Genomic DNA, 144,179 nt, shown 5'->3' with positions numbered 1-144,179 from the left:
AAGTTATATTAGTTAGATAGTTAGTTTGTCTTCCCTCTATGTTGTATTTGTTGAATGTTGTAAATATTTTGTAAAGAGACTGATAATTAAATTTGAAGTTTGAAAGTCCAGAGACACGACAGGTAGTGATCCATTCAGTTGATTTTTATTGCATCAATTCCAATAAAATATAATTTCAACAATCTTTTTGAACTAAAAACCTTTAAGTGACAACATTAAATAAACTACAAGTATGGGCATTATCTAGACCCAGTAGGAACATGTAGCTAAATCGACAGAAAGTTTTTCGGGTATTGTCTACAGTTTATGCGTCGAAGTCCAGATGAGTAGAACTTTTTTAAGATAATCCCACCAATTTCGACTACTTGAGATTTTACTGTATTTTTTTCAGAAGGCAGAATAAAAATATGCCATTTTATTTATGTGGTATTTATGTCCACATTGATTTAATCGTAAGCCGTTCTATCTTTCAACTTTTTCAGCGCTGTTTGTTCGTCAATGTGTGCGAATTGTGATCAAAATATCGTGCGTGTCTGCCTTTCCATCCATCTGTCTGTGTCTCATTTATTCGTGTGTTTGTTTGTTTGTCTGAGTTAATAAAATCACGTGTGTCCTGTCTGTAAGGAATCACGTGTGTCTTGTCTGTAAGGAAACACGTGTGCCCTGTCTGTACGGAATCACATATGCCCTGTCTGTACGGGATCACGTGTGTCCTGTCTGTAAGGAATCACATGTCCTGTCTGTAAGGAATCACATATGTCCTGTCTGTGAAGAATCACGTATGTCCTTTCTGTAAGGAATCACGTGTGTCCTGTCTCTAAGGAATCACGTGTGTCCTTTTTGTAAGGAATCATGTGTGCCATGTCTGTAAGGAATCCCGTGTGTCCTGTCTGTAAGGAATCACATATGTCCTGTCTGTAAGGAATCACATGTGTCCTGTCTGTAAGGAATCACGTGTGTCCTGTCTGTAAGGACGTCTGCACAGACAGATAGATAGACGGTTGGAAGGAAGGACAGGTTGATACCTATGTAAAACAAGATACATTGTGTATATAATAATTCCATTCGTTCGTTCATTCTTTCCTTTTTTTCTTCGTTTGCTCTTTTCGTTTGGTATCTACTGTTTTCGTTCTTTCTGTCGTGCGTGTGTTTCAAACGTTTTCAGTAGGCTCTGAAACAGTTTCCTCGCTATGAAATCTTATGCCCAAAAAGGTGGTTCTTTTCCGATAGCCTCCGGCTTTCGGGGGTTGAGATAGCATTTCCGCTCCTGCGCACTAACCTTGCCTCGTTTTAAAGAGAAACTATTTATATGCAAATGAGCCAGTCTACCTGCATGCGGATCTCCTGAAAACCCCATCTTTTCGCTTTGAGCTGCACGACAGACAACACGTGTTCCCAGTTCGGGTTATTGGTAAGTGTTTGTGGTTTTTTATGCCTCGCGAGCCAGTTGTTATTCGTTCTTATTTGATACTGCGGTAGCATGCTATTATTTTTCGTGGTGTTTACGTTGTGTTTGTTTGTTTCAGGTGTGTTTGTAGTCCTTTTTGCTTGTGGTCTTTTAGTCATGAACTCCGACCACGACGACTCATTGTCAATTTCTGACAATAATATCCATGTCCTCGATGAGGATATTTCACCACAGGGCTCCGCGGGTGCCCATGTCTTTGCTAACGTCAATGTGGTGGACGATACCGAGCCGCCGGCTCAAAATACTCGAAATAAGACTGCAGGTGGCAAGACTCAAAAACGGAAGGGCTCTACCGGGAGACTTTCATCCGTTTACAAAATCCCGAAGCTCGCTGAGCGTAAAACGGGTTCAAAAAAGGCTGAAAATGTGGAGAACAGCGATATGTCAGCTGCATTAACTGCTATTAATAGTCTTACGGCTGCGATTGGTCAGCGGGACTTTGCGCAGGCGCAGTCGTCCGGAAACGCATGTAATGCAATTCCGCTTTCGTTTTGGAGAGTGATAATTCGGAGCATGAGATTGACGCTCCGGTACGTCAGAATGTTCGTTCAGCGAACTTTTCGTTTTTTGATTCTGAGTGTGGGTCAGTCGCTGAGGCAGCGGACTGTCCTGAGGAGAATTTTACCTTCCAATTGGCGGACATTTTTGATAAGAAAAAAACTCGGGCCTGCGGTGTGTCAGTCAAAGCCAAAAATTGCTGAGGACATTACTACGGCAGTTCGTACGAATGCTGATGTTTCAGAGCTGAAACAGCTGTACAAGATTCCTAAAAATCTCGAGGGCTTGCTTCCGCCTAGAACTAATAGTGAAGTTTGGGGTATGGTCTCACCCCAGTTCCACGAACGAGACAGATTAATGCAGGATCTGCAGGAATTACTGGCCCACTCTTTAACGCCAATTATGTTCATGATTGAGAAGTTAAGACTCAAGGATCTGGATATGAAGGAAATACAGGTTCTGCTGAACAATGCGGTGAGTCTCCTCTGCAATTTAAATTATGAAATGTCAGTCAAGAGACGGTTCATGTTGCGTAGTGGCATTAAACACTCTCATTTACAGAGCTTGTGTAACTCTGAAACGCAGATAGGGGCAGAACTATTTGGTAAAAATGTAGCCAAACGTATTAAAGACCTGGATGAGGTACACAAGGCCACGTACAGACACAATTCGGCATAAAAAACGGACAGTGGTCGGGGTCAACAGTGGTCCGGCCGGGGATATTACAACAGAAGGGGCCAGAGAGGGCGATACAGGAGAGGTCGCCGACAATCATTCCCCAACCAGAGTCAGGACAAGGCCAAGGCTTCCACCCAGTAGAGGTGAGTAAAAATCTTCCTTCCGGCAAAATATCTCGTTGTCTGCCAGTTTGGCAGAAGTTAACATCTGACCAGTGGGTCCTTGATACAGTTCAGGGTTATCATATTGAATTTACAGAGATTCCAATTCAGTCTACTGTTCCTAAACCCATAGAGTTATCTGATGAGGAGAAGCTTATCATTGACAATGAGGTGACTACCATGCTTAGTAAAGGTGCTATTGAGCTTTGTGAACACGAGTGGGGCGAATTCATTTCAAATATTTTCATTGTGCAAAAGAAAAACGGTAAATATCGCCCCGTCATTAACTTGCGTTATCTCAATGAGTCAGTCCTTTATCAACACTTTAAACAGGAAACACTGGAGACTATTTTAGAAGCTATCCAGCAGGGCGACTTTTTTACCTCAGTTGATCTAAAAGATGCTTATTTCAGTCTTGCTATTTCTCCTGGAGATAGAAAATTTTTGAAATTTCTTTGGAGGGGCCAACTTTATCGTTTTTGTTCCCTGCCATTTGGACTCGCCAGTGCCCCTCGAGTATTCACAAAGGTTCTGAAGCCTGTATACAGCTCTTTGCGAAGCAGGGGAGTTAACACCTTTTATTATATAGATGACTCTCTTACTAGAGCACAAGAAAAAGAAAAGTGCTCTCGTGATACTCTAAGCTTAACATCTACGTTAGAGTCTGTAGGTTTTCAGGTGAATACTGAAAAATCTGTTCTGAATCCAGTCCAGGTGATATGTCATTTGGGCTATATTTTAGACTCTGTACAATTTAAGGTCTTTCTGCCTGAAGATAAGGTGGTGAAAATTTTGAATAAATGCCAAAATATTGTATCTGCGGATAGCCCAATGGTTAGGCAATTGGCTTCACGTATTGGCAGTCTGACTTCAGTATTCAGGGCAGTTTTATTGGGCCCATTTTACTACAGATCTCTTGAATCTGATAAGGTTTCAGCCCTCAATGATTCGGGGGATGATTATGATTCTCGCGTCACACTCTCAGAGGAGAGTATTTTAGAAGTTAGGTGGTGGCAGGAGAATTTGAAAACTATGAATGGTAAGCCCATACGCCCGGTTAAGCCTACTGTGTTCTTGACTACGGATGCATCTCTTGATGGTTGGGGTGCGGTTTGTGAATGTACCAATCAGCATGGTACGAAAACGATTTCAGGTGGCTGGAAGGCTGCTGAGGCCCGTAGACATATTAATTTTTTGGAGCTTAAAGCCATTCAATTAGCTCTTCAAACCTTCTGTCGAGATTTAAGACAGGTACATGTCGCTATTAAGAGTGACAACACATCTGCTATATCCTACATCAATAACTTGGGGGGCAGACAGAGTGCATTGTTTTACCTGTCTCGAGAGATCTGGTTGTGGTGCTGGAACAGAGACATTTATTTATCTGCAGCACATATCCCTGGGGTGGCTAACGTTCAGGCTGATTACTTATCTCGAGAATCTCCAAGCCAAACAGAATGGAGTCTGAGTTCGGCCATTTTTGGTAGGGTCTGTCAACAATATTTTGTACCTGACATTGATCTTTTTGCATCACGGGTCAATTGTAAGCTTGGTCGTTATGTATCCTGGACTGTTGACCCAGGGTCAGAATATGTAGATGCTTTTTCAATATCAAGGACTTCATTTAGGCCCTATATTTTCCCTCCATTCTGTTTGATTGGGAGAATTCTTCAGAAATTATGGTCCGACAGGGTTGAACAGGCTATAATTATTGTCCCACATTGGACTGCTCAAACATGGTTCCCTAATCTGCTTGATATGTTAATTAGGTCGCCGGCCCGGCTACCAGTGCAGTCTGAGGTGGTTACATGTCCTCATGATGGTCGTCCTCATCCACTTTACAGAAAGCTTCATCTGACCGCCTGTCTCGTATCAGCCAATCCCTCAAGCATAAAGGCCTATCAAGGGCAGCTAGGGACCTGGTCGCAGGGTCATCAGCTTACACACAGAAGGGAAGTCTTATAGTGTTTTGAACACACATCGTTCAATGCTGTTTCAGACATTACAATTGATTTTTGGACGTGTTTTGATAGTACAGTGGAATCTCCCGAAACCGATCATGGTCGATGCATATAATTTCGGCCGGTTTAGAGAGGGTTCGGTTTAGAGAAGTGAACCGAATACCGATAATCACGATCCAGATTTAATCATTCAGAAGTCGTTTCTTACATTAGTGCATCGCATGTATGCCTAGTGTTCGTTAAAACCGACCGATATTGATTGTTAATGAGAATGTTATCACAAAAGAGAGAATCATACGTTTAAAAGGAATGGATTATAGCAAACTTGGCTTTGTTACCGCTTATAAACGTAGTTTAGTTAGTTAGTTGCATGAATGTTCTTGGGGATGTTCTCGTCTGCAACCTACATACGACCGATCGCTTCCGGTTACGTCAAGAATCAAATCATATGGACTAATTACACGATGATAAGTCGATGCCGGTCATTATATGACATAGTCATTTTCCAAAACAATACATGGCTTCGGCTTCTTCATACAGATAATTTACATTATCCGACAACTATATATATAAATGAAAAAAAAATGTGTGATTTGAATACGAAACTTTCTCTTTATTACTAGCTCTGCTTGTTTTCCTACAGTAAACAAACCGCGTGCACATGGTAGACCTTCGTTAGATATCTAAACAATAGGCATGATTAAATAATTACACCACCATCTCTGGTATAATTACCGTGTACCTATATAGCCTTCACATCTGTATACATGCCCCAGGACATGGCATGCAACAACTATGGTACAGGTACGTGTGTATTTCACGGTCGGTTGATCAGACCTCAATGCAATCTATCGGTGTCGCTCAGGTAAGGTCGGTTTTCAGAAGTGTATTTTAGTTACATTTGACTATTCCGATCTCAAAATCGGTCCGGTATTCGGAATTGGGAGGGATCGGTTTTGGGAAGTTTTATATACTATTAATAAAGAGGAATTCATTCCGTACATGACATCCATGTTCGGTTTCTAGAGGTGATCGGTTTTGAGAAGGTTCGGTTTTGGGAGGTTCCACTGTATTATTATTACCAGGATTATGAAGGGCTTATATAACGTCAATCCTCCGAAGCCTAAATATCGGGTTACCTGGGATGTAAGTGTTGTTTTAACATATATTAGAACTCTTTACCCTTTAGAAGCACTTTCTCTGAAGGACTTAACCTTTCGGTGGTTATGCTTCTGGCACTTACTACAGCCCAACGTGCTCAGACCTTGGTTTCATTAAGTCTGGATCATATGCAGGACATTACGGATGGTTGTATTTTTCATATTGTGACTCTGTTAAAAACATCGGGTCCAGGAAGGACTCAGCCCAGTGTTTGTGTTAAGAAATTTGTTGACGCAGAACTTTGTGTGTACCGTACGTTGGTGCATTATATATCTGTTACTAGTGGTCTCAGGAAGACGCGATAACTTTTGATGTCATATGTTACCTTTAGGGCGGTTAGTATCGCTACTCTAGCGCGGTGGATTCGTACAGTGTTATCCAGTGCAGGTGTTAGCTCCGCTTTCCGAGCTCACTCCACTAGGAGTGCATCTACTTCGGCCGCTTTCCATGCTGGCGTGCCACTTCATGACATTTTTCAGGCAGCTAATTGGACAAATTCATGTACTTTCGCCACCTTCTATCGAAGGGACGTGGTGGTTGCCGACAGTCAGTTTGCGGACGCAGTGCTCTCGCGCGGACAGGTTACTTGAGAAGGTCTTGCACTGATGATATAATGTTGACCTAGTTATTGACCATATCTTGGGAGTTTTCCCATTACCATTGTTTGTTGAAATATACATTATTATGGTTGACAGTATGGTGTTTGGTTTTTCTTTTAGACATATTCACACTCTTTCAACTTGCTATCTCAACCCCCGAAAGCCGGAGGCTATCGGAAAAGAATCCCCCCCTCATCCTAGCTTTAGTGACGGATGAGGAGGATTCTTTGAGATCAGCCGGAGGCTGAGGGGGTTGAGTTTGGTCCCTCCCTGTTACCCCACCCAGTAGCGTTCATAGTCTAGCTTTCAAGTATGGGGTTTTCAGGAGATCCGCATGGAGGTAGACTGGCTCATTTACATATAAATAGTTTCTCTCTAAAACGAGGCAAGGTTAGTGCGCAGGAGCGGAAATGCTATCTCAACCTCCTCAGCCTCCGGCTGATCTCAAAGAATCCTCCTCATCCGTCACTAAAGCTAGGATGAGGGGGGATTTTCCACAAATCTGTTTTTGGTTTGACCCTTTTATTGTCCACATGTGCATGTTCATTATATCTCAGTACCAGCTGAGTATAACAAAATAAGTACTTTATGATAGCTTGAAATATAAGATATTGGCTCATTTAATTGCGAGATCTTTGACGTGGTCACACACAGGGGGCCGCGGTGACCGAGTTGTGAAGATGTCTCGACATATCACAACAATCTCTCCACCTCTGGATTGTATTGACCGCTGGAAGGTGGTTTTTTCTGGGTACTCCGACTTTCCTCCACCATCAAACCTTGCACGTCCTCATATGACCCTGCTAATAGAACAAACAATTTCTAATCAACATGCTCACACAGATTTTATTTAAATTGTCAATGTACATAAATCATCATTTTTTATTCGTCCAACTCCTTCTTCATTTCGGCATTGGCTCCAATTTGACTTAAAAAAGCGTAGGGGGAACTAGATACATACAATTAGTTAAATTTTAGCAAAACAACATTTGGTAGATTTACAATACGTATCTTTGCTGGACAAACAACAGAACTCCGTGTTTTAAGGTGCAATGAAACAGACCACCCCGTCATATCGTTGCCCTTAAAGAGGAGAAACGGTCAAGAAATGTTAAGTGTAACTCCTCTGATGTTTTCGGAAAATATGCTCCACAAATCCTTGAAGGTCAAAATGAATCTTCCATACCGAGTCGTAGCCTCATTATTGGGGCCTCAAACTGTAAAACGCTTAGACAGCGGAAGCGAAGGTTGATAACGTGTCGATATCAGGCGCGACTTTTGAAGGCATTCACATCAACATTGACAAAGTTGTTGAATCTACCAAAGATTTCGAGGTAAATCAAGTGGTCGTATGCCTTGGAACCAATGACATATCGAAACATGTCCAAGAGCTGAATCAAGTGTACATAAGCATAACGGAAGCCATGTCAAAAGTGTCGAAAAGCGTTCCCGGAGGCAACCATTGGTATCTGCAGAGACATCCCGCGAAAAGGTAAAAATATTCGCACACAAGAATTCAATGAAAGTGTGGTATCAGTGAACAAATTTAACAACAAATTATGTCAAAGATAAGACAATCTCACAAAAATCGAAGCCCATAGTGCATTTGTTTTAAATGGCACTCCGATAAAAAAATAACTACAACCCCAACGACCCTAGCGGTATCCACATTAACAAGAAGGGTGCTGAGGCCCTCCTCAACACCATCATGAAACACCTAGCGTACAGTGAGGATGGAGATCGCCCAGATGACGGGGAGGAGAGGTCGCGAAACAAGAAGCGCTTTCTCAGCAGTCAGTCAACGCCACCTTCTGAGAGACCGTCATCCAAAGCGTTTCGCCTTGAAACTGATACATGTACACAATAAATAACATCCACTTTTGTTTAAGACAGCGATTGTATGTAAAGCTTGTTCACATAATGACAAGTCGTTTCTCCCCTCTTACATTGTCACTATTTTCTGGCTGTTGTTGACTACTTTTCTCCCGTTCAATGTCGGACAAGATCAAGAACCAAGATGTAAACTTAACATTACCTACATTACATATTGATCAAATTGAAATATGAATAATAAGCACAGCTTACATTTAGCAAGTTTAAATACTAATGGATTAAGAAATACAAAGAAAAGAGAAAGATTATATAACTGGATAATGAATCAAAAGTATGACATAATATGTCTACAAGAAACACACTGCACTAATGAAGACATCGACACATGGAGTAATTAATTGGAAAGGTCATGGAGGGTGTGGAAGTTTATGGAATAATGGGACTAATGACTCAAGGGGGTGGCAGTACTTTGGAAAATAAATACTGATATCACATCATTACAGGAATATTACCGGGACCAACAAGGTAGAATATTGGCCTGTACGTTAGAATGTGGAAGTAAAAGTTATGATATTATCAATATATATACTGTCCCAAACAAAGTCACAGAAAGGAAAGATTTCATAAGAATTATACCAAGAGCATTTAGAAATTCAAATGAAAAAAATAATTATTGGTGATTGTAATTGTGTCATCGACAAAAATGTAGATATATTACCTCCACCGCTCATTGCTGATATTGGTAGCAAAGAACTTAAATCATTTATGTCACAAACATAATCTGAAAGACATATGGCGTGAGAAAAACCCAAACACTATAAGATACACATTTCAAAGAGGTAAAATTGAAATCCAAAATTGATTTGATATTAATTGAAGATACATTAAACCCAAATATTTTTTAAGAGAAAATTAAACACTGTCCATACAGTAACCATGATCTTATATCCTTTAAACTGTTATCAAAACAAAAAGAGAAGGGTCCTGGCACATGGAAAATGAATCTTCAGGTTTATCTCCAACCAGATTTTTTTAAGAACACTTTTAACACCTGCCGGATAGTTTGGAAAGACGAGATAAACCTTTATGATGATATCTTAGAGTGGTGGGATATAACAAAGTTGAAAATTAAGAAAACTTGTATTGAAGTAAGTAAAACACTGAATGTTTCAAGAAAGGAAACAACATAATCTTGAAGAAAAGCTAGAAAAAATTGAAATTGAGAATTCTGAGAACAAGGATGAAATCAATAAAATTAAAAAAAAACAATTTTACACAAATCAAAGTGACGCTACCCGAATAAGATGTAGAGTAAAATCGTATGAAGAAAATGAAAAATGTAGTATATATTGTTTTAGTCTTGAAAAACAAATGGTGAAAACAAGCAATGGTACAGAATCAAAGGCGGGGATGGTAAGTACAAGACTGGAATAAAAATATACTAGACGAACAAAGAGCCTTTTATGAAAACCTTTTTAGGTCTGAAGGTTGGGATGAAGGGAGTGATTTAACAGAACATATAGAAAATAGGCTATCAGATGAGGAACGCAATTTTGTTGACAGACCTGTAGAACAAAAAGAAATTGAAAAAGCAATTAAAACACTTAAGAGAAATAAAACACCTGGAGAAGATGGGCTAATCAGTAAATCCTACCAGATATGTTGGGATATAATAAAAATGAATTCATCTTATTGATTAAAAAGATACTTGACAACAACAAACTCACAAAAACTCAAAACAAAGGATTCATTAAATTATTATCTAAAAAGGGTGATCGGGAATACATAAAGAACTGGCGACCTATTACATTACTTAATGTTGATTACAAAATTAATGCTAAAATATTAGCTAACAGACTAAAACCAGTTCTGAAAAAACTAATTCACCCCGATCAATTTGGTTTTGTTCCGGGAAGAAATATAATGGAAGCAAATAGAATGATTTAAGATATTATAGAATATGCAGATATGGAAAATCAAAATGGCTCAATTATTTTTTTAGATCAGCAAAAGGCATTTGATAGAATGGAATGGGAATGGGTCATGCATTGCTTAAAACAATAATTTTGGGAACACTTTTTGAAGATGGATATGTATGCTTCTAAAAAATTCGAAAATTTGCATTGAAACAAATGGATTTACTACAAAATATTTCGATATTTCAAGATCTGCGCGACAGGGCTGCCCAATCGCCCGCTCTTGTATAAAATTCAAGCTGAGCCTCTTGCCTGTGCAATTAGAGCCAATCAAAATATAAAAGGTGTTAAGCTACCAAGCCATGAAAATAGAGAAGCAAACATAACTATGTTTGCAGATGATACTCAACTTTAATAATGAAAATGACCATTCCATCACACATGCCTTTGAAATTTTGAAATTATATGAAAAGGAGTCTGGTGCAAAAATATAGTACGAAAACACTGAAGGTTTATACATTAGGGCTTCCAGAAATAAAAATCCAACTTTTGACTTGATTAAATGGACTACAACAAATGTCAAAACTCTGGAGTCCATCACGGGTATGATATTGATGATGATAAAATATGGAGAACAAAAATGACAAAATTAGAAAATTGTATACATATCTGCAAGACAAGAAATCTAACAATCAAAGGAAAAATACTTATTATCAAAACCTTTATAATATCTACGATTGGATATGAAATTGAAGCTCGAGGGATTCCTCAGAAATATTTACAAGAATTGAACAGCCTCATTTGGAACTTTGTGTGGGTTTGGAAAACACATCAATTAGATAGAAAGATATGTTGTAGTAATATAGAGAATAGAGGAATGGGAATGATAGACATTGAAACCTTCATACAGTGTAAACAGTTAAAAACAATTTTCAAAAAACTCCATTCAAATATGGATAAATGGAGTATAATTGGTAAACATATTTTAAGAAAATTGGACTAGTTTGGATATGAATACTTTCTATGCTCCTGCTCAGATCTAAAAGGCATAATCAATGAACAAACAATTTCTAAATTTTATTTAAATTGTCTAAAGGCATGGTCCAAATTTTTAAGTTAAGTTCAAATACAGGTATACAGTAAAACTGATGTACTTAACAAAAATCTCTTTGGTAATATTCATTATTCAAAAAAAAGTTCCGATATTTGGGATATTGAAAATATTGATTTCATAGTAAGTGAGACATTTCGAAAAACTTGTATAGTATGCTCAGATAAAAAAATCAATTCCAAGAAATTTTATTAGAATTCTAAAAGAAGATAACCAAGAGGTTGTAGATACTCAAGCATCAAATCCCAAACAAATTATATCCATTTAATAATGACACTTAGACAGAAATGTAACACTAAAACCATGAATTCAAAAGATTCTTAAATGCAAATGGTACAACATGTCATGTTACCAAACAATAGACCAAAAGCAGAATCTAAATGAGAAACTGAACTTCAAAGAACTTTTAATTGGAAAATAATTTGGACAAACAGTTTAGGTAAAATGACAGCAACAAACAAGATAAAAGAATTTAACTGGAAATGTATGCACAAAATTATATACACTGAATATAAATTAAGAATCATGAACAGATCCAATGGTAAATGTCACACGTGTAATGCCCAGATAGAAATTTGCTACGACCGTCGTCATTAGCATAGAGTAGAAGGATACAATTAATTTGTTTTGTCTTGGGTTCGACTGCCGCGTTAGCTTGCAGATTCCTATGTCTCGCTATAAGATTCAAAGGTACTAGTGAGTATGGACAATGGACGACATCAAATTCATTTTACAGTTTATTAACATTTAACATGTGTAAAGTCGACAACAAGAAAATACCCGCATTGCTCAGTGGGAAGTAGTGTGTAATGGACAGTTTTGCTGCTAAAATTCCCACGTTTTCGCTATCAGCTTTAACTCCTACCCATTGTTGTATTCCCATTTGGGATGGTTTCAGATTCGAATCTAATCAGTCGTGATTAAACACATGTCACAAAGCCATTGCTGGTGTCCACTTGCTTTTATTACTCTCCTTGCGCATGCTCAGGGAGCATACTATATTTCAAGTATACCGAGGGAGCATTTATGAATTGTTATCAAATGATACAAACACTACATCCCTCCTTTTCCAGAAAATAACTTTACCCTTCACAATTCTCATATTGGTTATGAACCATTAACTTTGAACACCTAAAACTGCAAAACTTTAAATCTTTAAACAGTCTTTGATAACAAACTGAAAATATAACACTGCTTATAGCAACACAATACTAATATACGTGTAAACGTATCGAGTAAGATTAATAACTTTTAACCAAGTTCATGTGATGGTCACTTCAAAGTCTTTGAACCTCGACGGAAGTCTTGTAGACCTCACTGGGCGCTCATAGGGTGCTGCACGATCTTCGCGAGGTGTTGCACAATCTTCGCGAGGTGTTGCACGATCTTCACGAGGTGTTGCACGATCTTCGCGAGGTGTTGCACGATCATCGCCAGGTATTACACAGTCTTGGCGCGATGTTGCCCGATTCTCAATCTCAACTGGAGCGCGCATCTCTGTCGTGTTGTGTTCCCTATGAATATTGGGCTGCTCTTGAGTCTCACCAACATCCTTCTCGCGCTCATGGTACCTTTTCACTTTTGTAATGTTTCTACGGTATTGTACATCATCGTTTCCGACAACTATCATGTTACCTGACCTGGTAACAACTTTATATGGTTCCTTCTCAAATGTTGGAGTTAGTTTATTTTGTCTCTCCTGCTTTAGAAGAACAGTGTCTCCAGCGTTAACATCACTTCTAACTTTAGCATTTCGCGTTCTGTCCGCATATATTTTACTTTTTCCTTTTTGTTCACTGTCGCGATCGCGTACATCGATATCCTCTCCTGGATACTCCTCAATTCCTGGTAAACGTGTCCTCAACTTGCGCTTGAATAACAGTTCAGCTGGACTCACAAAAGTAACAGAATGAGGTGTTGTTCTGTAACACATCAAATATTTGTCTATCTCCTCTCTCCAGTCTCTTTTCTCTATCCGGGCTGTCCTTACTCTTTTTAGGAGAGACCGATTTTGCCTCTCTACCTCCCCATTAGCTTGCGGCCAAAGGGGCGTAACTCCTCTGTGCTCAATCCCCTGTTCTGCCAGGTAATCAGCAAACAATCCACTGATAAATTGTGGTCCGTTGTCTGTAGTTATAGAGACTGGTAATCCATGAATCAAGAATATTTGTTTCAAGCTCCGGATGATCCTTTCCGTAGTTGTCGTCCTCATGGTGTGGATCTCATAATATCGACTGTAATAGTCTACAACCACAAATAAGTAATCTCCAGATGGGAGCGACATGAGATCTGCTGATACGTGTTGCCATGGGCCAGTAGGTAGTTCTGTTGGTTTCATTGTTTCAGGTGCTTGAGGCATACCAACTACTTGACATGCATGACATGTTTTACAAAATCTTTCCACATCTTTGTCTATTCCTGGCCACCATACCTTAGTAAGGAGAAGTCGTTTCATACAAACTACACCAGGGTGTCCCTCATGCGCGATCTCTAGTATCTTATTGGACAGACTGGTTGGAATTAAAATCCTGGTGCCGCGCAATACGAGTTTTCCTATAACACACAGCTCATCTTTGATAGGTAGATAGTGTTTGTTCTCCAACCTGTGCCACTGATTGTTCTGTAAACATTTCCTCACATCGATCAATTCCGGATCTACTGCGGACGCTTCCTCTATTTCACGAGTAGTCATAGCTCTAGGTGTTGCAGTCTTGGCCACAAATCTCACATATTCATCATCACCTGCTGTGACACTGTCCATAAGGTTACCAGAGTTGTCTCCCTTGGACTTGTCACTAATCAGCCTTGACAAACTATCTGCTATGTTTTTCGACCAAGGTACATGTATGTACTTCACAGTGTAATGGTAGGGTTGAAGTCTCAGAACCCAACGGTGTATACGAGCACTTGCCTTGACAGCAGATGTAGCAGAATAAATGCATTCCAGTGGTTTATGGTCTGTGTGTAATTCAAATTTTGTACCATACAAGTACATGTGTAGCCGCTCACATACCCAAACTATTCCGAGAGCTTCTCGTTCCGTCTGAGAATATCTACGCTCTGTGTTGGTCAAGCTCTTACAGATGTAGCATATAACGCGATGCTCACCATTTATTTCCTGCACAAGGACAGCGCCCAATCCGACAGGACTGGCATCAGTGACTAAGATAGTCTTGGCTTTACGGTCAAAGTACCCCAAGGTCTTGGTATAAGCTAATCTAGCTTTCAACTCTCTAAACGCAGTTTCCTGTGCGCTTTGCCATACAAATGGTTTACTTTTCTTGGTAAGCCTACTAAGTGGTTCAACCACTGTAGACAAATCAGGGATAAACCTTCCAAAATAGTTCACTAGTCCGAGAAAACTTCTTACCTCGGCTGGACTGTTTGGCTGTCTCGTCTCAATCACTGCTCTGACCTTTTCCTCGTCTGGACCAATTCCTCTGGCTGATAACAAATGTCCCATAAACATCAACTCTGTCATACGGAACTCACATTACTCTCTATTCAAGGTCAAACCTTTTCCCTGAATTGTCTGGAGTAGAGCCTCTAATCTTGCATCGTGTTCCTCAACTGTAGGAGCATGTACAATAATATCATCAAAGATATTGCGTACCCCAGCACATCCATGTAGAGCCTGCTAAATGACACGTTGGTACATTTCAGGTGCACAAGAAATCCCAAACATGAGTCTCTTATAGCGATAAAGCCCTTGGTGAGTAACAAATGTAGTTATCGACCTGGATGCTTCACTAAGTTCAAGTTGATGGAATGCCCACTTAATGTCCAACTTGCTGAACACTGTACTTTGGTTCAAATCATACAGTACCTCTTCTACTGTAGGTATAGGGTGTCGTTCTCTGATGATCGCCTCATTTGCTCTTCTCATATCAACACACAGACGAATATCAGACTGACCTTTTGGAACAACCACCACTGGCGAAACCCAGGGAGTGGGGCCTTCAGGTTTCTCAATCACATCAAGTTTCTCAAGTTCCTCAAGTTTGGCTTCCAGTTTATCTCTGAGTGCAAACGGTATCCTCCGCATATTCTGTGCTACTGGTTTAACTGTCTCATCAATAGGAATGTCTAGTTGATCCCAAGGCCACTGAAGCACGATTTGTATTTCTCTACTTGTTCATCAGGCACTAATTGTTGTACCGTGTTTACATTATTGACACCAATTTTTAACACACCCAGTTCAGTTGCCGTCTTGTAACCCAGGAGGGCTTGACCTTTCCCTTTCACCACAGTGAACTCTGCGCTTATAGACCTACCGTTGTTACCCACTGAGACTTGTGCCACGAAACATCCCATTACGTCCATGGATTTCTCACTTCCGTACACGTAGAGTTTCTTTTCAGATTTTCCCGACACACAGTCTACATGTTTGGTTTTCAAATTTTCCCATAGCTGTTTACTTATAACGTTACAGCTGGAACCAGAGTCAATGATCATAGGCACGTCATGTATCCCTCCAATACTGACTGGAACTGTGGGTTGTTTACAATCGTCACCAATTGAAAAAGCATAGTCATCATCACTTGTTTCAACTAAACGTACCTTTTGTTTGCTTGGTGTCTTTCTTTTGTGTTTTGGTGTTCCCTGGTACGCTTCGGGTTTAGTCTTGCACATTTTTGAGAAATGTCCTATCTTGTGACACTTGAAACATTCCTTATCCTTCGCAGAACACGAGTCAGACTTCTGCAAATGTGCATTACTTCCACAACGATAACATTGCTTCCGGTTTCCGGTTTGGCGATCAGAATCACTCCGACGCTTGCTAGTTTGGTGCACTCGATTGACCTGCTCACCACGTGGTGTAGTACCTTCAATACTAACGGCCTGATTTTCACTAGTTTCCATCGCTCTAGCTACCGTCTGTAATTGGTCTAAAGTCAGATTTCTCCCTTTTTGAAGTAATTTCCTCCTTAGATTGTGAGATAAACATTTTTCTATCACCTGATCCCGCATTTGCCCGTTGACATCAATAAAATCACAGAACTCCGCTTTTTGGCGCAATCGTGTTATTAATTGATCAATTGTCTCTGAGGGCTGCTGTGAAATATTTCTGAATAAATGTCTCTCAAATGGAACATTGACTTGGGGGTTGAAATACTGGTCTAGCTGATCTAACGCCACCGAATAAACAGTTTGTGTGGTCCCTAGAGTTACATTAGGGAACGTGTAAAATATGTCTTGCATCTGCATTCCTCCGCAATGCAATGATTACGCTTTCTTCTGTTCAGGATCTGTAACCACGTTACCTGTCACGAACAATTCAAATGCCCTACGCCATTTTTTTCATCTTGCCCCGATTGACGTTGGTTCACCATGACACTCAAACTGGGGAATCCCTCCGATATCCGCATTGACAGACGCCGCCATTTCAAAATGTGTCCCTTAAACAAATAGGGATCCCATCCTCGTCGCCATATGTTATATTCCCATTTGGGATGGTTTCAGATTCGAATCTAATCAGTCGTGATTAAACACATGTCACAAAGCCATTGCTGGTGTCCACTTGCTTTTATTACTCTCCTTGCGCATGCTCAGGAAGCATACTATATTTCAAGTATACCGAGGGAGCATTTATGAATTCAAACACTACACCCATGAATGAAAGACCGAGCACGTGGCGCTACACACGGGCCGATTATCGATAGTTTTACCTCCAATTTCACAAACACCGTTCTCCAGCAAAGATTATGAAAATATCTCCTGAACGGCTTCCCCGAAACTCACTAACGGAGGCTCCCACTCTTTTCCAGCCTACCAACGGCTCTCAACACAAGAGTGAAGACTTTTAATTACTATCGAAACCCGTCTAATGGCGAGACATGCCAAGTCCAACATTGCACAATTTCAAAAGTATTTCAAACACAAAAATATAACAAAAATATCGACTGACCGCGAAAAATACACACACAGTAATGTTAATGTATTTCAATACTATACGATAACAGCAAATTAGGGAAAGGATGGGCGACAAATATATAAAAATCACATAGGATTCAAAAACACAACCCTCACCTCTCAAGGCCCGGTAGAAAACTGAAAGTCTCGGCGCAGTCCCGAGATCTCGTGTCCAGCAAAGTCCCGGCAAAGTCTAGATCTCGGTTAATATAATTTCCGGAAAATAGCTTCGTTACAAAAACACAGTCACATGTTCTACCACTGCCCGTTCGCAACACAGTTATTACAGTTAATATGTGATTTATTAGCAAATTTGATTGACGCACGTTTAGAAGACAAGGACATTTTGATTGGTGTAGACGACGATGAAAATCCGTTTATCAGCACAATAACTTTCACTTTTAAATGGGTCAAATGGAAAGTTAGGATACAATTAAATACCAAAACAAACGACAGACACCCTTATCAGCCTTCGAAATATTTAAAGCTGTCTTATCAGAAAACCTTCACTTATTTGTACAAGTTAATAAGAGAGTGCATTTGACTGGAACCAAAATTTCAACCCTCCTAGAAAAATACTCCGAACTCAAAAACATCCTGACATAATCAGCTGATTATGACAGACAATTATGTTACACTGCCTATAGCTTCCAATTTTTCATAATCACTGACAATCAAAATACTTTGACTAATATGTAAGACAAGATAAAGCATGATACAAATGTGGATATACAAAAGTGTATTTACCATCTATGATCCAGGACCTCGTGTTTTTGAACCGGATGTTATGCGGTACTACCTAATACCGTTTTGCTATGGATCCGGAAATGTGTATTAAATCCGGATTATCTATCACTGTACTTTTTTTCTCTGACCGTCTTCTACTTACTTACCAAAAAATGTTTTAAGTAATTACAAAAAGCATGGTCAATTGTACAGATAGCCAGATCGATGTGACTAGAGTTGACATACTGTACGACCAACACGGAAATTTGGCTCTCTGTGCAATTGATCAGGCTCCGCGCGCCTCCGCCTGCATTCGTTATATATGCTTATATTACTAATTAGCATCCATGATGGAATGAATATTTGAAAAATATGTGAATAAAATAATAATCGTTCACCCACTATGATGAGAATATTAAGTGAGGAAATTAAACATATCAATTATATTTATACTATAGATGTTGTTTGATGAATGAGTGATTATGATCAGATGTTGAACATACATGTTAACAGAGTATTTGGATGTAGATAATAAGTGTGTACAATATGTAACGGTGCGTGTGTATATGTGTAAAAGTGTGTGTGTAATGGTGTGAATATGGATATGTACTTGTATGTGTATATTTATTTAAGTGTGTATTTACAGCATAAATGTATGTATTTATGTATGTATGTATGTACATGTATGTATGCATGGGTGTATTTGTCTACATGTATGCATGCTTATGTACTTATTCAGTGGCGTAGGAAGATGAAACGTAATGGGGGGGCAAAGGTCCTCAATACTTTGTAACCCCCCCCCCCCCCCCCCCCCGCCGCACCTACAGGAGGAGATTAATTCAACACACAACCATATATACTTTTTCATATATCATTAAATATAATCCTTGTACACATTTATAGACAGTGGGGTCGCTAAAAGGAAATTAACGAAAACTGGCCAAATTAGCGTGTGAGCGCCGAAGGCGCGAGATTTTGGGGTCTGGGGGTCGACCCCGGGAAAAATATTACGATTTAGAATGGCTGAGATGAATTTTACAGTGTATTTTGATGATTTTGCGAGCGCCCGAAAGCGCGAGATTTTGGTGTTATGGGGGTTCGGGGGTCTTTCCTGGGAAAAAATATTAAGGTTTAGAATGGCTGAGATGAATTTTACAGTGTATTTTGATGATTTTGCGAGCGCCCGAAAGCGCGAGATTTCGGTGTTATGGGGGTTCGGGGGTCTTTCCTGGGAAAAAATATTACGATTTAGAATGGCTAAGATGAGTTTTACAATGCATTTTGATGAATTTGCGAGCGTCCGAAGGCGCAAGATTTTGGAGTTTGGGGGGTCCGGGGGTCTCGCCCGGGAAAAAAATTACGATTTTAGAATGTTGAACGATGTATTTTAATGATATTAAAGCGTCTTACCATGGTAATTTTTCGATTTAAAGTAACCTGCATTTAAAAATGATAATTGTGATAATTGTGTCGTCATATCATTGTGCAGCCCTGCTCGATCTGAACATACCGGCTTCACACCATCGGCACATTGTTTTGTAACTCAAAATAATAATGAATTAATTGTCTTGCTAAGACATATAAACAAAGTAATCTTTTAAGAGACATTTTTGAAATACAAATGCAGTACGTAGAATCCCTTAATGGACATTTTTAGTGTAGTTCATGTGTATTGAATTACTACTATTAAAGGTTTGAACATTATGTGCTTGAACGTTTTAGGAAATGCGCCGCGCAGCGGAAATTTTTTTAGAATGAAGTACGAAAATTGTGCAGGAGGACTCTTTTTTCTTTCAAATATGCATTTTTAGAACATTTCAGTCGGCGAAAATGGGGGGGGGGGGGGGGGGGGGGGGGGGCAAAAAGACATGTTTGCCCCCCCCTGCCCCCCGCTTCCTACGCCCCTGTTATTTTTCTTTCATACCTGCGGGTGTAATACTGGCTGGTCTAGAGCAATACACTCATGCCGTCTGAGGCTATATTGCATGGCTACCCATACAATAAAGCCTCGTGAATCACGGCGTCAACAAAATTTTATTTCCTTGGTAAAATTTTAACATTTTTTTCACAAACCTCATAAGTGGATCTGAAGGATAGAGATATTCTTCCCTCGGAATCACAAAACGTTGCAAAACCCGAGACAAGCCTCGGGTTTTACTACATTTTGTGACCCTCGGGTAGAATATCCCTATCCTTCATATCCACATATGAAAGAGTCTTATAATATTGCATGAATCGGTATTTTTATGAAAATAAAAATAATAATAGAAAATGCTCACAAAATTTAATATTCTCAACTCTGAGTGGGAAAAAAGCGTAACGTCACTGTACCCCATTTGGTACAAATTTGACATATTTTTTGCGATATTTTCAATATGCATTCCTTGTGATTCAATGTTTGTCAGTTTCTGACAAGGACTGCCTTTGGGGTGTACGTCCACAATAAAAAAAATTATCGTCGTAACTGCAAGCTAAAAATAGACCGGTTTTTATTCCTCACTACGTCACTTCCGGTTTTGATACAGCGAGCGGACCCCTTTTGGTACACGGGACATTTTGCTTTGAGATTCTCGATTAGTGGGCTGAAATTTTAATTTATGCACTTTGATCGAAAGGTATGGTATTCATTCATCATTCTGTGTGACTGTCTTTGATATTTACCGACGATTATTCAAAAAGTACCGCAATTCAAAACACTAACTAATCTGGCGAGTCATTTCCCGTATTTTTCAGTGAAATTGAAAGACGGTTTGGTGTTACAATTAAAATATGAGGAATATCCTCTACACTTCTTCATATAAACTGATTTAAAATAGTATATACCTCTTTTAGAGTATTCTGCAATCTATATTCCCGTTAAATACCAATTTTCCGAACTTTTTGAAATATGTTATCAAAACGAAACAAGCACCTGCTCATTTGCATATAAAATTTGATATAATATGCCTAAACAGTCCATATTATAACTTGCTATCCAGTATCCATTCTCCAAATGAAGCATTAGAAATAACGCAAATAGAACATAATTATAAGATATGGTATCTTGTTTTATAAGATCATTTTATTAATTGTACCATGTAGTGTACATTACATATTGTGAAAAAGAACTTGTTTATAACCTTATAATGTGCATGTATTTCATTTGATAAGACTTCTTTTAGCCCTCAATACACAACTAATGCATAATAGTAGTACACTTGCTGAAAATCTTGTTATGCAACTGTATTTTAAGGTTGAGGTCTTATTTATAAATGTTATTTATATGAAAAATTAAACAAAATCATAGATAGATACATGTAGGTATATTGGGTAATTAAAAATGTTTTAATGTATTATGTATGTATGATATTTAAAGATAATTTTGTAATTAGATTACAAAATGAATTTATATACTTTTCTGTTTTAATTTTTTTTACAACTCTGTCAATTTTGTTATAATCTTCCATTATTGATTTTAAAAGGTTTGCATTACAAAACATTACATATTTAAATTTTCCCATATCAATTTATTAAGAGGATTCAAATACATGTGATTCATGTATAATTATTTTTTAGCATATATATTTGTATGTTTTTAAAGATATTTTTTATGGTAAAACAAATACCATTTAATTCAATTACTGGGTATATAAATCACCAATGACTAGATACCTTCTGTTAACTTATTACATGTAATTATTTAGCTACATATATGTAAATCATTTTTATCTGGGAGTTTATCTGCAAAATGGTAAAATTGGGAATGATATATCCTGTCCATTTTTACTGGAAGACCACAAATAAGAGGTTAAGAAAAGTCCTCATAATGGTCATGTCAATGCAATAATATTGTATTTTTACCTGTACATAGTGCATTTTGTTCCCTTATAATGGAACAAAGATACCCTATAATCCAGCCATGATTGGATATTGTTAAGATCATTAGCCTGGTATAATCTTTCATGTCTAATTTTCTATTTTGTTTATGTTGCAGGCATGGAAAACCCCAGAACATAGGAAGAAGTTTTTGAGGCTACACATACCTTTTTTATATGTAAAAACCAGACAGTATTAAATGCATGGAAACCATAATATCTCTTTTTTTTATTTCCTGAGTTCATCATCTGTTACAAAATTTCTTTTGTTCATTTGAAAATTGCAGCATTCAGCATTTAGCACAATAATTTTGGAACATATTGTCATATACAAACATATATGAAGTGAATGTCTCAGAAAATGGTTTTATTGTAAAATTAAGTATGATTTTTAAAGCCGCATGATCCGTATCTTTCAGGGTCCGTAAAACAAACAATGACAAGATATGGTGTAATAGCCCTAAAAAGTTATGAACTTTCCCCAAATTACAAGTCTAGAAAGTTAAGAGGTCCAAAGATATAAATATACAAAATTTTATTTTAGACTGATGCGCGGTCCGCCAGAAAGTCAAAAGTTAACGCCTCCAAAGCTTAGAAATGCTACTTTGCGGACCCTGAAAGATACGGATTATGCGGCTTTAAGAAAAAAGATCTAGTTTATAACTGGAATTGCCCTTATGCCTGTTAACTTTCAGTAAATACATTACAGCACTCATAAATATATCAATTTGTTCTTTCTTTAAAGTTATAATACTGGGAATCACAAGATAGAGTATGCATGGTAAAAGTATATGTACAGTCAATATATACCTGGTACATGTACATTTATACTTGTAGGTAATACATGCAGGTACACTGTATAATTGCATATTAAGTTGATTGGTGGATACAAAATGGATGCAATAGGGCCTAAGGAGGTAGTACAGGTTCATTTTAACACAACAATACTGAACACACAATCTTAAAGATTCTTATAATTTCTTTTTACAGATGAAAATAAATGTATCAACCTTTGTTCAATTCAGGATCACTTTGAATATGAATTATCTATACATGTATGTGTATACATGGCCTCACATTGATATTAGTTTTGATGCTATGCACTGACCATATTTTGGTTGGTATATCAATATTGATTCCTAAATGATGGGAAAGAGAGAATAAATGAAATATTTGTGAGCAATGTCTTCCATATAATGAAATATCAAGGATGCACATGTAAGTTCAATGTTATATTTTTCCATGACTGCATGTGACATTAAATCCCCATGGTGATTCTCAACACTGATCCAGTTTATTGCTGTTTTTGTGTAATGAACTCTATCATCTATGAAATAGTATTTGCCTGCAAATCTGGATTAAGTTACATGTATCTGTACTGAGTACATTTGTATGTCATTGTCTTGGGAAAATGTCACTGGTCTGCTGTTTGATTATCTCATTTGATTTAAGACAAAAGTACATTCATATGGTGTACATGTAGGTAATCTTACAATCTAAGTGATTAATAAACACAAAAGTAATAATTGACACCAACACATAATATCTATATATATATATATATCCTTGCTATAAATCCGGATCATTAAACCCCCAACCGACCACCTGGCCTGGTAGATCGTTTTAGTCAGCAACGTTGAGGCATGCGCATTGGTAGTAAAAACAAAAATGGCGAAGCGGGATGTTTGAATTGCGGTGTTATACTCAGAAAACTGGCGTATCTACGCTAATAAAAGAGGTATCGTTATGGAAATGATATCCGAAGAATTTTAGGGATATAGAGATTCATTTAATGCGTTTACTTTTGATGAAAACGGATAACAATGTAGCATAAAATAGCCGTCGAATGGCTCTACGGCACCCACTGCTAACATTTACGGCCCTTTCGCCCATTTCGATGTAGGCGTATACGAGTATAATCTAGACGATCGAAGTCAAATTTGAGCTTAAATTGTCATTTTATACTTGTATTTTCATATCAGAATAGTATAAATAACAAAAGATAGTAACTAGGATTTTAGACGGGAAAACCCGAATTTTGTACCAAAAGGGGTCGTGTACCAAATGGGGTATGGTCACGTTAGGGAAAAGGTATTAAAACAATCGATTGATCGATAACATTACCTATATCATTACCTAGTGGGTGAAATCCCGTGTTTTGATCGCGATCAAACCTAGTTTTTTTCTGTTTTTGTTGCACTCACATTTTGTTTCTGAATAAATGATGGAATATTTCCAATAAATTACATCATGAATGATTCTTCCGAACAGATCACCGATCTCGTCCATTTTTGTTTGTCGTCTCCGATTTGATACAAGCTCTGTGATTGGTCCACTCGCTCCTCGGAGTCTCTCGGGTTTTACCATCAAAATCGAGCGAATTAACTGCGGTTGTCCGAATTATTATCCCGCGCTACTTCAAAATCGCTTATTGACACAAATTGATTTAAAGATGCTCCACCGCTTACAATTGACTTTTTTTTCGCTATAAAAAAACAGGAACAGACAAATTTCTATTTTTCTTCAGTTACAAAAGTTACCTACATATGTGTATATTACTTGTAAGCTAAAAAATATCCAGATATGATTTTTGTGATGTTCAGAGCATTTTAAAGATACTTACCCCATTTTCTGGAAATGGGATATAGGGCTAAGTAAACAACTTTTCAATATTTTCAGTATTTTTATGCGTCGTAATGAAAGGCGTCTAATTTGTGAACTGGTTTTGCGATACACTTATACCCCGAATCATTAAAACTATCAAAACATGACATAAATGATATTTCTGTATCCAGTGATCCAATAATACGCACACATGGTTGCCGTTACGGTACTGAGACAACCGAGAAAATAAGTTGTGCAATTTAATCATCTTGGTGTAAGGTCGACATAAATTAGACTTACATGTGTAATGGAATATAAACTCAGTGATAATGAAGAGCATTCGAAAGGACAGTAAACTAGAATAAGTAGGTGGAATGAACTTAAACAATTACTCTAACCTCTTCTTCAATTATTATCGTTTTATCAAATAACAATTATTCGATAAAAGATGCGACTGATCCGTTCAATTTGAATATTTGGATATTTTGTATTTTCGTTTCTTAGAAAAACAAACTTACGTCACACTTCTTATATTTCAATTGTTTATTTATTGCCTTATCTTCATCAAATGCCATTCCACATAATCCTACCTAAATACAACATACATAATACATAAAATACACAGTCTATTAACCTAATCACTTTTGACAAAGACAACGTAAACGGTTTACGACGTTCGATGTCGTAAACCTGACTAACAATGTCGTAATCGTGTGACTACAGATTCAATCTGCAAGTAAAAATAAATTTTGAATATGCATCTACATACACGTTTGCTCTATAGAATATAATTATATATTTATGCATATTATATATATACATTGCAGTGTGAGAATGAGAGAAGCCAGCACTGTCCTGTCCCAGCCTGATAAGGGCTGGTCATGGGTGGTGTTGTTCGGGGCGTTTTGGATAATGTTTGTAGAGGGGGCCTTTATGGGTGCCTTGGGGATTCTACATGTGGCCCTGCTGGAGAGATATGACGAGTCCAACATGAGGACGGCCATGGCTGGATCTCTGTTTGGATGTATGACCACCTCAGGAGGTAACAATTATATTGACTTATATACACTCCCGAACAATACCGGGTGTGTATAATTAACTTGTCATGCTATCTAGACTAGAAGCTTCTACAGGTTCCTTTTCCTTGCTAGATCAGGTATGTCAGGTATCACGTTTGAGATATATTTCATCATTTCTGCCAAGTTGTTGTCTGATATATCGATATCTTGTAATCATCTGCCAAGGATAATTTTTTAATCAGTTTCACTCATGCTCGTAAATGTAACATAATGATTTCCAGGATTAGATACCTCTCGACAAACAGAATATGGCATTCTATCAGAAAATGTACCATTATATCAGTTACCGTTTTACCACATAATTTTACAAATGACAGGAACAGCTTCCCTGACAAATGATAGGTGTATAAGGTCGCTCATCTGCCATGTGTCCTTCACACTCAGTTGAGAGATCTCCCACAAGGGATGTGTGCCCAGCTTAGTATGTATGCTAGCAAATATGTGTAGACTTTCTTTAGCCGCCAAAGATTCTCTACATTTCTCCTCCTCGCGAGTTTGTAGTATACGTTTTATGAACTGTTTCCATCGTCCCTTTGAAGGAATGTCGTCGTCAGGGTTTTTTTTTTAATCGAAAGAAAATCTCGTTATTGTATTTTTCATAATATTATGCACGTCCGATATAAATCCAAAGGAATTGCTGTTGTTTGCATACTTTTTCACTGTGACCAAGTTTTTGTATATTGTGAGGTCTATTTTGTCACTGTGACCTAGTTTTTGTGTATCTTGAGACATACTTTTTCACTGTGACCTAGTTTTTGTGTATCTTGAGGCATGCTTTTTTCACTATGACCTAGTTTTTGTGTATATTGAGGCCTACTTTGTCACTGTGACCTAGTTTTTGTGTATCTTGAGGTATACCTTTTTAACTGTTACCTTGTTTTTGTGTATCTTGAGGCATACGTTTTTCACTATGACTTAGCTTTTGTGTATCTTGATGCATACTGATTTCACTATGATCATCTAGTTTTCGTGAATCTTAAGGCACACTATATCACTGTGACCTAGTTTTTGTGTATCTTGAGGTATACGTCTTTCACTATGACCTAGTTTTTGTGTATCTTGAGGCAAACTTTTTTCACTGTGACCTAGTTTTTGTATATTTTGAGGCCTTCTTTGTCACTATGACGTAGTTTTTGTGAATCTTGAGGCATACTTTTTCACTGTGACCTTGTTTTTGTGTATCTTCTTAAGGTATACTTTTTCACTCTGGCCTAGTGTATCTTGATGCATACTTCTATCACTGTGTCCTAGTTTTTGTGTATCTTCTTATGGTATACCTTTTTTACTGTGACCTACATGTAGTGTATCTTGAGGCATACTTCTATCACTGTGACCTAGTTTTTTTGTGTATCTTCTTATGGTATACCTTTTTTACTGTGACCTACATGTAGTGTATCTTGATGCATACTTCTATCACTGTGACCTAGTTTTTTTGTGTATCTTCTTATGGTATACCTTTTTTACTGTGACCTAGTGTATCTTGAGGCATACTTCTATCACTGTGACCTAGTTTTTGTGTATCTTCTTATGGTATACCTTTTTCACTGTGACCTAGTGTATCTTGAGGCATACTTCTATCACTGTGACCTAGTTTTTGTGTATCTTCTTATGGTATACCTTTTTCGCTGTGACCTAGTGTATCTTGAGGCATACTTCTATCACTGTGTCCTAGTTTTTGTGTATTTTCTTATGGTATACCTTTTTCACTGTGACCTACATGTAGTGTATCTTGAGGCATACTTCTATCACTGTGACCTAGTTTTTGTGTATCATCTTATGGTATACTTTTTTCACTGTGACCTAGTGTATCTTGAGGCATACTTTTATCACTGTGACCTATTTTTTGTGTATCTTCTTATGGTATACCTTTTTCACTGTGACCTAGTATATCTTGAGGCATACTTTTATCACTGTGACCTAGTTTTTGTGTATTTTCTTATGGTATACCTTTTTCACTGTGACCTAGTGTATCTTGAGGCATACTTCTATCACTGTGTCCTAGTTTTTGTGTATCTTCTTATGGTATACCTTTTTCGCTGTGACCTAGTGTATCTTGAGGCATACTTCTATCACTGTGACCTAGTTTTTGTGTATCTTCTTATGGTATACCTTTTTCACTGTGACCTACATGTAGTGTATCTTGAGGCATACTTTTATCACTGCGACCTAGTTTTTGTGTATCTTCTTATGGTATACCTTTTTCACTGTGACCTACATGTAGTGTATCTTGAGGCATACTTTTATCACTGCGACCTAGTTTTTGTGTATCTTCTTATGGTATACCTTTTTCACTGTGACCTACATGTAGTGTATCTTGAGGCATACTTTTATCACTGCGACCTAGTTTTTGTGTATCTTCTTATGGTATACCTTTTTCACTGTGACCTAGTGTATCTTGAGGCATACTTTTATCACTGTGACCTAGTTTTTGTGTATCATCTTATGGTATACCTTTTTCACTGTGACCTAGTGTATCTTGAGGCATACTTCTATCACTGTGACCTAGTTTTTGTGTATCTTCTTATGGTATACCTTTTTTACTGTGACCTAGTGTATCTTGAGGCATACTTTTATCACTGTGACCTAGTTTTTGTGTATCATCTTATGGTATACCTTTTTCACTGTGACCTAGTGTATCTTGAGGCATACTTTTATCACTGTGACCTAGTTTTTGTGTATCATCTTATGGTATACCTTTTTCACTGTGACCTAGTGTATCTTGAGGCATACTTCTATCACTGTGACCTAGTTTTTGTGTATCTTCTTATGGTATACCTTTTTCACTGTGACCTACATGTAGTGTATCTTGAGGCATACTTTTATCACTGCGACCTAGTTTTTGTGTATCATCTTATGGTATACCTTTTTCACTGTGACTTAGTATATCTTGAGGCATACTTCTATCACTGTGACCTAGTTTTTGTGTATCATCTTATGGTATACTTTTTTTACTGTGACCATATATTTTGCGTATTTTGAATCATACTGTTATCGCTGTGACAATGTTTTATTGTGTGTTTTAGGTATTCTCTGTAGCGCCCTTGTAGATAGGTGTAGTTGTCGTCGTGTTTCACTCACTGGTTCCCTTCTGTTTACTACGGGACTGGTGATTTGTGCCTTACCCGTATCACTGGATGTAGTGATGCTATCCTATGGACTATTAGCGGGTATGTCTCAATTTATAACTATGTAATAACGTTATTATAGAAAATCAAGAATCGGAATTGATACCATACAAAAATTGTGTGACGTTATGACGTCATCTGTTACCTTACATTCTCACTGAAGACAATGTAGTGATATGAAAACCAAAAATCAATCGATATTTTAATAAAGTATGAATGCGTCCTTGCAGATGTGTCAACCCCGATTTGAAAGTAACTTAAGTTTACCGTCATTTTCACAATTTCTACTATTTCATCATTCATTTCCTATTTCTCTTTCCATTACCTTATTTACAGGGATCGGATCCAGTTTGTCAAACACGACTGCTTTCATCGTCGTCGGGTACAACTTTAAGAAACGCATGAATATAGCGTTAGGTATATCAACGTCTGGAATAGCGTTAGGCTCTCTGGTAATGCCACCTCTAGTGGAACTGTTGAGAGAATATTACGGAAATAGGATGATATTTTTGATTCTTGGGTGCTTCTCTCTCCAACAGATTGCAATGGGAAGATTGTATTTCCCAGCTCTTCTCGAACACTCCCGCAGACATCAGTCCCGCTTAGAGAAACACAAGTCGTTCGCTCTGAAATCGATGTGGAGAAAGTGGTTAAACATTCTTAAGACCCCTTCCTTTGTATGCTTTACATCATACCTTTGTTTGTTACAACTTGGTGCATTCGTTATCTACTTACATTTGCCTAAATTTGTGATAACTATGGGCTTTACAGCCATGCAGGCTTCCTACTTACTGACAGTAAAGGGAGTGTGTGCATTCCTGGCTCGAATTTTACTGGCCGCATTGGTGAACTCTAACAGCTACACTACCGAACTGACAACCATGATGTTCGGAACCTCCTCCTTCCTAGCCATCGCCAGCATCCTGCTGCCTTTTTACGGACAGTACTTTGCTGGACTTATTATATTTTGTATATTTGGAGGATTATATAGTGATTCAATTTTTGGAATTCTAAATGCATTGAACTCTTACATCGTTGGACCTGACAATTTTGCCACAGCGACTGGAATTGAATTTGCTGTGATGGGGTTCGGTACGCTAGTCGGACCGACACTGGTCGGTAAGTAATGAATACTAATGTTACGTTAGTCGGAACGACATTATTCGGTAAGTAATGAATACTAATGCTACGTTCCTGGGACCGACACTGGTCGGTAAGTAATAGAACCTAATGTTAAGTTAGTCGGACCGACACTAGTCGGTAAGTAATGGAGCCTAATGGTACGTTAGTCGGACCGACATTGGTCGGTAAGTAATGAATACTAATGTTACGTTAGTAGGACCGACACTGGTCGGTAAGTAATGAATACTAATGTTACGTTAGTCCGACCGACACTGGTCGGTAAGTAATGAATCCTAATGTTACGTTATTCGGACCGACACTGGTCGGTAAGTAATGAATACTAATGTTACGTTATTCGGACCGACACTGGTCGGTAAGTAATGAATACTAATGTTACGTTAGTCGGACCGACACTGTTCGGTAAGTAATGGATCCTAATGTTAAGTTAGTCGGACCGACACTGGTCGGTAAGTAATGGATCCTAATGTTACGTTAGTCCGACCGACACTGGTCGGTAAGTAATGGATCCTAATGTTACATTAGTCGGACCGACACTGGTCGGTAAGTAATGGATCCTAATGCTACGTTAGTCGGACCGACACTGGTCGGTAAGTAATGGAACCTAATGGTACGTTAGTCGGACCGACACTAGTCGGTTAGTAATGGAGCCTAATGTTACATTAGTCGGACCGACATTGGTCGGTAAGTAATGAATACTAATGTTACGTTAGTAGGACCGACACTGGTCGGTAAGTAATGAATACTAATGTTACGTTAGTCCGACCGACACTGGTCGGTAAGTAATGAATCCTAATGTTACGTTAGTCGGACCGACACTGGTCGTTAAGTAATGAATACTAATGTTACGTTAGTCGGACCGACACTGGTCGGTAAGTAATGAATACTAATGTTACGTTAGTCGGACCGACACTGTTCGGTAAGTAATGGATCCTAATGTTAAGTTAGTCGGACCGACACTGGTCGGTAAGTAATGGATCCTAATGTTACGTTAGTCCGACCGACACTGGTCGGTAAGTAATGGATCCTAATGTTACGTTAGTCGGACCGACACTGGTCGGTAAGTAATGGATCCTAATGCTACGTTAGTCGGACCGACACTGGTCGGTAAGTAATGGAACCTAATGGTACGTTAGTCGGACCGACACTGGTCGGTAAGTAATGAATACTAATGTTACATTAGTCGGACCGACACTGGTCGGTAAGTAATGAATACTAATGTTACGTAAATCGGACCGACACTGGTCGGTAAGTAATGGATCCTAATGTTACATTAGTCGGACCGACACTGGTCGGTAAGTAATGAATACTAATGTTACGTAAATCGGACCGATACTGGTCGGTAAGTAATGGATCCTAATGTTACGTTAGTCGAACCGACACTGGTCGGAAAGTAATTGATCCCAATGTTACGTTAGTCGGACCGACACTGGTCGATAAGTAATGAATCCTAATGTTAAGTTAGTCCGACCGACACTGGTCGGTAAGTAATGGATCCTCATATTAAGTTAGTCGGACCGACACTGGTCGGTAAGTAATGAATACTAATGTTACGTAAATCAGACCGACACTGGTCGGTAATTAATGGATCCTAATGTTACGTTAGTGGGACCGACACTGGTCGGTAAGTAATGGATCCTCATATTAAGTTAGTCGGACCGACACTGGTCGGTAAGTGATGAATACTAATGTTACGTAAATCGGACCGACACTGGTCGGTAAGTAATGAACCCTAATGTTACGTTTGTCGGACCGACACTGGTCGATAAGTAATGGATCCTAATGTTACGTTAGTCGGACCGACACTGGTCGGTAAGTAATGGATCATAATGTTAAGATAGTCGGACCGACACTGGTCGGTAAGTAATGGAACCTTATGGTACGTTAGTCGGACCGACACTGGTCGGTAAGTAATGAATATTAATGTGACGTTAGTCGGACCGACACTGGTCGGTAAGTAATGGATCCTCATATTAAGTTAGTCGGACCGACACTGGTCGGTAAGTAATGAATACTAATGTTACGTAAATCGGACCGACACTGGTCGGTAAGTAATGGATCCTAATGTTACGTTAGTCGGACCGACACTGGTCGATAAGTAATGAATCCTAATGTTACGTTAGTCGGACCGACACTGGTCGATAAGTAATGAATCCTAATGTTACGTTAGTCGGATCGACACTGGTCGATAAGTAATGAATCCTAATGTTACGTTAGTCGGACCGACGTACACTGGTCGGTAAGTAATGACTATTAATGTTACGTTAGTTGAACCGACACTGGTCGGAAAGTAATGAATCCTAATGTTACGTTAGTTGAACCGACACTGGTCGGTAAGTAATGAATCCTAATGTTACGTTAGTCGGATCGACACTGGTCGATAAGTAATGAATCCTAATGTTACGTTAGTCGGACCGACACTGGTCGGTAAGTAATGGATCCTAATGTTCCGTTAGTGGGACCGACACTGGTCGGTAAGTAATGAATATTAATGTTACGTTAGTCGGACCGACAGTGGTCGGTAAGTAATGAATATTAATGTTACGTTAGTCGGACCGACATTATTTGGTAAGTAATGGATGCTAATATTACTTTAGTCGGACCGACACTGGTCAGTAAGTAATGGATCCTAATGTTACGTTAGTGGGACCGACACTGGTCGGTAAGTAATGAATCCTAATGTTACGTTAGTGGGACCGACACTGGTCGGTAAGTAATGGATCCTAATGTTACGTTAGTCGGACCGACACTGGTCGGTAAGTAATTGATCCTAATGTTATGTTAGTCGGACAGGCAATGGTCGGTAAGTAATGGATCCTAATGTTACGTTAGTGGGACCGACACTGGTCGGTAATTAATGGATCCTAATGTTACGTTAGTGGGACCGACACTGGTCAGTAAGTAATGGATCCTAATGTTATGTTAGTCGGACAGACACTGGTCGGTAAGTAATGGAACCTAATGTTACGTTAGTGGGACCGACACTGGTCGGTAAGTAATGAATCCTAATGTTACGTTAGTCGGACCGACACTGGTCGGTAAGTAATGAATCCTAATGTTACACTAGTCGGACCGGCACTGGTCGGTAAGTAATGGATCCTAATGTTAAGATAGTCGGATCGACACTGGTCGGTAAGTAATGAATCCTAATGTTACGTTAGTGAGACCGACACTGATCGGTAAGTATTGAATACTAATGTTACGTTAGTCCGACCGACATTGGTCGGAAAGTAATGGATCCTAATGTTACGTTAGTCGGACCGACACTGGTCAGTAAGTAATGGATCCTAATGGTCTGTTAGTCGGACCGACACTGGTCGGTAAGAAATGGAACCTAATGGTACGTTAGTCGGACCGACACTGGTCGGTAAGTAATGAATATTAATGTTACGTTAGTCGGACCGACACTGGTCGGTAAGTAATTGATCCTAATGTTACGTTAGTCGGACCGACACTGGTCGGTAAGTAATGAATACTAATGTTACATAAATCGGACTGAGACTGGTCGGTAAGTAATGGATCCTAATGTTACGTTAGTCGGACCGACACTGGTCGGTAAGCAATGGATCCTAATGTTACGTTAGTCGAACCGACACTGGTCGGAAAGTAATGGATCCTAATGTTACGTTAGTCGGACCGACACTGGTCGATAAGTAATGAATCATAATGTTACGGTAGTTGAACCGACACTGGTCGGAAAGTAATGAATCCTAATGTTACGTTAGTCGGATCGACACTGGTCGATAAGTAATGAATCCTAATGTTACGTTAGTCGGATCGACACTGGTCGATAAGTAATGAATCCTAATGTTACGTTAGTCGGATCGACACTGGTCGATAAGTAATGAATCCTAATGTTACGTTAGTCGGACCGACACTGGTCGGTAAGTAATGGATCCTAATGTTAAGATAGTCGGATCGACACTGGTCGGTAAGTAATGAATCCTAATGTTACGTTAGTCGGACCGACACTGATCGGTAAGTATTGAATACTAATGTTACGTTAGTCCGACCGACACTGGTCGGTACGTAATGGATCCTGATGTTACGTTAGTCGGACCGACACAGGTCAGTAAGTAATGGATCCTAATGGTCTGATAGTCGGACCGACACTGTGTCACGTGCCATTGTATAATTATATGTATCTTAGTTTGTAATTTGGATTTCGCGCCATTTAAGTTTGTCTAAAGAGTCACAAGGTAAGTCACGCATGCGCACAGGTGTGAGTTGAAAGCAGAGGACACAGGTAACGGTAGCGAACGATAGCAGGGTTGGAACTCAGAGCGCGAAATACAGCTTGCGGTAAGTAAATACATTCATATGTCCTTGTCATAGTGTTAATTATAATGAGGTTTCATAAGTATAGGTATTTGCTATAGTTTATAAGTTATGGTTAGGTGTAATTCACCCGGCGTGTGTGCTTGCGTACGGCAATGTGTGTGCACGGGCCATGTGTATATGCGTGGGTATGAGGTGTGTTTTGTAAAGCATTGTTATGTTGTTAAGTCAGCATACGTGATATTATTTACCGTAAAGGCTTAGAAATGAGATGATTATCTTAGTATTTGTAATATAGCTATATAGTATGCCTTTTGAGATAGTGAATATTTAGATAAATAGCACAGATTTGTATAGAGCAAACATATAAATTGTTTATTGGTGTTATATCGTACCATACGTATATTATAGCTTTCCACCCATGGAGAACTACAGAACTATCCAGAAACTGATGGATACACATGCCATTAAGCCATATCGTCGCTAGCCAGTGTGACCTCTACATTTACCAGAAGGTCTGTGTGGCCTTTACGATTGCTGGCGGGTCTGTGTGACCTCCACATTTACCAGAAGGTCTGTGTGGCCTCTACGACTACTAGCGGGTCTGTGTGACCTCTACATGCACCAGTGACGGGTCTGTGTGACCTTCACCTAGTCTACGTGACTTTTACCTCGGTCTGTGTGACCTCTTCCTTGACTAGCAAGTCTGATTGTGTGACCTTCATATTGGTCTGTGTGACCTTTACCTTTACTGGAAGGTCTGGTCTGTGTGACCGTCATCGTGGCCTTTGTGACCTCCACCTCAGCCGGTGGATCTGGGTGACCTTTGTGCGACATTGACAGCGGCAAATTGGCACTACTGTGGTACAGAACACTATTTCGGAACATGGAATTGGACCAATGGAAAGTAGCCATATAATGAACATTTTTATATCATTGTAAATAAACATCTGTACATAGTATATTATGATAAGGTTATGATAAGGTTAGATGGTGAGAGCCTGTTGTATGAGTGTGTGTTATGTGCTGGTATGACTGTAATTAGTATTATTTGTTGTAAATAAACTTGTAAATATTGTATTCTGGGAGTCTGACTGATGCTTAAAGGAAGGTTGAACAATTCCGGTCGGTTCTCGTTACACACTGGTCGGTAAGAAATGACTAGTAATGTTACGTTAGTCGGACCGACACTGGTCGGTAAGTAATGAATACTAATGTTACGTTAGTCGGACCGACACCGGTCGGTAATTATATAAGTAATGGATTCTAATGCTACGTTAATCCGACCGACACTGGTCGGTAAGTAATTGATCCTAATGTTACGTTAGTGGGACCGACACTGTTCGGTAAGTAATGGATCCTAATGTTACGTTAGTGGGACCGACACTGGTTGGTAAGTAATTGATCCTGATGTTACATTAGTCGGACCGACATTGGTCGGTATTTATATAAGTAATGGATTCTAATGCTACGTTAATCCGACCGACACTGGTTGGTAAGTTTGTTTGTTTGTTTGTTTGATTTATTAACGTCCTATTAACAGCTATGGTCATGTAAGGACGGCCTCCCATGTATGCGGTGTGTTGCGTGTATGTTGTGCGAGGTGAGTGTACTGGGAGACTGCGGTATGTTCATGTTGTGTCTTCTTGTATAGTGGAACTGTTGTCCTTTTTATAGTGCTATATCACTGAAGCATGCCGCCGAAGACACCAAGCAACACACACCACCCGGTCACATTATACTGACAACGGGCGAACCAGTCGTCCCACTCCCTGTATGCTGAACGCTAAGCAGGAGCAGAAACTACCACTTTTATAGACTTTGGTGTGTCTCGGCCAGGGGACAGAACCCAGAGCCTTCCTCACAGGGGCGAACGCTCAACTCAAGGCCAAAAGTGAGGCGGTGCCAAGGGAGGCATTAGGAAAGATAAAGTCAGTTAGGAAGAAGAGAAAAGATAAGATCCTAAATTTAGTCGCCTTTTACGATCATGCAATAGGGGCAGCAGGTACAATTCTAACGCCCTACCTGCAGGGCCAGGTTGGTAAGTAATTGATCCTAATGTTACATTAGTCGGACCGACATTGGTCGGTAAGTAATGAATGCTTATGTTATATGGCAATACGAGGTAAGTAATGACTAATAATGTTATATTAAAATACGAGATAAATGATGAAATCCATTGTTATATGGATATACGAATGCTATGCAATGGTCATATAGAACATTGCCCATGCTATATGTGTCTGAATCGATTTCGACCACTAAGTGTGGTGTGACACAATATCACACGTCCATGGTACATTGCATTTATATAAAAAGAGTTTAGTATGTACTTCGCGTTAACGTTGGTCGCACCCCTGTACACCTATTCCAGTGGGTTCGCAGCTTCACACGTGACCCTACCAGAACACCTTCCAATCCCAGTATATCTAACAACCTACCACCTACTGCTCACTCTTCCTTTGAGCATATATATTAAAAAGGCACCTGAGGCCTAAACTCTCTAATCCCCATCTACCCCAAACCCTACGCTTTTCTGTAGTATCACGACGGTCTCACCGCTGACCGTTTTGATAAACTACACGTCAGGGTCCGCTCTGTCTATGTTGGGTATCGTCTCCCAAGCCCAAAGCTGAAAGACGACGTGAGACCGCTCTACGTATACCCTACCTTCCTGCTACTGACGATCACAGGTCCAACAATCTAATTATAATTACATGTTACATACTAATAGACTTAAATGAACCCATTTTGTGACAATGGTTGCTTAGAAGTATCATTATAAACTTGATATAATTTATATTTTCATGTATTTATTTTGTGTTTTATTTGTGTTTGACAGGAAAGGTTATTGACGTCGGTGGGACTTACACGTTTTGCTTCAGTGTAACGGGTGAGCGTAAAGCATATTAAAGGTTATAGTACAGAAGAATTGTAGATTGAAAACACAATTACATTTTTATTTCTATTTTATCAAAATTGGCATGAATGGCCTTCCGTATATATTAGTCATGTTAAAACGACAAAAAAAAACAACAACATTAACAAAAAAACCATACAATCCGATTGTGTCACTTTTCCGCAGACATCATAGCGTATTGATTCTTTCACAAGATTTAAAAGTCGCAGAAATACACTTGCGTGGAAATAAATTAAGTATATTTGAAAGGTAAATAACAAAATTTTATACAGTCTACTCACTGATGCATCTTATTACATTTCAGGTGTGATTATTTTATTAGCTGGAATCCTATGCCTGATATCCGGGGCATTAAAATCCAAACACGGAGACGATCTCAATCAAGATCCTCCAAGGCAGGAGGACAGGGTGTTGGAATCATTTATCGACCAAAAATAGCACAAAGGGTGTACATACAGTAGGATATTTAGTAATTGGTCACCATTAAAGAGGATATACGTGTATTTAAATTAGGATAACGATTAGGTCACAATTATAGAGGATGTATATACAGTAGGATAAAGTATCTTGTCACCAGAACAGATGATGTATCAACTGTAGGATAAGTATCTTGTCATTGGTACAGAGGATGTATCAACTGTAGGATAAAGTATCTTGTCATCAGTACAGATGATGTATCTACTGTAGGATAAAGTATCGTGTCACCAGTACAGAGGATGTATCTACAGTAGGATAAGTATCTTGTCATTGGTACAGAGGATGTATCAACTGTAGGATAAGTATCGTGTCACCAGTACAGATGATGTATCTACTGTAGGATAAAGTATCGTGTCACCAGTACAGAGGATGTATCTACAGTAGGATAAGTATCTTGTCATTGGTACAGAGGATGTATCAACTGTAGGATAAGTATCGTATCACCAGTACAGATGATGTATCTACTGTAGGATAAAGTATCTTGTCATTGGTACAGAGGATGTATCTACAGTGAGATAAAGTATCTTGTCACCAGTACAGAGGGTGTATCTACAGTAGGATAAAGTGTCTAGTCACCAGTACAGAGGATGTATCTACAGTGGGATAAAGTATCTTGTCACCAGTACAGAGGATGTATCTACAGTTGGATAAAGTATCTTGTCACCAGTACAGAGGATGTATCTATAGTGGGATAAAGTATCTTGTCACCAGTACAGAGGATGTATCTACAGTTGGATAAAGTATCTTGTCACCAGTACAGAGGATGTATCTACAGTTGGATAAAGTATCTTGTCACCAGTACAGAGGATGTATCTACAGTAGGATAAAGTATCTTGTCACCAGTACAGAGGATGTATCTACTGTAGGATACAGTATCTTGTCACCAGTACAGAGGATGTATCTACAGTAGGATAAAGTATCTTGTCACCAGTACAGAGGATGTATCTATAGTGGGATAAAGTATCTTGTCACCAGTACAGTGGATGTATCTATAGTGGGATAAAGTATCTTGTCACCAGTACAGATGATGTATCTACAGTGAGATAAAGTATCTTGTCACCAGTACAGAGGATGTATCTACAGTAGGATAAAGTATCTTGTCACCAGTACAGTGGATGTATCTATAGTGGGATAAAGTATCTTGTCACCAGTACAGAGGATGTATCTACAGTTGGAAAAAGTGTCTTGTCACCAGTACAGAGGATGTATCTACAGTAGGATCTGTCCATCAGTACAGAGGATGTATCAACTGTAGGATAAGTATCTTGTCACCAGTACAGAGGATGTATCTACAGTAGGATAAAGTATCTTGTCACCAGTACAGAGGATGTATCTACAGTAGGATAAAGTATCTTGTCACCAATAGGGCGGATGTATCTACTGTAGGATAAGTATCTTGTCACCAGTACAGAGGATGTATCTACAGTAGGATAAAGTATCTTGTCACCAGTACAGAGGATGTATCTACAGTAGGATAAAGTATCTTGTCACCAGTACAGAGGATGTATCTACAGTAGGATAAAGTATCTTGTCACCAGTACAGAGGATGTATCTACTAGGATAAGTATTTGTCACCACAAGGTGTATCTACTAGGATAATATCTGTCACCAGTACAGGGATGTATCTACAGTAGATAAAGTATCTCACTGTCTACAGTAAATTCTGTCACCAGTACAGGGATGTATCTACAGTAGGATAAAGTCGTACCAGTAAAGGATGGCATGAGTCTAAGGAGTGAACATTGACCAAAACCTGCAATTGTCAATTCATTCATGCCAACTCGTCAAGCTCAAAGGCCAACAAAATCATTGGTTTAATGTTTAGATCATTCTCGTATACGAGCCCTCAAATGTTCCTGGCATGTACAAATCACTTATTCGTCCAATTGTTGAATACGCAACACCAGTATCCTCACCACACCTGGTCAGAGGGATAACCGTCATTGAAAACGTACAAAGACGAGCAACAAAAAAGATACCGTGTTTAAAACATTTACCTTACCAAGATCGCTTAAAGAGTCTGAGTCTACCAACACTTCAATATCGTAGAGATCGAGCAGATATCATCAATGATATACAAAATTCTAAATCATTTGGACATACTGAACGTTGACTCTATTCGATGACATTGGACGAACTTCAACAAGGGGGCACTCCAGAAAACTATATAAAAGGCAATTTAGACTGGGAAAATCAGGCCACTTCTTCAGCAACAGAGTTATCAACATCTGGAATCCTCTACCAGAGGAAGTGGTGTGTTCACCATCTCTAAACACCTTCAAGTCACCGTCTCTAAACACCTTCAAGTCAAGACTCAATAAGTACTGGAAAAAAACACCCAGCAAATTTCAACCATCATTCTGACAAAATTGTAAAATCTTGTCACCAGTACAGAGGATGTATCTACAGCAGGATAAAGTGTCTAGTTACCAATACAGAGGATGTATCTACTGTAGGATAAAGTATCTTGTCTCCAGTACAGAGGATGTATCTACAGTGGGATAAAGTATCTTGTCACCAGTACAGAGGATGTATCTACAGTTGGATAAAGTGACTAGTCACCAGTACAGAGGATGTATCTACAGTGGGATAAAGTGTCTAGTCACCAGTACAGAGGATGTATCTACTGTAGGATACAGTATCTTGTCATCAGTACAGAGGATGTATCTACAGTAGGATAAAGTATCTTGTCACCAGTACAGAGGATGTATCTACAGTAGGATAAAGTATCTTGTCACCAGTACAGAGGATGTATCTACAGTAGGATAAAGTATCTTGTCACCAGTACAGAGGATGTATCTACTACAGTAGGAAAAAGTATCTTGTCACCAGTACAGAGGATGTATCAACAGTAGGATAAAGTATCTTGTCACCAGTACAGAGGATGTATCTACAGTAGGATAAAGTATCTTGTCACCAGTACAGAGGATGTATCTACAGTAGGATAAAGTATCTTGTCACCAGTACAGAGGATGTATCTACAGTAGGATAAAGTATCTTGTCACCAGTACAGAGGATGTATCTACAGTGGGATAAAGTATCTTGTCACCAGTACAGAGGATGTATCTACAGTTGGATAAAGTATCTTGTCACCAGTACAGAGGATGTATCTACAGTTGGATAAAGTATCTTGTCACCAGTACAGAGGATGTATCTACAGTAGGATAAAGTATCTTGTCACCAGTACAGAGGATGTATCTACAGTAAATATCTTGTCACCAGTACAGAGGATGTATCTACAGTGGATAAAGTATCTTGTCACCAGTACAGAGGATGTATCTACTGTAGGATAAAGTATCTTGTCACCAGTACAGAGGATGTATCTACAGTAGGATAAAGTATCTTGTCACCAGTACAGAGGATGTATCTACAGTAGGATAAAGTGTCTTGTCACCAGTACAGAGGATGTATCTACAGTAGGATAAAGTGTCTTGTCACCAGTACAGAGGATGTATCTACTGTAGGATAAAGTATCTTGTCACCAGTACAGAGGATGTATCTACAGTAGGATAAAGTGTCTAGTCACCAGTACAGAGGATGTATCTACTGTAGGATAAAGTATCTTGTCACCAGTACAGAGGATGTATCTACAGTAGGATAAAGTATCTTGTCACCAGTACAGAGGATGTATCTACAGTAGGATAAAGTATCTTGTCACCAGTACAGAGGATGTATCTACAGTAGGATAAAGTATCTTGTCACCAGTACAGAGGATGTATCTACAGTAGGATAAAGTATCTTGTCACCAGTACAGAGGATGTATCTACAGTAGGATAAAGTATCTTGTCACCAGTACAGAGGATGTATCTACAGTAGGATAAAGTATCTTGTCACCAGTACAGAGGATGTATCTACTGTAGGATAAAGTATCTTGTCACCAGTACAGAGGATGTATCTACTGTAGGGTAAAGTGACTAGTCACCAACCAGTACAGATGATGTATCTACAGTGGGATCAAGTATCTGGTCACCAGTACAGAGGATGTATCTACAGAAGGATAAAGTATCTTGTCACCAGTACAGAGGATGTATCTGCAGTAGGATAAAGTGTCTAGTCACCAGTACAGAGGATGTATCTACAATGGGATCAAGTATCTACAGTAAGATACAGTATCTGGTCACCAGTACAGAGGATGTATCTACTGTAGGATAAGTATCTTGTCACCAGTACAGAGGATGTATCTACAGTTGGATAAAGTATCTTGTCACCAGTACAGAGGATGTATCTACAGTTGGATAAAGTATCTTGTCACCAGTACAGAGGATGTATCTACAGTTGGATAAAGTATCGTGTCACCAGTACAGAGGATGTATCTATAGTGGGATAAAGTATCTTGTCACCAGTACAGGGGATGTATCTATAGTGGGATAAAGTATCTTGTCACCAGTACAGAGGATGTATCTACAGTTGGATAAAGTATCTTGTCACCAGTACAGAGGATGTATCTACAGTTGGATAAAGTATCTTGTCACCAGTACAGAGGATGTATCTACAGTTGGATAAAGTATCCTGTCACCAGTACAGAGGATGTATCTATAGTGGGATAAAGTATCTTGTCACCAGTACAGAGGATGTATCTACAGTTGGATAAAGTATCTTGTCACCAGTACAGAGGATGTATCTACAGTTGGATAAAGTATCTTGTCACCAGTACAGAGGATGTATCTACAGTTGGATAAAGTATCTTGTCACCAGTACAGAGGATGTATCTACAGTAGGATAAAGTATCGTGTCACCAGTACAGAGGATGTATCTACAGTAGGATAAAGTATCGTGTCACCAGTACAGAGGATGTATCTACAGTTGGATAAAGTATCTTGTCACCAGTACAGAGGATGTATCTACAGTTGGATAAAGTGTCTTGTCACCAGTACAGATGATGTATCTACAGTAGGATACAGTATCTTGTCATCAGTACAGAGGATGTATCTACAGTGGGATAAAGTGTCTTGTCACCAGTACAGAGGATGTATCTACAGTAGGATAAAGTATCTTGTCACCAGTACAGATGATGTATCTACAGTTGGATAAAGTATCTTGTCACCAGTACAGAGGATGTATCTACAGTTGGAAAAAGTGTCTTGTCACCAGTACAGAGGATGTATCTACAGTAGGATAAAGTATCTTGTCACCAGTACAGAGGATGTATCTACTGTAGGATAAAGTGTCTTGTCACCAGTACAGATGATGTATCTACAGTAGGATAAAGTGTCTAGTCACCAGTACAGAGGATGTATCTACAGTGGGATAAAGTGTCTTGTCACCAGTACAGAGGATGTATCTACAGTAGGAGAAAGTATCTTGTCACCAGTACAGATGATGTATCTACAGTTGGATAAAGTATCTTGTCACCAGTACAGAGGATGTATCTACAGTTGGAAAAAGTGTCTTGTCACCAGTACAGATGATGTATCTACAGTAGGATAAAGTATCTTGTCACCAGTACAGAGGATGTATCTACAGTAGGATAAAGTGTCTTGTCACCAGTACAGATGATGTATCTACAGTAGGATACAGTATCTGGTCACCAGTACAGAGGATGTGTCTATAGTGGGATAAAGTATCTTGTCATCAGTACTGGATTTAGATATCTTTTGTAAATGAGAAACAATTTAAATGTTTCTGTAGATTTACCATATATCAAGCAACAAATTTTGACAATGCAATCCAAAGAATGTATTTTTTACTACAGAACTCTCCGAAATGTCACATGTACAGAATTTAGTTGATAGATTATCATTACAGTTTTATTTGAGTAAATATATTTCTAAGGGTAATATAATTACCCTTACTAGGTTGAGATTATCAGCTCACTCGCTAAGTATTGAACCAGGAAGATATAGAAATATAGTTAGAAATGAGCGTTTTTGCAGGATCTGTAACTGGTGAAGATGAATACCATTTTTTATTTTAAAAAAATCTATGTTTTGTAATTGTGAAATTACACAATAACTAAGCTCAACAAATTCGAAAGATTTGTCTACGTTAGTAAATATATTTCCGAAGCTAACCAAATAAGGAGAAATTTATTGTCATGAAATAAAAACTGTCCATTTTCTATGGATTTATTATACATGTGTTCATATAACCTGTCCTCTCTACACTGCTTTAGTGCAGTACCTACTTTGTAATAACGTTAGGGGACCGCGGTGGCCGAGTGGTTAAGATGTACCGACATATTACTACATGCCCTCCACCTCTGGGTCGTGAGTTCGAATCCCATGTGGGGCAGTTGCCAGGTACTGACCGCTGGTCGGTGGTTTTTCTCCGGGTACTCCGGCTTTCCTCCAACAATAAACCTGGCACGTCCTTAAATGACCCTGGCTGTTAATAGGACGTTAAACTAAACTAACCAAACCAAAAAGTAATAATGCTGCATTTTTTACAGATGGTCTGTAGAGCATAAAGTAATAAAAGAATTTAAATTTGAATTTGGATGTATCTACCGTAGGATAAAGTATCTAGCCATGAACAATGAATAAAAATCGTGTTAAACGAATTCAATACGTTGCCATAAAGATGTTTCTTTGTAAATAAATCAATACATATAACATAAAAACGTTTTCCACGGTATTGAATAAACAAGAGTCGTAGAACAAGGGGTCCGTAGCTCTCTGGAACACTGATCTTGTTCTAACAAGAGAATATTGGAATTAATGGTTTTGTCAGAAATGGCCTCATGAGGTTATATCTTTCAAAATATTTGAGATATTTTTAACGATAAATTATTATTTGTACATCTTGTTTATTAGGATATACTTCAATTATATAGGTTTTTTTTTTAAGTGTTCCAGCAAAATTAATGTAGTGAAACTTGCTTACTTTTGGAGAAAATCGACTTTTTGTGTCGCTATTTTACTGATGCAAATATTCACTGTTGCCATATTTTTGGAAGGTCTTCATCACCACGGTGTTTATTCCCGTTGAAAACAAGCGTTCTGACGCCCTCCGCGGATTAAGTTCATTTTACGAATTTAAAATCAAGAAAAGAAGCGGAACAATATCAAGAAACAATGAATTTTCAGCAATAATATCGGCATTAGTCGGGCACAGAACTCGATATCGGATAATAAGAATTTCCTGTAATAGTTGCAATAGGAAAATTTTACGATGTCAGTAAATAAATGTTTAATTTCTTTCGTTTGATTCAATTTCTAAATTTGATGACTTGATCCCAAACATTCCACTGGCGTCACTTTTAGTAGGAGTGAATGAAACGGCAGTCAGTGCCGCCAAACAGTGACGTCACAATCACCGGAATGACGTCGCTTACATATTTCCCGCGGTAGTAAAAAGGAGTACACACTCATTCGGTTTAAAGCGTTTCGTTTTGAGCGAAATCGTGTAAATAACAGGCAATTTGCTTTCGTTTTGAATACCATCTTCTGTATGTATAATGAAAAAGTTGCAGGATAAACAGAATACACGATCACTATCTTACAATACAAGTTTTATTTTGGTGTCGACAGGGAAAACCGAAATGACTCGGCAAAACCTCCTCATCTCATCTCATCGCACAAACGATAGCAGCATCGATATAAATTATAGCAAAATAAAAATGTCCAACGTTGGAAATATTGCAAGTACATTCATTATTTACATAAACCAGTAATTAGAATAATCATTTATTTCATCTAGACTAGATCATTTGCAAATCCCATACACCGCCTGCAAGGAGACGTCCTTGGCCTATCGCTACCCGAGATTCTCTCGATCGTGGTCCTATATTATGTAACTTTTTATGGGATATTAAATCTAGATATATCTGTTTTCGACAGTTAAATTTCTATGAACATGTGTAAAACAAGCAGTCTCAACTGCTATTCCGAGACCATAAAATGAAAATTTTGTCACCTCGGCCAAAACACAGAGGCGCTCATATTATGACAGAAACGTTTACTAGTGAATTGATACGTATGTCATTTGCACGTGTATATCATGACGTTTCAAGTGGCTGCCCGTATTATTTTTTGTGAAAAATGAATTATATATATGTTATAAAATTCGGTTGGCTTTTTTATTGTCATTATTATATACACTGTATGTGATATTTAAACGAAAAACATATTTTACCTAAGAAGCCAATTATATGTATAATGTAAGTATCGGTTAGCTTGTTACTTATTACTTACATAATATATACTAATAATAATAAAAATACTGTTAGAGGTATCTTCATGATTCCAACTGTTCCGAAATCAGAATGATTTTTTTAGTGTTCCAGCAAAATTAATGTATTTTATTTTTCTTACTTTTTGAGAAAATCAACTTTTTATGTCCCTGTTCCCCCGATGCAAAAATTCACTTGGAAGGTCTTTATCACTACGGTGTTGATTCCGGTTGAAAACAAGCGTTCTGACGCCCTTCGAATTTGCGAATTCAAACTCAACAAAAGTAGCGGAACAATATCAATAAACCAGATATTTTCAGCACTTATATCGAGATTAATCAGGCATAGAACTCGATACCAGGTAATAAGAATTTCCTGTAACAGTTGCGATATGAAAATATTGCGATGTGAGTAAATAAATGATTAATTTCTTTATTTTGATTACCATTTCTAAATTTGACGATTTGATCCCGAACATTCCAATGACGTCATGATCACTTTTTAGTCCTCTATATGAGCCCGGGTGATTCGACCTTGCAAGCTGATGTTTTGAAGGATTGAATAAGCATTCATTTGTGGTATTATGGTGGCAATTTGCACTCATATACAGCTTAACATAGTTTAAAATAATAGTGTTACTTTATCTTGAAACATTTCATCATTTAAACGTCACTTTGACAAAAAGAAACAGTAGGCATACGTAGGCTACAATGTAAATCTTACAGCGTTTGTGGATACAATGCTTCGTTTACAAAAAGAAATTCATGAAATATTGCACAAAAACATCATTAACATGCTTCTGAAACATATAATTAATGATCAGAATTGAATATGTTTGACATTGTGTGTAAAAAATCTATTTTGGTCTTTCGCCGTCGAAAACCGATGAAACCGCGGTACCACTGGGTTGCGAGCAGCTATCGTGATTTTTTCGTGTTTTTTTTTTTATTCATTAAAAAAGCGATCTTTGAAGACTGAGGACTATCTCTAATCCAAAAGGTTTCGGCAATAACATTCATTTTTTTTTATATTTGAATGGAATGCATCAAATCGGATCTGTTCCCGACATCGACTGTGCAATGTATAAAGTTAGGCCTACCTGTACCTGCAGTTATCATGATTTTTCATGCAACTTAGTAGAATTTTACGATGCATACGCAGTAGCAGGATATAATCTAAAAAGGACTGTATTGTACAATTTCTCATTGCATAAAATTTTGATATTCCATGGTATAAAATAAAAACTGTCGTTTTCTCCGTATCAACGTAACACGAGCCTGTGCTTCGTCTCGGCGAAATCTAAGCGTTCCTCTCAGGGGGTGTCTTCACCGACGTTCGAGCATATCAGAAAAAAAAATCAATAAAATAACAAACAAAGATTATGGTATACCAGGTATATTAAAGAACAACAAAAAACTTTGTGATTTGTGATCAATGTGTTAATATCATTTTTTCACTTTTCTTCATGCTGAAACAACAGCCACATGCACATTACAATTAAAAAAATTATTTTTCTTATTAGGTAATACTCAATCATACACCATCAAAAAAATAACAATGTTATCTGCTTCTTATAAAAAAAATCACTGTATGTAAAAAAGCAGAAATCTGGCTTAGTGTGACGTCCAGATCTTCTGATCTCTCGATTCTCACCACCGGCGGCAATTTTTTTTTTCGTTTTTTTTTTTTTTTTTTTTTATATATATCATGCAAACATGCCTATTCAAACTATTCACAATATCTGTCGAGGGCTACATGTACATGTAGCTCTATTACTACAAAATAAATAATTATATATCTGAGGATTTACATCGGATATATACACGGTCAGTATCTTACAGTAGCTAGGCCAAGGACGTATCCTTGAATAGGCCTGTTAGTTTTATTTTGGTGTTGACACGGAAAGACGAGATGACTCCTGTCTCCTGGACATTAAAACAAACATTTATTTCATCTAGGCAAATAATAATTTGAAAATTCCATATACCGCCTGCAAGGATACCTCCTAGGCCTATCGCTAACCACAATGCACTCGATCGTGGTCTTATACATATGTATTATGTAACTTTTTATCGATTATTTGATCCAGATCTTCGAAAGTTATATTTAGAATTATGAATATGTGGAAGGAACGTATGTACAAGATAAAAACAACCCATCTCAACTGCTATTCCGGGACCGTGAAATGTAATATTGGTCACCTCAGCCCAAGCACAGGGGCATGCAAATTATTCATCATGTAAAATAATTGCTATGTACGTCATGTCCACATGACTGAAAATTGCGAAAGTGAATTATATATTATTATGTAAGTATCGGTTAGCTTGTAATAATAATAATAATAGTATTTATTTCCTCCAAACTGAAAATTACAATATCATTATACATGTATAATGATATTTTTTTTATAAATAAAGACATGAATTTCAAAAATTGAATTATGAGGGGGAAAAAAATAAAAAAATAATAGAATTCTATATTTTGCAAAAAGATTTGCAATTGGCTATATCCATCCATAATTTATCCCTATAGTTGCTAGCAAGACCACAACTTAAAATTACACGTTTGGTTAAATCCTGAAAAATTATTCCACATCTATGACAAAGTTTTGTTGAATTTTCGTTTCTCATTTTGACAATTGAATTCATGATAAACATATCATGTCTCTAAGAACAGGGTATTTCTTAGATATTATCCATAAACTACGATGGCTGGCCATGGGAACGGACATGAAATAAATAAAATTATATGCAGTCAATCGATTTAAAACATTTCTTAAATGTTAATGTATTTCGAACAATTCTACACAACCTTCCAAAGAATAACAATTTCTTTGTATCAATAATACTTTCGATGGATGACCATCGAACAAGACTGCAGCACAAGTCAGTGCGAGTTCTTTTCTCAAATCCGTGAATAGATTTAATTACAAAATGATGAGCTCTTTCTAATACATTGGTCTCTGGTCGCGACAAACACCCAAGTTCACAGCCATAAAGTGCCGAGGCATAAAATGTATGTTTAATTATTTTACATGACGAGATTTGGGTGTATACAATTTCGTATAAATTTCATGGTACCATTTTTATTTTGCAACTTGCTCTGGAAATACGATTGGATGAATTCAACTTCGTATTCAATGCTACACCGACATGAGTAATTTCATCGACACATGGCAATGGATTGCCGTACAAACATAGCGAGTCATTTTGCAGAGGCACGTTCTTACTTTTATCATTATAGAATTTCATTATCTTCTTTTTTGAAGCAGATAAAAACGAATCTCCATTTTTACTGTAGTTTTCACATATACCTAACATGAATTTGAGATCATTGACTCTGTTAGAAATTTATGTTATATGGTCAGCCTAAGTAAAGGCATTCACTGGAATTCACCATTACTGTACAACCCTTAGCACTTTCCTCTAATTGATCCAAAAGATCATAAATAAAAACTAGATACAATTTCGCTGACAAAGCACTTCCTTGTAAGATACCTCTTTGGACATCAACCCATCTTGACTTTTGATTGTTAGCCATTATACAACTTTTAACATTAGTATACATACATTTTAAAATAACCCCAGTCTTTGATCTGAGACCTATTTCGTACCGTGTCAAAAGCTTTGTTGCTGTCAAGAAAAGCTACATTAACACCTTCCTTATTTTCCATATTATACTTGATGCACTCTTGTAAAGAAAATAAGGTGCATAAACTACAAAGGTGTTTCTGATATGCTGTTTGATGCTTGTTTGGGAAATTCTCAAAACTTAAAATTGGCTTAATTCGGTCAACAATTCACCTCGAACAATTTACTGCTTCCTTGATATAGTAACGTGATGCGCCGTGGAATATTGGCTATTTTTGTCTCTGAATTCAAGTTGAGCTATGTCTTTATATTTGGTATGAATATTAAATTATTAAAGCCAAGTGTTTTTACGCAATTTTTTTCTGTAATGGTTAATCACTTAATCTGCCTTTTGCAATAATAGCTTTTGTATAATTTGATGGTTTTAATGTGTTTGATAATGACTATTTCTATTTAATAATACAAATAATCCATGAAGTAGCAAATATGTACCAGGCAAGGCAATGATACTTCATCAGATATTGGTTGCAACGTAAGACCGTAATAAGACGTAACACGCCGTATCACGTCGGGCTTTCAATCGCTACAAGCCGTGATGTGCCTAGACAGAACGAATCAAAACGGTTATCATCCACCTTAGCTTGCCGTCAAAACCTTGGCAAAACGGCACAAAACGTGCAGCCAATCTGCATCAACCGTGATAAAACGTGGAAAAAACGCAACAGAACGTCACAAAACTTGAAATCACCGTTAGATTCCGGGAAGCGTGCTTGCTGCCCGTTCCACCACGGACCGTCTGGAAGTTTTGTTACGGCCTCGCACGCATTGTTACGTTTTGTTACGTCAATCCCGTTTTATGACGTCCTGTGGCGTTTACCATCTGTACCGTGACTGCCGTGGCAAATTTTTTGACAGTTTAAAAATCTGGCACGGCACCCGGTAATCACGACCGCTCACGTTTGTCTATCACGTCCTTCTGCGTTGTCTCAAGTTGTCTCGCGGTCACCACGTTTTGTCCACGGTGGCCCGAAACGGGGCTGCCGTGGCCGCCGGGAACATAGTGTAAATCTAGCGTAACAACCCACAAAAACACTTCAAGGAAGTTAACTCCAGATATATTAACCTGCATTGCAATGTACACTTACGGTTTTTGAGGAATATAGAGAAAAATATAGCATCTGGATATGTTTGAATTATCAGGATTGAATGAATTCATCCAGAAGAATTCATTTTTTGTAAACAAGTTTTTGATGTTGAAAACTCATTTTAATCGACCCGTAATCACAAGAATATATGATAATTAATAAAGGTGCTCAAAGAACAAAGACAAGAGAATAAGGCGCCCCATATTGAATACATTCTTAGAGGAATTGCTCTATACAAGCATGGTTAACATAAAAGCGAAATCCAATCCCTTTTTGGTAATAATTTCAATGAGAGTTATATAATTATAGCCCTGAGACTATGTCATAGTTTCTGTTTGTTTGCTGTTTTGTTTTTGTAATTGTGTGTTATTTTTGTTTTTCTATGGCTTGTAATAAATTTTGAAAATGAAATAACAATTATCTTTAGGAGAAAATATACAATCACTTACCAAAGACGAAACTCAAATGTCAAACTAGTTACCAATAATGCATGCTCCTTTCTTAGACGTTATCACAGCTGTTGTAGAGGTGTAGTATATCGTACACGTATCTGAGTGGCCACAGTGTCCTTCCTTAGACGTTATCACAGCTGTTGTAGAGGTGTAACATATCGTACACGTATCTGAGCGGCCACAGTGTCCTTCCTTAGACGTTGTCACAGCTGTTGTAGAGGTGTAACATATCGTACACGTATCTGAGTGGCCACAGTGTCCTTCCTTAGACGTTGCCACAGCTGTTGTAGAGGTGTAACATATCGTACACGTATCTGAGTGGCCACAGTGTCCTTCCTTAGACGTTGCCACAGCTGTTGTAGAGGTGTAACATATCGTACACGTATCTGAGTGGCCACAGTGTCCTTCCTTAGACGTTATCACAGCTGTTGTAGAGGTTATTTAATGTTTTCTTATTGTTTGTTGTTTACTGGTCTGTAAACTGCATGTTTTGTACGGATATTTTAAATGACGCGCGTCAGCGCATCATGTTGAAATATCTGTACAAAAATGCAGTTTACACACCAGTAAACAACAAACAATAAAAAATATTTCTTTTATTTACATTTCGATCGCCATTTCATTCAAATTAGGTATTTAAATAAAATAAAACTCTGTTTTTCCAATGTTGTACGATCGTTAGAACAGCCGGTCAATTGATGAAATCCCGGAACAGCTGGCTTCAATTTGGCGGGAAATGTTGTCAAATTCAGAGAGTACACAAAATATAGTTCCACATTGACTTTATCTTTTTTCATCTCATTTACACTATATTTGTTATTTTTTTTGCTGATATATAATTTAAGTTTTACATAACATTCATACATGCAATCTATTGAAGATGTTTCATACAGAAACAATAGGCCTAATATTATAGAATAGGTGTGTATTCTTGCGCGGCAACTACTGCGTTTACGCAAGTGTAAACGATTTCGCAGTTGGTAAGGTAATATAGCGAAGAGAAAACGGAAATGTAAATATTATACATGTATAGTACACGTATCTGAGCGGCCACAGTGTCCTTCCTTAGACGTTGTCACAGCTGTTGTAGAGGTGTAGTATAATATCGTAAACGTATCTGAGCGGCCACAGTGTCCTTCCTTAGACGTTGTCACAGCTGTTGTAAAGTTGTAGTATATCGTAAACGTATCTGAGCGGCCACAGTGTCATTCCTTAGACGTTGTCACAGCTATTGTAGAGGTGTAACATGTACGTGTATCTAAGCATGAATGCATTCTGGTGCGTCCAATCTCTTATCCCCGTGAAATGGCTAAAGGTTGAGCTCTAGTTTTGAGAGTGGGTGAGATAATTTGCCCTCCTCAATTGTCATTATATACATGAACTTGAAACTCCTTCTTTATCTTTGCTGACGGCAAAGGTACTTCCGGTTTATATTTTCTTTGTCTACCTGTTTTTAAAGTTATATGAGCCATAACTGGGCGACATTTTTGACATGATTTCTTCATCATTAATCTATTGAAAACCACTATGTTTGCTGAATTAGGCTACAAAAATCATTCAAATGGACAGACATGTATATGATACCTTATAAGCATCAGCTATACCACATATTTATACACTGTAAAGTTATTGTTTATATGCCTCGTGTATATTAGGGTGGAAATATACATGCAGAAGCCTCAAAAATTTTTTACGCAAATAAGAACAAAACTTTATTCCCCAGACATGATATACTATAGATGACTGCCAGGGTTGGGAACCTGGATTCAGCATCCGTACATAATTGTCCTCTTGTCAGAGGGCTTTCACTTAAAAAATATTAATAACAGTGTAGAAAGTGCAATGAAAGTATAGACCACAAGTAGGCTCAGGATCTGAGAGTATGTAAATACAATCACTTTTTGGCAGTACTGTCAAAAAATCATGTTAAGCTCTTTTTTTGTACTTATAAAATAAATATTGATTTATTAAGTATTGAAATTCTCAAAATGGTGGTAAAGTTTTGTGTTGAATAAACTATTAAAAGCTCTTTTTGATTCGTGAGTATGAAAATGACACCACAGATAACTTTAAATGTATTCTTTATACATGATAAGGTGAGTAACCAGTGGAAACGCAGAAGGATAATTTCCTCGCCGTTCGGTGACCCAGGGGTATTCGGCGTATGAATATCGTTAAATTGTATCGGAACTCTTCAGCTGAAAGAAGTGGGTGACTAATGCAATCTGACCTACTTTTCTACGCCTGCCGCTTCCTCACATAAAGTAAGTGATAATGAATTCACAAGCATATTTAAACATCATTTCCCTGTCATAACACTAAATTCACTCTTTGCCTTTTTTATTCATCAATACCAAGATTCTCCGTATTCATCGAATTGATACATAATGTTACATACTCTATCAATACTATGATTCCCTCGGGTCATCGTAGTGATGCATACTCTATCTTCAATCAATACTATGATTCCCTCGGGTCATCATAGTGAAGCATACTCTATCTTCAGTCAATACTATGATTCCCTCGGGTCATCGTAGTGAAGCATACTCTATCTTCAGTCAATACTATGATTCCCTCGGGTCATCGTAGTGATGCATACTCTATCTTCAGTCAATACTATGATTCCCTCGGGTCATCATAGTGATGCATACTCTATCTTCAATCAATACCATGATTCCCTCGGGTCATCGTAGTGATGCATACTCTATCTTCAGTCAATACTATGATTCCCTCGGGTCATCGTAGTGAAGCATACTCTATCTTCAGTCAATACTATGATTCCCTCGGGTCATCGTAGTGAAGCATACTCTATCTTCAATCAATACTATGATTCCCTCGGGTCATCGTAGTGAAGCATACTCTATCTTCAGTCAATACTATGATTCCCTCGGGTCATCGTAGTGAAGCATACTCTATCTTCAATCAATACTATGATTCCCTCGGGTCATCATAGTGAAGCATACTCTATCTTCAGTCAATACTATGATTCCCTCGGGTCATCGTAGTGATGCATACTCTATCTTCAATCAATACTATGATTCCCTCGGGTCATCGTAGTGATGCATACTCTATCTTCAGTCAATGCTATGATTCCCTCGGGTCATCGTAGTGATGCATACTCTGTCTTCAGTCAATACTATGATTCCCTCGGGTCATCGTAGTGAAGCATACTCTATCTTCAATCAATACTATGATTCCCTCGGGTCATCGTCGTGATGCATACTCTATCTTCAATCAATACTATGATTCCCTCGGGTCATCATAGTGATGCATACTCTATCTTCAGTCAATACTATGATTCCCTCGGGTCATCATAGTGATGCATACTCTATCTTCAATCAATACTATGATTCCCTCGGGTCATCGTAGTGATGCATACTCTATCTTCAGTCAATACTATGATTCCCTCGGGTCATCGTAGTGATGCATACTCTATCGTCAATCAATACTATGATTCCCTCGGGTCATCATAGTGATGCATACTCTATCTTCAGTCAATACTATGATTCCCTCGGGTCATCGTCGTGATGCATACTCTATCTTCAATCAATACTATGATTCCCTCGGGTCATCGTAGTGATGCATACTCTATATTCAATCAATACTATGATTCCCTCGGGTCATTATATTGATGCATACTCTATCTTCAATCAATACTATGATTCCCTCGGGTCATCGTAGTGAAGCATACTCTATCTTCAGTCAATACTATGATTCCCTCGGGTCATCGTAGTGATGCATACTCTATCTTCAATCAATACTATGATTCCCTCGGGTCATCGTAGTGATGCATACTCTATCTTCAGTCAATACTATGATTCCCTCGGGTCATCGTAGTGATGCATACTCTATCTTCAGTCAATACTATGATTCCCTCGGGTCATCGTAGTGATGCATACTCTATCTTCAATCAATACTATGATTCCCTCGGGTCATCGTAGTGAAGCATACTCTATCTTCAGTCAATACTATGATTCCCTCGGGTCATCGTAGTGATGCATACTCTATCTTCAGTCAATACTATGATTCCCTCGGGTCATCGTAGTGAAGCATACTCTATCTTCAGTCAATACTATGATTCCCTCGGGTCATCGTAGTGATGCATACTCTATCTTCAATCAATACTATGATTCCCTCGGGTCATCGTAGTGATGCATACTCTATCTTCAGTCAATACTATGATTCCCTCGGGTCATCGTCGTGATGCATACTCTATCTTCAGTCAATACTATGATTCCCTCGGGTCATCGTAGTGATGCATACTCTATCTTCAGTCAATACTATGATTCCCTCGGGTCATCGTCGTGATGCATACTCTATCTTCAATCAATACTATGATTCCCTCGGGTCATCGTAGTGATGCATACTCTATTCTTCAGTCAATACTATGATTCCCTCGGGTCATCGTAGTGATGCATACTCTATCTTCAGTCAATACTATGATTCCCTCGGGTCATCGTCGTGATGCATACTCTATCTTCAATCAATACTATGATTCCCTCGGGTCATCATAGTGATGCATACTCTATCTTCAATCAATACTCTGATTCCCTCGGGTCATAGTAGTGAAGCATACTCTATCTTCAGTCAATACTATGATTCCCTCGGGTCATCATAGTGATGCATACTCTATCTTCAGTCAATACTATGATTCCCTCGGGTCATCATAGTGATGCATACTCTATCTTCAATCAATACTCTGATTCCCTCGGGTCATCGTCGTGATGCATACTCCATCTTCAGTCAATACTATGATTCCCTCGGGTCATCGTAGTGAAGCATACTCTATCTTCAATCAATACTATGATTCCCTCGGGTCATCGTAGTGATGCATACTCTATCTTCAATCAATACTATGATTCCCTCGGGTCATCGTAGTGATGCATACTCTATCTTCAATCAATACTATGATTCCCTCGGGTCATCGTAGTGATGCATACTCTATCTTCAATCAATACTATGATTCCCTCGGGTCATCGTAGTGATGCATACTCTATCTTCAGTCAATACTATGATTCCCTCGGGTCATCGTAGTGATGCATACTCTATCTTCAATCAATACTATGATTCCCTCGGGTCATCGTAGTGATGCATACTCTATCTTCAATCAATACTATGATTCCCTCGGGTCATCGTAGTGATGCATATTCTATCTTCAATCAATACTATGATTCCCTCGGGTCATCGTAGTGATGCATATTCTATCTTCAGTCAATACTATGATTCCCTCGGGTCATCATAGTGATGCATATTCTATCTTCAGTCAATACTATGATTCCCTCGGGTCATCGTAGTGATGCATATTCTATCTTCAGTCAATACTATGATTCCCTCGGGTCATCGTAGTGATGCATATTCTATCTTCAGTCAATACTATGATTCCCTCGGGTCATCGTAGTGATGCATACTCTATCTTCAATCAATATTATGATTCCCTCGGGTCATCGTAGTGATGCAATACTCTATCTTCAGTCAATACTATGATTCCCTCGGGTCATCGTAGTGATGCATACTCTATCTTCAGTCAATACTATGATTCCCTCGGGTCATCGTAGTGATGCATACTCTATCTTCAGTCAATACTATGATTCCCTCGGGTCATCGTAGTGAAGCATACTCTATCTTCAATCAATACTATGATTCCCTCGGGTCATCGTAGTGATGCATACTCTATCTTCAGTCAATACTATGATTCCCTCGGGTCATCGTAGTGATGCATACTCTATCTTCAGTCAATACTATGATTCCCTCGGGTCATCGTAGTGATGCATACTCTATCTTCAGTCAATACTATGATTCCCTCGGGTCATCGTAGTGATGCATACTCTATCTTCAATCAATACTATGATTCCCTCGGGTCATCGTAGTGATGCATACTCTATCTTCAGTCAATACTATGATTCCCTCGGGTCATCGTAGTGATGCATACTCTATCTTCAGTCAATACTATGATTCCCTCGGGTCATCGTAGTGATGCATACTCTATCAATACTATGATTCCCTCGGGTCATCGTAGTGATGCATACTCTATCTTCAGTCAATACTATGATTCCCTCGGGTCATCGTAGTGATGCATACTCTATCAATACTATGATTCCCTCGGGTCATCGTCGTGAAGCATACTCTATCTTCAGTCAATACTATGATTCCCTCGGGTCATCGTAGTGATGCATACTCTATCTTCAGTCAATACTATGATTCCCTCGGGTCATCGTCGTGATGCATACTCTATCTTCAATCAATACTATGATTCCCTCGGGTCATCGTAGTGATGCATACTCTATCTTCAGTCAATACTATGATTCCCTCGGGTCATCGTAGTGATGCATACTCTATCTTCAGTCAATACTATGATTCCCTCGGGTCATCGTAGTGATGCATACTCTATCTTCAGTCAATACTATGATTCCCTCGGGTCATCATAGTGATGCATACTCTATCTTCAATCAATACTATGATTCCCTCGGGTCATCGTAGTGATGCATACTCTATCTTCAGTCAATACTATGATTCCCTCGGGTCATCGTAGTGATGCATACTCTATCGTCAATCAATACTATGATTCCCTCGGGTCATCATAGTGATGCATACTCTATCTTCAGTCAATACTATGATTCCCTCGGGTCATCGTCGTGATGCATACTCTATCTTCAATCAATACTATGATTCCCTCGGGTCATCGTAGTGATGCATACTCTATATTCAATCAATACTATGATTCCCTCGGGTCATCATATTGATGCATACTCTATCTTCAATCAATACTATGATTCCCTCGGGTCATCGTAGTGAAGCATACTCTATCTTCAGTCAATACTATGATTCCCTCGGGTCATCGTAGTGATGCATACTCTATCTTCAATCAATACTATGATTCCCTCGGGTCATCGTAGTGATGCATACTCTATCTTCAATCAATACTATGATTCCCTCGGGTCATCGTAGTGATGCATACTCTATCTTCAGTCAATACTATGATTCCCTCGGGTCATCGTAGTGAAGCATACTCTATCTTCAATCAATACTATGATTCCCTCGGGTCATCGTAGTGAAGCATACTCTATCTTCAGTCAATACTCTGATTCCCTCGGGTCATCGTAGTGATGCATACTCTATCTTCAGTCAATACTATGATTCCCTCGGGTCATCGTAGTGAAGCATACTCTATCTTCAGTCAATACTATGATTCCCTCGGGTCATCGTAGTGATGCATACTCTATCTTCAATCAATACTATGATTCCCTCGGGTCATCGTAGTGATGCATACTCTATCTTCAAATACTATGATTCCCTCGGGTCATCGTAGTGATGCATACTCTATCTTCAGTCAATACTATGATTCCCTCGGGTCATCGTAGTGATGCATACTCTATCTTCAGTCAATACTATGATTCCCTCGGGTCATCGTCGTGATGCATACTCTATCTTCAATCAATACTATGATTCCCTCGGGTCATCGTAGTGATGCATACTCTATCTTCAGTCAATACTATGATTCCCTCGGGTCATCGTAGTGATGCATACTCTATCTTCAGTCAATACTATGATTCCCTCGGGTCATCGTCGTGATGCATACTCTATCTTCAATCAATACTATGATTCCCTCGGGTCATCATAGTGATGCATACTCTATCTTCAATCAATACTCTGATTCCCTCGGGTCATAGTAGTGAAGCATACTCTATCTTCAGTCAATACTATGATTCCCTCGGGTCATCATAGTGATGCATACTCTATCTTCAATCAATACTATGATTCCCTCGGGTCATCGTAGTGATGCATACTCTATCTTCAGTCAATACTATGATTCCCTCGGGTCATCGTAGTGAAGCATACTCTATCTTCAGTCAATACTATGATTCCCTCGGGTCATCGTAGTGATGCATACTCTATCTTCAGTCAATACTATGATTCCCTCGGGTCATCATAGTGATGCATACTCTATCTTCAGTCAATACTATGATTCCCTCGGGTCATCGTAGTGATGCATACTCTATCTTCAGTCAATACTATGATTCCCTCGGGTCATCGTAGTGATGCATACTCTATCTTCAATCAATACTATGATTCCCTCGGGTCATCGTAGTGATGCATACTCTATCTTCAATCAATACTATGATTCCCTCGGGTCATCGTAGTGATGCATACTCTATCTTCAATCAATACTATGATTCCCTCGGGTCATCGTAGTGATGCATACTCTATCTTCAATCAATACTATGATTCCCCTCGGGTCATCGTAGTGATGCATACTCTATCTTCAATCAATACTATGATTCCCTCGGGTCATCATAGTGATGCATACTCTATCTTCAGTCAATACTATGATTCCCTCGGGTCATCGTAGTGATGCATATTCTATCTTCAGTCAATACTATGATTCCCTCGGGTCATCGTAGTGAAGCATACTCTATCTTCAATCAATACTATGATTCCCTCGGGTCATCGTAGTGATGCATATTCTATCTTCAGTCAATACTATGATTCCCTCGGGTCATCGTAGTGATGCATATTCTATCTTCAGTCAATACTATGATTCCCTCGGGTCATCATAGTGATGCATATTCTATCTTCAGTCAATACTATGATTCCCTCGGGTCATCGTAGTGATGCATATTCTATCTTCAGTCAATACTATGATTCCCTCGGGTCATCGTAGTGATGCATATTCTATCTTCAGTCAATACTATGATTCCCTCGGGTCATCGTAGTGATGCATATTCTATCTTCAGTCAATACTATGATTCCCTCGGGTCATCGTAGTGATGCATACTCTATCTTCAATCAATACTATGATTCCCTCGGGTCATCGTAGTGAAGCATACTCTATCTTCAGTCAATACTATGATTCCCTCGGGTCATCGTAGTGATGCATACTCTATCTTCAATCAATACTATGATTCCCTCGGGTCATCGTAGTGAAGCATACTCTATCTTCAGTCAATACTATGATTCCCTCGGGTCATCGTAGTGAAGCATACTCTATCTTCAGTCAATACTATGATTCCCTCGGGTCATCGTTGTTAAGCATACTCTATCTTCAGTCAATACTATGATTCCCTCGGGTCATCATAGTGATGCATACTCTATCTTCAGTCAATACTATGATTCCCTCGGGTCATCATAGTGATGCATACTCTATCTTCAATCAATACTATGATTCCCTCGGGTCATCATAGTGATGCATACTCTATCTTCAGTCAATACTATGATTCCCTTGGGTCATCGTAGTGATGCATACTCTATCTTCAATCAATACTATGATTCCCTCGGGTCATCATAGTGATGCATACTCTATCTTCAGTCAATACTATGATTCCCTCGGGTCATCATAGTGATGCATACTCTATCTTCAGTCAATACTATGATTCCCTCGGGTCATCATAGTGATGCATACTCTATCTTCAATCAATACTATGATTCCCTCGGGTCATCGTCGTGAAGCATACTCTATCTTCAGTCAATACTATGATTCCCTCGGGTCATCGTCGTGAAGCATACTCTATCTTCAGTCAATACTATGATTCCCTCGGGTCATCGTAGTGATGCATACTCTATCTTCAATCAATACTATGATTCCCTCGGGTCATCGTATTGATGCATACTCTATCTTCAGTCAACACTATGATTCCCTCGGGTCATCGTCGTGATGCATACTCTATCTTCAGTCAATACTATGATTCCCTCGGGTCATCGTAGTGATGCATACTCTATCTTCAGTCAATACTATGATTCCCTCGGGTCATCGTAATGATGCATACTCTATCTTCAGTCAATACTATGATTACCTCGGGTCATCGTAGTGATGCATACTCTATCTTCAGTCAATACTATGATTCCCTCGGGTCATCGTAGTGAAGCATACTCTATCTTCAGTCAATACTATGATTCCCTCGGGTCATCGTAGTGAAGCATACTCTATCTTCAATCAATACTATGATTCCCTCGGGTCATCGTCGTGATGCATACTCTATCTTCAGTCAATACTATGATTCCCTCGGGTCATCGTCGTGATGCATACTCTATCTTCAGTCAATACTATGATTCCCTCGGGTCATCGTCGTGATGCATACTCTATCTTCAGTCAATACTATGATTCCCTCGGGTCATCGTAGTGATGCATACTCTATCTTCAGGCAATACTCTGATTCCCTCGGGTCATCGTAGTGATGCATACTCTATCTTCAGTCAATACTATGATTCCCTCGGGTCATCGTAGTGATGCATACTCTATCTTCAGTCAATACTATGATTCCCTCGGGTCATCGTAGTGATGCATACTCTATCTTCAGTCAATACTATGATTCCCTCGGGTCATCGTAGTGATGCATACTCTATCTTCAGTCAATACTATGATTCCCTCGGGTCATCGTAGTGACGCATACTCTATCTTCAGTCAATACTACGATTCCCTCGGGTCATCGTAGTGAAGCATACTCTATCTTCAATCAATACTATGATTCCCTCGGGTCATCGTAGTGATGCATACTCTATCTTCAGTCAATACTATGATTCCCTCGGGTCATCGTAGTGATGCATACTCTATCTTCAGTCAATACTATGATTCCCTCGGGTCATCGTAGTGATGCATACTCTATCTTCAGTTAATACTATGATTCCCTCGGGTCATCGTAGTGAAGCATACTCTATCTTCAATCAATACTATGATTCCCTCGGGTCATCATAGTGATGCATACTCTATCTTCAATCAATACTATGATTCCCTCGGGTCATCGTTGTGAAGCATACTCTATCTTCAGTCAATACTATGATTCCCTCGGGTCATCATAGTGATGCATACTCTATCTTCAATCAATACTATGATTCCCTCGGGTCATCGTAGTGATGCATACTCTATCTTCAGTCAATACTATGATTCCCTCGGGTCATCTTAGTGATGCATACTCTATCTTCAGTCGTAGTGATGCATACTCTATCTTCAGTCAATACTATGATTCCCTCGGGTCATCATAGTGATGCATACTCTATCTTCAGTCAATACTATGATTCCCTCGGGTCATCATAGTGATGCATACTCTATCTTAAATCAATACTATGATTCCCTCGGGTCATCGTCGTGATGCATACTCTATCTTCAATCAATACTATGATTCCCTCGGGTCATCGTAGTGATGCATACTCTATCTTCAGTCAATACTATGATTCCCTCGGGTCATCGTAGTGATGCATACTCTATCTTCAGTCAATACTATGATTCCCTCGGGTCATCGTCGTGATGCATACTCTATCTTCAGTCAATACTATGATTCCCTCGGGTCATCGTCGTGATGCATACTCTATCTTCAGTCAATACTATGATTCCCTCGGGTCATCGTCGTGATGCATACTCTATCTTCAGTCAATACTATGATTCCCTCGGGTCATCGTCGTGATGCATACTCTATCTTCAGTCAATACTATGATTCCCTCGGGTCATCGTAGTGATGCATACTCTATCTTCAGTCAATACTATGATTCCCTCGGGTCATCGTAGTGAAGCATACTCTATCTTCAGTCAATACTATGATTCCCTCGGGTCATCGTAGTGATGCATACTCTATCTTCAATCAATACTATGATTCCCTCGGGTCATCGTAGTGATGCATACTCTATCTTCAGTCAATACTATGATTCCCTCGGGTCATCGTCGTGATGCATACTCTATCTTCAGTCAATACTATGATTCCCTCGGGTCATCGTAGTGAAGCATACTCTATCTTCAGTCAATACTATGATTCCCTCGGGTCATCGTCGTGATGCATACTCTATCTTCAATCAATACTATGATTCCCTCGGGTCATCGTAGTGATGCATACTCTATCTTCAGTCAATACTATGATTCCCTCGGGTCATCGTAGTGATGCATACTCTATCTTCAGTCAATACTATGATTCCCTCGGGTCATCGTCGTGATGCATACTCTATCTTCAGTCAATACTATGATTCCCTCGGGTCATCGTAGTGAAGCATACTCTATCTTCAGTCAATACTATGATTCCCTCGGGTCATCGTCGTGATGCATACTCTATCTTCAGTCAATACTATGATTCCCTCGGGTCATCGTAGTGATGCATACTCTATCTTCAGTCAATACTATGATTCCCTCGGGTCATCGTAGTGATGCATACTCTATCTTCAATCAATACTATGATTCCCTCGGGTCATCGTAGTGATGCATACTCTATCTTCAGTCAATACTATGATTCCCTCGGGTCATCGTAGTGATGCATACTCTATCTTCAGTCAATACTATGATTCCCTCGGGTCATCATAGTGATGCATACTCTATCTTCAGTCAATACAATGATTCCCTCGGGTCATCGTCGTGATGCATACTCTATCTTCAATCAATACTATGATTCCCTCGGGTCATCGTAGTGATGCATACTCTATCTTCAGTCAATACTATGATTCCCTCGGGTCATCGTAGTGATGCATACTCTATCTTCAGTCAATACTATGATTCCCTCGGGTCATCATAGTGATGCATACTCTATCTTCAGTCAATACTATGATTCCCTCGGGTCATCATAGTGATGCATACTCTATCTTCAATCAATACTATGATTCCCTCGGGTCATCGTCGTGATGCATACTCTATCTTCAAATCAATTACTATGATTCCCTCGGGTCATCGTAGTGATGCATACTCTATCTTCAGTCAATACTATGATTCCCTCGGGTCATCGTAGTGATGCATACTCTATCTTCAGTCAATACTATGATTCCCTCGGGTCATCGTCGTGATGCATACTCTATCTTCAGTCAATACTATGATTCCCTCGGGTCATCGTCGTGATGCATACTCTATCTTCAGTCAATACTATGATTCCCTCGGGTCTTCGTCGTGATGCATACTCTATCTTCAGTCAATACTATGATTCCCTCGGGTCATCGTCGTGATGCATACTCTATCTTCAGTCAATACTATGATTCCCTCGGGTCATCGTAGTGATGCATACTCTATCTTCAGTCAATACTATGATTCCCTCGGGTCATCGTAGTGAAGCATACTCTATCTTCAATCAATACTATGATTCCCTCGGGTCATCATAGTGAAGCATACTCTATCTTCAATCAATACTATGATTCCCTCGGGTCATCGTAGTGATGCATACTCTATCTTCAGTCAATACTATGATTCCCTCGGGTCATCGTCGTGATGCATACTCTATCTTCAGTCAATACTATGATTCCCTCGGGTCATCGTAGTGAAGCATACTCTATCGTCAATCAATACTATGATTCCCTCGGGTCATCGTCGTGATGCATACTCTATCTTCAATCAATACTATGATTCCCTCGGGTCATCGTAGTGATGCATACTCTATCTTCAGTCAATACTATGATTCGCTCGGGTCATCGTAGTGATGCATACTCTATCTTCAATCAATACTCTGATTCCCTCGGGTCATCGTCGTGATGCATACTCTATCTTCAGTCAATACTATGATTCCCTCGGGTCATCGTCGTGATGCATACTCTATCTTCAGTCAATACTATGATTCCCTCGGGTCATCGTCGTGATGCATACTCTTTCTTCAGTCAATACTCTGATTCCCTCGGGTCATCGTAGTGATGCATACTCTATCTTCAGTCAATACTCTGATTCCCTCGGGTCATCGTAGTGAAGCATACTCTATCTTCAATCAATACTATGATTCCCTCGGGTCATCATAGTGATGCATACTCTATCTTCAGTCAATACTCTGATTCCCTCGGGTCATCATAGTGATGCATACTCTATCTTCAGTCAATACTATGATTCCCTCGGGTCATCATAGTGATGCATACTCTATCTTCAGTCAATACAATGATTCCCTCGGGTCATCGTCGTGATGCATACTCTATCTTCAATCAATACTATGATTCCCTCGGGTCATCGTAGTGATGCATACTCTATCTTCAGTCAATACTATGATTCCCTCGGGTCATCGTCGTGATGCATACTCTATCTTCAATCAATACTATGATTCCCTCGGGTCATCGTAGTGAAGCATACTCTATCTTCAGTCAATACTATGATTCCCTCGGGTCATCGTAGTGATGCATACTCTATCTTCAGTCAATACTATGATTCCCTCGGGTCATCGTAGTGATGCATACTCTATCTTCAGTCAATACTATGATTCCCTCGGGTCATCATAGTGATGCATACTCTATCTTCAGTCAATACTATGATTCCCTCGGGTCATCGTAGTGATGCATACTCTATCTTCAGTCAATGCTATGATTCCCTCGGGTCATCGTAGTGAAGCATACTCTATCTTCAGTCAATACTATGATTCCCTCGGGTCATCGTAGTGAAGCATACTCTATCTTCAGTCAATACTATGATTCCCTCGGGTCATCGTAGTGAAGCATACTCTATCTTCAATCAATACCATGATTCTCTCGGGTCATCGTCGTGATGCATACTCTATCTTCAGTCAATACTATGATTCCCTCGGGTCATCGTAGTAATGCATACTCTATCTTCAATCAATACTATGATTCCCTCGGGTCATCGTAGTGATGCATACTCTATCTTCAGTCAATACTCTGATTCCCTCGGGTCATCGTAGTGATGCATACTCTATCTTCAGTCAATACTCTGATTCCCTCGGGTCATCGTAGTGATGCATACTCTATCTTCAGTCAATACTCTGATTCCCTCGGGTCATCATAGTGATGCATACTCTATCTTCAATCAATACTATGATTCCCTCGGGTCATCGTAGTGATGCATACTCTATCTTCAGTCAATACTATGATTCCCTCGGGTCATCGTAGTGATGCATACTCTATCTTCAATCAATACTATGATTCCCTCGGGTCATCGTCGTGATGCATACTCTATCTTCAGTCAATACTATGATTCCCTCGGGTCATCGTAGTGATGCATACTCTATCTTCAATCAATACTATGATTCCCTCGGGTTATCTTTCTTATTCAGATTCTAATAATACCATGATTCCCGAGAGTCATCGTAGTTATATGTACTAGGTATATAATTACCATGATTCCCCCGAGTCATCATTGTATCAATATCATGATTCACCCGGGTCATCGTGGTTATACAGACTATCAATAAAACGATTCCCCGGGGTCATCATAGATATACAAACTCTATCAATAAAACGATTCCCCGGGGTCATCATAGTTATACAGACTCTATCAATAAAACGATTCCCCGGGGTCATCATAGATATACAAACTCTATCAATAAAACGATTCCCCGGGGTCATCATAGATATACAAACTCTATCAATAAAACGATTCCCCGGGGTCATCATAGTTATACAGACTCTATCAATAAAACGATTCCCCGGGGTCATCATAGATATACAAACTCTATCAATAAAACGATTCCCTCGCGATCGGGGCATCATAGTCACACCATCATTCCCCCGGGTCACCGCAGCTATACACATACGTTATCAACATCATGATTTAAGGTCATCATAGTTATACAAACTCTATCAATAAAACGATTTCCCCGGGGTCATCATAGTTATACAGACTCTATCAATAAAACGATTTCCCCGGGGTCATCATAGTTATACAGACTCTGTCAATAAAACGATTCCCCCGGGTCATCTTAGTTATACAGACTCTATTAACAAAACGATTCCCCCGGGTCATCATAGTTATAAAGACTCTATCAATAAAACGATTCCCCGGGGTCATCATAGTTATACAGACTCTATCAATAAAACGATTCCCCGGGGTCATCATAGTTATACAAACTCTATCAATAAAACGATTCCCCGGGGTCATCATAGTTATACAAACTCTATCAATAAAACGATTCCCCCAGGTCATCATAGTTATACAAACTCTATCAATAAAACGATTCCCCCGGGTCATCATAGTTATACAAACTCTATCAATAAAACGATTCCCCCGGGTCATCATAGTTATACAGACTCTATCAATAAAACGATTCCCCGGGGTCATCATAGTTATTCAGACTCTATCAATAAAACGATTCCCCGGGGTCATCATAGTTATGCAAACTCTATCAATAAAACGATTCCCCGGGGTCATCATAGTTATAAAGACTCTATCAATAAAACGATTCCCCAGGGTCATCATAGTTATAAAGACTCTATCAATAAAACGATTCCCCCGGGTCATCATAGTTATAAAGACTCTATCAATAAAACGATTCCCCCGGGTCATCATAGTTATAAAGACTCTATCAATAAAACGATTCCCCCTGGTCATCTTAGTTATACAGACTCTTTCAATAATACGATTCTCTCGTGTCATAGTTGTTATACAGACTCTGTCAATAAAACGATTCCCCGGGGTCATCATAGTTATACAGACTCTATCAATAAAACGATTCCCCCGGGTCATCTTAGTTATACAGACTCTTTCAATAAAACGATTCCCCCGGGTCATCTTAGTTATACAGACTCTTTCAATAATACGATTCCCCAGAGAGTCTTCAGACTCCTTCTTTAATACGATTCCCCAAGGTCATCAAAGTTATACAAACTCTTTCAATAATACGATTCTCTCGTGTCATAGTTGTTATACAGACTCTGTCAATAAAACGATTCCCCGGGGTCATCATAGTTATACAGACTCTATCAATAAAACGATTCCCCGGGGTCATCATAGTTATACAGACTCTATCAATAAAACGATTCCCCGGGGTCATCATAGTTATACAGACTCTATCAATAAAACGATTCCCCGGGGTCATCATAGTTATACAGACTCTATCAATAAAACGATTCCCCGGGGTCATCATAGTTATACAGACTCTATCAATAAAACGATTCCCCGGGGTCATCATAGTTATACAGACTCTATCAATAAAACGATTTCCCCGGGGTCATCATAGTTATACAAACTCTATCAATAAAACGATTCCCCGGGGTCATCATAGTTATACAGACTCTATCAATAAAACGATTCCCCGGGGTCATCATAGTTATACAGACTCCATCAATATAACGATTCCTCGGGGTCATCATAGTTATACAGACTCTATCAATAAAACGATTCCCCGGGGTCATCATAGTTATACAGACTCTATCAATAAAACGATTCCCCGGGGTCATCATAGTTATACAGACTCTATCAATAAAACGATTTCCCGGGGTCATCATAGTTATACAGACTCTATCAATAATACGATTCCACGGGGTCATCATAGTTATACAGACTCTTTCAATAATACGATTCCCCAGAGAGTCTTCAGACTCCTTCTTTAATACGATTCCCCAAGGTCATCAAAGTTATACAGACTCTGTCAATAAAACGATTCCCCGGGTTCATCATAGTTATAAAGACTCCATCAATATAACGATTCCTCGGGGTCATCATAGTTATAAAGACTCTATCAATAAAACGATTCCCCGGGGTCATCATAGTTATACAGACTCTATCAATAAAACGAGTCCCCGGGGTCATCATAGTTATACAGACTCTATCAATAAAACGATTTCCCGGGGTCATCATAGTTATACAGACTCTATCAATAAAACGATTCCCCGGGGTCATCATAGTTATACAGACTCTATCAATAAAACGATTCCCCGGGGTCATCATAGTTATACAGACTCTTTCAATAATACGATTCCCCCGGTCATCATTGTTATACAGACTCTATCAATAAAACGATTCCCCGGGGTCATCATAGTTATACAGACTCCATCAATAAAACGATTCTCCGGGGTCATCATAGTTATACAGACTCTATCAATAAAACGATTCCCCGGGGTCATCATAGTTATACAGACTCCATCAATAAAACGATTCCCTGGGGTCATCATAGTTATACAGACTCTATCAATAAAACGATTCCCCAGGGTCATCATAGTTATACAGACTCCATCAATATAACGATTCCTCGGGGTCATCATAGTTATACAGACTCCATCAATAAAACGATTCCTCGGGGTCATCATAGTTATACAGACTCCATCAATAAAACGATTCCCTGGGGTCATCATATTTATACAGACTCAATTAATAAAACGATTCCCCGGGGTCTTCATAGTTATATAGGCTCTTGGCAGTCTTTAGGACAGATGTACGAGCTCATGTACTCCGCCAACTCATACTGATTTTCTCCACCCAGTACATGCCATGGTGTGTTGATTGAATTAAATTATATCTAATACCTAATATGGTGTATGGGAATGAGAGAGGGCAGTGAACTGACGTAAAGTTGGGAAAGGTCGTATATATTATAATCACCATGTTGGATTCTTGTCTATTCTTTGAAGTGACATGCTAAGTGTCTTTATAGGAATATGATACATTATCTGTATACCCGAGTTTATATATATATCTGTATAGATTATTGGTAATGATATATAGCTGTGAAGCAATATACGTTCTTTGATATTTACTCCCCGCATTCTTCGCTATAGTTTTTACAAAACATTGTTACATATAAGTCCCTTTATTATGTAAAAACAGGTACTCATATGTAAATTTTCACACAAAAATCCCAATTGTTATCGATAATACTTTATCACTAAACTGGTGCACTGTTCAATCCCCCAATTGATGTTTAATCAGAATTGTTTTTAATGAAACACAAGGAATTTTTGGAAAAAGTCTGTATTACTTCTTATACAGTATTCATATGTTTCATATCTCTTTTTAATATTGAAATTTAACATTTTTAGGATCAAGGCCAGATGCCAAGCATGCATGTGCACGCCACCAAAGTAAAGGCAACATCCAGAGACAACTCCAGTCAACAGCGTGCTAAATGATGTGAGAGATGTAAGTTTACTTCATAATCATTTGTGATAAGTCTTGTGTACAGATACAATGTTATTAGTTATAGTTACACTAAAAGACTGTTTTCTTCAAAACATTAAATATTAGAATGATAAGTACTGAGTTTTAAAGATAGGAAAAGATCAAGCACCAAGAATATAACATGGCCTTGTTAACTCACCTGGCCTGAAGGCCAGTTAAAATCCTTCTTCTTTTGTAGGAATTAAAGAATTATTTTATTTCTTTGATTTAACACATTGTAGAGTTGGAATAAACATATACAATATAACAATGCAGACAGTGTTGGACAATCATTACTACATTTTGCATAGCAAAGCAGTACATTGTATGATTATTTATGTAAATATGCCATTTCAGATCATCAGACATAATATTACTGAACGACAATAAATTCCTAATGCACATTTCAAAAACTTGCAAATGTTAATATTAGTTTACTTAAATTCGATATTAAATTATCTCGTCGCTTTACAGCTGAATCTATGTATTTTCCTAATCTATTAAATTCCCCGATATTCTGGATAGATAATAAAAGTACCAACTTAACACTAGGGCATCTGTAACAATATGATTTAATATATTTTATTTCTTGAATAAGAGTAAGCTTCCTTGGGTAAGTGAAATCAATTTTGTATTTATTAAACAGTAGGTTTGACCCCCAGGGGCTTGATGGGCAGGGCCCAACAGGGGAAATGTAGTTTTAAAATTCATAAAAACCTTGCTTTATTATCTCAATTACTTATCAGATTCTGCGCAGTACAGCTGACTAAGAAGCTATTGACCAGGTGAGTACGAAAGAGGTTTATTTATAATTTTCTTGACCAGGTGAGTACGAAAGAGGTTTATTTATAAAATTTAAACAAATGTTATTTCACATAATCTCAAGAGCATAAAATTAGTGAACATTTGTCGAGTAAGTACCCAGTGATTTTGATTAGTCTTTACAAATAATTGTAAAGTCAAATGAGGTAATAATTTGATAGTTTAATAATATGTAGTAAGATGTAGAGGATCTTTCTTTTGCGTCTTTTAATATGTGAATATAGATTTTAATACCAATGTTATGTGAACATACAGTGTTCCAACGTATCCTGCATTGGAACCCGATATGGGGTAAAGTCTCTTTGTGAGGACCTAATGAAAGCCGAGAACAGATGCTGGGAGGTCTCTGCAGAGCTGAAGAAGGCTAGAGATTAAATTCAGCAATTGAAGAACAATGGTATTATTGAAACAGGCGATTAAAATGTCACCTTCTAATAATCTTTAGTTGCATTTTTATGATCAAACCATGTAGTGGAACCAGACAAATGTTTGGCCATTTCCTAAATACTGAGATGTCTTAATATAGGTGTCAGTAAAGTTAAGACACTCACTTATACAGAATAGCCTGCAAAACTGTTTCCCAAATATCCTCTATTGCCTAGTGCAATACATGTACATATTATGGATACTGAAGTCAATACCTTTTCGACAATGTAAATTATAGATACCATTACTATGTGAAATTCACTTAGAGTGATAACATTGATATTGTATTGATTTTATGGTGTACATAGACACTTAAAATGTATCATTAAGCAAAAAAGATTAGTTATGACTATTTATACTTCACAGATGAAAGCACATACCAATGAAAATGCAGGCATGGAACTGTAATGTATACCATTAGTCAATCATACCAAGTTATATGAAAGTAACTCTTCTGAAGCTTGATAATAATATTTTATTATGATTATGTTAATGTTTTCTGCCTTTTGTAGATGATTGAGCTTTTGCCACGTACCGGTGTATATGTGTACCCAAAAACACATCAAGATGGCACAAAAGAAAATAAAGGGAACCCAAGTGGCGCAATACGCTATGTTAGTATTCTATACAAATGCGGAGTTGATTGCTCTTGGGAACTTGTCTGGGGTCCACCGTAAGGAAGGTATGGACCCTACCATTGCAGGAGTAATTTTTGGTAAGTGAAAGAATTGTCTTTTTAGATATGCAACAAAACAATATACATATATAATGATATCACATTTTTCTAATCATCATTATAGTCTACAATCTAATATGACTGAGTATATGTATAGAGAAAAAAATCTAATATGACTGAGTATATGTATAGAGAAATTGTAAAAGAAACAAATATTAATAATACATAAATCACTATGATGGTTATATACAACTTGTGTTTCATTTCAATTTTTAAAATACACAGCAAAGACTCAGTGGCAGAGGTGAAGTATTCTATGACAACAAAGATCCGTGTTCTGGTGAGCTTGAAGAGGAAGAAGACAGCAGATATATTCTGATGCATTATATATGTATGTGGATATGAAGCATTTTTGATTTGTCAGAATATATTTACCATATTTTTGTTCTTAATTATATACAAAGTTTTCAACTTAAGCTTTTAGTTTAAGATCCTTTTGATTACATGTAAAGCTAAATAAAAATAGGTATGAATATCTGTCATATATATTATAGATAAAAGTTGTGTAGCATTAATTATAGTAATTATATCAGATATTTTGTTTCTAAATAATTTACAACCAAAATAAAAAAACGATATTCATTTGACAAAAATGATTAAAAAAAAGAAATGAAAAATTAAACATACATGTGTACTTTCACACAAGGAAAGCATTGACCGGTAAAATGTGCATAAATATAATTTTTGTTGAGAGCTGAATATATAGTAGGTGTTGCATAGTGACCATAAATGAATCTTATTTTAAAAGTGTATTTATATGTAATAGTAACTATTCAAGATTATCAAGTCATACATAAATATGTGTATACAGTGTACAATATGTTGATGTAAAAATGACATTTAAGACTATATTGATGTAAGAATAGAATTTAAGCGTGTAATTTAAGAATATACTGATGTAAGAATAAAATGTAAGATTGTAAATTAAGATGTATTTATGTATGAATGAAATTGAGGAGTGTAATGGAAGAGTGCATCGATGTAAGAATGAATTGTAAAGATTATTTTACTGCTTCTGTAAGATGATCTAGTAATAATAGTAAGTAATTTTAAGTAAGTTAATTTAATGAGAGTATGATTTTTTTAAAAACTTTTTTACATAATTTATTAAAATGATTAAATCTTACTTTCATTTTTATAAATATTTTATAGTTAGTTTTCACGATTATATATCAAATCATATATTTAAATATGTGCAGTGTTTTAGTAAGAATGACTTTTAAAGATTATTTGTATGGTTCCGTATAAGGTCTCCTAATAGTAAATATTTCACATTTATTTTACACATTTGTCAAGCAAATTGTGAGGGTATGATTGTACAGTTAATTGTTACCTTTCAGATTATACAGTTAATGTTGATGGATTTCAGAAATGTGAATTCCAGTTATTCAAACATTCTCTATTTTTCTAACACTTTTGATTTTTTCTTAGAATAGATGTTTATGTATTTTATGACTGGCATATACATATCATAAGTATAGTAAATTGTGAAATGCACAAAAAGTTGAACATTTACTGTTCATTTTAGTTTTTTTTCTGTCATAATTAAGGGGGTACTATGGTATACCTTTTTGTCCTTTTCAATGATTCAGTACTTGAATTAAGACTGGGCGAGTATAACTTGTATGTGCCTATTTTCTGCCTTCGTAAAATTGTACCTAAATTGTGCCTTTTTGACTATAATAAAATAACTGATTAGACCATGGCATGTGTTGAGTGTAATTCTTTTTCCTTTTTGGTGTCTTTTTAGTGCTAGGTTGGAACCCCTAACCAGATATGGTACCAATCTAGCATTAAAAAGTTTTGACTTTTTGTGCCTAAATCTGTATAACTTGTTGTGCATTTTTTGGTATGGGCAGTCCTCTCTCCAATAAAACAAATGATGAAACATTGCATATAACAGTAGTATCACTAGGTGAAGTTTATGATCAGACCGGGAATATGTCACTGGAAATGAATTAGACTACCTTTGGTAACAATGATGGTTCCCCGGGGGTATCGTGATATTGTTACAATATGTCAACTACGATGACCCGGGGAGCTATTTTATCCAAAGTTTATAACAATGATGACAATTATAGTACCGATAGTATATCTATAACTACGTTACTCCAGGTAAATCATAGTACTGATTGAGTGTGTATATGACTACGATGACCCGTGAAATCATGGTATTGATAAAGTATGTATCAAAAAGATGACCCTGGGGTATCATGGTATTGATAGAGTAAATATCAAAACAATGACCCTGGGGAACCATGGTATTGATAGAGTACATATCACAACGATGACCCTGGGGAACCATGGTATTAATAGAGTATATATCACAACTATTACCCTGGGGAACCATTGCAATGATAAGAGTATATATCACAACGATGACCCTGGGGAACCATGGTATTGATAAGAGTATATATCACGACGATGACCCTGGGGAACCATGGTATTGATAAGAGTATATATCACAACGATGACCCTGGGAAACCATTGTATTGATAAGAGTATATATCACGACGATGACCCTGGGGAACCATGGTATTGATAAGAGTATGTATCACACCAATGACCCTGGGAAACCATAGTATTGATAAGAGTATATATCACAACGATGACCCTGGGGAACCATTGTATTGATAAGAGTATATATCACAGCGATGACCCTGGGGAACCATGGTATTGATAAGAGTATATATCACAGCGATGACCCTGGGGAACCATGGTATTGATAAGAGTATATATCACAGCGATGACCCTGGGGAACCATGGTATTGATAAGAGTATATATCACAGCGATGACCCTGGGGAACCATGTATTGATAAGAGTATATATCACAGCGATGACCCTGGGGAACCATTGTATTGATAAGAGTATATATCACAGCGATGACCCTGGGGAACCATTGTATTGATAAGAGTATATATCAAGACGATGACCCTGGGGAACCATGGCATTGTTAGAGTTTATATCACAACGATGACCCTGGGGAACCATTGTATTGATAAGAGTATATGTCACGATGATGACCCTGGGGAACCATAGTATTGATAAGAGTATATCACAACGATGACCCTGGGGAACCACTGTATTGATAAGAGTATATATCACAGCGATGACCCTGGGGAACCATGGTATTGATAAGAGTATATATCACGACGATGACCCTGGGGAACCATGGTATTGATAAGAGTATATATCACAGCGATGACCCTGGGGAACCATGGTATTGATAAGAGTATATATCACAACGATGACCCTGGGGAACCATGGTATTGATAAGAGTATATATCACAACGATGACCCTGGGGAACCATAGTATTGATAAGAGTATATATCACAGCGATGACCCTGGGGAACCATTGTATTGATAAGAGTATATATCACAACGATGACCCTGGGGAACCATTGTATTGATAAGAGTATATATCACAGCGATGACCCTGGGGAACCATTGTATTGATAAGAGTATATATCACAACGATGACCCTGGGGAACATTGTATTGATAAGAGTATATATCACGCGATGACCTGGGGAACATGTATTGATAAAGTATATCACAGCGATGACCTGGGAACCATTATGATAAGAGTATATATCATCAAGACGATGACCCTGGGGAACCATGGCATTGTTAGAGTTTATTTCACAGCGATGACCCTGGGGAACCACTGTATTGATAAGAGTATATATCAAGACGATGACCCTGGGGAACCATGGCATTGTTAGAGTTTATATCACAGCGATAACCCTGGGGTACCATTGCATTAATAAGAGTATATGTCACGATGATGACCCTGGGGAACCATGGTATTGATCAGAGTATATATCACGACGATGACCCTGGGGAACCATGGCATTGTTAGAGTATATATCACAGCGATGACCCTGGGGAACCATGGTATTGATAAGAGTATATATCACAACGATGACCCTGGGGAACCATGGCATTGTTAGAGTTTATATCACAACGATGACCCTTGGGAACCGTAGTATTGATAAGAGTATATATCACAACGATGACGCTGGGGAACCATTGTATTGATAAGAGTATATATCACGACGATGACCCTGGGGAACCATGGCATTGTTAGAGTATATATCACAGCGATGACCCTGGGGAACCATGGTATTGATAAGAGTATATATCACGACGATGACCCTGGGGAACCATGGCATTGTTAGAGTATATATCACAACGATGACCCTGGGGAACCATGGTATTGATAAGAGTATATATCACAACGATGACCCTGGGGAACCATGGCATTAATAAAAGTATATATCACACCAATGACCCTGGGGAACCATGGTATTGATAAGAGTATATATCACGACGATGACCCTGGGAAACCATGGTATTGATAAGAGTATATATCACAGCGATGACCCTGGGGAACCATAGTATTAATAAGAGTATATATCACAGCGATGACCCTGGGGAACCATTGTATTGATAAGAGTATATATCACAACGATGACCCTGGGGAACCACTGTATTTATAAGAGTATATATCAAGACGATGACCCTGGGGAACCATGGCATTGTTAGAGTTTATATCACAGCGATGACCCTGGGGTACCATTGCATTAATAAGAGTATATGTCACGATGATGACCCTGGGGAACCATGGTATTGATCAGAGTATATATCACGACGATGACCCTGGGGAACCATGGCATTGTTAGAGTATATATCACAGCGATGACCCTGGGGAACCATGGTATTGATAAGAGTATATATCACAACGATGACCCTGGGGAACCATGGCATTGTTAGAGTATATATCACAACGATGACCCTGGGGAACCACTGTATTTATAAGAGTATATATCAAGACGATGACCCTGGGGAACCATGGCATTGTTAGAGTTTATATCACAGCGATGACCCTGGGGTACCATTGCATTAATAAGAGTATATGTCACGATGATGACCCTGGGGAACCATGGTATTGATAGAGTATATATCACGACGATGACCCTGGGGAACCATGGCATTGTTAGAGTATATATCACAACGATGACGCTGGGGAACCATGGTATTGATAAGAGTATATATCACAACGATGACCCTGGGGAACCATGGCATTGTTAGAGTATATATCACAGCGATGACCCTGGGGAACCATGGTATTGATAAGAGTATATATCACAACGATGACCCTGGGGAACCATGGCATTAATAAAAGTATATATCACACCAATGACCCTGGGGAACCATGGTATTGATAAGAGTATATATCACAGCGATGACCCTGGGGAACCATAGTATTAATAAGAGTATATATCACAGCGATGACCCTGGGGAACCATTGTATTGATAAGAGTATATATCACAGCGATGACCCTGGGGAACCATGGTACTAATAAAAGTGTGTATCACGACGATGACCCTGGGGAACCATTGTATTGATAAGAGTATATATCACGACGATGACCCTGGGGAAACCATGGTATTGATAAGAGTATATATCACGACGATGACCCTGGGGAACCATAGTATTAATAAGAGTATATATCACAAGAGTATATATCACAGCGATGACCCTGGGGAACCATGGTACTAATAAAAGTGTGTATCACGACGATGACCCTGGGGAACCATAGTATTTATAAGAGTATACATCACGACGATGACCCTGGGGAACCGTATAGTATTGATAAGAGTATATATCACGACGATGACCCTGGGGAACCGTGGTATTGATAAGAGTATATATCACCACAATGACCCTGGGGAACTGTGTTATTAAACAGTAAGGATAAATTAATGAGGTGACCCCTGGTAACCATTTTATTAAACAGTTAAACCTCTTAAGCACGAATCGGGGAATCAGTTTTTAAACAGTTATTATATATGGTGACCCCGGGGAACCATAGTATGAAGTAGCGTCTATGTAAATGCTTTAGGTGATCTAATATCAACTCCTATAAGATGTACTAAAATTTAATAATAAAATTCTGCAAAAAAAAAATCCAAGTTATACTGTTATTCCTATGTATAAGGTACTACAAAATACCGCGCAATGCCACATTTTCCTAGTGATCGGTGAAACGATAACGTGAACCGGAAATAGATAAAATTCCAATGATTACCCGGGGTCACCATACGCAATGTCGCACTGCCGCATTGTCGCATGGCGTAGTCGCAAAAGCGACAGTGCGACATGGCCGTTATCAGCCACCATAACAAAGCCTAATATAGTTACTTGTTAAATTCAAAACTTGTGCAACTTTTTTTCCCAAATATAAAAAAAATCGTTTTCTCTCTTTAAAACTACTCAGCCTGCTAACTGTCATCTTAATCTGACATTTCACTTTACAAGTTGAAATATGTCTCATAGGGATACACATACTGATGTCCCCGCTTTTGTGCTATTCAGTGCGTGTGTTAGTATAATTAATGTAAATATACTTAGAAAACACACTGACAACTGTATCATACTGTGTGCATGTACCATAGACGTAATGATTAACTATTCATATTTATGTTAGACTAGACCGTGTGTATATGAAGACATTTACACACACGTACCCTCCCCCCGATATTACTCCGGTTGTACGGATGAAGATGTTAACACTTCCCGATACAGGATGGTCGTGGGTAGTACTGGCCGCTGCCTCAGGCGTCATGTTTGTGCAGGGGATATTTATCGGAATCCTCGGTATCATCCATCTCTGTCTGCTGGACAGGTTTGGGGATAGTAACCTGAAGACAGCACTAGCTGGCTCTATCTTCGCTTGTGTGAACACTGCCGGTGGTAGGTACCGGGTATATCTCTATTGCTATTACTATATATATTATAGCAGGTTCGGGGACAGTAACCTAAGACAGCACTGAACACTACCGGTAGTAGGTACCGGGTATAACTCTATCGCTATTCCTATATATAGTATAGCTATCTTCGTTTACTATTTGGTCACCGATCAACAGTTAATGCAAACTATTACATCAAAACATATTTCATGTAATTCATTTGAATAGTTTGCCGTATAAAGATGAAATTTCCTTATGCAGATGCACTAAAAATCATAACTGAAGGAATCCTGAAAAAATAAACATTTAAACAATTTTGAATACATTTTCAGTCTGAAATGAATAAACAATGCATGGTTGAATTGATTGATCTCTCAATGAGTAGATCGATACATGCATATATATGTATGTAGTAATTAGTGTTTGTATCCTACTTGTCTGTGTTTGACAGGGATAGTGACGAGTGTGTTGGTGGAGCGGTATAGCTGTCGTGTCGTCACGCTGATTGGATCTCTTCTCTTCACTCTCGGCCTCGTCCTCTGTGCCTTCCCAATCTCACTCAATGTCGTCATATTTGCCTACGGTATATTGTCAGGTTCGTCGGTTTCTGATTAATGCAAACTGCAGATTGTTTCGATTCGCAAATTGATACAGAAAAAAAGGCTCTCGGTAGAGCAATATGGCTACAGTACCTATCGATGCACATTGTCATTTGACTGCAGGATGCCGTTGTAACCAAAGTCAAATCGACACCTCTTCTAATGCACTGATTTTGGAAATGAGGGTCTATCAAAAATTACCATCAATATCCTGCTTGTGATGATGACATGACATGTTTAGAGCGTTGTACACATCGCAGTTCATATTGTATTTTATTATTTGTTGCATGTAAGAATTGAGATTATGATAATTGTTGACTTGATGGTGTAGTACAAGTGTTTATAACACTATGCTGTACCCGATATGGAGTGGACGCTTCATGATGGCGGTCACAGCGAAATAGTTAGGTGTCAGATACCAAGTGAAGTTTCTTCGGAAATAAGTAGCAGATCTTTCCATAGTACTAGCATAGACAGAGTTTGAGAGGATGTGATGAAACAAAGAAAACACACATATATTCCTCTGTATTACTGATTGAAAGGTTGCGTTACAATTGGTGCAAACATGTGATTTTCGGGGTGACTCATACATGTATGCCACAAATTTCATCACGAATATCATGAAATGACTTTTCTACATACCTCTGCCAATGTACATCTCGTTTGGTCAACTCATTAATCAATTAGTTGTAAAATACTATCGCGCTGGCTGGTCCCTATCAATTTACGATGTTTTGATAGGTGATATGGAGTGCCACATTCTATTTTCCTATTTTGTTTTAGGGTTAGGATCCAGCATGACGAACACTGCGGCCTATTTTGTAATAGGCTATAACTTTAGACTACGACAGAATATAGCCAGTGGGATAGCGACTTCAGGAATCGCATTAGGCGGTCTCTTTATACCGACCGCTGTGGAAATGATACGTGAATTCTATGGTAATCGGATGTTTTTCTTAATTCTTGGAGCGATAGCTCTACAGTCATGCTTTCTTGGTTGTATGTATTTTCCGTCGTATCTGGAGGTATCTCGGAAGCTTGTACCAGTGTCAAACAGTAAAGTACAACAAAGTCATAGTGGCTGGGTATCCATAATGAAGAATCCCGGGTTTTTGTGTTTTACGGGATGTCTGTGCTTCACACAGCTCGGAGTCTTTGTAATGTACTTACATTTCCCTAACTACGTCACAACTATGGGCTTTTCTGTACTGGATGCGTCCTACCTTCTCAATGTTCGCGGTGTGTGTGCCTTTGTTTCCAGACTTTTGATATCTACACTAGTGAACTCTGATGACAGCCACCCGACCACAATTTTGTTTGGTATTTTTACCTTTCTAGCTATAGCCAGTATGTTACTTTCTGTGTACGGGACCTCGTTCCAAGGACTTCTAATTTACTGTGTTTTTCTCGGATTCTATGGTGATTGTGTCTTCTCTATATTGAATATCATCAACATTAAATTAGTCGGCCTGAAGCTGTTCGCTTCTGCCACTGGAATAGAGTTTGCAGCTATGGGAATCTGTATATTCATTGGCCCTTCAACTGTAGGTAAGAAACTGTCATCTATATATAATTATTTTTTTCTTTGTTTTCATACTAAATCTGGCTGTCTGATTGGCCGATTTGTTTTTCTCATAGCACTATAAAAAATCCGAGTATGGCGCGTACGTTATTGTGACGTCACAATAGAAACATTGACGTTGCGTATAGATTCGGAAAATAATCCCTTTGGAAAATCGATGGAATAGTGTTGCAAATATTTTTTTTATTCTATCAAGTAGTCTTGAATATCAATTATAAGCAATGATGTCACTATCTTTTAATTTCATCGGGGTGTGAACGAATTTTTGTTTCCAAACTTATGTGAGAATTCGCGGATTCACAAAGTTTGCAAACAAAAGTTCTTTCATACCTTAGGATGATTTCTGAACACAGGTTAAAGTCTATATATTCAGCTCCTTTTATAGCATACACCAATGAAATAAGAAATAGTGACATCAATGTTAAAACGATATCACTGGTTATTAAAATGTTAATGGAAACATGATGTTAAATATTACCGTGGGCCATTGTTGTTTAAATTTCAATATCTTTTGATACAATTGTCATTTTAATTTCGGGGAAAACAAATGAAAATTAACATACCTAATATTTATGAAGTCATACTGTACTGTTCAATTATGCAGGGAACATCATTGATGAAGGCGGCACTTATGATCTTTGTTTCGTCATTACAGGTAAGACGTACATTTAGTTTAAAAACGCTAGTTCAATCTGAATTATCACCAATCGTCATAGTACAATGCCATGTGGACAAAATCAGACCTGACTGAGACAGCTTAGAATATATTGAATTAACATCAAAATGCACTTTCGTCTTTCAGTTTTAATCGTCTTTTAGTTGGCATTCATAGTCATTATAAAAGCCAGCTGGACAAAGGCTAAGGTGCTAGCGCTTTATGTTGAATTTGCCTCTATCCAAGTGACATTCATGTTGGCTATGAATGTCTAAGACTTTCAATTGCATCGTTAATGAATAAAACGTTCATTATGGTCAAAGACAGAACAGCTGTTCGAACAGCCATCTTCCGTAGTCGCTGGCACAATTGTGACGTCACAATAATGATAACGTCATAATAGGTGGATTCATAGGCTGATGAATGCCAACCTCGCTTGGTAAGATTACACAATTGGACAACAGTAAAAAAGTAAATATAGATATGTAGAGTTACTTGAATTTGTCCAACCCTTTTGTTCTGTATGAATCATTGTTACAGGTATACTGATAATGCTGGGAGCAGTATTTAGTCTGATCTCAGGACTCTACGAAAGGGCACAAGAGGAGGAGTTACATCACAAAGATACCACAATTGATATAGACGTGGTTACGACCGATAACAAATTACTAGATCATCAGGATACTGATGCATGTGTGTACAATTGATCACCACTTTATAACAAATATTTATCTCGTTATCGATTAGAAGGCTCCATATTGTGTGTTTCTAATACATATATATCGCTTAAGTTTTTAATAATTTGGTACCGTAACGCCCCAACTGGAATGGCCAGTAAATAACGGCCTCGTGTGTATAATGCCATAGTGTCTAATTAAGCTAGCATTGGTTAGACGTATCTTAGACTTGATGATGTATTACTTTTATGTTTTGTTTTACGTGGTAAGATGCCACTTTAATAAAAACAATTTATTTATTGATTCATTGATTGTATACGTTGTGAATCGTGTGGCGAGTGTATTATGGAAGGCTGCGGTACAATTGTAAACTACGTAAAACCACCGCATGCTCCGTATTTTGACAGCGAAAAATGTAAACAAACCACAAACCGTTTAAGCGCCCCCTAAGTCAGAGGTACGCACCTCCTGCGCACCCCGATTTCGTTAACCTTCTTCACGGTGTTATCATTTGCCACTGTCAAGGTTAAATGGAGTTTTCAAATCTGGTCACCCGTCATTAATTTTGAAGAAAGTCATCTCACATGTAATCATGTAATTAAAACACCAATTTAAGTCCTTATGACTTCTGGAGGCGTATCCTTGTATATGATCAAATAATCGATCAGGTAGCACTATAACAAGTATGAGAAAATTTTGAGGGTTCATTGTGCCAGTGCTGCTCAAGGCGTGCTTTTAAGGAGTTCATAGACTTTGTAGACACTGCATTTTCAAATATCTGCAATTCTGCTGTTAAATCGATGTTTGGTTATAATTTCTTCTAGTTTGAATATTGGCTTCATGATCTTTTTAGAGTGACCTCTTGTGAAGGTGATGGGAGACATTGTAAACAATTTATCTTTGTCGACTTTATCGATGTTGTTGATAATCTTAAAAATTTGGATGAGATCGGAACGTTTTTTCCTATATTTAAGGCTCATACCTGTGAATGAAAAAAAAGATCTAGCATCTTGCTACTGTACACTTTTATGTGGGGATGTCATCTTATGTTGAATTCCGTACCAAAAAGTTACCAAAATTTTCATACAATTCCAATATTGATTACCCCCCCCCCCCTGTCATAAACCTTCTATTTTTGGTTTGATTCTGCGGTCCCTAGAAGTTCAAATCATTACCATTATATAGAGCTATATAAAAAGTTCGTACTTAAGTATTAGTATCAATGTTATTGTAAGAGAAATATTCCAACTGTACATCTTATCATCATAATCATAAACAGTGATTATTTAACAATATGTGAAATATTATACATGAAATATCTGAATGGTGCTAATCAAAATGAAAACAATATATATTATCATGATCAATAAGAAACTAAAAAAACAAATATGGGAAAAATTAAAAGCATTCATCCTGATCAAATGACCTTTACGATACACATATTTACGATGATTTCATACCAAATGCCGACAGGATAAACACAAGATTTTTATCATGTATCACGGTGAAAAGAAGACAACTGTTGATAACTACTTAAGTCATATTACATCATTGAACAGTGTTGTTTGGATACATTATACATGTAGAGGTAGGCTTACAATCCTCATACTTTAACAAGGTCTATACATATAGAGTAACGGTTCAGAGGTACAAATGGTAATTTGCATAAACAAAAGTAATAAAATTGATTGTTTCGAGTTAAGCATGTATTCACCTAATAAATAACCCATCCGTGCTTGTCGCACGGAATCATGAATGGGTAGTTAAACTCCCACCAGCCATACACACCCGCCCGTAAACATAGGGTGTATCAACCGTATACCAGCACAGCTTTATTGTTTGTGTGTATGGCGGATTAGCGACATTCCGATATACGTTACAGTTATGAAGACTTCCATTAAAACACATTAGTAGACTACATGGTACAGACTGTCAGAATAGGATCAACACCGAGTAACAGACTAAAGAGAGCGATAACAGAGTAAATATGTAACGGACTAAGCGATGGGAGACTACACTGGATATCGGCGTGTTTCTTCCTAATGTAAAGGTATGTATACACTCTTATTGTTACAGCTTAAAGGCTTTATTTCACTACATGGTGAGGACAACGATACAGACTTAACATCAAGACAGCCGACATTATATATCTTTAACCTGACATTGACTATTCCTTTTTAGCCACCGAATTTAGTGTTATTATTTAAAACACATTATTACACGAGTAGAATAAACCGCTTGTGTATTTATACTAAATCATTGTTATGACGTGCTGTTTCTTTTATCTGCCTAGTCGATAATTAATTGGCATCTAAATGGCAGGCTATTGTATTTTACCAAGTACAGCTAGATTTTAACAATGTATTAAGTAATGTAGGGGTGTCGTATTAACAGGTCTTTTATAAAAACAATAAAACACAGTTTGTATTTCAAAATGTATATCAAACCAGTTTGTGTGTTCCAGAGTGCTAACTAGGCCTACATTAGTGAATGCTTGGTACTAAGTAGAATGTCTACTCTGTGATTGTTTGTTAGCTACAATAGTAAATCCTGTGTAAAATAACTAAGTAGAATGTCTACTCTGTGATTGTTTGTTAGCCACAATAGTAAATCCTGTGTAAAAAAACTAAGTAGAATTAGAATGTCTACTCTGTGATTGTTTGTTAGCCACATTAGTAAATCCTGTGTAAAATAACTAAGTAGAATTAGAATGTCTACTCTGTGATTGTTTGTTAGCCACATTAGTAAATCCTTTGTAAAATATTTAAGTAGAATGTCTACTCTGTGATTGTTTGTTAGCCACAATAGTAAATCCTGTGTAAAATAACTAAGTAGAATGTCTGCTCTGTGATTGTTTGTTAGCCACAATAGTAAATCCTGTGTAAAATAACTAAGTAGAATGTCTACTCTGTGATTGTTTGTTAGCCACAATAGTAAATCCTGTGTAAAATAACTAAGTAGAATGTCTACTCTGTGATTGTTTGTTAGCCACAATAGTAAATCCTGTGTAAAATAACTAAGTAGAATGTCTACTCTGTGATTGTTTGTTAGCCACATTAGTAAATCCTGTGTAAAATAACTAAGTAGAATGTCTACTCTGTGATTGTTTGTTAGCCACATTAGTAAATCCTGTGTAAAATAACTAAGTAGAATGTCTACTCTGTGATTGTTTGTTAGCCACATTAGTAAATCCTGTGTAAAATAACTAAGTAGAATGTCTACTCTGTGTTTGTTTGTTAGCCACAATAGTAAATCCTTTGTAAAATAACTAATTAGAATTAGAATGTCTACTCTGTGATTGTTTGTTAGCCACAATAGTAAATCCTTTGTAAAATAACTAATTAGAATTAGAATGTCTACTCTGTGATTGTTTGTTAGCCACAATAGTAAATCCTTTGTAAAATAACTAATTAGAATTAGAATGTCTACTCTGTGATTGTTTGTTAGCCACAATAGTAAATCCTTTGTAAAATAACTAAGTAGAATTTAGAATGTCTACTCTGTGATTGTTTGTTAGCCACATTAGTAAATCCTGTGTAAAATAACTAAGTAGAATGTCTACTCTGTGATTGTTTGTTAGCCACATTAGTAAATCCTGTGTAAAATAACTAAGTAGAATGTCTACTCTGTGATTGTTTGTTAGCCACAATAGTAAATCCTGTGTAAAATAACTAAGTAGAATGTCTACTCTGTGATTGTTTGTTAGCCACATTAGTAAATCCTGTGTAAAATAACTAAGTAGAATGTCTACTCTGTGATTGTTTGTTAGCCACAATAGTAAATCCTTTGTAAAATAACTAATTAGAATTAGAATGTCTACTCTGTGATTGTTTGTTAGCCACAATAGTAAATCCTTTGTAAAATAACTAATTAGAATTAGAATGTCTACTCTGTGATTGTTTGTTAGCCACAATAGTAAATCCTGTGTAAAATAACTAAGTAGAATTAGAATGTCTACTCTGTGATTGTTTGTTAGCCACAATAGTAAATCCTGTGTAAAATAACTAAGTAGAATTAGAATGTCTACTCTGTGATTGTTTGTTAGCCACAATAGTAAATCCTGTGTAAAATAACTAAGTAGAATGTCTACTCTGTGATTGTTTGTTAGCCACATTAGTAAATCCTGTGTAAAATAACTAAGTAGAATTAGAATGTCTACTCTGTGATTGTTTGTTAGCCACATTAGTAAATCCTGTGTAAAATAACTAAGTAGAATGTCTACTCTGTGATTGTTTGTTAGCCACAATAGTAAATCCTGTGTAAAATAACTAAGTAGAATGTCTACTCTGTGATTGTTTGTTAGCCACAATAGTAAATCCTGTGTAAAATAACTAAGTAGAATTAGAATGTCTACTCTGTGATTGTTTGTTAGCCACAATAGTAAATCCTGTGTAAAATAACTAAGTAGAATGTCTACTCTGTGATTGTTTGTTAGCCACAATAGTAAATCCTGTGTAAAATAACTAAGTAGAATTAGAATGTCTACTCTGTGATTGTTTGTTAGCCACATTAGTAAATCCTGTGTAAAATAACTAAGTAGAATTAGAATGTCTACTCTGTGATTGTTTGTTAGCCACATTAGTAAATCCTGTGTAAAATAACTAAGTAGAATGTCTACTCTGTGATTGTTTGTTAGCCACAATAGTAAATCCTGTGTAAAATAACTAAGTAGAATGTCTACTCTGTGATTGTTTGTTAGCCACATTAGTAAATCCTGTGTAAAATAACTAAGTAGAATGTCTACTCTGTGATTGTTTGTTAGCCACAATAGAAAATCCTTTGTAAAATAACTAATTAGAATTAGAATGTCTACTCTGTGATTGTTTGTTAGCCACAATAGTAAATCCTTTGTAAAATAACTAATTAGAATTAGAATGTCTACTCTGTGATTGTTTGTTAGCCACAATAGTAAATCCTTTGTAAAATAACTAATTAGAATTAGAATGTCTACTCTGTGATTGTTTGTTAGCCACATTAGTAAATCCTGTGTAAAATAACTAAGTAGAATTAGAATGTCTACTCTGTGATTGTTTGTTAGCCACAATAGTAAATCCTGTGTAAAATAACTAAGTAGAATGTCTACTCTGTGATTGTTTGTTAGCCACAATAGTAAATCCTGTGTAAAATAACTAAGTAGAATGTCTACTCTGTGATTGTTTGTTAGCCACAATAGTAAATCCTGTGTAAAATAACTAAGTAGAATGTCTACTCTGTGATTGTTTGTTAGCCACAATAGTAAATCCTGTGTAAAATAACTAAGTATAGAATGTCTACTCTGTGATTGTTGTTAGCCACATAGTAAATCCTGTGTAAAATAACTAGTGAATGTCTACTCTGTGATTGTTTGTTAGCCACAATAGTAAATCCTGTGTAAAATAACTAAGTAGAATGTCTACTCTGTGATTGTTTGTTAGCCACAATAGTAAATCCTGTGTAAAATAATAAGTAGAATGTCTACTCTGTGATTGTTTGTTAGCCACAATAGTAAATCCTGTGTAAAATAACTAAGTAGAATTAGAATGTCTACTCTGTGATTGTTTGTTAGCCACATAGTAAATCCTGTGTAAAATAACTAAGTAGAATGAATGTCTACTCTGTGATTGTTTGTTAGCCACAATAGTAAATCCTGTGTAAAATAACTAAGTAGAATGTCTACTCTGTGATTGTTTGTTAGCCACAATAGTAAATCCTGTGTAAAATAACTAAGTAGAATATCTACTCTGTGATTGTTTGTTAGCCACATTAGTAAATCCTGTGTAAAATAACTAGGTAGAATGTCTACTCTGTGATTGTTTGTTAGCCACATTAGTAAATCCTGTGTAAAATAACTAAGTAGAATTAGAATGTCTACTCTGTGATTGTTTGTTAGCCACAATAGTAAATCCTGTGTAAAATAACTAAGTAGAATTAGAATGTCTACTCTGTGATTGTTTGTTAGCCACAATAGTAAATCCTGTGTAAAATAACTAAGTAGAATGTCTACTCTGTGATTGTTTGTTAGCCACAATAGTAAATCCTGTGTAAAATAACTAAGTAGAATGTCTACTCTGTGATTGTTTGTTAGCCACATTAGTAAATCCTGTGTAAAATAATAAGTAAATAGAAATGTCTACTCTGTGATTGTTTGTTAGCCACAATTAGTAAATCCTGTGTAAAATAACTAAGTAGAATGTCTACTCTGTGATTGTTTGTTAGCCACAATAGTAAATCCTGTGTAAAATAACTAAGTAGAATTAGAATGTCTACTCTGTGATTGTTTGTTAGCCACAATAGTAAATCCTGTGTAAAATAACTAAGTAGAATTAGAATGTCTACTCTGTGATTGTTTGTTAGCCACATTAGTAAATCCTGTGTAAAATAACTAAGTAGAATGTCTACTCTGTGATTGTTTGTTAGCCACAATAGTAAATCCTGTGTAAAATAACTAAGTAGAATTAGAATGTCTACTCTGTGATTGTTTGTTAGCCACATTAGTAAATCCTGTGTAAAATAACTAAGTAGAATTAGAATGTCTACTCTGTGATTGTTTGTTAGCCACATTAGTAAATCCTGTGTAAAATAACTAAGTAGAATGTCTACTCTGTGATTGTTTGTTAGCCACAATAGTAAATCCTGTGTAAAATAACTAAGTAGAATTAGAATGTCTACTCTGTGATTGTTTGTTAGCCACAATAGTAAATCCTGTGTAAAAATAATAGAATTAGAATGTCTACTCTGTGATTGTTTGTTAGCCACAATAGTAAATCCTGTGTAAAATAACTAATAGAATTAGAATGTCTACTCTGTGATTGTTTGTTAGCCACAATAGTAAATCCTGTGTAAAATAACTAAGTAGAATCAGAATGTCTACTCTGTGATTGTTTGTTAGCCACAATAGTAAATCCTTTGTAAAATAACTAATTAGAATTAGAATGTCTACTCTGTGATTGTTTGTTAGCCACAATAGTAAATCCTGTGTAAAATAACTAAGTAGAATGTCTACTCTGTGATTGTTTGTTAGCCACAATAGTAAATCCTGTGTAAAATAACTAAGTAGAATTAGAATGTCTACTCTGTGATTGTTTTTAGTCAGCCACATTAGTAAATCCTGTGTAAAATAACTAAGTAGAATGTCTACTCTGTGATTGTTTGTTAGCCACAATAGTAAATCCTGTGTAAAATAACTAAGTAGAATAGAATGTCTACTCTGTGATTGTTTGTTAGCCACAATAGTAAATCCTGTGTAAAATAACTAAGTAGAATGTCTACTCTGTGATTGTTTGTTAGCCACAATAGTAAATCCTGTGTAAAATAACTAAGTAGAATGTCTACTCTGTGATTGTTTGTTAGCCACAATAGTAAATCCTGTGTAAAATAACTAAGTAGAATAGATGTCTACTCTGTGATTGTTTGTTAGCCACAATAGTAAATCCTGTGTAAAATAACTAAGTAGAATTAGAATGTCTACTCTGTGATTGTTTGTTAGCCACATTAGTAAATCCTGTGTAAAATAACTAAGTAGAATTAGAATGTCTACTCTGTGATTGTTTGTTAGCCACAATAGTAAATCCTGTGTAAAATAACTAAGTAGAATGTCTACTCTGTGATTGTTTGTTAGCCACATTAGTAAATCCTGTGTAAAATAACTAAGTAGAATTAGAATGTCTACTCTGTGATTGTTTGTTAGCCACAATAGTAAATCCTGTGTAAAATAACTAAGTAGAATGTCTACTCTGTGATTGTTTGTTAGCCACATTAGTAAATCCTGTGTAAAATAACTAGGTAGAATGTCTACTCTGTGATTGTTTGTTAGCCACAATAGTAAATCCTGTGTAAAATAACTAAGTAGAATGTCTACTCTGTGATTGTTTGTTAGCCACATTAGTAAATCCTGTGTAAAATAACTAAGTAGAATTAGAATGTCTACTCTGTGATTGTTTGTTAGCCACATTAGTAAATCCTGTGTAAAATAACTAAGTAGAATTAGAATGTCTACTCTGTGATTGTTTGTTAGCCACATTAGTAAATCCTGTGTAAAATAACTAAGTAGAATGTCTACTCTGTGATTGTTTGTTAGCCACAATAGTAAAAAAATAACTAAGTAGAAATTAGAATGTCTACTCTGTGATTGTTTGTTAGCCACATTAGTAAATCCTGTGTAAAATAACTAAGTAGAATGTCTACTCTGTGATTGTTTGTTAGCCACATTAGTAAATCCTGTGTAAAATAACTAAGTAGAATTAGAATGTCTACTCTGTGATTGTTTGTTAGCCACATTAGTAAATCCTGTGTAAAATAACTAAGTAGAATTAGAATGTCTACTCTGTGATTGTTTGTTAGCCACAATAGTAAATCCTGTGTAAAATAACTAAGTAGAATGTCTACTCTGTGATTGTTTGTTAGCCACATTAGTAAATCCTGTGTAAAATAACTAAGTAGAATGTCTACTCTGTGATTGTTTGTTAGCCACATTAGTAAATCCTGTGTAAAATAACTAAGTAGAATGTCTACTCTGTGATTGTTTGTTAGCCACATTAGTAAATCCTGTGTAAAATAACTAAGTAGAATTAGAATGTCTACTCTGTGATTGTTTGTTAGCCACATTAGTAAATCCTGTGTAAAATAACTAAGTAGAATTAGAATGTCTACTCTGTGATTGTTTGTTAGCCACATTAGTAAATCCTGTGTAAAATAACTAAGTAGAATTAGAATGTCTACTCTGTGATTGTTTGTTAGCCACATTAGTAAATCCTGTGTAAAATAACTAAGTAGAATGTCTACTCTGTGATTGTTTGTTAGCCACATTAGTAAATCCTGTGTAAAATAACTAAGTAGAATGTCTACTCTGTGATTGTTTGTTAGCCACAATAGTAAATCCTGTGTAAAATAACTAAGTAGAATGTCTACTCTGTGATTGTTTGTTAGCCACAATAGTAAATCCTGTGTAAAATAACTAAGTAGAATGTCTACTCTGTGATTGTTTGTTAGCCACAATAGTAAATCCTGTGTAAAATAACTAAGTAGAATGTCTACTCTGTGATTGTTTGTTAGCCACAATAGTAAATCCTGTGTAAAATAACTAAGTAGAATGTCTACTCTGTGATTGTTTGTTAGCCACAATAGTAAATCCTGTGTAAAATAACTAAGTAGAATGTCTACTCTGTGATTGTTTGTTAGCCACATTAGTAAATCCTGTGTAAAATAACTAAGTAGAATGTCTACTCTGTGATTGTTTGTTAGCCACATTAGTAAATCCTGTGTAAAATAACTAAGTAGAATGTCTACTCTGTGATTGTTTGTTAGCCACATTAGTAAATCCTGTGTAAAATAACTAAGTAGAATGTCTACTCTGTGATTGTTTGTTAGCCACATTAGTAAATCCTGTGTAAAATAACTAAGTAAATTAAGTCTACTCTGTGATTGTTTGTTAGCCACAATAGTAAATCCTGTGTAAAATAACTAAGTAGAATGTCTACTCTGTGATTGTTTGTTAGCCACAATAGTAAATCCTGTGTAAAATAACTAAGTAGAATGTCTACTCTGTGATTGTTTGTTAGCCACAATAGTAAATCCTGTGTAAAATAACTAAGTAGAATGTCTACTCTGTGATTGTTTGTTAGCCACAATAGTAAATCCTGTGTAAAATAACTAAGTAGAATGTCTACTCTGTGATTGTTTGTTAGCCACATTAGTAAATCCTGTGTAAAATAACTAAGTAGAAATGTCTACTCTGTGATTGTTTGTTAGCCACAATAGTAAATCCTGTGTAAAATAACTAAGTAGAATGTCTACTCTGTGATTGTTTGTTAGCCACATTAGTAAATCCTGTGTAAAATAACTAAGTAGAATGTGTCTACTCTGTGATTGTTTGTTAGCCACATAGTAAATCCTGTGTAAAATAACTAAGTAGAATGTCTACTCTGTGATTGTTTGTTAGCCACAATAGTAAATCCTGTGTAAAATAACTAAGTAGAATGTCTACTCTGTGATTGTTTGTTAGCCACATTAGTAAATCCTGTGTAAAATAACTAAGTAGAATTAGAATGTCTACTCTGTGATTGTTTGTTAGCCACATTAGTAAATCCTGTGTAAAATAACTAAGTAGAATGTCTACTCTGTGATTGTTTGTTAGCCACAATAGTAAATCCTGTGTAAAATAACTAAGTAGAATGTCTACTCTGTGATTGTTTGTTAGCCACAATAGTAAATCCTGTGTAAAATAACTAAGTAGAATTAGAATGTCTACTCTGTGATTGTTTGTTAGCCACAATAGTAAATCCTGTGTAAAATAACTAAGTAGAATGTCTACTCTGTGATTGTTTGTTAGCCACAATAGTAAATCCTGTGTAAAATAACTAAGTAGAATGTCTACTCTGTGATTGTTTGTTAGCCACATTAGTAAATCCTGTGTAAAATAACTAAGTAGAATTAGAATGTCTACTCTGTGATTGTTTGTTAGCCACAATAGTAAATCCTGTGTAAAATAACTAAGTAGAATTAGAATGTCTACTCTGTGATTGTTTGTTAGCCACAATAGTAAATCCTGTGTAAAATAACTAAGTAGAATGTCTACTCTGTGATTGTTTGTTAGCCACAATAGTAAATCCTGTGTAAAATAACTAAGTAGAATTAGAATGTCTACTCTGTGATTGTTTGTTAGCCACATTAGTAAATCCTGTGTAAAATAACTAAGTAGAATGTCTACTCTGTGATTGTTTGTTAGCCACAATAGTAAATCCTGTGTAAAATAACTAAGTAGAATGTCTACTCTGTGATTGTTTGTTAGCCACATTAGTAAATCCTGTGTAAAATAACTAAGTAGAATTAGAATGTCTACTCTGTGATTGTTTGTTAGCCACAATAGTAAATCCTGTGTAAAATAACTAAGTAGAATGTCTACTCTGTGATTGTTTGTTAGCCACAATAGTAAATCCTGTGTAAAATAACTAAGTAGAATTAGAATGTCTACTCTGTGATTGTTTGTTAGCCACAATAGTAAATCCTGTGTAAAATAACTAAGTAGAATTAGAATGTCTACTCTGTGATTGTTTGTTAGCCACATTAGTAAATCCTGTGTAAAATAACTAAGTAGAATGTCTACTCTGTGATTGTTTGTTAGCCACATTAGTAAATCCTGTGTAAAATAACTAAGTAGAATGTCTACTCTGTGATTGTTTGTTAGCCACATTAGTAAATCCTGTGTAAAATAACTAAGTAGAATTAGAATGTCTACTCTGTGATTGTTTGTTAGCCACATTAGTAAATCCTGTGTAAAATAACTAAGTAGAATTAGAATGTCTACTCTGTGATTGTTTGTTAGCCACATTAGTAAATCCTGTGTAAAATAACTAAGTAGAATGTCTACTCTGTGATTGTTTGTTAGCCACATTAGTAAATCCTGTGTAAAATAACTAAGTAGAATGTCTACTCTGTGATTGTTTGTTAGCCACAATAGTAAATCCTGTGTAAAATAACTAAGTAGAATGTCTACTCTGTGATTGTTTGTTAGCCACAATAGTAAATCCTGTGTAAAATAACTAAGTAGAATGATCTACTCTGTGATTGTTTGTTAGCCACAATAGTAAATCCTGTGTAAAATAACTAAGTAGAATTAGAATGTCTACTCTGTGATTGTTTGTTAGCCACATTAGTAAATCCTGTGTAAAATAACTAAGTAGAATTAGAATGTCTACTCTGTGATTGTTTGTTAGCCACATTAGTAAATCCTGTGTAAAATAACTAAGTAGAATTAGAATGTCTACTCTGTGATTGTTTGTTAGCCACATTAGTAAATCCTGTGTAAAATAACTAAGTAGAATTAGAATCTACTCTGTGATTGTTTGTTAGCCACATTAGTAAATCCTGTGTAAAATAACTAAGTAGAATGTCTACTCTGTGATTGTTTGTTAGCCACATTAGTAAATCCTGTGTAAAATAACTAAGTAGAATTAGAATGTCTACTCTGTGATTGTTTGTTAGCCACATTAGTAAATCCTGTGTAAAATAACTAAGTAGAATGTCTACTCTGTGATTGTTTGTTAGCCACAATAGTAAATCCTGTGTAAAATAACTAAGTAGAATGTCTACTCTGTGATTGTTTGTTAGCCACAATAGTAAATCCTGTGTAAAATAACTAAGTAGAATGTCTACTCTGTGATTGTTTGTTAGCCACATTAGTAAATCCTGTGTAAAATAACTAAGTAGAATGTCTACTCTGTGATTGTTTGTTAGCCACAATAGTAAATCCTGTGTAAAATAACTAAGTAGAATAGAATGTCTACTCTGTGATTGTTTGTTAGCCACATTAGTAAATCCTGTGTAAAATAACTAAGTAGAATGTCTACTCTGTGATTGTTTGTTAGCCACATTAGTAAATCCTGTGTAAAATAACTAAGTAGAATTAGAATGTCTACTCTGTGATTGTTTGTTAGCCACATTAGTAAATCCTGTGTAAAATAACTAAGTAGAATTAGAATGTCTACTCTGTGATTGTTTGTTAGCCACATTAGTAAATCCTGTGTAAAATAACTAAGTAGAATTAGAATGTCTACTCTGTGATTGTTTGTTAGCCACAATAGTAAATCCTGTGTAAAATAACTAAGTAGAATTAGAATGTCTACTCTGTGATTGTTTGTTAGCCACATTAGTAAATCCTGTGTAAAATAACTAAGTAGAATGTCTACTCTGTGATTGTTTGTTAGCCACATTAGTAAATCCTGTGTAAAATAACTAAGTAGAATTAGAATGTCTACTCTGTGATTGTTTGTTAGCCACATTAGTAAATCCTGTGTAAAATAACTAAGTAGAATTAGAATGTCTACTCTGTGATTGTTTGTTAGCCACATTAGTAAATCCTGTGTAAAATAACTAAGTAGAATGTCTACTCTGTGATTGTTTGTTAGCCACATTAGTAAATCCTGTGTAAAATAACTAAGTAGAATTAGAATGTCTACTCTGTGATTGTTTGTTAGCCACATTAGTAAATCCTGTGTAAAATAACTAAGTAGAATGTCTACTCTGTGATTGTTTGTTAGCCACATTAGTAAATCCTGTGTAAAATAACTAAGTAGAATGTCTACTCTGTGATTGTTTGTTAGCCACATTAGTAAATCCTGTGTAAAATAACTAAGTAGAATGTCTACTCTGTGATTGTTTGTTAGCCACATTAGTAAATCCTGTGTAAAATAACTAAGTAGAATGTCTACTCTGTGATTGTTTGTTAGCCACAATAGTAAATCCTGTGTAAAATAACTAAGTAGAATGTCTACTCTGTGATTGTTTGTTAGCCACAATAGTAAATCCTGTGTAAAATAACTAAGTAGAATTAGAATGTCTACTCTGTGATTGTTTGTTAGCCACATTAGTAAATCCTGTGTAAAATAACTAAGTAGAATGTCTACTCTGTGATTGTTTGTTAGCCACAATAGTAAATCCTGTGTAAAATAACTAAGTAGAATGTCTCTTGTGATTGTTTGTTAGCCACTAGAATCTGGAAAACTAAGTAGAATGTCTACTCTGTGATTGTTTGTTAGCCACATTAGTAATCCTGTGTAAAATAACTAAGTAGAATGTCTACTCTGTGATTGTTTGTTAGCCACAATAGTAAATCCTTGTAAAATAACTAATAAGTTGAATGTCTACTCTGTGATTGTTTGTTAGCCACATTAGTAAATCCTGTGTAAAATAACTAAGTAGAATGTCTACTCTGTGATTGTTTGTTAGCCACATTAGTAAATCCTGTGTAAAATAACTAATTAGAATTAGAATGTCTACTCTGTGATTGTTTGTCAGCCACACATTAGTAAATCCTGTGTAAAATAACTAAGTAGAATGTCTACTCTGTGACTGTTTGTTAGCCACAATGGTAAATCCTGTGTAAAATAACTAAATAGAATTAGATTGTCTACTTTGTGGTTGCTTGTCAGCCACATTAGTAAATCCTGTGTAAAATAACTAATTAGAATTAGAATGTCTACTCTGTGATTGTTTGTTAGCCACATTAGTAAATCCTGTGTAAAATAACTAAGTAGAATGTCTACTCTGTGATTGTTTGTTAGCCACAATAGTAAATCCTGTGTAAAATAACTAAGTAGAATTAGATTGTCTACTTTGTGGTTGCTTGTCAGCCACATTAGTAAATCCTGTGTAAAATAACTAATTAGAATTAGAATGTCTACTCTGTGATTGTTTGTTAGCCACATTAGTAAATCCTGTGTAAAATAACTAAGTAGAATGTCTACTCTGTGATTGTTTGTTAGCCACAATAGTAAATCCTGTGTAAAATAACTAAGTAGAATTAGAATGTCTACTCTGTGATTGTTTGTTAGCCACATTAGTAAATCCTGTGTAAAATAACTAAGTAGAATGTCTACTCTGTGATTGTTTGTTAGCCACAATAGTAAATCCTGTGTAAAATAACTAAGTAGAATGTCTACTCTGTGATTGTTTGTTAGCCACAATAGTAAATCCTGTGTAAAATAACTAAGTAGAATTAGAATGTCTACTCTGTGATTGTTTGTCAGCCACATTAGTAAATCCTGTGTAAAATAACTAAGTAGAATTAGAATGTCTACTCTGTGATTGTTTGTTAGCCACATTAGTAAATCCTGTGTAAAATAACTAAGTAGAATGTCTACTCTGTGATTGTTTGTTAGCCACAATAGTAATTCCTGTGTAAAATAACTAGGTAGAATGTCTACTCTGTGATTGTTTGTCAGCCACATTAGTAAATCCTGTGTAAAATAAGACCGTTTTATACATTTGATATACTTATCAATTTGTAGGTTATAGTGAATGAGTAAATAAATAACGACATCGAACAGCCATATCGATTGTATAGTACTTCTATAGGAATTGATTCATATGTACAATAACATCTTCCAAGAAGACAAGAAGTAATATTGATATTGTATAACCATAATGCTGGGTATAAAATTATAAAGGTTTGTCTATGTAAATCAAAAAACATTATCCTTATGCAAGCGTTATTTACATTTGAAACCAATTAAAGTGATATGCTACGGCGATCACTCGAAGCTCTCTTTGGTAAGAGACATTTGGACCCATGTACTTTTACATTGTATATAGCTACGGTATAAAATAGTAAAGATACATGATTACACGACTTTATAAAGATCAACAATGATCACTACTCCTACAGGTAACACTAATGCTCGCTGTATGATATTGTTTAATAGGCCTTTGAATTATAGAATGTATAACAAGTTACCTGTATGAAAGTGTCCCATTGATTAACATACTTAAGGTATACCCCATCGACATGTGGTCTGGATGACACATGTTTCTGTTTATGACTCAAATTATCTACCATAATGTTCCAGATATATTTTAATATGGTCATAAATAATATTGAGTTACCAGTGTACGACTGAAGAGAAATATTAAATGGCTAATGTCCCCGTGTGCTTATATTATCACATGACCTATGTAGGCTTACATGGAGACGTACTTAACCTGTTGAATCAGGGTATACGGACTGTAGCTATAACATGTTCTTTACAAATACGTACCATGATTGAACTGTGTCAATGACGACGTCGGGAGAGGAACATTAATAGCAGGTTAAAGATGTTAGACGGGTAAATAATGTATCCATAAAGGTCATATCTACTCCAAAGAAATATTTAATCCTACGTTATAAACAAATTGTTGGTACATTAGAAACACACATACATAAGATAACCGACTTCTGGTGTGAAAACTTAACACAATGCAAAACCATATCGAGGGATGGTATTTAGAAAAGCGCACACTTATATGTGAACAATATCGCAAACCAAAATAAATGAATACAGACGTCTGAACGGAACCAACTTTGAACGGTATGGCAGGTGTTCCATCTTTTATTGGTAACATTTTTCTAAAACAATGGGGTTTGTTATTGATAATGATAGTTACGATAATTGTAGATGTGTGATGATGATGATAGTGTAAGTTACGATTACTGTAGATGTGTGATGATAATGACAGTTTCAATTACTGTAGATGTGTGATGATAATGACAGTTACTATAATTGTAGATGTGTGATGATAATGATAGTTTAAGTTACGATGACTGTAGATGTGATCTAATGTGTTTCCAGTGACTACTGTAGACGCCCCTTACTTACAGATGACGAAGGGTTGGGTACAATAGATGTATTGGAACTTTGGTAACCATGGTAGATGCGTGGTATAAAGGGGTATGGAACAACCTTGTTTTGCTTTGACGAGTTCGCTCCTCCTGATGTTGTACCTTTACAATCAGTTTATCATGTAATTATCTGAAATATATAAAGTAAGGCACTTTTACTTTCACTTTTACCTCTATCTCCGTGTTGGTGTAAGGCAATAAAGAACTGAACTGTGTTATATTACTATCAGTAATCACTATACATTTATAAATGCTTGTTTGAACTATTTACAGTGATTAATGTTATTGTGTTCGTTTAGAGTTAATCCGTTATGACAAAGGGTAATGGTATATAAAGCTAACTATACTCTATTATATATCACAATAGATGAATGACATGCTGTCAGTACAATGGAAACATAACCAGGACATGTCACGAATACAGGTAAGCACCCATGATGACTTCTGGATAGACACGCTATTAAAACCGCATAATCCGTATCTTTCAGGGTCCGTAAATCAACAAAAGAAAATTAGGCTACATATATTATAAAAAGTTATCAACTTTCCCTTAATTACACACCCAAAAAGTCCCGAGTTCAAAAGAAATTAATGATTAAAAATTCGATATCGAGAGTGTTTGAATATGCATTTTCAATCGTAGACGATCACGTGACTTTCCAGACCAAACGAAATGGCGTGCCCAGTCAAAAGTCGTTCATGTTAGCAGGAACTTCTACGGAAGAACTTTTACTTTTCATGAACAAGTGAATGTTTTGTTATGTGATGAAGTTAGAAGTTATTGTCAGTCTATTCCTTTCTAATTCAATCAAAACTTTGCATCTTAAAATAGTCAATAATGAATAATGCAATTTAACAACATGCATCACAGGCTATTGTCTCTACAGATATATGGATATTCTTATATATATGTGCAATCTGTGTATTACACAACAACAAGTTTTTTTTTATTACACATAGGGATATATTCAATCTATAGAACCAAAATCTTGAGATTTGACACTGACTCTTGACCCAAATAACCTTTGATCTAGCTCTAGACTTGTTTGCTATTTATTTTCTGTATTTGAACATTTCTAAAATGAACACTACATAATTAAACAACTCAGACAAATGACATTTATTATTTTAATTGGTTTACTGTTCATAAATTGGAATTACATCCTTGTCCCATATAAATTATTCGAAAGTTATACATACTAGGTATGTAAACATGCAATAATCATTATTATTCCTTTGATCATTTGTGTGAAGAAGAAATTAATTTGAAAATATCCTGGTGATAATAGTAAAGAATTATGCTAGGTTTGTTCTGTCCTTCCTTCTTGAAAATAATTTCTTTCTTGTTCATAATGGGTACATTACAAACAGACTTTACTTTTACTGTCAGTTTTGATCTCAGAGATACATGTATATGTTTTTCGCTTTTATTTTTTGGCGAGCTGACATCACATCTTGCCCTTCTGTCATCTGGTTGACGGTCCCATACATTCTATAAAGAAAACATGGAGTAAATGTCAGTTATGTACTTAGATAAATACTGTATACATGCATGTACATAATCTTTCAGTGTAAGCCTACATGTAAAACAAACTAGTTCCAATTGTTTTCTGTCAAACACAATTTTATAACAATTATACATCTTTTGAACACGTTTATCAAAATCAAACCTCACTAGATACTAACAAGTTAGTCATTTCTTGAATTACAGGGGTCTAGGCATTTTCATGTGAAGAATAATGGTACTAATTGGTGCCAGAATTTATGAAGCCTAAATGTATTTGACATGATATATAATACATATATTAAAAAGTCAATTACTATTCTTTACTTACACCACTTATGATGTATTGGTGTGAATTTTATATAATTAAGACCAGCAGATAGGATAACGAATACGTGACTAAGTGACTGTAAGTCTTACACACACGAGCACTGATGAAGTAAGTTTGAAAGTGGCTTCTTTAATACAGTAATATCCATAGTATACAGTAAAAGGATATATATCACTGATATACATAAATAGACAAATATATATCGGAAAAGATATCACACTCCTGACGCTGTAAGCCTGTAACAGTAGCTACATGAATATCGTACATGTATAACACTGAAGAATGCGATCATCTTTTAAGGAAACGCGTATAATACGACTTTATTAATGCTTCTGTTGTAATCCAAGATTAATTATGTTCCTCAATTTATCAACACTTTTCCTGATTTCTAATCTCTATTTTACTATGGTACCAATTCCAAAAAGCGACCAAACACTTATAGAATATAACTGTTACCCCTTCGGGGCCCCACTCACCTTATAGAGACGAAGAGAAGTCAGTTTATGTGGTTTTGGTAGATCATTCATAAACCATAGTTGTTGTCATAGCTCGAATTCGTTTCCATATAATGATCTCAGCAATTCACAACATTTCTTAGTTTAAATAATTTCCTTATTCACTTCGAATCAGCAGTTGATTCTAAGCCGGCGAGCTTTCACTGCAAAGCTCGCTCCATTGCGGTAAACAACTTTTATTTCCGGACATGCACAAAGTAGCATTTCTAAGCTTTGGAGACGTTCACTTTTGACTTTCTGTCGGACCGCGCATAGCTCTAAAATAAAATTTTGTATATTTATATCTTTCGACCTCTTAACTTTATAGACTTGTAATTTGGGGAAAGTTCAAAACTTTTTAGGGCTTTTACACCATATCTTGTCATTGTTTGTTTTACGGACCCTGAAAGATACGGATCATGCGGCTTTAATGTAATGGTATAACACATGTAGTTGAAACTCATGGTGTATATTGACCTTAAAAGAAATGTTTTAAGGAAGGAATCTTCTAATAATTCATTCGTTAATCATTTAAAATTGAAGCTATTCACGTGTTCCTTTGATATTGTATCGCACTGCATGCATAGCCTTGCGATGTGTGTTCACCGTGCAATTATATCTCAGTATAACACAGTCATACAATATACTATAATGATTTTAACTAATTGATATAATTGACAATATGTACAGAGATCACTCCTTTGTGAAGACACAATGCTAAAGAAGGAGATTACTTTTTATATAATTTATACACATATGTATAATTGCCGTAGAGTAGTTCTTACATTTATAAATCTATTTTAATTTTGAAATGAAGCATTTGCACTATAGTGTATATATGTGGGATTTGAGAGCGAAATAAGAATGTAATAATAGTTTAAAATATAAAACATTTTCTGTGGATTTCTTTTTCATTTTCTTAACAGGACAGGGATGATGAGCTTGGTTTTGTCTCTACACACTTCCACGAATTTTATTGCGAGAACTTTGACGAGGAAGATGGTCAGGAGGAAATGTTGGCTAATACAAAATTGTAAGATTCCGACAGTACAATAATATATTGTTTTTTATTTGTCATTTCCCGAATTTCACATAACTATTAGACTGTATCATTGAAAATGCTTATTTCTGATTAACTTTATCTTGATATAAGTGTATTTGACTTTTTCGTTCAATGTTTGCAATAAGTTGAGTGTACATGGATCGCCCTCATACGAACTTTTTTAACTGATGTGGGTAACTTTTTCAGCATGTCGTCCAATTGGAACTAGGACTGTGTTAGCTTTCTACATGTATTGTCTTTCAGATGCAAGTGCGGGCATACCTATGTTGAACATCAGACTAATTACAGTAAGTATATACTAATACATATCAACAGGGAAACTATCGTCATGACCTTTACATATAATGCATCCGGTTTGATGACAACATGACCAATGTAACAGTGGTTAAATGCACTTATATAGTAGATATGTATGCTACGTTATAACGAACATCTAAGATTAAACACATATGTGACACTTTTAACGATTCTATTCCGTCTTACGTAATAATACTTAAAGATATAATGTTCATCGTTGATGGTAATCTATGTTACTTATATAAACTCATTCACCTTTATTATCCAAGCAGTGTGCGATGTTTTATACAGAGATAATCGTTTGGTATGTTAGTGATGGTAATCTATGTTACTTATATAAACTCATTCACCTTTATTATCCAAGCAGTGTGTGATGTTTTATAGAGAGATATCCCTTTGGTAGGTTAGTGATGATAATCTATGTTACTTATATAAACTAATTCACCTTTATTATCCAAGCAGTGTGTGATGTTTTATACAGAGATAATCGTTTGGTATGTTAGTGATGGTAATCTATGTTACTTATATAAACTCATTCACCTTTATTATCCAAGCAGTGTGTGATGTTTTATAGAGAGATATCCCTTTGGTAGGTTAGTGATGATAATCTATGTTACTTTTACAAACTAATTCACCTATATTATCCAAGCAGTGTGTGATGTTTTATAGGCAGATATCCCTTTGGTAGGTTAGTGATGGTAATCTATGTTACTTATATAAACTCATTCACCTTTATTATCCAAGCAGTGTGTGATGTTTTATAGAGAGATATCCCTTTGGTAGGTTAGTGATGATAATCTATGTTACTTATATAAACTCATTCACCTTTATTATCCAAGCAGTGTGTGATGTTTTATACAGAGATAATCGTTTGGTATGTTAGTGATGGTAATCTATGTTACTTATATAAACTCATTCACCTTTATTATCCAAGCAGTGTGTGATGTTTTATAGAGAGATAATTGTTTGGTATGTTAGTGATGGTAATCTATGTTACTTATATAAACTCATTCACCTTTATTATCCAAGCAGTGTGTGATGTTTTATAGAGAGATAATTGTTTGGTATGTTAGTGATGGTAATCTATGTTACTTATATAAGCTCATTCACCTTTATTATCCGAGCAGTGTGTGATGTTTTATACAGAGATAATCGTTTGGTAGGTTAGTGATGATAATCTATGTTACTTATATAAACTCATTCACCTTTATTATCCAAGCAGTGTGTGATGTTTTATACAGAGATAATCGTTTGGTATGTTAGTGATGATAATCTATGTTACTTATATAAACTCATTCACCTTTATTATCCAAGCAGTGTGTGATGTTTTATACAGAGATAATCGTTTGGTATGTTAGTGATGGTAATCTATGTTACTTATATAAACTCATTCACCTTTATTATCCAAGCAGTGTGTGATGTTTTATAGGCAGATATCCCTTTGGTAGGTTAGTGATGGTAATCTATGTTACTTATATAAGCTCATTCACCTTTATTATCCAAGCAGTGTGTGATGTTTTATACAGAGATAATCGTTTGGTATGTTAGTGATGGTAATCTATGTTACTTATATAAACTCATTCACCTTTATTATCCAAGCAGTGTGTGATGTTTTATACAGAGAACTTCCGTTGGTATGTTAGTGTTATTCACTATTTCCTTTACAGGGCCTGGGTTATTCCGTAACTCGTTATGCTGTGGCAGGAGGCCAATAAATCAGTATAGTTCACTCAAGGTATGTAATACATCAAACATCATGTATTTCGTATACCTTCGACATTGCAAAACCAAAATGCCCTTTTAAAAGCAAGTTTAAAAAAATCTATTTCATCATTTTCATCATTACCATCATCATCAGCATCACAACCTCCTCACAAATATTGTCATCGTCTTCAGCATATTATCATTATAACATCATATATTTATCATTTGATCATCATCATCGGTCATCATCCTTTTCATCGTACCATTCATCTTTTAAAATATTATTTGATAATATCAATATAAACTTCTTGACCGTCATCATCAATCAATCATCGTGACAAACATGGACATACAACCACACGAACAACACTCACTCACACACATGTACACAAACATATGCATGCACACAGAGAAACAAGGAGTCGAAAGCATTGCATTTTCCCCCGTGCCCCGCAGTTGGTATAAAAACAAAATATATCAAGGTAAAGTAGCAATTATTTAAGTATATTTACATTCCGTGTTACAATCGCCTATATACCACTAGTATACCAAATTGTAGTATATAAGAGTATGTCTGCAATTTACAGTGATGAGATCTCGGTGTAGGAATACATAGGCCATGGGCTAGGAGGGTCCCACATGCACCCCCCAACCTCCGAACCAATATTTTTCTGAACCCTTATGACCCACTGATCACAAATCAAAATGTTAACATTGCATAAGTTGGGATGAACGTCCGGATATGACGTCATCATAATGGTCGCCATCTCAAATTTCACTAAAAAATATAAAAAAATAGTCAAAACATTGATATTTTTCACCCGAAGTAGACAAATGAGGTATCAAAATGACCACAATAGAACACTTAAAACATATCAGGACCAAATAACCAAATAAATGTAGTGATTGTTACGCAGGAAGTGAAAAAATAGGATTTTAAGCTCAAAAATGGTGATTTTTTAGTAAATTTTTCATATTTGCTTGACGCAGCAAAAATGTTTTCCAACCGCAAACTATTATTTCTAGTTAGTTTTTTGTCCACTTATCAATCAGTTAAAAAGCAAGAAAAAAAACCCAATGTTAACATTGTATAAGTTCCGGTTATGACATCATCAAAATGGCCGCCATCACGAATTTCACTTAAATGAAAAAATATTCATAACATTGACATTTTTCAACTGAAGTAGACAAATGAGGTATCAAAATGACCATAATAGACCAAAAAGTACATATCAGGACCAATACATCCAATATATGTAGCAATTTGTACGTAGGAAATGAAAAAATAAGATTTTAAACTCAAAAATGGTAATTTTTCAGCAAATTTTTCATATTTGTCTTCATAGAGCAAAAATGTTTCCCAACAACAACAAATCATTATTCGTAATCAGTTATTTGATCTCTTATCAATCAATAAATCAATGAAAACACCAACAAAAATTAAAATATATAGAAATGCAAAAGATAATTATTGTTATACCCTCATTAGGTTTACAAAACATCACCAGATGCGTATAATGGGCATATGCTATTTTTCGAACTCGAAACCGCTGACGCTGACCAGCGTCTCAAAAATAATTATTACAGCACAACACCTACTGATAGAGTAACAAATGTAACCTAAGCCTGTGTTTCTGTTTATATCATTTTCCAGAACGTTTGTGGCTTTAAAAATGAGAACATTCATTGTTTATTTCCTATGCATAGCATAGGCAAAATGTTAGATGGTTACTACAGTGTCACATATTTCTTTCACTGGTTCTTAATGATAACCATTATCATTGTACGTGCTTTCTCGCCCACTGCTCCATCCACTTAAGAGACTCGGCATGTCTGGTAGCTTGTAGTCCAAATTATCAGAATAATCGAGATATCAGTATCAAATTCGTCGAAAGCCATAACGTTGTCTTCAATGTCGATGAGCAGATGTGACAGTACATTACCAGTGTTGTTCTAGCCTGGCATCTTTCATAACCCATCCTTGGCCAGAGTTCATATCAGGAACAATAGGTTCGGAGATGTGGGATCTCCCTCAGATTCTAACATATCGTATATACTGTTCCAGACTTCTTCGGCATAATGGAAACTACACCAGATCCACATTATTCGAATGGTGGAGTTGGTTCTCCTTAGCACATAGCTCCATAATTTGTATGAAGTACCATTCATTAATTTAGTGGACCCTCGTGCGCCCATAAATGGCACAGGTGATATCATCGAGGTCATTAACGAGGCCATTAATGTTAAATGTTTTTCATTGGTCTGGCTTTTCCCACTCCCTTGAAGGTGCTGGTTGTGTCACATCTGGTGTATGCGTAAAGAGAACATTGAAGACTCTCCAGAAATAAAATTTTCTACAGTGCTTTTCAGACTTGGCAAATAGTGAAACTTCACTGCAGACCTCATTTATGACCTCAAATAATCCACCTGTGCCATCTATGGTCACTGAAGGTTCACAAGAATGAGGAATTGTGCTTCATACGAAATAAGGAGAATCAGCTCAAACCTTCGCAGAATGTGGATCTGATAGTCTGGAACATCATATACGATATTTGAATCACAAGGTTGGAAACAGGAAGAGCTCCTACATCCCTGACACTGATGTCTCTTATGTTAACTGTGGCCATGGACGGTTGACAAGCTACAACCACGATGGCAATCCGGTCATGTAATGTCACATCAGCTCATCACTCGTTGAACTAATGAAAGAAATATGTGACTCTGTTAAGTAACCATCTGACATTTCCTGACGTTATAAACACAGGGAATAACACTGGATGTGCTCATTCTAAAAGGCACAAAACGTTTCGGAAAGTGTCATGGTATTTACGGTATGACAGAATTACCTCAGTTTTAATTTGATACCATATAGCTATTAGTTGGCATTTTGCTGTAATAATTCAGTTTGAGACGCTACTAGTGTACAACATTTCGAACATGAAAGTGAATTATTTTGAAGTCCCACTTAGATATTCAGCCAACCTAAAATTCTTTGTTAAGATTTAAATTTTCAATAGCCACTATTATATTCAGGAAATTCTAAGACACCAGGAAACTGTATAGTCTCGGCGGTTTGGGAAAAATACACTATCATATGACCTGTATATGCAAACGGTGATGCTTTGTAAACCAAATGATGGTATAACAATAATTCTCTTTTGCATTTCTATATATTTTGTTGTTGTTTTTACTGATTGACAAGAGATCAAATAACTGATTACGATCAATAATAATTGTTGGGAAACATTTTTGCTGCATGAAGACAAATATGAAAAATTTGCTGAAAAATTACCATTTTTGAGGTTAAAATCTTATTTTTCATTTCCTACGTACAAATCGCTACATATATTGGATGATTTGGTTCTGATATGTATTTTTTGTTCTATTGTGGTTATTTTGATACCTCATTTGTCTACTTCATTAGTTGAAAAATGTCAATGTTAAGAATATTTTTCATTTTTTAGTGAAATTCGTGATGGCGGCCATCATGATGACGACATAAGCGGAACTTATACAATGTTAACATTGTTTTTTTTTCTTGTTTTTGTTTAAACTGATTTATAAGTGGACAAAAATCTAATTAGAAATAATAGTTTGCGGTTGGAAAACGTTTTTGTTGCGTCAAGCAAAATATGAAAAATTTACTAAAAAATTACCATTTTTGAGCTTAAAATCCTATTTTTTTACTTCCTGCGTAGCAATCACTACATATATTTGGTTATTTGGTCCTGATATGTTTTTAGTGTTCTATTGTGGTCATTTTGATACCTCATTTGTCTACTTCGGTTGAAAAAATATCAATGTTATGACTATTTTTTCATTTTTTAGTGAAATTTGAGATGGAGGTCATCTTGATGACGTCATAACCGGAAGTTCATCCCAACTTATCCAATGTTAACATTTTGATTAGTGATCAGTGGGTCATAAGGGTTAAGAAAAATATTCGTACGGAGGTTTGGGGGGTGAGTGGGGGGCATGTGGGACCCTCCTAGCCCATGGCCTAACAGACAAAGTAAACAAACATGGCCGCCAGTAAACAATAAACAAAGCTAGTAGCCTATAATCACATAGGATTTGTATTCGAAATAATCAAACTTTAAATTCAAAATGTTGGCATTTATGAAAATTAAATGAAAATTAAGACGAAAACATTTAAAATTGCAGTAATTGATATTTGGACGCTTAAATATTAAAATACCAAATTGATTAAAACGTCATAAAAACGTTGTCCAGCGTCTTCGAACGTCGTCTGCTACTGTGTCCGGAACACCGGAAGAAACTAAAATCACTTTGATTGGAGACAGTCGGGCAACACAAGGAAAAATACATCATGGGGCTTAAGAGTTTTTCAAGGTACCTGGTAAGCGTTTGACTGTCTGAAGTAGAATTACGCCGTGTAATTTCGAGATAAACTCAGCTTAAACTAATGGAATGTTCAACTTAATTTAGGAATAATCACATCGTTTGAGCTTTACACAGCATAAATAATTACTCAGCAATACTGATTCCGGAATGACTGCTTCCGAGAACAGAAATTAAATTGTAGTGTTGTGAATTGATGATAAAAGGGGAATAACCCTTACAGTAGACAACATCACTGCGAGCGTCTTGGGGGAGGCCCTCGGCATGGTATTTTGCCGAAGCTAGGCTAGACCGAAGAAAAACGACGACAGTGCTAATGAGAACCAACTTTATCACAAGAACTCTTTGATTAATATCGACAGATATCTGACAGACTGATAAAAACATAGAGTTCATAAAAGCGAAAGCAGGCACACTCAAACAAACAACACTATCATAGAAAAGTAAGATTTAAATAAGATTGCATCTTAACTTTCTATTGGCACGAAAAATCCCATTATCCTACGTCAAAATATGTGGTTTAAATATATTACGTTGTTCACTTTGTCTCTCGCAGAATAGAATTCCATCATCAGCTATATCTCCTCAGCAGCGTCTTTCCCAAACCGCTGATTTGAAACTGCATCACTACTATTGTAGGGTATCTACATTGCGCGATATTAACTGTCACATCAAGATATATAATGTTTAAATAATTTGAAAGTGTATGTTATTTTGAAGGTTTTTACGTATTATTACTAAAATAAAGTTTGATGTGGTATAAAATATACTCTTGATTATTTTCTTAATGATACCACGATGAACTATATTATATCTGGAAAATATTCGCTGTTCCATTAATTGTACGTGCTGACGTCAGCGATGTGACGAGCTGCAAATTTAAACGCATTATCAGCGACGTTTCTTCAAAAAATAGTTGAATGTAAATATGAGCAATAAACAGTTACCAAATTGTAGTATATAGTCAATATGAATACAATTTGGGCGACATACAATTTATCTGTCACCCAAATTGTATTCATATTGACTATATACTACAATTTGGTAACTGTTTATTGCTTAAATAACTTTAAATGCATGCGAGTATTGCAAAACTGAACAAATATAAGCAGGTAAGAAAAAGAAACTGTAATTTAGTATTGTTGACCGAGTTTCCATTGTGACAGAAAAATTCCAAACATTGAATGTCCGTAACAACAAAAGGCACAACTACTAAGGCACTAGTATGATATTTACAATAAGTTTCATGGAGCTACGTTGAACGGTTGTGAAGTTGCAGCCCGGAAACAAAATGAAAGAGTAACTTGGTATATTTGACTAAGTTTCCATGGTAACAGAAAAAAACCCACCTAACATGGAAGGTCTGCAATAACAAAAAGCACAACTAGGGCACTTGTCTGATGTATACAGAAAGTTTTATGGAGCTGCGTTGAACGGTTTTTGAATTATAGTCCTGAAAAGAATCCTGGACGGACGGACTGAGACCAAAACAATATCCCCGCAAACGCGTTTTCCGGGGGATAACAAGAGACATTGCATAGAAAAAGTACTGCATGTGTATGTGAAGAATATAAAGGCACAAGAGGTGTAGAGGAGAGGAGGGGAAAGGGGGTGAGAGATTCAATCACTGTAAAGTTAATTTATTTATAGGAAGGACAGTGAATATTTTATTTTGATGGATGTAAACATAAGATTTCGGCACTGACAGGTTCAAAAGGAAATATAATCAAGAGTGAAAATGTTTGTAGTAACGGATCTGTTAAAGGTGTATGGTATATAACTTTCGTTCTTTTTGTCAAAGTGAAAACTGTTTAAGTGTTATACTCATTTCTCTCCGTCTGTCTGAAGTTTAATCTAATTTTACCACTTTTTACAATGTTGCAGCATTGGAAGTATTTTCAATTTTTAAAGCAAAGCATCTTTTAACGAGTACACGTGAAAAATAGGGTCTAAAGATGCCGAATCATCCCGAACTCTTCCGAACATCGTCGGACATTCTCGAAGTAACACGAGAGTTGTGAAACCTAGAGAAAATGTCAACAATTTTTCATAAACAAAACATGTGGTCGACCTCAGCAGACTGAATCTACAAAGAAAATAAAACTCGCATATTACAATAATTGATACACACAATATTTAATGTCATTGTGTGAATTAGATACTTTGAATACTCACTCTGTTGACATATACCAGCATTCTTTGCTCATATCAGCCAGAAGGAAAACGTAAACAAACACATGTGCGCTTACGCTAGTTACCTGTCTCACCACGTGTAGGCCGTGTCGACGTCAGTCACGTGAGTGATAGAACTCGGAATTTCCGACAAAACTCGATAGTACTGAACATGACGTTGATAGAAGGAGTTTTACTCAAAACCATGAATATATGATCTCTCTTATAGGCCGACATATGTTTTTGGGGATTTAATAATCAAGTTACATGTCCACGTTCAAATAGCAAGTGTTTAATCGACATATTGTTACAGTGAAATTTGCATGAAATATAACTTTAAGAATGATATGGTTTTAAATCTATTTATTTTATGTTTGAATTTATTTTATGAAAATATGAATATACTAAGATAAAATAACTTACCATACCTCTGTGAGTCCCATTGTCTCATTCACACTTTTATCCTTTATCACCATTTCTTCTAAACTTATATTTGATTGACATTTATATGCCTATTAGCTACATGAATGATAAGTGATGAATCCATATAACTGGCATAGCATGATGGATATCTTGACTACAATTATTTCCATTGTTTATTCAGTATGTCCAAGTGAGTACTCGAGATGATCTTGGAAAGGTCTTCCAACACTTTTCAAAATACTGGAAGATTAAAGAGGCTGGTTTGGTTATATCAGTTGTCGGTGACGAAATTCCAAAATATCTTTGGAGGAATTTTCAGTCGAAACTAGTCCAGGTAAGCATCGTTATCTGTTTGATTAAAGAACATATATTCCTTCTGAACAGTGTAATGAGTTAATTATGTGTAAGTGATATGTAGGTTTTGTTCTTATATTATTTGTTTGACTGTATAGCTTTATGTTTTGTGTTTTACTTATGTTTACAATTTAGATGTTGGTATTTGAGTGTTCAAGAAGTAATAATAGAAAACAAATCAAATCGAAGTACAAAAATATGGTTCAAGATAATGCATATTGTCACCTATGAAGTCATGTTTTGTGAGCTTTTTATAATTATATTTACCTATTTAAGATACATTACTAAAACTTCTACAGGATGTAGGCCTCTTTGTTAAAAAGTCTTTTGAACTGAGGAAAGCTGGCTTGATAAATGGTTAAGTTGTTGTTTTGATCTTCAGTGTGTTATGTACATGTATGTTTTGCTATCGATCCCTTTTGTATGGATGTAAAGAAGCAATAAAGTTGAATTCAATTGTGATTTAAATGTGTCATATAATGACTATAGTTTTCACGAGATGCAGAAGCGATTTTTATGACGTCTGGTTTATGTAGATGTATTATCATGTCTGTAGGTATGTTTGTAATTATTTTTAGCTGATAAATTTACGTGATATGATTTCAACGTATCACATGAATTTCCCAATAAGTGACATTGAAAGCCTTTTTCACAGTTTTCCCGCGATGCTGACGCGATGGTGATGACGTCGGGTCTAGATGAGGGTATCTCCACGTCTGTGGATAAAGTGTTCAGTAAGATGGACCAGTCCTATAAACAACGCAAGGTGCCCGTCATTGGTCTGTCTCCCTGGAACATGGTCAAACATAAACACAGGCTCATGGCCGACCCCAGAACATTCACGGTTTGTACAGTTCTCTGTGACGTTTTATGGAACTATCTATTCAATATAATCCAGAATAAGTAATGGAATTATCCGACATCATTTAAAAAGATATTTTCCATCGTCTCATGTGTCACTCTGTAAAGATTACAGTGTCAATATTTAAGATAGTATGTCTATATATAGAGAGAGTACAAACAATGATAAAATGGAATGAGATCTGGATAAAATGAAACAAATAAAATGTAAAACAACAAGTGTTACTTGTAGGGATCCTCGTATAAACGGAGAAACGTCGCTGAAGAGATCCCTATCCGAGGTGACACCCGACTGAGTCAGGGAGTGGGCTACCATCTGTTTGTGGACTTCCCTCACGATAAGTCGGCCAGGTACTACACTGACACCTGTGTGGGGGCATACAAGGAGGAGGTGATGCAGTACCGGCACAAGATAGAACAGAAACTAATGCAACTCAACGAGAACGAACACACAGGTAAAGCCTACTTTACACAGAGTTGTTTTGTAAATACCGTATTTAAAAGATGGCCAAATAGCGATATTATCCACACAGAGTTGTTTTGTAAATACCGTATTTAAAAGATGGCCAAATAGCGATATTATCCAGCGTGAAGTTCCATAATGCAGTAAGTTGCCGTAATGCATCAAAACGATATTAATTCAGAATATTCTAAATATCGTCCCATCTGATTTCAGAAAATGTCATTATGGCCTTCATGTATAGCATACAACTCCATTGGTACAACAATTACACTGAATACATCTTGATCGTTCCAACTGATATCATTTTGATACATTAATTCACGATGATGAAACACTTATATATCTTGAGGCTATACTATATATTTGGTGTCGGTCTCATTGTTAATTATCTGACCTTCAAACTAAAATTATATTTTTACATACAGTAACTTTTGAGGAAAAGGGGCTATAACTCTTTTACAGTAATCGGGCATTTTTCAATTATTATTAAAACTATCACCTTCAAATGTTCACGATATAATTCTGATAATCTACGTTTTGTGACATGTAAAGAGTGTTGCGCTGTATTCTTCAGAAGTTATTTTATCAAGGTTTATACGAAACAGGTTTGTCAAATATTGCTCCTAAACTTTAGGAGATAGAAATTCGGTAATACTTTCAAAATATCCGGAAATTAGCCAGAATTTTACATAATAACATATCACAACAAATTAAAACTAAAGGTATCTTCAAGTATATTGTAAGTATATATATGTATACATATAAATACTTTCTAAGAAAGAATTATTATTCCCCTAGCTACCCCCTTAATCTACAGAGTTTATCTGAGAGGCTAAATGGGTCATAGAAAGGCTGATAATTTTTAATGTTTCCCTTTTGGGATTTTGATTTTTTTTTAAATTTCAATACATCATTTAATTCATACAAAGGAGTAAGACAAATACATAGTTGCCTTTGTTGCAATTAGTTTAAGGTTGAGTATGGCTAGATTATCCTTAACCTCTATATCCATTTCTCTGCAGAAGATCACCAGCAGTTATCCGCACCAGTAGTCATCGTCCTCGCAGGAGGAAATGAGTCGACCTTGACCTATATTGACCTCGCCTTGAAGGCAAACCTGCCGGTGTTGGTGATAAAGGGAACTGACGGCCTGGCAAGATTCATCTCAAACGCAAATAATCCAAGTCTTGATTTAGAGCAAGTATTTCTAATACCAGCATTTTCCTTCGATGGCATTTGAGACAAGGATTTTTTTTTCTGACAAAATCTGACATGTAATTGTCCGTTAATGCCGATTTTTTTTTTATAAAAACCATAATATTTAACTCCTAAAAAATACGAAACGAAAAAAATAGCGTACTCACCGACAGACTTATATTGACGTAACATTCGCCAGAAGTTGGAACTCATGTCGTTTTAATAAAATAATCAATATAGCAAACTTTAGATTATCAACATTTCGTCGACGGTACGCATATCAATAAACACCTCCAATATCTAGAGTTACCCTTCTTTGCTTATGTTATATATTGTAATGCACACTAATAAACGTTGTTGCAGCAAAGCAACTATAATACATAAATAAATGGGTTTCATCATGTGTTTGTAGAGATTTACAGGATGAATTTTTCCATGACATTTCGTTGTCCGGTAGAACCTTCACAGGAACTGAGAAGACCCGAATTTCAAATCAACTTCAGGAATTATCAGAAAATCTCCGACACGTAAGTGTTATCAATAAATATCAAACCAAAGTTTACAATACACATTGAGATTAAAACCTTTAATTGTTGATGAGTGTTGCGTAGGTGTTATCAATAACAATTATACAAAAGTTTACGATTGAGATTAAAAACGTGTATAGTTGATGAGTGTTACGTAGGCTTTATTACCTAAAATATTTTCTGTCTTTGTCCTAATTCGCTATATTACATGTTATTTTGTTTATTTTCTGCGATATCTTAATTTCATTTTTAAATCAGACGCAGCAATAAAACAATATGACTGAATTGTTATAAGTGACTTTAGAGATAATATGGAAAAGCATTATCTATTTCCAACAGGACAGTAGAAATTGCTTCGCTGTGTGTGACCTTGATAAAGAGGTCGACTTTAACAACAAGATCCTCACCGTTCTACTCAGAAGCAGCAAAGGTAACATTTATTTACATACGCCACTTCTAGATATATTGCCACATACTCCTTATACCCGCTATGTTGAATCAGTTTAAGGTTTTCATACTGTTACTCCTCAACACCGAATGACTTTGTTCGCATAGGAAAATTAATTACATGCACATGAAACAATACACAAATATAGATCGGAAAAGGTATGACTTTAAATCTTGATACATTGAATAGTGCTATAGATGTGTCTGAAGTGTGTTTGTATTATAGGGCACCCGAAGAGGTTGAGCAGAATTATGAGCCTGGCGGTGGAATGGAACATGCTGAAGAACGAACAGATCCAAGAGCTTCTAACACAACACCTCGATTGTATGTTGTTTTAAAGAAATAATGTATACAGTTGACCATTAGTTAGGGAGCATCCCTATTTTTAAGGGCCTGCTTTTGTCAGTGATGTAAAAGCTCACATGAATATGCAATAATAATGTTTTCAAATCTATGAAGATATCTTACATTATCAAAGGGAAATACAAATACAAAACCCTGATGTGTTATGGAATTTAAAAACATGCTCTGAAAATATTGGGAAAAGTTTCAATTCATTGGTGGTTTTTTTCGTATTCCTTAACTTGGCCCAACGCAACAAACTCATCAACAAGTTTAAATGACCATGCACTTCTCAATATGTGGTGTACCATCCGCGCTTAAGGTACGATTATGGACCCTTTGCATCATGCCATTGATCAGAAGTCTAAGTTGATTTTTAGGTAATCACTGCCATTTCTGAATCAACGCAGCTCGCAATTTTACAATATTCCGAGAAAGTCCCACACACAGTCCCACACGCTCGTTTGGTTCCATGACTGGTGACATTGCATGTCACAGGATAATCTCTATGAGCTCTGTCTGGAGATACTCCTTTACTAGGCGGGTCCTGTGCTGTCTGGCATTATCGTCCATCAGTATGGGACGATATGCTAGCGCAGTAGGATAATATCACGGTACCTTAGCGCATTCAAAGTGTCATCGGGAACATGTTAAAGTCGATAACAGTTCTGAGAAATGCATCTCTAATCCGTAACACTGCCACTACAGTATGCTGTCGTTCCCATAATGTGATTATGGTCGTAAGCCGTACTCGGTCTCCAATCAAGAACCCTTCCGTCGGTATGACACAGTAAAAACGGCATTCATCACTTCAATGGATCCTTCGCCAAGACATAATGTTCCATGAACGTGTACGACACACCACCTTGTACCATGCCTGTTATTTGCCATTTTTCAGCATTCGTTAGTTATCGATGAGCCAGCAACAAGTGTAACAAATACCATCATAAAACGTGCAAATACATCTGTACGCGGCAATCCCAAACTTATGTTTTGTAAAGATATGGGTTCCTCTATTCAGAGCGTGAAATCGCAAAGTACGTGTTCTACTAGATGGTCAGTGATCTATGCAATTTAAGGAAACATATCGGGTGTTACATAAATATTCATTTGTTCGAAATTACAAAATAGTTTTCATTTTTTTTCAAGTAAAAACTGTGCTTGCTAACTTATGACCAGGTGTGGATTATAGAAGGTATGATATAAACAAAGTTCGATAACGGTGGTATTTGATGTACGTGAATATGTGTCATTAATTAATTTGGATACGTTTATTTTACATTTACGGTACCGTTTACAATTATTCATTTCCACTTTATTTTGATTATATATAATAGCAGAAGGTGATCAACTCATTATTGTTCTTTCACTTACGATGACCTCGTTGTTTGTAGCGTGTGACACCGATCTGTTCCACGAGACTCTGCTGACAGCCATTACTACACAGGAGAATCGTCTCGACTGGATAGAAGAACTTATTGGCAAAGAAACTACAATTGTGGATTTCAACAATTTCATTAGCAGAAATCTGCACCTACTGTACGAGAGGGTATGTGTAGTCTAATTAACACAGATAATACCATATTACCATGATCACAACAAAGGTAAACAAAGGTCATGATATTTTGTAACTTGAATGACGTGGAGTGGAGTGGGGAGAGATATCAGTGATATATGACTTGCTTATAATGTTTATACGGTTTTATTTCCATAAAATATGTTTTTGGTTTCTTATATCTTATTGATATATTATTTTCATGACTTTCTCCATGCGTCTGCATATCACAGATAAAGAAAAATTGATAATCGAACACCTCGAAGCATATGTTTTCACATAATAAGTTCATTTACGCTTCAAAACATAAAATGAAACCATTTCTACAATTTGTCAACACCAATTAAATATTTTTAAATGTGTTCATTACATCTGCATAAGACCTCAGCATAGGTTTAAAGCATTTACATGAGAACTTCAGCAAACTGACATTTAATACCAATCGTTGGAATGGTGCCGCTGCCACTGTGGGAGTTATTTCCCTTTCCACACTAATTTTCTGTAATGTACTGAGTATTATTCAACAAAAGTTATTCACAACATAGGTATTTTTTAATATACGGGGTTCAACAGAACGGACCTACGCCTCACTTTTCCTTTAAATACTGGATTCGTTGTGTTTTACTTGGGAAATCATAAATGAAAACTATAAACCAACATTCAAACAGTTCTCTTTGTATTCGCTCCCTACATTGGTAACTGGGTAGGCACTCGGCAGTAACACTATGTATATTGTTGTGCCGCCCAGTAACAATCAGGGCTGTCATGGGATTGATATTGACCGGAGATGTGTTACGATTTAGGTTAAAATCTGTTATCCACATTTAGAGAATGTTGATCAATTTTAAAATCTTTTGTGGTTTGATGGAACACAAGTATACCCATGTTGTTCACCACTGTATGTAAGCCATTCTATTGTACATGTTTCATTAGTGTGTGTTCAGTAGTAAATATGTATCAATATTTTGGATAATGTGATAAGTGTTAATTTGTATATCAATCCAGTCCTGATATATTTTATAGTATGTATTTACATAATTGTTACTATAAGGTATCCATGTATATTATCATATGGAGAGTGTGCTTTCCCTGCAGGCCAATCTATGATGAATATTAAAAGTTTAGAAATGAAAAGGTATCTATGTTGTTGATACATACTTACCTCATGGATATTGTATTACAGGCGTGTTACGATTATGGGATGACAGTGTGGGAAGATATCGCGCCAAACTATCTTCATAGCGATGAAAAGAAATCGAACGATGGAAGAAAATTTGACGAAGTGAAGGCTATATCCAAACGAGAGGTTATAGTTCGTGTGTTGGTGGATTTGTTTGATAGGTATGATGATGACTATATCACTACAGACGAGGAATTAAAGAGGAAAAGAGAAGAGAACGGCGACAACAATAGAACATTACTGCCAGATCGCCATGGCAACTACTCTTATCCGTACAAACATCTCCTTATATGGGCTGTCGTGTTCTTAAGGTACTGAAACAATGGGATATTTTTGTATCAATCAACCGTTTTATAATTTCATTATATGTATTGAACATAAAAGCTTAAAGTGAACAGTCGGGCAAGGATGGCTGAAGTCGGTAAAATTGTGTGAATGTATCCAGTATAATTTCTTATGAAATGGAAAAATAAAATCTCTCGTCAAAATCTGTCTGCGTACGAAGAAATTAATTTAAAGTATGGAAATTCTAAAACGTCCTCCCGGCTCACTATGTCCGTGGTTACATTTCCACGCAGCCTCGCTTTCAATGCTTTCAACTTTTCTTTAATTTAATGGTCAGAACTGGGAAACTAAGCAGAACTTGACCGTCGTATTAATATGTGAGAACTTTTGGAAGGCCAATGAACGCATTTAGACTGGTTTTCTTTGCCCGACTATTTACTTTAAGTGCATCGAGCAATTACAAAAACTCATTATAGGATTGACTTTAACAAAGTCCTTTCTGCTTTCTTATTGTCTTCATTGATCTTTGTTTAGGGAATTCTATATTTTATGTTGCTCTTTATCTGTACATTTTTCTAAATCAGATATCGCGGATTTTCTAATTATTATTTTTTTTAGGTCAGATATCGCTAAAATTGCATGGAAAAAGTTACGTCACGAACCGCTACAGAGCGCTATCGCTATGTGTTTCCTGTCAGAGGAAATGAAATCGAAGATTGACGATAGATTTCAGGACGAGAAAAATCAACTTGGCAAAATTAAAACGTACGTTAGTTTTATTTCGTTACAAGTTGAAGGGACAATACAAAAAAGGTTTGTCAAATGTACCTTGTCCTCATCTGAATCCTTCAACAACTGTTGCATGAAAAACATATTTTGCTTCAAAATATTTATCAAAATAATTAAGCCAATAGATAAGCGACACACAACCATTGTAAACTTGAATTTCAATGATGATGTATAATTAACGGTATTTTGACATTGCAGGATGTTTGAAGATTTGTCTATACAACTACTAAGTGCGTGTAACGTTGGGGACGAGAATCTGACTCAGTTACTATTGTGTAGCCCTTCGTCTATGTGGGGTGGCCTGTCTGCATTACAGATGGCAGCCAGCGGCAAAGTGACGGTAAGTTACCCAACTTTTATCACAATGCAATATTGTATCGTAATGGAGTTTGAAAATGACTTTTAAACAAATTAAAATATACAACCTATCTGCCACAGACAAATACTATTATGAAGGAAATTCAATGCCATTCGATGGTTTAGTGATGTTAATATTATCGTCTTGAAAAAAGTGAATCTATAGGTATTCAAAAATTATATTTACACCATAACTATGCAAGGTTTACAATTGAAAAAAAAACCTGTGATAAATTCTAATGCAGTTGGCTATCGTTTATGTTTACACATGCGAGTGTGTAAACACCAACGGCGCCTCTGCTTGGTCATCTCCAAATCTCAAAATATCTAATGGCTTTCAACTATGGACTACTTTTCATTGCACATTTTCTATTTAATAACATTGAATATACCGTAAAACACCATAATATTAACTCTATATTTAGATACTATATCATGTGGTTGTAAGTTTCCATGGAGGAGAAATGGTCACCACGGAATAAATAGAATGGAAATTATGGAATAAACAAGTTCCCCAACACATGTTAATTATTTATCATATATATCAAAATTCATTTCCAAATTGTAAAATTTTAAGAATAAGTAACTCTAATTTAATAAACTTGGTAAACAACAGTCACTTGTTGGGGAACCTCTATATCTATTATTACAATAAATAGTTTTGTCTAATAATCGTTACAACTGCAATGTTATACTGTTGTAGAACTTTATGGCAGCACAAGCGGTGCAAAAGTTCATGGATGATATATGGAATGGCGGCATATTCGTTGACGTGAAACGGGTAAATTTGGTTATCATGTTCTTACCTTTCTGTGCCCAAGTTTGAGAATCAGGTAAAATAATTATATGAAAAATGAGTGACATAATATTACATTAACAATGGTTTGAAAGAGGTGAATGTTTAATTGTAGATATGGAAAGGAATACTTTGCTAGTTTCTGTACAAAATAATTAAGTGTTGTTAACTTTATGACAGTTTATGGAATTTTGATTGCCATACATAGTTTTTGGAAACATATTTGATGTCAAAGTAACGCATCACTGTAAATAGTACTATGTAAACGTTTCCAATACTTAGACAATATAAAAATATATTTACATTCTATATATTTAGCTAACGCGCCCCATAGAACATATTCTTAGAGGAATTGCTCCATACAAGCATGGTTAACATAAAAACGAAATCCAATCCCTATATGACAGCAGAAATCAAACATTAAAAAAACAACAAAAAATTGAAATAAATACGTTATTATCAATTACTATTTGATCTTTAAATCTTCTAGAAATAACAAACATCCGTCTGACATGGATCCCTGCTATTGTTTGCCTTTTGCTTACAGATGGTGTTGATACTGTTGATACCATTGATGCCGTTACTTGTACTTATGTTTACTTATACATAGTGTTGTTACAATTGTCGATACCTTTAGTTGTCCCTATGTTTCAGATGGTGTTGTTACCTTTAGTTGTTTCTATGTTTCAGATGGTGTTGTTACCTTTAGTTGTTTCTATGTTTCAGATGGTGTTGTTACCTTTAGTTGTCCCTATGTTTCAGATGGTGTTGTTACCTTTAGTTGTCCCTATGTTTCAGATGGTGTTGTTACAATTGTCGATACCTTTAGTTGTCCCTATGTTTCAGATGGTGTTGTTACCTTTAGTTGTCCCTTCGTTTCAGATGGTGTTGTTACAAATGTCGATACCTTTAGTTGTCCCTATGTTTCAGATGGTGTTGTTACCTTTAGTTGTTTCTATGTTTCAGATGGTGTTGTTACCTTTAGTTGTCCCTATGTTTCAGATGGTGTTGTTACAATTGTCGATACCTTTAGTTGTCCCTATGTTTCAGATGGTGTTGTTACAATTGTCGATACCTTTAGTTGTCCCTATGTTTCAGATGGTGTTGTTACCTTTAGTTGTCCCTATGTTTCAGATGGTGTTGTTACAATTGTCGATACCTTTAGTTGTCCCTATGTTTCAGATGGTGTTGTTACAATTGTCGATACCTTTAGTTGTCCCTATGTTTCAGATGGTGTTGTTACCTTTAGTTGTCCCTATGTTTCAGATGGTGTTGTTACCTTTAGTTGTCCCTATGTTTCAGATGGTGTTGTTACCTTTAGTTGTCCCTATGTTTCAGATGGTGTTGTTACCTTTAGTTGTCCCTATGTTTCAGATGGTGTTGTTACCTTTAGTTGTTCCTATGTTTCAGATGGTGTTGTTACCTTTAGTTGTCCCTATGTTTCAGATGGTGTTGTTACCTTTAGTTGTCCCTATGTTTCAGATGGTGTTGTTACAATTGTCGATACCTTTAGTTGTCCCTATGTTTCAGATGGTGTTGTTACCTTTAGTTGTCCCTATGTTTCAGATGGTGTTGTTACCTTTTAGTTGTCCCTATGTTTCAGATGGTGTTGTTACCTTTAGTTGTCCCTATGTTTCAGATGGTGTCGTTACCTTTAGTTGTCCCTATGTTTCAGATGGTGTTGTTACCTTTAGTTGTCCCTATGTTTCAGATGGTGTTGTTACCTTTAGTTGTCCCTATGTTTCAGATGGTGTTGTTACCTTTAGTTGTCCCTATGTTTCAGATGGTGTTGTTACCTTTAGTTGTCCCTATGTTTCAGATGGTGTTGTTACCTTTAGTTGTCCCTATGTTTCAGATGGTGTTGTTACCTTTAGTTGTCCCTATGTTTCAGATGGTGTTGTTACCTTTAGTTGTCCCTAGGTTTCAGATGGTGTTGATATCTTTAGTTGTCCCTTTGTCTCAGATGGGGATGTTACCTTTAGTTGTCCCTATCTTTTAGATGGTGTTGTTACCTTTAGTTGTTTCTTTGTTTCAGATGGTGTTGTTACCTTTAGTTGTCCCTATGTTTCAGATGGTGTTGTTACCTTTAGTTGTCCCTATGTTTCAGATGGTGTTGTTACCTTTAGTTGTCCCTATGTTTCAGATGGTGTTGTTACCTTTAGTTGTCCCTAGGTTTCAGATGGTGTTGTTAACTTTAGTTGTCCCTATGTTTCAGATGGTGTTGTTTCAATTGTCGATATCTTTAGTTGTCCCTATGTTTCAGATGGTGTTGTTACCTTTAGTTGTCCCTATGTTTCAGATGGTGTTGTTACTTTTTGTTGCCCCTATGTTTCAGATGGTGTTGTTACCTTTAGTTGTCCCTAGGTTTCAGATGGTGTTGTTACCTTTAGTTGTCCCTATGTTTCAGATGGTGTTGTTACCTTTTGTTGCCCCTATGTTTCAGATGGTGTTGTTACCTTTAGTTGTCCCTAGGTTTCAGATGGTGTTGTTAACTTTAGTTGTCCCTATGTTTCAGATGGTGTTGTTACAATTGTCGATACCTTTAGTTGTCCCTATGTTTCAGATGGTGTTGTTACCTTTAGTTGTCCCTATGTTTCAGATGGTGTTGTTAACTTTAGTTGTCCCTATGTTTCAGATGGTGTTGTTTCAATTGTCGATATCTTTAGTTGTCCCTATGTTTCAGATGGTGTTGTTACCTTTAGTTGTCCCTATGTTTCAGATGGTGTTGTTACCTTTAGTTGTCCCTATGTTTCAGATGGTGTTGTTACCTTTAGTTGTCCCTATGTTTCAGATGGTGTTGTTACAATTGTCGATACCTTTAGTTGTCCCTATGTTTCAGATGGTGTTGTTACCTTTAGTTGTCCCTATGTTTCAGATGGTGTTGTTACCTTTAGTTGTCCCTATGTTTCAGATGGTGTTGTTACCTTTAGTTGTCCCTATGTTTCAGATGGTGTTGTTACCTTTAGGTGTCCCTATGTTTCAGATGGTGTTGATACCTTTAGTTGTCCCTATGTTTCAGATGGTGTTGTTACCTTTAGTTGTCCCTATGTTTCAGATGGTGTTGTTACCTTTAGTTGTCCCTAGGTTTCAGATGGTGTTGTTACCTTTAGTTGTCCCTAGGTTTCAGATGGTGTTGATATCTTTAGTTGTCCCTTTGTCTCAGATGGGGATGTTACCTTTAGTTGTCCCTATGTTTTAGATGGTGTTGTTACCTTTAGTTGTCTCTATGTTTCAGATGGTGTTGTTACCTTTAGTTGTCCCTATGTTTCAGATGGTGTTGTTACCTTTAGTTGTCCCTATGTTTCAGATGGTGTTGTTACCTTTTGTTGCCCCTATGTTTCAGATGGTGTTGTTACCTTTAGTTGTCCCTAGGTTTCAGATGGTGTTGTTAACTTTAGTTGTCCCTATGTTTCAGATGGTGTTGTTTCAATTGTCGATATCTTTAGTTGTCCCTATGTTTCAGATGGTGTTGTTACCTTTAGTTGTCCCTATGTTTCAGATGGTGTTGTTACTTTTTGTTGCCCCTATGTTTCAGATGGTTTTGTTACCTTTAGTTGTCCCTAGGTTTCAGATGGTGTTGTTAACTTTAGTTGTCCCTATGTTTCAGATGGTGTTGTTACCTTTAGTTGTCCCTATGTTTCAGATGGTGTTGTTACCTTTAGTTGTCCCTAGGTTTCAGATGGTGTTGTTAACTTTAGTTGTCCCTATGTTTCAGATGGTGTTGTTTCAATTGTCGATACCTTTAGTTGTCCCTATGTTTCAGATGGTGTTGTTACCTTTAGTTGTCCCTATGTTTCAGATGGTGTTGTTAACTTTAGTTGTCCCTATGTTTCAGATGGTGTTGTTTCAATTGTCGATACCTTTAGTTGTCCCTATGTTTCAGATGGTGTTGTTACCTTTAGTTGTCCCTATGTTTCAGATGGTGTTGTTACTTTTTGTTGCCCCTATGTTTCAGATGGTTTTGTTACCTTTAGTTGTCCCTAGGTTTCAGATGGTGTTGTTAACTTTAGTTGTCCCTATGTTTCAGATGGTGTTGTTACAATTGTCGATACCTTTAGTTGTCCCTATGTTTCAGATGGTGTTGTTACCTTTAGTTGTCCCTATGTTTCAGATGGTGTTGTTACTTTTTGTTGCCCCTATGTTTCAGATGGTTTTGTTACCTTTAGTTGTCCCTAGGTTTCAGATGGTGTTGTTATCTTTTGTTGCCCCTATGTTTCAGATGGTGTTGTTACCTTTTGTTGCCCCTATGTTTCAGATGGTTTTGTTACCTTTAGTTGTCCCTAGGTTTCAGATGGTGTTGTTAACTTTAGTTGTCCCTATGTTTCAGATGGTGTTGTTTCAATTGTCGATACCTTTAGTTGTCCCTATGTTTCAGATGGTGTTGTTACCTTTAGTTGTCCCTATGTTTCAGATGGTGTTGTTACCTTTAGTTGTCCCTATGTTTCAGATGGTGTTGTTACCTTTAGTTGTCCCTATGTTTCAGATGGTGTTGTTACCTTTAGTTGTCCCTATGTTTCAGATGGTGTTGTTACCTTTTGTTGCCCCTATGTTTCAGATGGTGTTGTTACCTTTAGTTGTCCCTAGGTTTCAGATGGTGTTGTTAACTTTAGTTGTCCCTATGTTTCAGATGGTGTTGTTTCAATTGTCGATACCTTTAGTTGTCCCTATGTTTCAGATGGTGTTGTTTCAATTGTCGATGTTACCTTTAGTTGTCCCTATGTTTCAGATGGTGTTGTTTCAATTGTCGATACCTTTAGTTGTCCCTATGTTTCAGATGGTGTTGTTACAATTGTCGATATCTTTAGTTGTCCCTATGTTTCAGATGGTGTTGTTACCTTTAGTTGTCCCTATGTTTCAGATGGTGTTGTTACCTTTAGTTGTCCCTATGTTTCAGATTTCAGATGGTGTTGTTACCTTTAGTTGTCCCTATGTTTCAGATGGTGTTGTTTCAATTGTCGATATCTTTAGTTGTCCCTATGTTTCAGATGGTGTTGTTACCTTTAGTTGTCCCTATGTTTCAGATGGTGTTGTTACCTTTAGTTGTCCCTATGTTTCAGATGGTGTTGTTACCTTTAGTTGTCCCTATGTTTCAGATGGTGTTGTTACCTTTAGTTGTCCCTATGTTTCAGATGGTGTTGTTATCTTTTGTTGCCCCTATGTTTTAGATGGTGTTGTTACCTTTAGTTGTCCCTATATTTCAGATGGTGTTGTTACCTTTAGTTGTCCCTATGTTTCAGATGGTGTTGTTACTTTTTGTTGTCCCTATGTTTCAGATGGTGTTGTTACCTTTAGTTGTCCCTATGTTTCAGATGGTGTTGTTACCTTTAGTTGTCCCTATGTTTCAGATGGTGTTGTTACCTTTAGTTGTCCCTATGTTTCAGATGGTGTTGTTAACTTTAGTTGTCCCTATGTTTCAGATGGTGTTGTTACCTTTAGTTGTCCCTATGTTTCAGATGGTGTTGTTACCTTTAGTTGTCCCTATGTTTCAGATGGTGTTGTTACCTTTAGTTGTCCCTATGTTTCAGATGGTGTTGTTGCAATTGTCTATATCTTTAGTTGTCCCTATGTTTCAGATGGTGTTGTTACCTTTTGTTGCCCCTATGTTTCAGATGGTGTTGTTACCTTTAGTTGTCCCTAGGTTTCAGATGGTGTTGTTACCTTTAGTTGTCCCTATGTTTCAGATGGTGTTGTTACAATTGTCGATACCTTTAGTTGTCCCTATGTTTCAGATGGTGTTGTTACCTTTAGTTGTCCCTATGTTTTAGATGGTGTTGTTACCTTTAGTTGTCCCTAGGTTTCAGATGGTGTTGTTACCTTTAGTTGTCCCTATGTTTCAGATGGTGTTGTTACCTTTAGTTGTCCCTATGTTTCAGATGGTGTTGTTACCTTTAGTTGTCCCTATGTTTCAGATGGTGTTGTTACCTTTAGTTGTCCCTATGTTTCAGATGGTGTTGTTACCTTTAGTTGTCCCTATGTTTCAGATGGTGTTGTTACCTTTAGTTGTCCCTATGTTTCAGATGGTGTTGTTACCTTTAGTTGTCCCTATGTTTCAGATGGTGTTGTTACCTTTAGTTGTCCCTATGTTTCAGATGGTGTTGTTACCTTTAGTTGTCCCTATGTTTCAGATGGTGTTGTTACCTTTAGTTGTCCCTATGTTTCAGATGGTGTTGTTACCTTTAGTTGTCCCTATGTTTCAGATGGTGTTGTTACCTTTAGTTGTCCCTATGTTTCAGATGGTGTTGTTACCTTTAGTTGTCTCTATGTTTCAGATGGTGTTGTTACCTTTAGTTGTCCCTATGTTTCAGATGGTGTTGTTACCTTTAGTTGTCCCTATGTTTCAGATGGTGTTGTTATCTTTTGTTGCCCCTATGTTTCAGATGGTGTTGTTACCTTTAGTTGTCCCTATGTTTCAGATGGTGTTGTTACCTTTAGTTGTCCCTATGTTTCAGATGGTGTTGTTACCTTTTGTTGTCCCTATGTTTCAGATGGTGTTGTTACCTTTAGTTGTCCCTATGTTTCAGATGGTGTTGTTACCTTTAGTTGTCCCTATGTTTCAGATGGTGTTGTTGCAATTGTCTATATCTTTAGTTGTCCCTATGTTTCAGATGGTGTTGTTACCTTTAGTTGTCCCTATGTTTCAGATGGTGTTGTTATCTTTTGTTGCCCCTATGTTTCAGATGGTGTTGTTACCTTTAGTTGTCCCTATGTTTCAGATGGTGTTGTTACCTTTAGTTGTCCCTATGTTTCAGATGGTGTTGTTACCTTTAGTTGTCCCTATGTTTCAGATGGTGTTGTTACCTTTAGTTGTCCCTATGTTTCAGATGGTGTTGTTACCTTTAGTTGTCCCTATGTTTCAGATGGTGTTGTTATCTTTAGTTGTCCCTATGTTTTAGATGGTGTTGTTACCTTTAGTTGTCCCTATGTTTCAGATGGTGTTGTTACCTTTAGTTGTCCCTATGTTTCAGATGGTGTTGTTACCTTTAGTTGTCCCTATGTTTCAGATGGTGTTGTTACCTTTAGTTGTCCCTATGTTTCAGATGGTGTTGTTACCTTTAGTTGTCCCTATGTTTCAGATGGTGTTGTTACCTTTAGTTGTCCCTATGTTTCAGATGGTGTTGTTACCTTTAGTTGTCCCTATGTTTCAGATGGTGTTGTTACCTTTAGATGTTTCAGATGGTGTTGTTACCTTTAGTTGTCCCTATGTTTCAGATGGTGTTGTTACCTTTAGTTGTCCCTATGTTTCAGATGGTGTTGTTACCTTTAGTTGTCCCTATGTTTCAGATGGTGTTGTTACCTTTAGTTGTCCCTATGTTTCAGATGGTGTTGTTACCTTTAGTTGTCCCTATGTTTCAGATGGTGTTGTTACCTTTAGTTGTCCCTATGTTTCAGATGGTGTTGTTATCTTTAGTTGTCCCTATGTTTCAGATGGTGTTGTTACCTTTAGTTGTCCCTATGTTTCAGATGGTGTTGTTACCTTTTGTTGCCCCTATGTTTCAGATGGTGTTGTTACCTTTAGTTGTCCCTATGTTTCAGATGGTGTTGTTACCTTTAGTTGTCCCTATGTTTCAGATGGTGTTTGTTATCTTTAGTTGTCCCTATGTCTCAGATGGTGTTGTTATCCCTATGTTTCAGATGGTGTGATACCTTTAGTTGTCCCTATGTTTCAGAGGTGTTGTTACCTTTAGTAGTCCCTATGTTTTAGATGGTGTTGTTAACTTTAGTTGTCCCTATGTCTCAGACGGTGTTGTTACCTTTTGTTGCCCCTATGTTTCAGATGGTGTTGTTACCTTTAGTTGTCCCTATGTTTTAGATGGTGTTGTTAACTTTAGTTGTTCCTATGTTTTAGATGGTGTTGTTACCTTTAGTTGTCCCTATGTTTCAGATGGTGTTGTTACCTTTAGTTGTCCCTATGTCTCAGATGGTGTTGTTACCTTAAGTAGTCCCTATGTTTTAGATGGTGTTGTTATCTTTTGTTGCCCCTATGTTTCAGATGGTGTTGTTACCTTTAGTTGCCCCTATGTTTCAGATGGTGTTGTTACCTTTAGGTGTCCCTATGTTTCAGATGGTGTTGTTAACTTTAATTGTCCCTATGTATCAGATGGTGTTGTTTCAATTGTCGATACCTTTAGTTGTTCCTATGTTTCAGATGGTGTTGTTAACTTTAGTTGTCCCTATGTCTCAGATGGTGTTGTTACCTTTAGTTGTTTCTATGTTTCAGATGGTGTCGATACCTTTAGTTGTCCCTATGTTTCAGATGGTGTTGTTACCTTTAGTTGTCCCTATGTTTCAGATGGTGTTGTTACCTTTAGTTGTCCCTATGTTTCAGATGGTGTTGTTACCTTTAGTTGTCCCTATGTTTCAGATGGTGTTGTTACAATTGTCGATACCTTTAGTTGTCCCTATGTTTCAGATGGTGTTGTTACCTTTAGTTGTCCCTATGTTTCAGATGGTGTTGTTACCTTTAGTTGTCCCTATGTTTCAGATGGTGTTGTTAACTTTAGTTGTCCCTATGTTTCAGATGGTGTTGTTACAATTGTCGATACCTTTAGTTGTCCCTATGTTTCAGATGGTGTTGTTACCTTTAGTTGTCCCTATGTTTCAGATGGTGTTGTTACCTTTAGGTGTCCCTATGTTTCAGATGGTGTTGTTACCCCTATGTTTCAGATGGTGTCGATACCTTTAGTTGTCCCTATGTTTCAGATGGTGTTGTTACCTTTAGTTGTCCCTATGTTTCAGATGGTGTTGTTACCTTTAGTTGTCCCTATGTTTCAGATGGTGTTGTTACCTTTAGTTGTCCCTATGTTTCAGATGGTGTTGTTACCTTTAGTTGTCCCTATGTTTCAGATGGTGTTGTTACCTTTTGTTGCCCCTATGTTTCAGATGGTGTCGATACCTTTAGTTGTCCCTATGTTTCAGATGGTGTTGTTACAATTGTCGATACCTTTAGTTGTCCCTATGTTTCAGATGGTGTTGTTACAATTGTCGATACCTTTAGTTGTCCCTATGTTTCAGATGGTGTTGTTACCTTTAGTTGTCCCCATGTTTCAGATGGTCTTGTTACAATTGTCGATACCTTTAGTTGTTCCTATGTTTCAGATGGTGTTGTTACCTTTAGTTGTCCCTATGTTTCAGATGGTGTTGTTACAATTGTCGATACCTTTAGTTGTTCCTTTGTTTCAGATGGTGTTGTTACCTTTAGTTTTCCCTATGTTTTAGATGGTGTTGTTACAAGTGATGCCCTTACTTGTGGCCACACCTGTCATGAAGGTGAGGGTTCCCTACATCCTTGAGAGAACAAACAACCTGGACGAGACTTATGGAAGGCGAGGAGGGTCAACCAAACTCTTCATGCGAACGCTACAAAAGTTTAACCTCTACTTCAACTCTCCTAGAACCAAGTTCTTTTACCATAACGTACGTCTTGGATCCTTACTTTAATAGACATGAGATAATAGCACATGGGCGAATACATCACATTGCGCTTAGAACAAATTACCAAGTTATTTACTAATATTTTATGCATTCTACGATTTATTGCACTATAATTCAATTATACCAACGGAGCTAGAATGACTCAATGCATTCAAGCTTTCTCGATATATAACGAACTCGTTAACACGATATATCATAAGTGAATGCTAGTTTCTAACAAAGCTGAAGCAGAACGAAAGATTTCTGAAATTCAATTTTTCATGGTTTAAACTTTTCAGATGACGTACTTCATATTTCTTGGATTGTTCGTTTACATGGTTTTGGTAGACTTTAGGAAATACTCCGTTACAATGATAGAGAGTTTTTGTCTGGGATGGATCCTTACCCTGCAGATTGACGAACTGTATACTGTAAGTGATATTTGTAGTGCATTCAATAGCACAGTTTCAACTGTATACTGTAAGCGATATTTGTAATGCATTCAATAGCACTGTTTTAACTGTATTTTGTAAGTAATACATGTCATACATTCAATATCACGGTTTGGTTGGCAGGTAAAGTGCCTTATATGAATATAATTCTACTGTGTTTGACTATCACAATTTAAAATCCATTCAAATCAAGTTTGCTATTACAATGAATGAAAATCATAGATCATGAAATAGTTAAAATATTGATGTATAATCCAAAGCCTATATTTAAGTTAATATTTGATTTATGCGATACCGTTGGATTTGTGGGATTGTTTTCTACTCTAGTTGGGGATATTTCCCACGGCCGGTTGGAGAGCGACAGTCCGGGACATTCTAGGAGTGACTAACGTTGTGGAGACATTAAACGCTCTGCTGTTTGTCGCCGGTTACGTAGTTCATTATGTGGAACCGGAGACGACCTTCACAAAGATCGCTTACTCAATCAATCTGGTCATCTTCCAGCTAAAAATCTTCAGGGCGTACATAGTCGATCAAACGCTAGGTCCACAGGTCGTTATGGTCAAAGAAATGGTGAGGAGTTTATCATAGAAGTATAGTTACATATTCACCTCAGCACCACTACAACACCTTACCAAACACATTCAGCGTTCACCAGTGGGTGATCTTTTTATTTTGAGGTCATTGTCATTGTGACGGCACAATTGTCTATAGCAACAATCATAAAATACTTAAAAATGGTGTACCCTTGTTCTAACATATCATATTTTATGATATTGTAGGCAGCGTTCATGTTTTATAACATTGTAGACGGCGTTCATGTTTTATAACATTGTAGATTGTGTCCATGTTTTATAACATTGTAGATTGTGTCCATGTTTTATAACATTGTAGACGGCGTCCATGTTTTATAACATTGTAGATTGTGTCCATGTTTTATAACATTGTAGATTGTGTCCATGTTTTATAACATTGTAGATTGTGTCCATGTTTTATAACATTGTAGATTGTGTCCATGTTTTATAACATTGTAGACGGCGTCCATGTTTTATAACATTGTAGACGGCGTCCATGTTTTATAACATTGTAGATTGTGTCCATGTTTTATAACATTGTAGACGGCGTCCATGTTTTATAACATTGTAGATTGTGTCCATGTTTTATAACATTGTAGACGGCGTCCATGTTTTATAACATTGTAGATTGTGTCCATGTTTTATAACATTGTAGATTGTGTCCATGTTTTATTATATTGTAGATTGTGTCCATGTTTTATAACATTGTAGACGGCGGCCATGTTTTATAACATTGTAGATTGTGTCCATGTTTTATAACATTGTAGACGGCGTCCATGTTTTATAACATTGTATACGGCGGCCATGTTTTATAACATTGTAGATTGTGTCCATGTTTTATAACATTGTAGATTGTGTCCATGTTTTATAACATTGTAGACGGCGTCCATGTTTTATAACATTGTAGATTGTGTCCATGTTTTATTATATTGTAGATTGTGTCCATGTTTTATAACATTGTAGATTGTGTCCATGTTTTTATAACATTGTAGACAGCGTCCATGTTTTATAACATTGTAGATTGTGTCCATGTTTTATAACATTATAGATTGTGTCCATGTTTTATAACATTGTAGACGGCGACCATTTTTTATAACATTGTAGACGGCGGCCATGTTTTATAAAATTGTAGACGGCGACCATGTTTTATAATATTGCAGATTATGTCAATGTTTTATAACATTGTTTACGGCGACCATTTTTATAACGTTGTTTACGGCGACAATTTTTTATAACATTGTTTACGGCGACCATTTTTTATAACATTGTTTACGGCGACCATTTTTTATAACATTGTAGATTGTGTCCATGTTTTATAACATTATAGATTGTGTCCATGTTTTATAACATCGAGACGGCGTCCATGTTTTATAACATTGTAGACGGCGGCCATGTTTTATTATATTGTAGATTGTGTCCATTTTTTTATAACATTGTAGACGGCGTCCATGTTTTATGATATTGTATACGGCGTCCATGTTTTAGAACATTGTAGACGGCGACCATGTTTTATAACATTGTAGATTGTGTCCATGTTTTATAACATTGTAGACGGCGTCCATGTTTTATAACATTGTAGATTGTGTCCATGTTTTATAACATTGTAGACGGCGGCCATGTTTTATTATATTGTAGATTGTGTCCATTTTTTATAACATTGTAGACGGCGGCCATGTTTTATTATATTGTATACGGCGTCCATGTTTTAGAACATTGTAGACTGCGACCATGTTTTATAACATTGTAGATATTGTCCATGGTTTATAACATTGTAGATTGTGTCCATGTTTTATAACATTGTAGACGGCGGCCATGTTTTATTATATTGTATACGGCGTCCATGTTTTAGAACATTGTAGACTGCGACCATGTTTTATAACATTGTAGATATTGTCCATGGTTTATAACATTGTAGATTGTGTCCATGTTTTATAACATTGTAGACGGCGGCCATGTTTTATTATATTGTAGATTGTGTCCATGTTTTATAACATTGTAGACGGCGTCCATGTTTTATAACATTGTAGACGGCGGCCATGTTTTATTATATTGTAGATTGTGTCCATTTTTATAACATTATAGATTGTGTCCATGTTTCATAACATTGTAGATTGTGTCTATGTTTTATAACATTGTAGACGGCGTCCATGTTTTATAACATTGTAGATTGTGTCCATGTTTTATAACATTGTAGATTGTGTCCATGTTTTATAACATTGTAGATTGTGTCCATGTTTTATAACATTGTAGATTGTGTCCATGTTTTATAACATTGTAGATTGTGTCCATGTTTTATAACATTGTAGATTGTGTCCATGTTTTATAACATTGTAGACGGCGTCCATGTTTATAACGCTGTAGATTGTGTCCATGTTTTATAACATTTTAGACAGCGTCCATGTTTTATAACATTGTAGATTGTGTCCATGTTTTATAACATTGTTTACGGCGTCCATGTTTTATAACATTATAGATTGTGTCCATGTTTTATAACATTGTAGACCGCGGCCATATTTTATAACATTGTAGATTGTGTCCATATTTTATAACATTATAGATTGTGTCCATGTTTTATAACATTATAGATTGTGTCCATGTTTTATAACATTGTAGATTGTGTCCATGTTTTATAACATTGTAGATTGTGACCATGTTTTATAACATTGTAGACGGCGTTCATGTTTTATAACATTGTGGACGGCGGCCTTGTTTTATAACATTGTAGATTGTGTCCATGTTTTATAACATTGTTTACGGCGTCCATGTTTTATAACATTATAGATTGTGTCCATGTTTTATAACATTGTAGACGGCGGCCATGTTTTATAACATTGTAGATTGTGTCCATATTTTATAACATTGTAGATTGTGTCCATGTTTTATAACATTGTAGATTGTGTCCATGTTTTATAACATTGTAGATTGTGTCCATGTTTTATAACATTGTAGATTGTGTCCATGTTTTATAACATTGTAGACGGCGTTTATGTTTTATAACATTGTGGACGGCGGCCATATTTTATAACATTGTAGATTGTGTCCATATTTTATAACATTGTAGATTGTGTCCATGTTTTATAACATTATAGATTGTGTCCATGTTTTATAACATTATAGATTGTGTCCATGTTTTATAACATTGTAGATTGTGTCCATGTTTTATAACATTGTAGACGGCGTCCATGTTTTATAACATTGTAGACGGCGTCCATGTTTTATAACATTGTAGATTGTGTCCATGTTTTATAACATTGCATACGACGTCCATTTTTTTATAACATTGTAGACGGCGGCCATGTTTTAAAAAATTGTAGACGGCGGCCATGTGTTAAAATATTGTAGATTGCGTCCATCGTTACATTGTAGATTGTGTCCATGTTTTATAACATTTTAGACAGCGTCCATGTTTTATAACATTGTGGACGGCGGCCATGTTTTATAATATTGTAGATTGTGTCCATCGTTACATTGTATATTGTGTCCATGGTTTATTACATTGTAGACTGCGTCCATGCTACAGTTCCTGTTGATATTGCTGATATTTATCGTTGCCTATGGGACGTCTAGTCAGGCCTTGCTGTATACAGAGCGACATCCCTCATGGGAGATTCTACGGGACATTTTCTATCAACCCTACTGGACTGTGTATGGTGAGGTAGGACTCGACGAACTCACAGGTACTTATGTCACCATCATCAGGGCGATTATATTTTGAGATATATCTTCATGTGTACATGCATTTGGATTATGTTTTTTTTCAAAAATACTCACTACACTGGAATAACAGTGACCTTTGGTTTACTAAATGGCGACAAAACATCTATTAAGATTATTTCTCATGACAAACAATGATAGCATAGTGATGGAATATGGTTGAACGACACATACATTCACAGTAAGAGTTTTTATCGCAAGGTGTAACCAATAAAATCACGACGTATTTAGGCATGTTGCCGGTTAGGACTTTACCAGTGTTTTATATATTGTGGTGGAGCCTGTTTTTGTATATGTTATAATTTGTAGATGACCCTGACTGTGATGACGATGCCCGGTTCTGTAGGAAGCAGCATGGCCTGGTCTATATATTCCTTGGTATCTACATATTGTTGTCCAATGTCCTTCTACTCAACTTACTTATTGCTATTTTCAGGTAACTTGGAACTCTTTGATATTGATCATATTATATAAAATATAAAATAGAATATAAAATGAAAACTGGTGATTATATGTCCATTTTAAGAAAATTGTAAAATTGATTGTATACAGTAATAATACACAGCCAGTATTTCAGTATAAATATGTACATTACAATGGACGATTGTTTTCCCTTACAGCAACATTTACAACGTGATTTTCGAAAAGACCTCAGCCATATGGCGGTACAACATGTATTTCCTGACATATGAGTACCAACTAAAGACAGTTTTCGTACCTCCTTTCTCAATCCTAATTCACTTTCTGAGATTCCTGAGGTACATTCTGTGTTGCAGATGTAGAAAACAGAATCTAGGAAACCAAATTACTCTAACAGGTACGTTAATGTAGACTTACTACAATATAGGGGTTATCGCCCTTTACCCAATTACATATGTAATAGGCAATATTACGAAACGGTGGTCAATCTGCTGTGAATAGTTTAAACGAATACAAATGTGTATTTACTCTTGGTATTATATGAATATACGTTAACGACAGAAACCGTTGTACAATAACAATGAACTACATACAAGGAAAGAATTACTATTTACAATTTATTTTATAGGCGTAGAATTATGTTAGCGACATAATTAGTATTTGAATATCCCAACTGAAAGGTCTGAATGCGTTGTCATCGTTATTCTGTTTTAGACAATGAATATCATCGTGTCAATCGCATGCAAATCGAAGAGCGAAAGAACATGTTTCAAAAAGAGGAGAAGGAAACTCAGACATCACTGACAAAGCAAATACAAAAGATTGTTAGCAGGTCGGTATACATGTTAAATGTATGAATCCTATAAGGTAGTTGGCCAAACAAGTAGTATCAATATATTCCCGATAACGCTGGATCCTTTTAAACGTATATAATGTACATGTGCATACTATAAAGTAGTGCTATAATACTCAATGGTTTATTAGCATCACTCTAAAGGACAGACATTTGTCTCTCAACTAATGATTTTGTTATGATTTTATTTAGCTTTAGCTTTGTATAACAATTCTTATAATTCATAATAAAATAGGCTAATAAATGTTCTTCTGTATTTTGTTTGTAACATGTCGATTATATTTTTATAAACCAGACTGGATAAAATTGAGGAAACCTTGAGTGGTGACCATATGGATATGACCAACACTGTCAAGCTTGACCGACATAACTCCAAGCGATCATTAAGGGTAAAGTTCATCCCTAGTATACATCACGTTCACGGTTAAAGGGACTTCACTCTGGTTAACCAAGCATTTAGATGACTTTTGACATACATAATCGAAGCGTTTGTCGGTGATGCATATAAACGTATACAGTATAATACATTCTCTCATATCTACACATGTAATAATGGCCGATCTAGGAAAATACACTCATGTAGCCTGATGCTCTATTGTATTGCTAGTGATGCAATAAAGCCTTGTGACGTCAAAGCGTCAACAAAATTACTATTTTCTCGGTACAATTTTAAGAGTTTTGGACTTACTTTAAAAGATACAAACATGCGGAATTTGCGTTTAAAATTTCACGCAATTATCATGTATAGATGATTGACATGCACTTGCGTTTTTTTTCGAATTTATTTCAAAATGGCGGAAAATCATAGCAGTAAAATTGCAATAAAACGTTGAGGTATGGGAGAAAAAAAACTTGAGATCACAAAATGTTGCACAACTCACGGCAAGCCTCGGGTTTTACGACATTTTGTGACCCTTGGGTAGAATATCTATCCTTCATATCCACATAAGAAAGAGTCTTATATAATTTATCCAAGTAAAACACAATACTGACTTTTAGTTTTTAATCTTATTCAAAACATGTTCTTCTGGTTATCAAATGTAATGTTTATATTTATATATTGCAGGGCCCATCACATGCTGTTATGTTCACTACGATAAAGAGGCAAGGCAGCACTGAACAATTTCAAAAGTCGACGTTAGAAAATCTACAGAGAAAATTGGAAGACAATGAAACCCACCACGGCACTGAAAATGACCATAAAGTGATCAACAGTAGAAAACAGAAAAGACTGGAGCGGAAGTCTATGCGAAAACGAGACACAGAATCAGACAACGAACATGATGGAGAAACGAAAACTGCATTAGAGAAACACAGCACATGGCCTAATGTTATCGAGGTAAACAAAGCCGCGTCGACAGATAAACACCAAGATCGACAAAAAGAAGAAAATACGCAAAGAGAGACAGAGAGCAACAGGGAAGTTTTCTTGAAGAAAAATAATAAGATCGAACCGGAAAATATAAATACAAATCAATTAGGAGAAAAACATAAAAGAAAAGGAAAAGCTAGTAATTCCGAGTTGACCGCGCTGAAAGATGAAATTTTAGGTACATTTGAGTATAAGAAAACAACAGGAAGGAAGAAGGAAAAGAAAACAAAACAAAATGACATTGCCGATAATGCAGAGATTTTAACAAAAGACATTGGTGCCACCTCTTTAGAAGGACATGAGAGACAAGAAAACCAAAAACGAAGAAGTCGAAAGAAATCAGACCGAAGGAAAGATGGATCTTGTAATGATATTGAAAACATAACATCAAATGTTGCTCAGGACTTTATAGAAAATGATTTTGATGTCAAAGTCACCCGACTTCCACAGCCAGATACAAGGGCGAGAGAGTTTAGGAGGACATCTGTGAGACGTTCAAGGAAAGTAAATGGTGACGAAAGCGAGGCGGAATTACGGAATTTAGAAAAAGACAGCACTCGTGTGCTTCACGGCATTTCCCCTTATTTGTCTTCATCTGACAATGAAAGCAAAGCATAAGATGTTCTGTTTCCTTTGTTAATCCTGTATTAAAACAGTATGTGCAAATATACCAAAACAGCAATCAAAATTATCATAAAGAATACAATGATGATTACAAAACGGTAGATACAATAGTGTTCTACCACAAAAGATCGGTGTTATTCAACACTCGAGATATAAAAAAATGGTAGCTGTTGATCAGCAATGTGTTTATACGACACTTGGTTTAAAATTTGTACGCATTGTGATTGGATTACACGGTGAACTTTGATCGAACTGTTTTTTTCCTGTGTCGTGTCATCATTTACCAACGTCATCAATAATCGAGTGACGTCATGCTATGTTGTGATCGCCGATTGACGTCCACACTGCTGTTCGGCAATTTTGTGGTCATTGTGAGGATTTTACACGGACTTGATTACAATGGTTTGATTTGGCGGGAAATAGTTTTATATAGTATGAGAATGAATATTGTATGGTTGAAATAATATTACAATTTAAATTCAAAACGATGTTTAATGATAAATAATTTACCCTTAAACTGCTATTAATTAGAAGAATTTCATAACATTGGTTTTTTGTCAAATTATGACTTTAGAATATTAATTCGTCTCCATTTTCTGATGATTATATCACCATAATTTATATGCATATTTCAGCAAATACACGTTACCTTATCATGACTGTAGCTCTCTCTGTTAAAAGTTCATATAATTATGGTTGAAAGAGGCCATATGACTCGTGGATGATGAATATGGAATTTATTCCATACACGTAAATTAATTTTTCAAAATTACAAAAGACGCTCGCAGAAGCTCTTGTCTTTTAAAACTTTTAACTATTACTAATTTGCATGGAATGAATCCCATATCCCACAACCCTTCGTTGTGTTACCTCTATTATTTGATAATACAATATTGGAAACCGATGGTGCATCTTTGTGTAATATATTTATTAGAATTTAGAGATAAAACTACATTTTTTTTTCTATTTTGCTATATAACCACTGTTGACCAACTCGTTTCGTTTAAAGACAGCATTTTATAAGGGATTTGTTCAATCACTTACTGTATATTGATATTTCTACTAAGGATATCACATACATGTAAGATTGTGGACACACGGAAATATATTATAATATAAAAAAGGTTAAATGGTGCTTCCTGAATTGTTTGTGGAATATTTTTGTGGCTCTGAGCTTTCAAATAAACTATATTTCGTATGTATATAAATAATATTGCTAGTTAGCATTTGTGTTCTGTTTAAACTTGAAAATAGCAAAAGGAGTATATGTTAAGTGAAATAAATAAGATTACTTACGTTTTCTCTATTTCTTTCTCCCGATTTATGTTTCAATTAACTAGTTATTGTTTTTTAAAGATACCTATGTCTTCTTTTTATGATATGCCCTGTTAGGGAAAATAACATCTTATATTTGCTTGTTACAAAATACGTATTTATGTACCTTTCTATTTACTTTTCTTTCCCCTATTTATAGGTTGTCAATCAAAGTAATTTTAAAATTAAGTTTCTCAATGGAGCAATATCTCTGAGTGTGCTATGTACAATGCTATAGCTATGGTGTATATCAAGTGTAGATAAATTCCATACAGCTGTAATACTGTGTACACATTCACGATCGTATCCATGATAGACTCAGAACCATGTATAACTTGCAATTGTCTTCTGTTTTTATGTAATGTATATGACTCTTTTATGATTTAAGATGGTTCCTTATACACTGTGGTTTCGTTTGGAAACTTGAAAGAAAACTACATCACACGGGAAGTTTATTCTCGCATGTTTTTACTGTTTTATTTGCCTTTTAATGTTCAACAATACATATACAATTCGATGATATCATGTTTGATAAGTGAGTTTAATTTTCAACCAAAATCCATTTTACTTTTAAAATACGCAACATGGATGTTTATTATTTTTGTCATGTTCTAACACTACTTGTTACTTGTTTACATTGAACTTTGTAAAAGTATTCTCCACTAATCAAAAATTTACATTTTATTTGCCAAATTCAAAGCAGACTTCCATTGAAATTTGCAAATCTGTCCGGTATCATCATGTTGAATGAAGCCCTGTGTCATGTATATATATGCATAACGCATTATTTGATACAATTAGGTAATAGATGAAAGCACACTTAATATTATGAAGAATAAATAAGTTATTTGATAAAGCCTTTCTGTGATATGAATGTAATTATTAAATGGCAAAGATCATATGAATACATTAAAATGTCTAATTGAAATTGTTAATTTGCTTTGTTGTGTTGATATAAGTTTATCATATTTGTTTGTCTATATCTAACATAATTTAAACCTCAAACATCATGCAAAAATCGACGTATTCATTATGTAAATTTGACATGATATAAGGAAGGACCATATAGGAATTGACCCCTCTATATGTGTAACCATTGTTTGTGTGGATGTACAACGCCGCAACTCAGTTAGGATCAGCGCACACACAAACGTATTTGAAGTCGAATAAAGGGCCTAACCCTAACCCTAACCCAAGCCTAAACAATATGCGAATAAGACCACAAGCATCGATGAAATAAGTGTGAAGTGATGATAATACAGCTAAGGTCATTTCAATTTCCAAATATTTTATTGACAAAAGATGTTAACTGTCAATAGACATCAGGCATAGCCTATCTTAGTCTTCTCCTGACATTGGTGGTAACAAACAAACAATTATATAAAACATATATACATATATTTATGAAAATAAGTGCAGGTAGCTCTGATGAGTAACGATATAATTTTGATCATATTTATTGTAACTCTGTAAATCATCATTTAATTTTCATTTTGTAAGGCCATTAACGGAGGTTGATCTACTTGTACATGTGCTGCATGCTTGAATTTCTATCCATTTGTAATCTCTAATGATATTACGCTGTGAGTAAACTATCATCCAATACAGTTAACGCTAGACTTATTTGTGATTCAGTAGGTTTGGTCAAACCGTGCAGGATTTCTCAGAAAAAAACGATATCCAATATATACGTCTTATATGTGTTCATCTCAAATGTTACCAAAGACTACTCAATGAGGTACACGATAGTTTATGTTTTTATTAATCAGAATATTCGAAAGAGAAACACAAACTCTATGACATATACCTTGATATAAGTTCTATCATTTTCAGGATAGTAAGTTTACTGATAGGAAGTAACTGTCAGCTATAGCAATAGATTCAGGAAATTATATGATGAATATTGTAAATCGACGTTTCAGGATAAATATACTTTGATGTGAGTAATTCATTTTTAAGCATATATGATAACATATCAAATATAAAGGTGCTTTTGTCAATATTTAAAACATCCTTTTCCTTGTTAGATGATGTAAACAGTATTTTATCTCGATAGAGACATGAACACTTTTTAACTAAATTATGTAAGTGGATAAGAAACCTGTGTAACTACAAATTAATCTCAATGTGTCCCTAATAAATTGGTTTGTCGGGTCTCGATGATATAAATCTAAGATAAACGGTGAAAGTCGTATCTGTCCTGTTACCCTCTCCATCAACTCTTATGGTGTCCACGTGCCCTGTCAACACTTCCGTTAACAACAAAGTTTACTGCGACCGTTACCATAACTACCATATAAGTTAAAATTGCAGACCTACACGAACACAGAAATAAAGGACAAGACTGGGAAGAAAAAGTGAAGAAAAATGTCACAAAGAAATTTATTTGACTCGGGGAACAGTGTTTCCGGTTTTTACGTCAGCCCTCGATTTGTGCCGATATCGAGGATAATATGACGAGCGGTCTTTGATATGACAGGAAGCCCGTGATAAGACTGGGGAGTCGGGCGACCACGCGGGGTTAGGAAATTACTCCGTAATTGCCCTTCTCATCACACCGTTAACATACATTAGCCTCAACTGGTTTTTAGTTGAATTTTGATTGTCGGAAGTAAGACCATGTCCTATCAATTTTAAGAACTCATAACTCTGCTGACAGCTGTTGTGCAATGTAGAATTTTTATAACCGGCTGGAAGGAAGGTATATACTTTGGTAATTAACAGCAGGCTCCCAAAATGACCTCTTGTATCCCTCTTAAGTGCATATGATAATATTTGTGTAATATATGCGTTTTGCCAATGGAATGAGTTTTTTATTTCCATACTTCCACCAGAATGTGGACGTACTGTTACAGTTAGAAATTTCATAACCTATGGCTCAGTGAGGGAAATCGTCTCAACTTCCAAGTGTTCTCCTGGTTTCAAACGCTACTAGCATATGTCATGACATAATTGGCTGCACGTTTCTCTAACATCGACGGAGAAGAAATAGTTCCTTTCGGTACTTGTACAGCGATTTACTTCCCTAAGTACTGTGCCATCTGACGCACTTTTCTGATTGACAGGAGCAAAGATATGAATTAGTCCCACAAACTTCAAACGGTCCTCTCACTTACGAACCTCATCAGGGATATTTAAATAATTTAATGTCTTGGTTCGGTCTTAGTCTCACGGTAATGGAGCAATTGTCAGTTCGCCATTACAATAATGTAGGCGGAAATGGGCCGAGCCGCCGTGACAATTGCAGCGCAGTGGGGGCCACAGTTGCCTGTTAATTGGCAATAGCTATACTTGTTTGATATCTTCAACGTATGAAGACAACGTGTCTTTGGAGGAAGAAATTCAGAGGGAGCAAATGTGAATTTGATGGAAGACAAGCCATCAACAGCACAGTTTAGGATTGATTCCCTGGCTTTATTCCTGTATACATGAGGAACAAACGTTGGGTGGTTGTCTTTATGATGATAAACATTCTAATAAATTGGCTTATGTTCCAAAATTCCTACGACATTCTCGTAAGAAAAATCATACCACCACCTCTATTAAATTTCGATGATATATGCAAGAAGAAGAAAACAGAAAGGTGTTGAAATTATTCATTTTCCGAATATATAACGAATGACTATTCAGTATAATTTATACAGTTATTGCTCATAACAGCACATCAATTAGGCTTTGATTTATGACGGTGGCAATAACATAATCCTATCGTGGAATAAGCGTGTGTTTTAACATCGAATGTGCCAGTTGTGAAATGCCAAATGCTAGAAACAAGTAATTTATTTCAATAAAATCTCCATTTTATAAAGACAGTTAGCCATTAACCGAGTTCTCGGCGTCCCATTTATTGTAAGAAACAGACAACAACCATCGGTTTAAACTTATTAGCAATGAGTCAGAAATCTGTAAGGAACTTCGTACCTAGCTGGTGTCTTAAATATATTGTACGGATTCTTGTATACATAACGAGTTATCGAAGACATGAGTCAGTACATTTACGAGGTGGTTTAGAAGGGTGGAGAACAGTTCCGGACATTGAATAACATTTCCGGTTTGACTAGTAGAATTCATTATTTTATTTCCGATTTGATAAGTCACCGCCAGGCCGTATTAATGAATAAATGCTTAAACTAATTTACTTACGTCATTATCCTGAACTATGACAGCCAATGAAATTATGTCTTTAGATATCGATATAATCATATGGAATATATAAATTATATTAAAGCTGAATTGAAATTAAATATTTCATGACGAAGAGAAATCAAATGAAATGTTTTGCAAGTTCAGAACTGTATAGTGTGAAAAACATACATCAATATTTAACGGGATGAGCATGTAGTTACTCTATCATCATTTACAAATAAATGGAAAAAGTCATGCATGTATCGGAAATTTCTAATTGCATGTGTATATGTCTGTTGCAACAAATACGGAGAACTGCTAAGGACGTGGAAGTGAGAAACATGATAGACTTTCTTTTAAAATTTTATTATCAGCATAGTTTTAGGAAATAAAAGTATTTAAATATACACGATACTATATCGACAATATAAGAATATTTACATGCATATATTGTTACAACTTCTATTGACATTTTCAAAATATGAAGTTCAAAGAAGATAAATAAAAAACAAAATGGCCTAAGGAGGACAATCGATAACCGTATCAAGTCTGATATTTCAAAACAGCCGAATTCATTAAAACACATTAAAATCCAATCAATGACTTTAACCAGGGTAGATAAGGGCATGGTATTATTAGAATAGTAATATTCAATGAACACTACGTTTGTCATATTTTAACACAGTTTTGCATTTTATATAAAAAACTACAAAACTGAATGTATTTAATATGCATTAAGAAAACGGTAAAATAATTATTTTAATGAGTACAAATAATTTTATCTATGTTGAATGGTAATTATGGAGATGTATTTTATGACTAGGTACCTGACAATGTCTGTACAATGCCTATTATGAAACCGTCTCATTCTTTGCCATGATTTGCGCCTTTTTCCTGAGTAAACTCTGTAGTAGTATATATTAGAATATTCTTTATTTCTTGCTTCGGACTCGAGAAATATGAAAGTGTCCACCCCACTCGATGAAATATAAGTGTTGTTCGTCGAGAAAGAATGAATTTTACATTTCTGTCCTATGTCTAGACTAGGCTTTCTGATACTAGTGCATGTATTTCAATCTAGAACGATACTTATTTACCGCTTTTGAATTATTTTTCGCATACTAATGTAGATTCACCCACATGGAGTGCAAATTTAAAACATGCAATAATCAAATGCACATAAAAGCGTTGAAAGATGCACGTAACATTATATTATTGGTCAAATATTTGAAAAAAAAAATGTTTTCCCGCCAAAATGATCGTTTCAATCGGGTGAAAAAATACCACATGTCATACCGTAAGATCTTATATTTCACTCTGGAGAATATAATGAATGTTACATGTTTATATCCCCTAGCCAGGGGCGTAGGAAGCGGGAACGGGGGAGGGGGACAAATATGTCTTTTTTTTGCGCCAACCCCCGTTTTCGCCGACTAAAATGTTATAAAAATGCACATTTGAAAGGAAAAAAGTGTCCTCCTGCACATTTGTCGTTCTTCATTTTAGAAAAAATAAATCATCTGTGCGGCGCATTTTATAAAACGTTCAAGCACGTAGCAAGCCTTAATAATGAAAAATAAAATGTCCACGACAGGATTATACTAATGACTAAGAAGAAATTAGGAGTTACACCAGGACATGTCCATAGACGTGGATACCGTTAACCGTTATTGACACTTTCGGTGGGCAAAAAAGCTAGAGGACGTTGTTACAGTGACCTTTGATATGTGACTAGTCTTCGACGATAATACAATAAAATATGATTGAAAAATATAATTATGTTGTATATCCCCTAGCTATAGAGTATATAATTATGTTGTATATCCCCTAGCTATAGAGTATATAATTATGTTGTATATCCCCGAGCTATAAAGTA

The 144,179-nt window shown here is 36.5% G+C and overlaps 4 protein-coding genes and 1 long non-coding RNA gene across 6 annotated transcripts in view; 4 read left to right on the top strand and 1 right to left on the bottom strand.

Moving 5' to 3' along the window:
• The window catches only part of LOC138334250 (monocarboxylate transporter 4-like), a 48,337-nt gene extending 9,620 nt beyond the window's left edge, over positions 1-38,717 (top strand). Inside the window, exons 2-6 of one of the 2 annotated variants that reach the window (XM_069282872.1) lie at positions 25,311-25,525; positions 28,586-28,729; positions 29,024-29,806; positions 36,948-36,998; positions 37,330-38,717. In XM_069282872.1, coding sequence (XP_069138973.1) covers positions 25,318-25,525; positions 28,586-28,729; positions 29,024-29,806; positions 36,948-36,998; positions 37,330-37,463 — 1,320 coding nt within the window. In that variant the 5' untranslated portion in view covers positions 25,311-25,317 and the 3' untranslated portion in view covers positions 37,464-38,717. Of the gene's footprint in view, positions 1-25,310; positions 25,526-28,585; positions 28,730-29,023; positions 29,807-34,516; positions 35,186-36,947; positions 36,999-37,329 lie in introns of those variants that run through there. The other variant, XM_069282873.1, reaches the window with a different exon arrangement.
• Positions 15,473-16,594, bottom strand: LOC138335647 (uncharacterized). The gene has a single exon (XM_069284811.1). The coding sequence runs from the start codon at positions 16,592-16,594 to the stop codon at positions 15,473-15,475; it is 1,122 nt and encodes a 373-aa protein (XP_069140912.1).
• Positions 38,718-70,299: 31,582 nt separating the features above from the next.
• Positions 70,300-71,899, top strand: LOC138334929 (uncharacterized). Its single transcript, XR_011210208.1, has 4 exons — positions 70,300-70,338; positions 70,631-70,772; positions 71,314-71,516; positions 71,763-71,899. It is a non-coding gene; the product is annotated as an uncharacterized lncRNA (long non-coding RNA).
• A 6,110-nt stretch (positions 71,900-78,009) lies between these two features.
• On the top strand, positions 78,010-82,770 carry LOC138335617 (monocarboxylate transporter 2-like). Its single transcript, XM_069284786.1, has 5 exons — positions 78,010-78,298; positions 78,746-78,889; positions 79,677-80,441; positions 81,080-81,130; positions 81,671-82,770. The coding sequence occupies exons 1-5, from the start codon at positions 78,049-78,051 to the stop codon at positions 81,835-81,837; spliced, it is 1,377 nt and encodes a 458-aa protein (XP_069140887.1). The 5' UTR covers positions 78,010-78,048; the 3' UTR covers positions 81,838-82,770.
• Positions 82,771-83,606: 836 nt separating this feature from the next.
• Positions 83,607-139,113, top strand: LOC138334249 (transient receptor potential cation channel subfamily M member 8-like). Its single transcript, XM_069282870.1, has 26 exons — positions 83,607-83,857; positions 98,307-98,363; positions 101,195-101,301; positions 101,575-101,618; positions 103,296-103,363; positions 110,471-110,623; positions 111,299-111,487; positions 111,737-111,959; positions 112,990-113,164; positions 113,577-113,691; positions 114,031-114,121; positions 114,365-114,463; positions 115,876-116,030; positions 117,220-117,527; positions 118,120-118,266; positions 118,489-118,630; positions 119,351-119,428; positions 128,660-128,857; positions 129,154-129,285; positions 129,634-129,879; positions 133,384-133,558; positions 133,905-134,031; positions 134,216-134,412; positions 134,730-134,847; positions 135,164-135,257; positions 135,935-139,113. Exons 2-26 carry the CDS (start codon positions 98,307-98,309, stop codon positions 136,856-136,858), a joined length of 4,362 nt encoding a protein of 1,453 aa, XP_069138971.1. The 5' UTR covers positions 83,607-83,857; the 3' UTR covers positions 136,859-139,113.
• The last annotated feature ends 5,066 nt before the right edge of the window (positions 139,114-144,179 follow it).

Source organism: Argopecten irradians, chromosome 11, assembly GCF_041381155.1.
Source record: "Argopecten irradians isolate NY chromosome 11, Ai_NY, whole genome shotgun sequence".
Lineage (NCBI taxonomy): Eukaryota > Metazoa > Mollusca > Bivalvia > Pectinida > Pectinidae > Argopecten > Argopecten irradians.
Note: the sequence above shows the minus strand (reverse complement) of the source record. Positions and strands in the feature narration are given on the sequence as shown.

What these genes read in the sequence shown, in the direction of transcription:
- LOC138335647 (XM_069284811.1), bottom strand. Translation starts at nt 16,594, where the DNA reads ATGCAGATGCAAGACATATTTTACACGTTCCCTAATGTAACTCTAGGG.
- LOC138335617 (XM_069284786.1), top strand. Translation starts at nt 78,049, where the DNA reads ATGAAGACATTTACACACACGTACCCTCCCCCCGATATTACTCCGGTT. An exon ending in CATTGGCCCTTCAACTGTAG is followed by an intron (nt 80,442 to 81,079) that starts GTAAGAAACTGT and finishes TCAATTATGCAG; the next exon opens with GGAACATCATTGATGAAGGC. An exon ending in TCTTTGTTTCGTCATTACAG is followed by an intron (nt 81,131 to 81,670) that starts GTAAGACGTACA and finishes TCATTGTTACAG; the next exon opens with GTATACTGATAATGCTGGGA.
- LOC138334249 (XM_069282870.1), top strand. Translation starts at nt 98,307, where the DNA reads ATGAATGACATGCTGTCAGTACAATGGAAACATAACCAGGACATGTCA. An exon ending in TATCAGAAAATCTCCGACAC is followed by an intron (nt 113,692 to 114,030) that starts GTAAGTGTTATC and finishes TATTTCCAACAG; the next exon opens with GACAGTAGAAATTGCTTCGC. An exon ending in TCTAACACAACACCTCGATT is followed by an intron (nt 114,464 to 115,875) that starts GTATGTTGTTTT and finishes CGTTGTTTGTAG; the next exon opens with CGTGTGACACCGATCTGTTC.